General features: G+C 45.1%; 1 protein-coding gene and 1 long non-coding RNA gene across 3 annotated transcripts; both read right to left on the bottom strand.

Annotated features, from left to right (window-relative positions):
- Positions 1-53,556: 53,556 nt before the first annotated feature.
- On the bottom strand, positions 53,557-55,901 carry LOC136613015 (uncharacterized). The gene is made up of 2 exons (XR_010790432.1): positions 55,432-55,901; positions 53,557-54,203 (listed from the first exon to the last, which is right to left on the bottom strand). It is a non-coding gene; the product is annotated as an uncharacterized lncRNA (long non-coding RNA).
- Positions 55,902-76,940: 21,039 nt separating this feature from the next.
- KCNAB3 (potassium voltage-gated channel subfamily A regulatory beta subunit 3) lies at positions 76,941-138,810 on the bottom strand. 2 transcript variants are annotated; one of them, XM_066590085.1, is made up of 14 exons: positions 138,583-138,810; positions 120,800-120,843; positions 118,411-118,448; positions 118,186-118,265; positions 114,442-114,486; positions 112,373-112,417; positions 110,652-110,695; positions 96,021-96,107; positions 90,001-90,086; positions 88,718-88,838; positions 88,508-88,602; positions 84,229-84,349; positions 83,737-83,825; positions 76,941-77,358 (listed from the first exon to the last, which is right to left on the bottom strand). In XM_066590085.1, the coding sequence occupies exons 1-14, from the start codon at positions 138,801-138,803 to the stop codon at positions 77,269-77,271; spliced, it is 1,206 nt and encodes a 401-aa protein (XP_066446182.1). In that variant the 5' UTR covers positions 138,804-138,810; the 3' UTR covers positions 76,941-77,268. The 2 variants fall into 2 exon arrangements, with proteins under 2 accessions (XP_066446182.1, XP_066446184.1); XM_066590087.1 differs by lacking the exon at positions 96,021-96,107.
- Positions 138,811-144,179: the final 5,369 nt, after the last annotated feature.

Below are 144,179 nucleotides of genomic sequence, written 5' to 3'. Positions count from 1 at the left end.
GCCATCTTTCGATGTAACCTCCTTCCAATGAAGACATCTGTGATATAATCATGTTCCTAATTCCAATGTTTGCTTTTTTATGTAATTTAAAATAGGAAATACACATGAAATGACTTCCCTTTTGTGGTTTTCTGTGAAAAATGTTCAGGAAATGTGGCTTTTCTTCAGAATCTGGTACAAAGAAATATCATAGGAAGACCCTTCTTGGTTATAATACTATGCACTACCTGCAGAGATACCAATGTTACCTATACCTCAATGATATGTCAATGCATGTTACCAAGTCATTTTCTGCTATCATACAGGACCAGTGTCAACACCAGGGAACACCAGTATATAGGAGGGGGTGCATGCCAAACATGGTAATGATGCTCTGCACATGTCATGCCAACATTAAGGGTGCTTTGACATGTGACGACCTGTTGGGTACAGATGACCAACAGTTTGTCCCAGCAGTAATCGTTCTTATTAGAGATGAGCGAGCATGCTCAGATAAAGCTGTTACTCGAACAAGCATCGCTCTTCTCGAGTAACTGCTTACTGGTCCGAGCAGGCTCGGGGGCGGTGGGGGTAGCAGGGGGAGAGAGAGATCTCTCACTTTCCCGACCGCTACCCCTCACCGCCCCCCGGTCACCCCTGCCCCCCCTCTGCCCCCCTGAGCTTGCTCGGACCAGTAAGCAGTTACTCGAGAAGAGCGATGCTCGCTCGAGTAACTGCTTTATCCGAGTGTGCTCGCTCATCTCTAGTTCTTTATGCTTTTACACAGGAACAAGCATTGCTCAGTAAATGGAGGCAGAGTGGGCCGGGGCTTATTCTGGCCTTCCCACCTCCATTCACAATAAGCAGGCAGTCATTCATAAGTGATTCGGCCTGTTTACATGGGTCAATCCATCTGTTACATTTCATGCATGCAGAAACTGGATAATGAATGAGAAGAAAACAAATTCTCGCTCGTCATTCAGTCGGGGCATGCATTTACACTGAGAGATAGTCCTTCAGATTTTTGCTGGATTGCATAGTCTGAATGATCTATCGGCCCGTGTAAACGGTCCTTAAGGTAGACCGAGTTTACTGAGACTGTCACCCAATCGCCTTCAAATATCTGGAGCCGGCGCTGTGATGTTCAGTATTCTCTTTGCCTTTAGTGCTCAAAAGTGGGAATCTGATGGGTTGTAGTGATAATGATTACACACACCATAATTATGCAAAGAGGCATACTGTCAGACAAGAAAAGACCTGCGCTCCTGGAATATGTGCAGAAGTCACCAAATTATTGCAAACAGAGTATCAGATTGACACTTACTCTGAAGGAGGGGGGTATGTCAAGCAGAAGCCCCCTCCTGGAAGTGTCGATTCCAAATTCACCAGATAAGACTTGAATCCAAGCACTCTGGAAAACTTCTCAAAGGTCCATTAATCTCACAAATGGATGGTACAATAATAGGCAACGCATTTCGGTGCTCTTCTGGCACCTTTCTCTAGCCAATGAATGGTACAAAAGAGCACCGAAACACGTTGCCTATTATTGTACCATCCATTTGTGAGAATAATGGACCTTTGAGAACTTTTCCAGAGTGCTTGGATTCAAGTCTTATCTGGTGAATTTGGAATCGACACTTCCAGGAGGGGGCTTCTCAGGGAGAACATCGCGATCTTTTGCCAAAGCTGTCACAGCTGTGACAGGGGATTCTTTACTCCCCGAGGAGAGTCCCCTTTTCACTGAACACCGTGACAGTGTTCAGTGACAGGGGGACTCCCCGCAGGGAATATTTACATGGCAGCAGCGGAGAGCTGAGTATATATGTTTTTTTTTTGTTTGTTTTTTTTACACAAACCACGGGCGATTTTCAGGGAAGGGCTTATATTTCCTATTGCCGGCATCCTATTGTGTTCAATGGAGCCGCTGGCAGCAGCCGCGGCCCAATGGAAAGCAATGATGCACGGACCTTGCATTTACACGTGTTTGTGCACGTACATGGGTGTGCGGTTTTGTGCACACACTCATGTGAATGCACCCTTATTTACACAGCTATAAATAACTGACAGTAGTATTGCCTGAGGACCGCATGATAAATATAGGAGATTATATATATATATATATATATATATATATATATATATATATATATATATATATATATATATATATATATATATATATAAAATAAAACAACCAATGCTTAGAAAATAAATAAATATGGCTGTTAGTAAATTTATCTTAATGTAGAACTCTATATAAGATCTGATACATATATAAATGGAATGCTTTCTATGAAACTACTGTATGTGAAAATGCTATTTGAATGTAAATACATTCCAAGTGATGCTTGCATCTTGTAACACTCTCCTATTCTATACATTTATAAATTTAATAAAAGGTTTCGATACAAAATTTCCTAATGCGAAAAAATTAAATGGAAAACCAGATAAAAACAACTAAAACAAACACCTGATGAACATAGTAAATCGGTAGGTCTATATTTTTTCTAAAACCTCATTTAATCTATGGGGTGCTGGGGGGTTTTAGACAGAATATCCAGTACATTTACTTCCATCTTAAATCTAGTATGGACTTTAATGTCAAGTTTTCCAACGGTGTGATGCTTAATTGTTTATAATTGCAATAATGTTGTTCCCCGAAGTGCCTTGAAGCGCCGTGTTTGCGGATGGGGGTGCATCATTTGTTGCAAGTGCGACCCGCATGCTTCATCCCACATGGGCACTCCAACATATATAACATTCTCTGATTGATTGGTATTATTTTATGCCCATGTTTGATTTCATCCCTTTGTGCCTCATCATGGAGGCAGCACTTTTATTACATTTAAAAGCCCCCACAAGCTGTTGCCCCCCTCTGGTATTAACGCTCTGCTGGTTTTGTTTGTTGGAAATGTTCTTTCTTTGGTTGGGATTAGATGGGGCCAGGATATTTTGTAACATTTTATTTCTCTTGAATATTATTTTAGGTTGTGATTAGAGATGAGTGAGTATACTCGCTAAGGCACATTACTTGAGCAAATAGTGCCTTAGCCGAGTATCTCCCCGCTCGTCTCTAAAGATTCGGGGGCCGGCTCGGGTGACAGGTGAGTTGCGGCGGGGAGCGGGGGGAAGAGATGGAGAGAGAGATCGACCCTCCATTCCTCCCCGCTCTCCCCCGCCGCTCCCCGCCCCCCGCCGGCCCCCGAATCTTTAGAGACGAGCGGAGAGACAATCGGCTAAGGCACTACTCGATCGAGTAATGTGCCTTAGCGAGTATACTCGCTCATCTCTAGTTGTGACCTAACGTTTTTTTCAAGATTGGGGTCTCTTTTTAATATTTCCCAGTTCTTGTTTAGGATGCTTTTTATTTTCTGATTACTGGTGCTGTACTTAGTCAGGGAGGCACTTCTTCCTTCATTGTGATCTTCTTCTCCCGCTTAGTACTATTGTATCCACTCTTCTCCTTTTCCTTATCTTTTGCTTTCTTCATTCCCCCGCTTTTTGCTAGTGGTTCCTCGTTTCGTAACCTTTTGTAGGCATTATCTATTAATGAGATCGGATAGTGCTTTTCTTCTAAGCGTTTTTTTTATTATCCCTGCCCGTATTTCAAAATCTTCTTCACGAGTGCAGTTTTTATCCTTTTGAGTTGGCTGCATGGTATGTTATTTTTCCACCTTTTTAAGTGGCAGCTGTTATAGTCCAAAAGACTTTTATCATCCACTTTATTGAGATGTGTGGTGGTGATTATAGATTTGTTATTATGTGTCAAATCTAAGTCTAGGAATAGGATTTTATCCTTATCTATTGTTTTTGTAAACCAGAGGTTCATGTTGTTACTGTTTATCTCTTGAATGAAAGCTTTGATCTCGCTGACCGACGCTTCTCAGATTATTATGACATTGTCGATGAATCTGTGGTGGAACTTGATTCTGGAATCGACAAATGCCATCTATTCAAAGTACGCCATGTAAAGATTGGTGAATGATGGGGCGAACTTGTCTGTAGGTAGAACTGCTCTTTATAAGTGAAAGAATTGTTTTTTCATTATGAATTCTATGGATTTTGTGATGAACTCTTTTTGGTTTTGTGGCATGAGGGGATCTTGATCTAGAAACCATCTCACTGCTGTTACTCCCAACACATGGAGGAATGCTGGTGTACAGGGCTTCCACATCTAAGGAGCACCAGATGTAATCTGTTATCAATTCCATATTTCTGATAAGGTCTAGTAGGTGTCCTAAGGCTTCATGTCCACTGGGAAATTCGGGCCCGCGCGGATTCTCCATGCAGAATCCCGCAGCGGGACCCTCCTTTCCCGGAGACATGAGGCCTGAAAATAGAATTTTCTTACCTGTCTGGACGCTGCGGGTTCCTGTCCGTCGCGGCCAGATCTTCTTTTCTGTGCCCAGCGGATGCGCTCTTTAAACAAGAGAAAGGTCTCAGCAGCACGCCAGATAACCACGACAGTGGGGGAGACAAGAGTGAACTTAAAGGGTGCACACTCACCGTAGGATCCGGACTTCAGGGATCCCAAGAGCCAGCAAACGAAATGAAGTATGCAAGCAGCACCACATAGGAATCTTTCAGGAAGTCATCAGTTGAATTACAATTAGAGATGAGCGAGCACCAAAATGCTCGGGTGCTCGTTGCTCGAGTCGAACTTTTCGCAATGCTTGAGAGTTCGTTTCGAGTAACGAACCCCATTGAAGTCAATGGGCGACCCGAGCATTTTTGTATATCACCCATGCTCCGCTAAGGTTTTTATTTGTGAAAATCTGGAAAACACAAGAAAGTGATGTAAACGAAACAGAAACAGATAGGGCAGGCGAGGGGCTACATGTTGGGCTGCATCTCAAGTTCCCAGGTCTCACTATTAACCCACAATAGCGGCAAAAGTGCCCCCCTAACAATTTTTACTTCGGACAAACCCTCATTAGCAAGGCACACCTTAGCTAAGCACCACACTACCTCCAACTAAGCACAATCACTGCCTGCGGGACACTCCGCTGCCACTTCTCCTGGGTGACATGCTGCCCAACCCCCCCCCCCCCCCCGCCGCACGACCCAGTGTCCACAGCGCACACCAAAGTGTCCCTGCGCAGCCATCAGCTGCCCTCATGCCACACGCTGGCTGCATAGCCACACCACCCTCATGTCTATTTATAAGTGCGTCTGTGATGAGGAGGAACCGGAGGCACACACTGCAGAGGGTTGGCAGGGCCAGGCAGCAACCCTCTTTAAAAGGGGCGGGGGGCGATAGCCCACAATGCTGTTGAGAATCAATGAGAAATTGACGTTCGATCTTCATTCCAATAAAGTGCCAACCTCCGTCAGGAGCTGCAAACATGGGCATGAGTTACATAGCTATGGGGAATCCATGTGCCCACACAGTATTCATTCTGTCTAGGTGTCAGATAGCTCAATCCACACCGCAAGGGGAAAGCCATCTGCACTCTGCCCCCTACCCAAGTCAGTCAGTGTCTTTGTGCCAGACAGGTCAAACACCACGATGGGAAGACTGTGTGCACCAACAGCATAGGTGGGTCCAACGCAACCCAAGACATGAACAATAAAGAAATCAGAGTGGCCAAACATGGCAGACTTACACTGCGCCGATGACATAGGCCTCGGGCCACAACTTCAGCAATCGTAGGCAGGAAGCGGACTCCGATGCTAGTACACCTGTGAAGGTCTCAGTAAATCTGTTACGATTTATTTTACCGCTCCAAACACTGCATTAGCCAGGAAAAAGTTCCACAGGCCCAACCTGGCGCCGTTGCAGTTCCCCCGGGACATAGGCCTCGGGCCACAGCTTCAGCAATCGTAGGCAGGAAGCGGACTGCGATGCTAGTACACGTGTCAAAGTCTCATTAATGCAGTCATGCTCCTCTCCTGTGGCCCAAACGAGTTTCTCAGATAACTGTGGTAACATGAGAGAAAATACATGATGCGCAATGCTGACCCCCTGACCCCAAGCAGGAGAAGGAGGTGGCCTTACAAGGCCAAGAAACCATGACCAGGACCCGCTGTAGCCTGTGTTGAAAGGATGTGAGCGGGCCCCTGGCCAGGCTCAGTCCCAGCAAATACCTTGTGAGACCCAAGGTGCCGCGACTGACATAGCAATGGGAAGTCCATGTGCCCACACAGTATTCATTCTGTCTAGGTGTCGGATAGCTCTAGCGACACCACAAGGGGAAAGGCATCTGCACTATGCACCCTACCCAAGTCAGTCAGTCAGTCACTTTGTGCAGGACACGGAAATCACCGCTATGGGAAGTCTATGTGCACCCACAGCATAGGCGAGTTGAAGGAACCCAAAGGCAGCATTAAAAATGAAGGAATCAGAGTGCCCAAACATGGCAGACTTAAAGTGCGCCGAGGCCATAGGCCTCTGCCCACACCCTTAGCAATCGCGGGCATAGAGCGGACTCCGATGCTAGTACAGCAGTGAACGTCTCATTAATGCAGTTACGCTCCTCTACTTTGGCCCAAACGAGTTTCTCAGATAACTGTGGTAACACGAGAGAAAATACATGATGCGCATTGCTAATCCCCTGACCCCAAGCAGGAGGAGGAGGTGGCCTTACAAGGCCAAGAAACCATGACCAGGGCCCACTGTAGCCTGTGTGGGAAGGATGTGAGTGGGCCCTTGGCCAGGCTCGGTCCCAGCAAACACCTTGTGAGACCCAAGGTGCCGCGACTGACATAGCAATGGGAAGTCCATGTGCCCACACAGTATTCATTCTGTCTAGGTGTCAGATAGCTGTATCGACACCGCAAGGGGAAAACCATCTGCACTATGCACCCTACCCAAGTCAGTCAATGACTTTGTGCCGGACAGGTAAATCACCGCTATAGGAAGTCTTTGTGTACCCACAGCGTAGGCGAGCCGAAGGAACCCAAAGACAGTAATAAACATGAAGAAATGATAGTGCCCAAACATGCCAGACTTTCACTGTGCCGAGGACATAGGCCTCTGCACACACCCTCAGCAATCGTGGGCATAGAGCAGACTCCGATGCTAGTACAGCTGTGAAGGTCTCATCAATGCAGTAACGCACCTCTTCTTTGGCCCAAACCAGTGTCTCAGATAACTGTGGTAACACGGGAGAAAATACATGATGCCCAGTGCTGATCCCCTGACCCCAAGCAGGAGGAGGAGGTGGCATTACAAGCCCAAGACACCATGACCAGGACCCGCTATAGTCTGTGTGGGAAGCACGTTAGCGGGCCCAGGGTCAGGCTCGGTTCCAAGCCTCCACTTTTGTGACCCAAGGTGCCCTGAGTTACATAGCAACGGGAAATCCATGTGTCGCAACATAGATAGCTCTACACTGGAAGGGGCAGTCTTTGAGTTCCTTGTCCTAGCCTATGCTGTAAGTGCACAAGCATGGTATTACACAGGAAGAAATCGGAGTGCCGAACCATGGGAGAGTTTCGCCCCGCCAAGTAACTTGGCCTCGGCCAGCAATTCAGGCCTAGTCAGTCACTGTATTATTTGTGCCACATAGGTAAAACACTGCGATGGGAAGACTTAGTGCACCCATAGTATAGACGGACCGCTGTAACATTCCTGTAGCAAAGGTATAAACAAACCCTAGGAACATTTCTGTAGCAGCAGTATAGGCAGACCCCTGTAACATTTCTGTAGTGGAAGTATTGGCAGACCCCAGTAACATTTCTCTAGCAGCAGTATACGCAGACCCCAGTAACATTTCTCTAGCAGCAGTATAGGCAGACCCCTGTAACATTTATGTAGCAGAAGTATAGACCGACCCCAGTACCATTTTTGTAGCAGCAGTATAGGCAGACCCCAGTACCATTTCTGTAGTGGAAGTATAGGCAGACCCCAGTAACATTTCTCTAGCAGCAGTATGCGCAGACCCCTGTAACATTTCTGTAGGAGCAGTATCACCAGACCCCTGTAACATTTATGTAGCAGAAGCATATGCAGACCCCAGTACCATTTTTGTAGCAGCAGTATAGGCTGTGAGGAAGGAGGAGCAGCAGCCAGAGGATTCAGAGTTTCAGCAGTGGACTGCGTAAAAGACTGGGTGCCCGATACATTGCTGGATGCATTTTCTGCCATCCACGACAGGACCTGCTCACACTGCTCTGTTTGCAATAAAGGTCTACCACGTGGACCCATAAATTGTAATATGAAGCTGGGGACCCCATAAACTTGCCTCTCTCCTAATCCCGCAGCAGCCGGCTGGGATACAGCTGGACCAGGAACTCGACCTGTGCCCACACCCTCACTTGGAACTCCGCATCCTCGCCCGAGTCCACATTCCTCGACCCCTACCCCTCAGCATGGTGGATTACGAATAGAGCAGACAGAGACCGCTGTAAATAATTATGGAATTATATGCGTACACTTTCATGCAGAGAGCGGAATCGTAACGCTAACTCCAGGCAGAAAAAAATGAAAGGAAGGCCGCAAACAGGCCTAGCAATGCAATAGTGATGCACCAAAACTCCCACCAGGCACCCAGTAAAAAGCAGACCGTCAGAGGTAGCCCAACGATGGAGCTTTTGGGGTTTTTTTTTTTTTTAAAAGAAGACAGGCTAAATACTGTGTATATCACTTTGCCTTTATAAGTACCCGTGTGGCCGTATGCTGTGCGTCTCTAATTCACTGCAGACACAGGCCGGTGTAAATAATCTTGGAATTATGTGCGTAGACTTTGTCGCTGAGAGCAATATAGTAAGGCAAACTCCAGGCAGAAAAAAATAGTCAGGAAGGCCGCAAACAGGCCTAACTGTGCAATAGTGGTGGACTACAACTCCTATCAGACAACCTGTAAAATGCACACGGTCAGCGGTAGCCGTAAGACGGAGCTTTTATTAAAAAAAATTTTTGAAAAAGAATACCGGCTATATAGCGTGTATATGACTTTCCCTCTATCAGGGGCTGTTGCTGTACGCTGTGCGTGAAGTTGACGGCAGACACAGAGCGGTGTAAAAAATTTGGGAATTATTGGCATACAGTTGGAGACTGACAGCGGTTATGTAACACAAACTGCAGCCAGAAAAAAATTATATGGAAGGCTGCAAACAGGCCTAGCTGTGCAATAGTGATGGACTACAACTCCCAGCAGACAACCTGTAAAATGCACACGGTCACAGGTAGCCCTAAGAAGGACCGTTGGGGTTCTTGTACACAGGATCCTACACTACCACTCTCCCTATCTCAGCAACGCTATCCCTATACTATGTAGTATAGACTGCAGCCTGAGAACACTATAGCTGTAATGTGGCTGCACGCCCGATATACAAAAAAAAAATTAGCAAAACTGCTCCCAGCAGCCACAACAGTAATGCACACGGTCAGATGTGGCCCTAAGAAGGACCGTTGGGGTTCTTGTACACAGGATCCTACACTAACACTTTCCCTATAGCAGCTACAGCACTGTCCCTGATCTCTCCCAGTGTGTGACTGTGGCGAGCCGCGGGCGGCCCCACTTTAAATACTCGGGGGTCACTTGATCTCGCCAGCCACTCACTGCAGGGGGGTGGGATAGGGCTGGAACATCACAGGAGGAAGTTGTAATGCCTTCCCTGTGTTTCTATTGGCCAGAAAATGGCGCAAAACTTTCAGGGAAGGAAATGGAATTGACTCAAACATTGCGTGGTGCTCGCCTCGAGTAACGAGCATCTCAAGTACCCTAATGCTCGAACGAGCATCAAGCTCGGATGAGTGCGCTCGCTCATCCCTAGTCATATCCTGTTTTGCCTGGTATTGCGCCTAAATTGCCAGCACATATAGTTGCTGCTGGAAAGATCTCAGTGATCTTTTCCGCTCCAAAGGGGGTGGGGGATGGGGGGGAATCCTTTTATCCTCTTATTCATGCAGTCTGTGTCCCTCTATGTCATGAAGCAAGTTCATGCAGAATCTGTGGACAAATTCCCATTAGCAGGTGTCTGTCATATGTGGCAAATAACCACCATTTGTCCTGTGTGTCTTGATGTTACGTTATCTGTCTTAACACTGATATTTGTTGTACGCTCGCTCATCTCTAGTCATATCCTGAGGTAACGAGTCTCCAAATCTCATTGCCTCCGAGGTTTTACCTTAGAGTTTGTTTTCTCTCACAGTTCTCCTCAGGACTCAGCTCCCACGAAGTTTTCTCATAGTTCTCCTCAGGACTCTGCTCTCTCAGGTTTTCTCTCACAGTTCTCCTCAGGACTCTGCTCTCTCAGGTTTTCTCTCACAGCTCTCATCAGGACTCTGCTCACTCAGCTTTTCTCTCACAGTTCTCATCTGGACTCTGCTCTCTCAGCTTTTCTCTCACAGTTCTCATCTGGACTCTGCTTTCAGGTTTTCTCTCACAGTTCTCCTCAGGACTCTGCTTTCAGGTTTTCCCTCACGGTTCTCCTTAGGACTCTGCTCTAAGGTTTTCCCTCACAGTTCTCCTCAGGACTCTGCTCTCTCAGGTTTTCTCTCACAGTTCTCCTCAGGACTCTGCTCTTTAAGGTTTTCTCTCACAGTTCTCCTCAGCACTCTGCTCTCTCAGGTTTTCTCTCACAGTTCTCCTCAGAACTCTGCACTCTCAGGTCCTCTCTCACAGTTCTCCTCAGGACTCTGCTTTTTAAGGTTTTCCCTCACAGTTCTTCTCAGGACTCAGCTCCCTCGAGGTTTTCTCATAGTTCTCCTCAGGACTCTGCTCTCAGGTTTTCCCTCACAGTTCTCCTCAGGGCTCTGCTCTAAGGTTTTCCCTCACAGTTCTCCTCAGGACTCAGCTCCCTCAGCTTTTCTCTCACAGTTCTCCTCAGAACTCTGCTCTTTAAGGTTTTCTCTCACAGTTCTCCTCAGGACTCTGCACTCTCAGGTCCTCTCTCACAGTTCTCCTCAGGACTCTGCTCTCATGTTTTCCCTCACAGTTCTCCTCAGGACTCTGCTCGCTAAGATTTTCCCTCACAGTTCTTCTCAGGACACTGCTCTTTAAGGTTTTCTCATAGTTCTCCTCAGGACTCAGCTCCCTCAGCTTTTCTCTCACAGTTCTCCTCAGGACTCTGCGCTCTCAGGTCCTCTCTCACAGTTCTCCTCAGGACTCTGCTCTCAGGTTTTCCCTCACAGTTCTCCTCAGGACTCTGCTCTTTAAGGTTTTCTCTCACAGTTCTCCTCAGGAGTCTGCTCGCTCAGGTCCTCTCTCACAGTTCTCCTCAGGACCCTGCTCTCTCAGGTTTTCTCTCACAGTTCTCCTCAGGACTCTGCTCTCAGGATTTCCCTCACAGTTCTCCTCAGGACTCTGCTCTCTCAGGTTTTCTCTCACGGTTCTCATCTGGACTCTGCACTCTCAGGTTTTCCCTCAGAGTTCTCCTCAGGACTCTGCTCTCAGGTTTACCCTCACAGTTCCCCTCAGGACTCTGCTCCCTCAGCTTTTGTCTCACAGTTCTCCTCAGGACTCTGCTCTTTAAGGTTTCCTCTCACCGTTCTCCTCAGGACTCAGCTACCTCAGCTTTTCTCTCACAGTTCTCCTCAGTACTCAGCTCCCTCAGCTCCCTCAGCTTTTCTCTCACAGTTCTCATCAGGACTCGGCTCTCTCAGGTTTTCTCTCACAGTTCTCCTCAGGACTCTGCACTCTCAGGTTTTCCCTCACAGTTCTCCTCAGGACTCTGCTCTCAGGTTTACCCTCACAGTTCCCCTCAGGACTCTGCTCGCTAAGATTTTCTCTCACAGTTCTCCTCAGGACTCTGCTCTTTAAGGTTTTCTCTCACAGTTCTCCTCAAGACTCAGCTCGTTCAGGTCCTCTCTCACAGTTCTCCTCAGGACTCTGCTCTCTCATGTTTTCTCTCACAGTTCTCCTCAGGACTCTGCTCTCAGGTTTTCCCTCATAGTTCTCCTCAGGACTCTGCTCTCTCAGGTTTTCTCTCACAGTCCTCATCTGGACTCTGCTCTCTCAGGTTTTCTCTCACAGTTCTCCTCAGGACTCTGCTTCCAGGTTTTCCCTCACAGTTCTCCTCAGGACTCTTATCTTTAAGGTTTTCTCTCATAGTTCTCCTCAGCACTCTGCTCTCTCAGGTTTTCTCTCACAGTTCTCCTCAGGACTCTGCTCTTAAGGTTTTCTCTCACAGCTCTCCTCAGCACTCTGCTCTCCCAGGTTTTCTCTCACAGTTCTCCTTAGGACTCTGCACTCTCAGGTCCTCTCTCACAGTTCTCATCAGGACTCTGCACTCTCAGGTCCTCTCTCACAGTTCTCATCAGGACTCTGCTCTCAGATTTTCCCTCACAGTTCTCCTCAGGACTCTGCTGCCTCAGCTTTTCTCTCACAGTTCTCCCCAGGACTCTGCTCCCTCGAGGTTTTCTCATAGTTCTCCTCAAGACTCCGCTCTCTCAAGTTTTCTCTCACAGTTCTCCTCAGGACTCTGCTCTTTAAGGTTTTCCCTCACAGCTCTCCTCAGGACTCTGCTCCCTCAGCTTTTCTCTCACAGCTCTCCTCAGGACTCTCCTCTTTAAGGTTTTCTCTCGCAGTTCTCCTCAGGACTCTGCTCGCTCAGGTTTTCTCTCACAGTTCTCCTCAGCACTCTGCTCTCTCAGGTTTTCTCTCACAGTTCTCCTCAGGACTCTGCACTCTCAGGTCCTTTCTCAAAGTTCTCATCAGGACTCTGCACTCTCAGGTCCTCTCTCACAGTTCTCATCAGGACTCTGCTCTCAGGTTTTCCCTCACAGTTCTCCTCAGGACTCTGCTCCCTCAGGTTTTCTCTCACAGTTCTCCTCAGGACTCTGCTCTTTAAGGTTTTCCCTCACAGTTCTCCTCAGGACTCAGCTCCCTCGAGGTTTTCTCATAGTTCTCCTCAAGACTCCGCTCTCTCAAGTTTTCTCTCACAGTTCTCCTCAGGACTCTGCTCTTTAAGGTTTTCCCTCACAGTTCTCCTCAGGACTCAGCTCCCTCAGCTTTTCTCTCACAGTTCTCCTCAGGACTCTGCTCACTCAGGTCCTCTCTCACAGTTCTTCTCAGGACTCTGCTCTCTCAGGTTTTCCCTCACAGTTCTCCTCAGGACTCTGCTCTCTCAGGTTTTCCTTCACAGTTCTCATCTGGACTCTGCTCTCTCAGGTTTTCTCTCACAGTTCTCCTCAGGACTCTGCTTTCAGGTTTTCCCTCACAGTTCTCCTCAGGACTCTGCCCGCTCAGGTTTTCTTTCACAGTTCTCCTCAGCACTCTGCTCTCTCAGGTTTTCTCTCACAGTTCTCCTCAGGACTCTGCACTCTCAGGTCCTCTCTCACAGTTCTCATCAGGACTCTGCTCTCAGGTTTTCCCTCACAGTTCTCTTCAGGACTCTGCTCTTTAAGGTTTTCCCTCACAGTTCTCCTCAGGACTCAGCTCCCTCAGGTTTTCCCTCACAGTTCTCCTCAGGACTCTGCTTTCAGGTTTTCCCTCACAGTTCTCCTCAGGACTCTGCCCGCTCAGGTTTTCTTTCACAGTTCTTCTCAGCACTCTGCTCTCTCAGATTTTCTCTCACAGTTCTCCTCAGGACTCTGCACTCTCAGGTTCTCTCTCACAGTTCTCATCAGGACTCTGCACTCTCAGGTCCTCTCTCACAGTTCTCATCAGGACTCTGCTCTCAGGTTTTTCCTCACAGTTCTCCTCAGGACTCTGCTCTTTAAGGTTTTCTCTCACAGTTCTCCTCAGGACTCAGCTCCCTCAGCTTTTCTCTCACAGTTCTCCTCAGGACTCTGCTCTTTACGGTTTTCTCTCACAGTTCTCCTCAGCACTCTGCTCTCTCAGGTTTTCTTTCACAGTTCTCCTCAGGACTCTGCACTCTCAGGTCCTCTCTCACAGTTCTCATCAGGACTCTGCACTCTCAGGTCCTCTCTCACAGTTCTCATCAGGACTCTGCTCTCAGGTTTTCCCTCACAGTTCTCCTCAGGACTCAGCTCCCTCAGCTTTTCTCTCACAGTTCTCCTCAGGACTCTGCACTCTCAGGTCCTCTCTCACAATTCTCCTCAGGACTCTGCTCTCTCAGGTTTTCTCTCACAGTTCTCCTCAGGACTCTGCTTTCAGGTTTTCCCTCACAGTTCTCCTCAGGACTCTGCTCGCTCAGGTTTTCTTTCACAGTTCTCCTCAGCACTCTGCTCTCTCAGGTTTTCTCTCACAGTTCTCCTCAGGACTCTGTTTTTTAAGGTTTTCTCTCACAGTTCTCCTCAGGACTCAGCTCCCTCAGCTTTTCTCTCACAGTTCTCCTCAGGAATCTGCACTCTCAGGTCCTCTCTCACAGTTCTCATCAGGACTCTGCACTCTCAGGTCCTCTCTCACAGTTCTCATCAGGACTCTGCTTTCAGGTTTTCCCTCACAGTTCTCCTCAGGAATCTGCTCTTTAAGGTTTTCCCTCACAGTTCTCCTCAGGACTCAGCTCCCTCAGCTTTTCTCTCACAGTTCTCCTCAGGACTCTGCTCTTTAAGGTTTTCCCTCACAGTTCTCCTCAGGACTCAGCTCCCTCAGCTTTTCTCTCACAGATCTCCTCAGGACTCTGCACTCTCAGGTCCTCTCTCACAGTTCTCATCAGGACTCTGCACTCTCAGGTCCTCTCTCACAGTTCTCATCAGGACTCTGCTCTCAGGTTGTCCCTCACAGTTCTCCTCAGGACTCTGCTCTTTAAGGTTTTCCCTCACAGTTCTCCTCAGGACTCAGCTCCCTCAGCTTTTCTCTCACAGTTCTCCTCAGGACTCTGCTCTTTAAGGTTTTCTCTCACAGTTCTCATCAGCACTCTGCTCTCTCAGGTTTACTCTTACAGTTCTCCTCAGGACTCTGCTCTCTCAGGTTTTCCCTCACAGTTCTCCTCAGGACTCTGCTCTCAGGTTTTCCCTCACAGTTCTCCTCAGGAATCTGCACTCTCAGGTCCTCTCTCCAACAGTTCTCCTCAGGACTCTGCTGCCTCAGCTTTTCTCTCACAGTTCTCCTCGGGACTCTGCTCCCTCGAGGTTTTCTCATAGTTCTCCTCAGGACTCCGCTCTCTCAAGTTTTCTCTCACAGTTCCTCTCAGGACTCTGCTCTTTAAGGTTTTCCCTCACAGCTCTCCTCAGGACTCTGCTCCCTCAGCTTTTCTCTCACAGCTCTCCTCAGGACTATGCTCTTTAAGGTTTTCTCTCACAGTTCTCCTCAGGACTCTGCTCGCCCAGGATTTCTCTCACAGTTCTCCTCAGCACTCTGCTCTTTAAGGTTTTCTCTCACAGTTCTCCTCAGGACTCTGCTCACTCAGGTCCTTTCTCACAGTTCTCCTCAGGACTCTGCTCTCTCAGGTTTTCCCTCACAGTTCTCCTCAGGACTCTGCTCTCTCAGGTTTTCTCTCACAGTTCTCATCTGGACCCTGCTCTCTCAGGTTTTCTCTCACAGTTCTCCTCAGGACTCTGCTTTCATGTTTTCCCTCACAGTTCTCCTCAGGACTCTGCTCACTCAGGTCCTTTCTCACAGTTCTCCTCAGGACTCTGCTCTCTCAGGTTTTCCCTCACAGTTCTCCTCAGGACTCAGCTCCCTCAGGTTTTCCCTCACAGTTCTCCTCAGGACTCTGCTTTCAGGTTTTCCCTCACAGTTCTCCTCAGGACTCTGCCCGCTCAGGTTTTCTTTCACAGTTCTCCTCAGCACTCTGCTCTCTCAGGTTTTCTCTCACAGTTCTCCTCAGGACTCTGCACTCTCAGGTCCTCTCTCACAGTTCTCATCCGGACTCTGCACTCTCAGGTCCTCTCTCACAGTTCTCATCAGGACTCTGCTCTCAGGTTTTCTCTCAAAGTTCTCCTCAGGACTCTGCTTTCAGGTTTTCCCTCACAGTTCTCCTCAGGACTCTGCTCGCTCAGGTTTTCTTTCACAGTTCTCCTCAGCACTCTGCTCTCTCAGGTTTTCTCTCACAGTTCTCCTCAGCACTCTGCTCTCTCAGGTTTTCTCTTACAGTTCTCCTCAGGACTCTGCTCTCTCAGGTTTTCCCTCACAGTTCTCCTCAGGACTCTGCTCTCAGGTTTTCCCTCACAGTTCTCATCAGGACTCTGCACTCTCAGGTCCTCTCTCACAGTTCTCATCAGGACTCTGCTCTCAGGTTTTCCCTCACAGTTCTCCTCAGGACTCTGCTCCCTCGAGGTTTTCTCATAGTTCTCCTCAGGACTCCGCTCTCTCAAGTTTTCTCTCACAGTTCTCCTCAGGACTCTGCTCTTTAAGGTTTTCCCTCACAGCTCTCCTCAGGACTCTGCTCCCTCAGCTTTTCTCTCACAGCTCTCCTCAGGACTATGCTCTTTAAGGTTTTCTCTCACAGTTCTCCTCAGGACTCTGCTCGCCCAGGTTTTCTCTCACAGTTCTCCTCAGCACTCTGCTCTCTCAGGTTTTCTCTCACAGTTCTCCTCAGGACTCTGCACTCTCAGGTCGTTTCTCACAGTTCTCCTCAGTACTCTGCTCTCAGGTTTTCCCTCACAGTTCTCCTCAGGACTCTGCTCGCTAAGATTTTCCCTCACAGTTCTCCTCAGGACTCTGCTCTTTAAGGTTTTCTCTCACAGTTCTCCTCAGGACTCTGCTCACTCAGGTCCTCTCTCACAGTTCTCCTCAGGACTCTGCTCTCTCAGGTTTTCCCTCACAGTTCTCCTCAGGACTCTGCTCTCTCAGGTTTTCTCTCACAGTTCTCATCTGGACCCTGCTCTCTCAGGTTTTCTCTCACAGTTCTCCTCAGGACTCTGCTTTCATGTTTTCCCTCACAGTTCTCCTCAGGACTCTGCCCGCTCAGGTTTTCTTTCACATTTCTCCTCAGCACTCTGCTATCTCAGGTTTTCTCTCACAGTTCTCCTCAGGACTCTGCACTCTCAGGTTCTCTCTCACAGTTCTCCTCAGGACTCTGCTCTCTCAGGTTTTCCCTCACAGTTCTCCTCAGGACTCTGCTCTCAGGTTTTCCCTCACAGTTCTCCTCAGGAATCTGCACTCTCAGGTCCTCTCTCCGACAGTTCTCCTCAGGACTCTGCTGCCTCAGCTTTTCTCTCACAGTTCTCCTCAGGACTCTGCTCCCTCGAGGTTTTCTCATAGTTCTCCTCAGGACTCCGCTCTCTCAAGTTTTCTCTCACAGTTCTCCTCAGGACTCTGCTCTTTAAGGTTTTCCCTCACAGCTCTCCTCAGGACTCTGCTCCCTCAGCTTTTCTCTCACAGCTCTCCTCAGGACTATGCTCTTTAAGGTTTTCTCTCACAGTTCTCCTCAGGACTCTGCTCGCCCAGGTTTTCTCTCACAGTTCTCCTCAGCACTCTGCTCTCTCAGGTTTTCTCTCACAGTTCTCCTCAGGACTCTGCACTCTCAGGTCGTTTCTCACAGTTCTCCTCAGTACTCTGCTCTCAGGTTTTCCCTCACAGTTCTCCTCAGGACTCTGCTCGCTAAGATTTTCCCTCACAGTTCTCCTCAGGACTCTGCTCTTTAAGGTTTTCTCTCACAGTTCTCCTCAGGACTCTGCTCACTCAGGTCCTCTCTCACAGTTCTCCTCAGGACTCTGCTCTCTCAGGTTTTCCCTCACAGTTCTCCTCAGGACTCTGCTCTCTCAGGTTTTCTCTCACAGTTCTCATCTGGACCCTGCTCTCTCAGGTTTTCTCTCACAGTTCTCCTCAGGACTCTGCTTTCATGTTTTCCCTCACAGTTCTCCTCAGGACTCTGCCCGCTCAGGTTTTCTTTCACAGTTCTCCTCAGCACTCTGCTATCTCAGGTTTTGTCTCACAGTTCTCCTCAGGACTCTGCACTCTCAGGTTCTCTCTCACAGTTCTCATCAGGACTCTGCACTCTCAGGTCCTCTCTCACAGTTCTCATCAGGACTCTGCTCTCAGGTTTTCCCTCACAGTTCTCCTCAGGACTCTGCTCTTTAAGGTTTTCCCTCACAGTTCTCCTCAGGACTCAGCTCCCTCAGGTTTTCCCTCACAGTTCTCCTCAGGACTCTGCTTTCAGGTTTTCCCTCACAGTTCTCCTCAGGACTCTGCCCGCTCAGGTTTTCTTTCACAGTTCTCCTCAGCACTCTGCTCTCTCAGGTTTTCTCTCACAGTTCTCCTCAGGACTCTGCACTCTCAGGTTCTCTCTCACAGTTCTCATCAGGACTCTGCACTCTCAGGTCCTCTCTCACAGTTCTCATCAGGACTCTGCTCTCAGGTTTTCCCTCACAGTTCTCCTCAGGACTCTGCTCTTTAAGGTTTTCCCTCACAGTTCTCCTCAGGACTCAGCTCCCTCAGCTTTTCTCTCACAGTTCTCCTCAGGACTCTGCACTCTCAGGTTCTCTCTCACAGTTCTCATCAGGACTCTGCACTCTCAGGTCCTCTCTCACAGTTCTCATCAGGACTCTGCTCTTAGGTTTTCCCTCACAGTTCTCCTCAGGACTCTGCTCTTTAAGGTTTTCCCTCACAGTTCTCCTCAGGACTCAGCTCCCTCAGCTTTTCTCTCACAGTTCTCCTCAGGACTCTGCTCTTTACGGTTTTCTCTCACAGTTCTCCTCAGCACTCTGCTCTCTCAGGTTTTCTCTCACAGTTCTCCTCAGGACTCTGCACTCTCAGGTCCTCTCTCACAGTTCTCATCAGGACTCTGCACTCTCAGGTCCTCTCTCACAGTTCTCATCAGGACTCTGCTCTCAGGTTTTCCCTCACAGTTCTCCTCAGGACTCAGCTCCCTCAGCTTTTCTCTCACAGTTCTCCTCAGGACTCTGCACTCTCAGGTCCTCTCTCACAGTTTTCCTCAGGACTCTGCTCTCTCTGGTTTTCTCTCACAGTTCTCATCTGGACTCTGCTCTCTCAGGTTTTCTCTCACAGTTCTCCTCAGGACTCTGCTTTCAGGTTTTCCCTCACAGTTCTCCTCAGGACTCTGCTCGCTCAGGTTTTCTTTCACAGTTCTCCTCAGCACTCTGCTCTCTCAGGTTTTCTCTCACAGTTCTCCTCAGGACTCTGTTTTTTAAGGTTTTCTCTCACAGTTCTCCTCAGGACTCAGCTCCCTCAGCTTTTCTCTCACAGTTCTCCTCAGGACTCTGCACTCTCAGGTCCTCTCTCACAGTTCTCATCAGGACTCTGCACTCTCAGGTCCTCTCTCACAGTTCTCATCAGGACTCTGCTCTCAGCTTTTCTCTCACAGTTCTCCTCAGGACTCTGCTCTTTAAGGTTTTCTCTCACAGTTCTCCTCAGCACTCTGCTCTCTCAGGTTTTCCCTTACAGTTCTCCTCAGGACTCTGCTCTCTCAGGTTTTCTCTCACAGTTCTCCTCAGGACTCTGCTCTCAGGTTTTCCCTCACAGTTCTCCTCAGGAATCTGCACTCTCAGGTCCTCTCTCTGACAGTTCTCCTCAGGACTCTGCTCTCAGGTTTTCCCTCACAGTTCTCCTCAGGACTCAGCTCCCTCAGGTTTTCTCTCACAGTTCTCCTCAGGATTCTGCTCTCATGTTTTTTTCTTCCAGTTCTCTTTAGGACTCTGCTCTTTAAGGTTTTCTCTCACAGTTCTACTAAGGACTCAGCTCCCTCAGGTTTTCTCACAGTTCTCCTCAGGACTGTGCTCTTTAAGGTTTTCTCCCACAGTTCTCGTCAGGACTCTGCTCTCTCAGTTTTTCTCTCACAGTAGTTAACGGTGAAAAGTTGGACCATAAAAGGTAGCTTTTTATCCATATGGGGTTACGCTAATTTTAAGCGAACTGTTGTTTAGTCGAGAAGTTTTGGAAAAAATTTGTTAGATGATAATGGAGGAATTTTGGCTGGTAGACGATTGCTGAAATTTGTAGAGACCCGGTGAAGAATGTTTTTAGGTAGGTTGCGAAAAGTAAAAGATAGTTGAAGTTACAAGATGGCAATTGTTACATTTGCTTTGTGTGAAAGACAAAGAAGGCCAGTCTTTCTTCACCACCTGGGGATACTGCCCTGGCCGTGTCACAGATGATGTTTTCTCCCCATTGCATTGCCCCTAGATGGCCATGTTGTTAATGTGGCCAGTAGCAGTCTGCATACCTGGATACGTGTCTAGTATGTAGTATTTCTGGACGTTCCCCTTACCATCGCCCAGTCAGGCCATGCCTCCAGTGGCCATTTCAGTGTTAGTCATGGTGCAGCAACCATTTTAGAATCTGCTGCAACAATACCTTCGGCTGCTGCCCAAGCGCCATCTTAGTTCCACGCAGGCACAGGCTGGCTTCTCACCTCCCATCGATGTACCTTTTACCTGGCATCCCAATGCTTGCACTGGTAGTAGTGTGCACCACCAATGTTGGGTACTTTTTCTGAATTGCATAGGAATATTCCAAACTTCTCCATCCTGGCTGCCCCCCCTCCCTGATTATCTGCATTGCAGTCTGTGTTAGCGCCTACCTTATCCTGTTTTGCCTGGTATTGTGCCTAAATTGCCAGCACATATAGTTGCTGCTGGAAAGATCTCAGTGATCTTTTCCGCTCCAAAGGGGGTGGGGGATGGGGGGGGGGAATCCTTTTATCCTCTTATTCATGCAGTCTGTGTCCCTCTATGTCATGAAGCAGGTTCATGCAGAATCTGTGGACAAATTCCCATTAGCGAGTGTCTGTCATATGTAGCAAATAACCACCATTTGTCCTGTGTGTCTTGATGTTACGTTATCTGTCTTAACAGTGATATTTGTTGTATGTTTTAGCTTTCTTCAAACAAGTGTCAGGTAGTGTCTGAACTGAGGGGACAGGTCACTATGGGTGACAATAGCATTGATACGGATCAGAAGATAGCAGACAGTAGTACAAAAACTTTCAGAGAGAGAGAAAGGATTCTTAAGTGATAATTTTATAGCCTTGAGACAGTGCAAAAGTGTTCTTGTGTATAGGAATAGATAAATGGTTAAAGAATGTGTGCTTGCAAAGCTCTGTGAGCAAAGCAGTTCCCCACCTCTTCGCCCCCCTTTCAGATTTCAGTGAGAGAGAAGGGAGGGGGGAATGGAATAGAAACTTGTAATAAATAAAGTGAATTACACTGTCTTAAAAATAGGAAGTTTGATAAGAAAAGATACTGGGATTTTAAGGTATATTCTTGCTGTTATTTGTGTAAATATCAGTTCTGTGATTGGTTGGACGTGTGTATAATTGCTAAATGGTGTTACTGTTGTGTTTTAAGTGTGATAATGTTATGTAGAAGAAATACATTTTTGATAACTTCTATGTGAGACCTGAGTGTTCCTATTATGGAAAAATATTAGTGATACTGGCATTACCTGTGGAATCTATTATACTGCTCTAGTGTTAGTTAAAGCTTTGTTGTTTTTATTGTCCCTGATAATAGAAATTCCAGAGTGAGGTGGTAGTGATTGAATGTATTTGTATGCGGTTGAGAAGAGTTGTAGTACTTGTGTGAATTTTTATGCTATGCTGTCCTGGCCAGTTACTAACGTCCCTCTGCTTTCCCTGTCTGCTTATGTCCAGCACTGAGAGGGTTACCCAGCTCTCTCCTCAGCTCACCTGAGGGGTTCATTAGTCATTACCCCCCTATTTCAGCTAAGCTGATGCACTTCTTTACTGCCTTTCAATTGGTGTTTAATTGTTCATGACACTCAGCCTTCTCTGGTCACTAAGTTCTGTCTCAGTTCTGCCCCGCTTTCTGAGTTCTGTCTGCAGTTTGAGTTCTGTTTGAGCTGTCTCTTGTCAGCCTCTCTGTGTTGTGCCTGTTTCAGATATATCTGTATGTCCTGGTGTGAACAGTGTCATACTACTGTGTTCTGTGCAGGTTCTGTATCTGTGTGATCTCATGCTTTTGTGTCTTTGTGGGTCTGCTGTAGACCTTCTGAGCTGGCATGGTCTCCTTTCCCTGTCTACAGTCCATCTATCTGAGGAGTCAGCTACCAACCACTCCAGGACTGTGCTGAGCTTGGTCTGGTTGGTCCAGTGGATCCACAATTTCCTGAAATCCATAGCAGCATTAAACATTGTATGTGGAGGATTACATGGTTATTAATATATTTATATGAGAGAGAAGGACTTGACCGCCTGGATAGATGAGAGTTAATGACCAGTGTTCATGCTGTGTTGAATGTAAAATGTGTGCTGCAGATATTGACTGAGAATAAAATTTCTCTCCCCCTATGCATAAGACTTTAATGACCACTCATGGTAGGACGTGAATTTCATTCACATTTTTATTTTCCTATTTCTATGCCTTTGTATATGTCAGTGTCAGTTTTCACTGCAGCTGTGATATTCTATTTATAAAATCAGGAGTTCAGGGTAAGCAGTGATAAATATTGCCTCCCCAGTAAAACCTTTTCTGCCTTGCCTGCCCTGGCTTTGAGATATATATATATATATATATATATATATATATATATATATATATATATATATATATATATATATATATATATATATATTGTGGGAAGAGTGCGGGTTTGCGGTGCGTACAGCAGGCAGAGACAGAGACACGTTTAAAGTCCAAGTACAGGCGTGGCCTGTGTTTATTTTTAGTCCAATAAATCAAAGGAAATACAGCCTTGGCTTCCGGTATGAACACAACAGTCCAGCTTCCAGCATTAACTACAAACAGTCTCTCCCTGCATGTACAAGGCACTTGCTGCAGGCGCACAATACAACCGGTCTTTTACCTTTTGTAAGTATAACAGATGGCCTGCATCCAGCAGCCATCCAGCTCCCCTCTGTGTCCGTGCACCTGCTCTTTATATGCACCCTGCTGGCTCAGCCTCAGTCCCTGGGCTGATTGACCTCGCCCACACCCTGGAGTGGAGAAGGTGGAATGGATGGCCCCACTACCAACCTGACATCCATTCCAAAAAAAACAGGCCCGGATATTTTTAAAGAATTGATCTCCAGCAAGCAGTTGCTGGAGACCACATTACACTCCTGGCTTCCTACGTCCCCAACAGCGGGACGTGACCCTCCTCCAGTCCCCTTATGTATAATACCGGTACCGAGGGGCGACGTAGCGACCATCCACTACTACGCCCCTCAGTACCTCACTATATATATATATATATATATATATATATATATATATAAAAGGGAAAATAACATTTACTTTTTTTCCTCCCTCAGCCCTGGAGTACTGAACTATGGACATATTGTGCTGTCCTCATGTCGACTCAGGCTGGTTGGCAACGCCACATAGCATAATACTCAGCATGCCTTCACCCTGTTGCTTGTGTTGTGCCCTCTTGTGTTAGAAATACTAGCTGCAGCTGCACAGAAGGTCTGAGATAGGTTTCACTTTTCCTATGACCGTCTCAATCAACACTGTCATAGGTTTTGCTAAGACTTTGGTCCACAGAACATCACTTTTACCTGCAGTGCCCTCTGCTCATGCCACATAACGTGTCAACATTGTAACACCCTCAATTCCGCTGCCTTGGTACATCTAGAAAAGGAGAAAAGGAGTTATAATCACCTGATAGTTTTTTTTCTTTTCAGCTTGACACACATGACTATGCACAATGGCCCAGGAGACAGGGGTATCAGTCATGTTGATCAGTCATTAGACAACCCTGATTTTGCACTCTTTGTGGATGGATCAAGGTATGGTCAACAAGGCAGGTTCTATACAGGTTATGTTGTGCTCTCCTTATATGTTGTGGTCATGGCAGAAACACCTTCCATTTTGCATGCCAGCCCAAGAAACCAAATTGCAAGCTCTACATAGAAGCATGCAAGCAGGCTCAAGAAAACGTGACTGACGTCTACACAGACTCACGCTATGCCTACGGCATTGTTCATGACTACGGACCCATATGGAGAGTGAGGTCATTCTTGAAAGCAAATGAAAAAGCAATTAAAAACAGTAAAGATGTACAGGCACTGATGGAAGCCGTCTTGCTGCCCGCGAGAGTGGCCCGAAAACGCAACAAAAGGCCACTCTAAGGATGGCACAAAAGAGGCAACTGTAAATCACTGATCAGGCTGCAAAGACAGCCACACAGAAGCCAAGACTTGATCCTTCAAGGGTTGGTGCGGTACAGGTACCTCCTTAGACGTTACCCCCGGTGTATTATGACCTGTTGATGCAGTTACAAAAACAGTCAACCAAGGGGGGGGGGGACAATGGGAACCAGCAAGAGGGGCAGAGAGACACCTGGAGATAAATGGATAGTATCCAACAAGCTCTGTCTTTCACAGGCCCCTATCCTGTCATGTCTCTGGCCTCCCATGGAAATACACACCTGTCAAAAACAGCTATGACAGATGTGGTTGCTAGTCACTGGTATGCACCAGGATTTAGCTTCACGGCAACTAAATGCACACAGGGCTGCCTGATTTGTGCACAGAACAATGTGGGTAGGTCTGTATAGGCTCCCATTCAGTGCATCCCTAGTCCCAACTACCCATTCCAGCGTCTTCAAGTAGACTACTTCCAACTGCCAAGTGTGGGCAGTTATGAGTCTGTTCTGGTCGGTCTAGACCTGTTCTCAGGGTAGTTAGTCTGGCCTACCCGCTCACAAACGCCACCACCAAAAAATGGTATCTGAGCTGCTATACAGGTACAGTGTTGCAGAGACGACTACTGATAGTCTCCCTGATGCTGTTTAGACAGTGAAACATGCTGGAGCTTTACTAGTAGTAGTTATACAGCTAGTTTTTAGATATCAGTCTCTGTCAGTCAGAAAGTCTATATCTCTACTAAGAATATAGGATTGGACATCCTCCATAGATGACATCAGTTGCCAAACTATTATATTACATAGGAGCAGTCTTCATGCTGCCATGTTTATGGATGGTCTTTGCAGACTGGGTTTTTAGATATAGGTGTTTGTTTGTCTACATTATAATAAAGGTTTTTATTTTATTTAGATTTAATACCAAAGGGTTAACTTTGCTTATGACAATTCAAACTCAATATCTTTAACCCCTTAATGACATGGCCTATTTTGGCATTGAGGACCAAGCGATTTTTGGATTTTTTACCATCTCCATTTTTCAAAAGCCATAACTTTTTTATTTTTCCGTGGACGCGGCCGTATAAGGGCTTGTTTTTTTGCGTGGCGAGCTGTAGTTTTTATCGGTGCCACTTTTGGGTACATAGACTATATCGTAAAACTTTTATAATTTTTTTTATGATAACAGGGAGAGAAAACGCATCAATTCTGCCATAGATTTTTTTATTTTTTACAGCGTTAATCATGCAGCATAAATGACACACTAAATTTTTTCTACGGGTCGATACGGTTACAACGATACCAAAATTCTTATTTTTTTTTAGGTTTTTACACCTTTTTGAAATAAAAACCCTTTTTTTGGAAATCTTTTTTTTTCTCTATCGCTGCATTCAAAGTCCTGTAACTTTTAAATATTTCTATGTACGGAGCTCTGTGAGGACTTATTTTTTTGCGAGACGAGCTGTAGATTTTATTGGTACAATTTTGGGGAATGTACGGCTTTTTTGATCACTTGTATTGCATTTTTTTGGGAGGCAAAATGCTAAAAATTAGCATTTTGCCTCTCTTTTTTAGCGTTTTTTTTTTTACGCGTTTTGCCGTACAAAGTAAAAACCATGTTTAACTTTTTGTACACGCCGTTACGGATGCGTCAATACCAAATATGTGGGGTTTTAATTTTTGTTACCATTTTTTATGCTAATATTAGAAAAAGCACAAAAAAAGGTGTTTTTTTACATTTTTCTTTTTTTTTTACATTTTTTTTCACACTATTTGAGTCCCTCTGAGGGACTCGCAGCACTGTACCTTTGATCGCTGTGATAAGGCATGGCAGAGCTACTGCTCTGCCATGCCTTATCGCTTATACAGCGATCATAGGCATTGGCAATACAGGACGCCAGTGTCTGGCGTCCTGTTGCCATGGCGACAGGCCGGGCTCTCGTGATAACATCGCGAGAGCTGGCCGGAGACACAGAGGGAGCTGTTGCAGCGGGACGCCGGCTGTGACTGACAACTGGCTCCCGCTGCGGGATAGCACGAGGTCAGTCATGATCTCGCGCTATCCCGATAACGTAAGGGTACGTCATTTTGCGCGAAGTACCAGCGTGCCATGACGTACCCTTACGTCATAGGGCAGGAAGGGGTTAAACGCGAATTATTTCTAGGCATTCAGTATTATTATTCTGGGAGTTATAGCGTCACATAGCACACAACTAGAGATGAGCGAGTATACTCGCTAAAGCACATTACTCGAGCGAGTAGTGTCTTAGCCAAGTATCTCTCCGCTCGTCTCTAAAGATTCCGGGGCCGGCGCGGATGACAGGTGAGTTGCGGCGGGGAGCGGGGGGGGGGGGGAGAGGGAGAGAGAGATCTCCCCTCCGTTCCTCCCCGCCGCTCTCCGCCGGCCCTCGAATCTTTAGAGATGAGCGGGGAGATACTCGGCTAAGGCACTACTCGCTCGAGTAATGTGCCTTAGTGAGTATACTCGCTCATCTGTACACACAACCTGTTGCCAACAATGCTGTGCTATAGCAGACCAAATTCATTACTAACAACTAGAGATGAGCGAGTATACTCGGTAAAGGCAAATGCTTGAGCGAGCATTGCCCTTAGCGAGTACCTGCCCGCTCGAGATGAAACGTTCGGGTGCCGGCGCGGGGGAGCGGTGAGAAGCAGCAGTCAGCAGGAGGGAGCGGGGGGGGGGGGGAGAGAGGGAGGGAGAGATCTCCCCTCCGTTCCGCTCCGCTCTCCCCCGCAGCTCCCTGCCCGCCGCCGGCACCCGAACGTTTCATCTCGAACGGGCAGGTACTCGATAGAGGCAATGCTCGCTCAAGCAATTGCCTTTACCGAGTATACTCGCTCATCTCTACTAACAACCCAAGCATGCAGCGTAACTTAACTGCACAGTCATTCATTCTCTCTAGTTTTCACTTTACCTTTCTCTACTGCTGCAGATTAGCCACACCCATCTGGGTTAGCCACGCCCTCATAAGGCGTGAAACTCAGCCAAATATCACGCTTGTGTACGTGCGATCCTATAAAAAAAAAAAAAAAACGCCTCGTATCACTTTGGGGAGGTTGTGATCCTTCAGCGCAGTTTTCAGCCATGTTGGAGGATTGGCGTTTCCCATTGTTTTTAATGGGTAACCTTGCATCGCGCTCGCATGCACATTGAAGCTTTCAGGGGAAATGCCCAAAGAAACGACATGCTGTGATTTTTTTTTCTAGCACAGTGATGCAAGAAAAAAAACACTCATGTGTATGACCTCATTCAAAAGAATCAGGTTCATATTTGTGCACGATTTTTGCGGCCCAGGTTGGCGCCTCTGTACAGTCTTACAAGAGAGTTACAGGAGGGTAATATTACATTTGGATTTTTTTTATCTTAATTAAACTTTCTAAAATCTTACTGGCTTTTGCAGCTGCTGCTTGACATTGAGCGCTCCTGCTTATCTTACTTGTACCCTGCATACCAAAGTCCTCTTAATCTGTTATCCCTCGTTGTATTCCATCCAGAGCCGGCCTGTTGGATGGTGCTCTATGTAAACTAAGGCTGCTTTCACATCTGCGATGGGGGTTCAGTTTTCTTGCTCCATTCGGGGAGCAGGAAGGGGAATCCCCTGACCGAACAGATCCAACTTATGATGGAAGCGAACAGCGCTGAATGGACCCATTGACTATAATGGGGTCTATTTCGGTTTCTGCTCTGCTGCCCGTCATTTTACCGGAAGAAAAAGCGCTATTTGTTCCAGTATTTTGTGCCGAAAGGTTCCAACACAGATGTGAAGGCAGCCTAAGGAGTAGTCTGCCCTCAGGTACAAATTTAGGATAGGGGGACTAGCTATAGATGCCCTTTCAATAGGGGCAAATGATACCATTGTCCAGAAGCGACAAGTAATGGATCCCCCAAGGCCAACCTAGATTTAGCTGGTGTAGCAGAGCTGAGTTTTTGTTACCTGGTACAAGTCATGGTGACATCTTGAGTTTTCCACAGAAGTGCAGATAATTCCACTGCCCTGTCTCATCCCATTATCTCATCACAAGGCAGTAAGAACAATGAAATGACATTCAGATCTGAAATATAGTAATAAACCTCATAACCCATGCTGTTATTATATATATATATACCACCTTTCAGTGTCAGATGAGCCACTGTAGCTTGGAGTCTTAAACATGCCAGTAATGTTATCTGCAGCCTTTCATAGAATCCTCTGAATGTTCCCCAAGCACCTTTCTATTATCCCATAAATACAGAGGTAAGTGGCTCCCTCTGGTGGTCAGAAGTACAAAGACAAGTGTATTTTTAGGTTAAAATGTACCAATTTATTTTACATGTTATGGCTTGCAATTGACTTTGTATCCTGGTCTAATCATTGGGCTTTCATATACACTGTATGGGGCCACTTTACTAGAGACCCCCAGCTAGTAGCGCATTTCACCCCTTTGGCCTTCAGAACCGCATCAATTCATTATCGCATCCACCCACAAGTGTTCAAATTGTCCGCATGGGCCAATATTCTTTCAGAACAGGAAGATCCTTGTAGTTGTGACATTAGATGGAGGTCTGACATGTTCTGATCACCTGACAGGAAGGGGTCATTCATTCTTGCTGCTTGCGCCAAATTCTGACTCCTATCAGCACGGAGCAACAGAAATCCAGATCCATGTGACCAGGTGATGGTTTTCTGCTGCTCAGTGATTTAATTTTTGTGCTCTTTTACCCGCTGGGGTCTCGACTTCCTGTTTTCCATAGACAGCAATGGCGCTGGAATTGGTGGCCATTCCGAGTATACTGGTGAAGTACATTGTACCGCTAGGCTGCCGGTACAACGAGACGGAGGTCGGTGAGTGGAAGGTCTTCCCCACCATCTGTGTTAGAGGGCTTTTAACTGATTCCCCTACATAATAGTGCCGCCCGGGGAGCATCTTGTAGTATATATTTATTCCAACTAAGGGAGATTAATAAGGGTTGTCAAAGGTAAAATCTGTATTTTTAAACCGGGTCATCCATGGAAAAAGATACCAAATGAGCTTATACTCACCTCTCCTGGCTCCCCGCATGTGCCCCGCTGACACCTACAGGTCTGCACTCTGACACATTGTATTTAGAGGCTGCAGCAGCTCATGTACAGGACATTACAGGCTGCTGCAGCAATGGCAGAGCTCCGTACTCGGGCCCCGAGCTGCTGGTGCAGGCTGTGCGGGGTGCCGGGAGAGGGCAGAGCTCCGTACTCGGGCCCCAAGCTGCTGGTGCAGGCTGTGCGGGGTGCTGGGAGAGGGCAGAGCTCCGTACTCGGGCCCCAAGCTGCTGGTGCAGGCTGTGCGGGGTGCTGGGAGAGGGCAGAGCTCCGTACTCGGGCCCCAAGCTGCTGGTGCAGGCTGTGCGGGGTGCTGGGAGAGGGCAGAGCTCCGTACTCGGGCCCCAAGCTGCTGGTGCAGGCTCTGCGGGGTGCCGGGAGACAACTGGGTGAGCTCGTTTGTTATTTTTTTACATAAGGAACCTGTTTTTAGAAAAATACTTTATCTCACACTATCCTTTTAGTAACCCCCATACACCAGGTTTCTGGTGACAGCCGACACCTGGACGCAGCAGAGTTCCCATTGAACATGGCTGTTAACCATTTAAATGCCGCTGTCAGTCCTGAGAGTGGCATTTAAATGACCTGATTAGCATCTAGAAGTCCCAAACAGCTCCCACGATAAGATTGTGGGATCCCTTTCAGGTCTCGTGGCACACAGACAGCTTGTGAAGGCCCCCAAGACAGCCAAAAGTCACTATAATGCAATACTGGAGTATAAACAATCAAACCCTTGCAAGTTCAAATCCCCTATGGAGACTAAAAATAATAATAGCTTTTAAAAAGTGAAAAAAAAAGTTTAACAATTACAAAATAAGTAATAAATATTAAAAGCTTTTTTAACACCATTTCCATATTTATAATAAACAAAAATTGAAACCCAAAAAAGATGGAACATATTTAGTATTGCTGCATCTGTCAAAGTCTGATGACCAATTATTTATAAAACTGATCCATAAACTCTATGTTCTCCAAAATGGTACAAACAGAAACTACAGGACGGCCCTCAAAAAAATGAGCCATCGCACAGGAACGATCAAAAAGGTATTACTGTCAGAAGATGGGGGCAGAAAATATAAATCGTTTTTTTCCCAAAGATCTTTTATTTTTTTTAAAGTGACAGTCTGTTAGGCTGAAGGGAGACAATCTCCATCTAGTTCAGCCTGTTTCCACCCCCCTTGTTGATCCAGAGGAAGGTAAAAAAAACTACAAGAGGCAGAAGCCAATTAGCCCATTCGAGGAAAAATTCCTTCCTGACTCCATAATGGCAGCCAGAATCATCCCTGGATCAACCTCTGATAGTTCCTACCTGATTCCAAGACCCGGATCAACAATACAGAAAAAAACTAAATAAATGTGGTACCGTCTTTATCATACGGACCCATAGAAGAAAGTTATCATTTCATTTTTTGCAGTGTGTATGCCATAAAGACAGCACCCCACCGCCTCCACCGCCCAAGATGGCAAACTTGCATTTTTTTTCCATTTCACTGCATTTAAAAATTATTAAAGGTTTTTCAGTGCATTATTCGCTACATTGCATAGTACCAGTGAAAAATACAACTCGTCCCGCAAAAAACAAACCCTCTGACGGAAAAATAAAATATTTATGATTTGTTTTATAGTGGGGATGAGAAACTTCAGATAAAAAAAAGGGCTGTGGGGGCGTGGCCTAACCACCATAGCGGGAAGACGCACAACAGAAGAGCTTGTGGAGAAACCAACAAAATTGCGTTGAAAAACACTCTCTCCACCTTCCCAAAGCTCCCTAAACCACCAACTGACCTCCTGGAGACATAGTGAGCGGCTGGAGACCCTGCGGCTACGTGAGGCGAGCCAGGAAGCGCCGTAGCAAGTGAGGCCTGACAGACCTCCTGGAACCAGGGGCTAAAGTTCCGGCCACCTTATAGCGGCGAGTGAGCGCAACTTTCCAAAACGACCGGAGCGCACCGCTCGACCGGGACTTCCTCCACTCCATCCCCGGCATCAGCGGAGCATTAAAAAGGTAAGGGGAGCATCAGAAACAGCCCCTGAAGCGGCCTGAGCTCACCGTTCGATCGGGACACCCCCCCCCCGCCCCATCCCCTGCAACTGCGGAACATCAGAAGGGTAAGGGGAGCATTGGAAACAGCCCCTGAAGCCCAGCGGCGGGCGCGGGAGCTGGATAGCAAGCCCGATATTATAAAAGTGCTAGACACTTACCGGAGCCCGCAGGCAGCAGTGCCTAGGAGAGGCAGGAGTCCCGGTCCCCAAAGAAACAGCGCAGGTCTCCCATTACTCAGCTCAGGAGGCGAGTGCATTCCCCTGGTAGAGACTGTACACAGCCTTAAACAGCAGGTGGACCTCTCAGGGACAGGACAAGCATTCATCCTGTGAACAACCCCAGGGAGCCTATTATACAGTCCCCACTGTGAACTGTCTCTGCTTGCTGTGTTCAACACAGACCCTTCCATCAAGTGGTGGTCCCACAACCCCCATCTTCACCCCCACAACCTACTTTACTCCCCCCCCCCAAAAGAAAAGAGAAGAGGAAGAAAAAGAAAAAGAAAAAATAAATAAATAAATAATAATTAAAAAAAAAAAAAATTCTTATAAATAAATAATTAAAAAAAAAAAAAGGCTTTGAGCACAGTGTTGGGCGTTTGGTTAAGCTAAACACTCCGAAGAGAACACACCGTTCCCACAGAGCGCTACCTACAGCAGAGGAGAGGACCCGCGCCACAGCGTGATATTAGCTGAGCCCTCCGGCGAAACATCCCAGTCCGAGACCTGGTAGGTTATAGGACCGGAGGTCCTATTTTGGATTCATACAGCCAAAGTTGGGAGTGCCGAGCGGCGCGGTGGGCAGAGCGGAGGTAGCAAGGTACTGCGCGCCTACACATTTTTCCTCAACTCCCCCCCTCCCCCAGCTGCGGGACCCACAGCAGCAACCTCTCTCTAGCTGAGGTCCTAAGTGCATTAAGTCTGACCGATACCATCTGTCGGCAACAGACACCAGAGAGAATAGCCCAGCGGCTCCCGGGCGATAGCAGCTCAAAGACTGAGACTTCTTCATAACAGAACTCGCAGCCCTTACCAGCCCTCACCAGGGATAGAAAGTCATTACCTCCCCAGGTTTTAGTAAGCAGCAAGCAGTGAACTGTGCCCAGATTCACAACAACACCCATAGCTTGGTACCAGCACCATCACTGTGCAGAAGAAAACACCAACTTGAGACACAAGAAGCTTTACTTGCTGACCGCGGGGCAAGCCTGGGAGTCTTCTATTCCTGAAAGCGACCGTCCTCCACCCCACTCCACCCTTCACTCAACCTGCACTTCTGGACATTCCAAATTACTCTGACCCCACCCCCTCCACAACAGTTATTCAACAAAAGGGACTCGGGCTGCTGAAATGCCCTAATCCTTAAGCAGAACTTGTGCCCTACGCAGCAAGCGACTTCATATAAACAACGACACAATGGTTAAGACCGGCAAGGAAAGAACCAGCCAAACCCCTGGCCACCCTTCTACATCCAAAAATCAGGCGGATTTACAGCGATACTTAAAAAAGAGAAGTGCCCACTCTCCTGCAGGAACAGCCAAAAAGACTCTAACTTACTCTAATGAAGGCGACAACCCTACAGAATCTGAAGCTGAGAGTGATAATGAAACAGAACAGAGTACCTCACTGAAAGCCAATATATCAAAAGAATTTCTGAAAAGTGCTCTTGCACAAGCGATCCAACCAGTCCTCTCAGAACTCAACGTTATTAAAACCGAAATCCTGCATATCGGTAATAGAGTGGAGGAACTTGAAAATTCATATACGGATGTTATCACCAAAACAAACAACCTTACAGACCATATGGCACAACAGAGGGACCAAATTGATAGAGCCCTAGTGCTAATAGAAGACCAGGAAAATAGGAGTCGGAGACGCAATATTAGAATAAAAGGCTTGCCGGAGACTCACGCACCAGACGAACTCAGAAACATAGCTCTGGCCATCTTCTCAGACCTGCTGGGAAAAGAGAGAGCAAATGCAATTACAATGGAAAGAATCCACAGAGCAGTACGCCCTAAACCAAAACAGGGGGAACCACCACGCGACATAATCTGCGGCCTCCTTTCCTTCAACGACACCCACGCAATCTTATTTGCCTCGAGGGAAAGGGGACAGTCTACCTATCAAGATACTCCGATCCAACTCTACCAGGACATAGCCCCGTCTACTTTAGCAAAAAGAAGACAAATGAGACCCCTGCTAGAGGCCCTCAGATCCAAAAACTTACAATATTCCTGGCTGTTCCCCTTCGGCCTCCTGATACATAAAGATGGAAAAAGTATTATTATCAACACCCCGGCTGACCTAGACAGAGCATGGCCTATTCTGGACATTCCACCAATCCAAATCCCATCCTGGATGCCACTAGGGAAAAAAGAAATACTACCTAAGGCGGCTGCCCTCATTCCATGGAACAAGGCCACCCGATCCAAATCCCCTAAAAATAGAAGATCATACAAGAGATTGGACCTTCCACAAAACCAACCAGAATCCCAGGCAACTCCTTCTGAACCAAATTGAACTGCCACCCTAGCCCGATGGTGGCGCCCCTGATCAAGGTCCACATTTGGTCAGGGTTGGCCGACGTCCGGACGTGCTACCAACACCAGGACAGTTAAGAGACAAACTCTTTGAGTGCAACGTTTCTTTCTTTCTTTCTCTTGTTTTAGTTCTCTTGTAGCACTAGGACCCTGGTACGGAGTTGATCCAGTGGCGACGCGGACGTCAAGATGGACCCTATAAAGCCCTGTCTTCAGTCAGTGGGACGCGGAGAACTCTTTACCAATCGCCCTCTGATAGGACAATTACACCATTACTATAAGTATCCATTTATCTGTATATACATAATTGTCTATCTAGCCTGATGGGTTCGAGATCCTCCTGTTCTCACTTTTATATGGCGGGTCGCGGGAGCCTGACCTTTTTCGTCTCCCTCCCTGCCCGCGGGTCTCCTTCCGGGGCTCGTACCGTCCACCGGACCCCATAGGGCTCGGTGGCGGGGTGTGCCCCCTGGGGGGGAGCCGTGGGAGTGATGGGGCGATGAGGTGGGCTCTATGTTGGAAACCATTTGAATGTTGGGTGTGGCCCCCATGCCTGTTTATCACTAATCGCTCTTGGAGCTCATGCTAGATGAAGGGATGGGGAGTCTCTCTCTCAGACATTAAGTCACCCCGGAGCTCCCATGGGGGTAGTAGTAGGGCCCAGCTCACAACACCTGCCACTGTTTCAGGCTTCTTTGTTGTTTCGCGTTCCGGAACTGCCCTGCCCTTCTTTGGGCCCTAGCTGGCCGAATGACTCTCGTGTTTCTGCCATTGTGTTCACTTTAATACAAACATGTTCAGCTAGTCGCACACCTGCACTTTGTAGGTGCACAGCAAGTTAATTTAAATCTAGTACTAGATAACTATTGACGGTACTGCTGTACTGTCCTGTTGTATCCACTATATGACCCGCTCCCTCACAGACCTAACCATAGTCTTTTGAGGTAGCAGACACCTAACTTCAACCTTTTAAACTTCAACCCTTAAAGTTTAATTTCTAACTCTGACCTCTTACCTCATCCCAACCTAAACAGATACCTTACCCACTCTCTCCCCCCTTTCTCCCCTATAAGAAACAACACCGAAAGATCTCTCGTTCTGATTTTTTTTTCTGATTTTTCCAAAAAATCACAAACTACCATTTACACAAACCAAGATTTTGTAACAAAAATGACAAACGAACTCATTTTTACTTCTCTAAACACCAAAGGTTTGAATACCCCTCAAAAAAGAAATAGAGTGATGTGGCTCCTGAAGAGACTTAAAACCTCTGTTGCGTTTCTTCAGGAGACCCACTTCAAAGACGTGGCACCCCAGAGATTTTCCAAAAAAATGTTTGACAGATGTTTTTTTAGCAACCACCCTAGGAGTGCTTCCAAAGGGGTAGCAATTGCACTACACCCTTCAGTACCCTTTGTCGAGACAGGGAGACTCTCTGACCAAGAGGGTCGTCTGTTATTTTTAAAGGGCAGGATTATGTCAGAAACCTTTACCCTAGCAAATTTATATGTGCCAAATAATAACCAAGTGACCTGGCTGATAGAAGCACTAAATAAACTATCACTTTTTGCAGAAGGCAAAATAGTTATAGGATCAGACCTAAATTTGACCCTAGATCCCATCTTAGATGCATCTTCAGGAAGATCTCAGATCTCTCAAAGAGCACGAAAAAGACTCCATAAGGCTCTGAGCGAGCTAAAAGTTTCTGACACCTGGAGGACTTTGAACCCAACAGGCAAGGACTATACCTTTTTCTCTGCTCCCCACAAATCCTTTCAAAGAATCGACTACATTCTCATTTCCACTTCACTAATCCAACACCTAAAACATGCCCACATAGGAAACATAACAGTCTCCGATCATGCCCCAGTCACGTGCTCCATCAACTTGGCCCCTCTTTCGCATAAGTCCGGGAGCTGGAGACCAAATGAAACAATTCTAGAGAACCAAGAAGCCCTGGAGAATGTCTCCACCCATTTGAAAAACTATTTTAAGGAAAATCAACTTAACCCAGAAAAATATCCCTTGGTGTGGGAAGCCCACAAGGCATATATAAGAGGTATCCTCATTTCCATTGGCTCCGCACAGAAAAAACAAAAACTCAAAAGAATAAATGATATACTATCACAAATCTCCAAACTGGAACAGGCAGCCAAACAAAATAAAGTAATAGAAACCCATCCAGAACTAACAAGCTTAAGAGAACTTCTTAAAGATATACTAAATAGTAAATTCGCAAAATCCTTACTATATTATAAACATCAACTATTTGCCCACGGTAACAAGGGTGGCAGACTCATGTCCTCTTTAATTAAAAAAGCTAGGGGAAAAACACACATACATAAAATAACTGATTCAGAAGGAAAGACGCACAGTGAAACCCCACAGATAGCAAAAACTTTCCAAAAATTTTACTCTCAACTATATAATTTGAACCTAGAAGAAGATCAATCGAACGGAACAAAAAACAGGAAACTAAACGAACTATTTGCCTCCCTGGACCTTCCCCAATTAAAACAAGCAGAAGCAGACTCCCTAATCGCTCCAGTGACTTTGGAGGAAGCTACTTCGGTACTGAATAGCTTCTCTCTTCACAAAAGCCCAGGCCCGGATGGATTACCCTTATTCTATTACAAGAAATTTCAAGACATACTCCTACCCCACCTAACCCTATCATTCAACGCACTGTTAACGGGTTCACATTTACCGAGACAGACGCAAGAAGCCTACATTACACTTATATACAAGGAAGGTAAAGATCCACTATCATGTGGTAGTTATAGGCCAATTTCTCTTTTAAATATAGATATTAAACTCTGGGCAAAAATCCTCTCCAAACGAATAAACAAATTTATTCCCAACCTAATAAATGAAGAGCAGTCCGGCTTTGTCACAGGAAGAGAAGGTAAGGATAATTCGTCTAGACTTCTTCACATAATTAGCTATGCCAAAAAACAAAAAATCCCCTTAGTCTTTCTAGGTATAGATGCCGAAAAGGCTTTTGATAGGGTAGATTGGAATTTCATGCGAGCTGCCTTATCTAAATTTAACTTCCCCCACCGCCTAATCGAAGCAATTTTCACACTATATTCAAACCCTTATGCCAAAATTAAAGTAAACGAATCCTTTTCTCCACCCTTCTCCATCTCCAATGGAACTCGTCAAGGCTGCCCACTTTCCCCAACCCTCTTTATCCTCTCGCTAGAAATCCTGTTTCAATTGATACGCCTGAATGAAGACATCCAGGGAATTCACCTAAAACACCTTTCAATCAAATCCGTAGCCTTTGCCGACGATATCCTGTTCGTTCTCAGCAACCCAGAACAAGCCCTCCCAATATTAAAAAGCATCCTCGACCTTTATGGATACATTTCCAACTTTAAAGTCAATGAAGCTAAGTCGACCATTCTAAATGTATCTCTATCTCCTGATGTCGCCAAAAAACTAAAAAGAACCTCAGGTTTCACTTGGTCTGAGACCTCCATCGAATATCTAGGTGTCAAAATAACAGAAAATCTAGACCACCTTTTCGATAGAAATTTTGTCCCTCTCTTAGAAAACATCTCTTCCTCCCTGCAAACATACGACCTACCAGTAATTTCTTGGTTTGGCCAGAGAAACCTCCTACAAACATACATAGTCCCTAAGATCTTATACAAAATGCAAATGCTCCCAATCTTCCTCCCAGACTCCTTCTTTAAACAGATCAGAACAATATTCTCCAAATTTATATGGAAAAATAGGAGACCCCGTCTAACACACAACTTACTGGCACAGAAGAGGGAATTTGGGGGAATTAATTTGCCGGACATGTCTCGCTACTATAACTCAATTCAACTAATCTGATGGCTGGAACTTACCAACCCCTCAAAAAATAGAATAGTGAGAAACTTAGCGCAAGCCACCTATGGCAAATATTTTTTAAGAGACATGTGGCTTCCCAAACAAAATACTTACAAGAAAACCACATTTGATCCGCTCCTAAAAGGTGCATGTAAGATGTGGGATACTCTCCGCGCCGACCTAGCACCGCACCCATCTCTGGTGGCCCCCCTATCTCTGATACCAGACTATCTGGGACTAAAATTGGACCCCCACACAGAAAAATTATGGTTCGCCTTTGAGAAGCTCACCATCACTGACCTCTGGGTAGCCCGTATACCCAGAGGTAAACAATATATAGAAAACTTGCTTTCCCAGACTACATTGCCACCACTCAACCCCTTAACTTACCACCATCTTCATATAACGCTAGAGAAATTTAACCTGGCCTACCCATCCTCACGCTCGTACACAGAGCTGGAGCGAGTGATGACAACTTGCAGCAACTCCAGCAGGAAACTTTCGCAAATCAAAAAGAAATTTATAACAGCGCAAATGACAAGCAAACCAGCTTACATTCTCTCTTGGGAGAAGGAGCTCAACATTAATCTTTCAGACGAGGACCTGAGAGTCGTGCTGGGTAGCTCACATGGCCACTCCACGTGTGTTAGGCTGCAAGAAAATCATTTCAAGTTATTAACAAGATGGTACAGGACTCCTGAGTGGCTCTTTGCCTATAAACTGGCTGACTCCAACCTCTGCTGGCGTGGATGTGGTCAGGTGGGCTCCTTATTACACATTTGGTGGACATGTCCAGTAATAAAGCCCTTCTGGGACCAAATAGAATTAAAGATCCAAGAAATCATAGCTAACTCCTTTCAACTCCTACCTGAACATATCATATTAGCCAAACCTTCCTCAAACTACAATCCTAGTAAGACCAACCTTACTACCCACCTCATAACAGCGGCCAAGGCACTGATACCTACAAAATGGCTAACACCTGACATTCCTACAATAAGTCATTGGCTTGCCAAAGTAAATGAACTTTGCAGATTTAAGGAACTCACAAGTAAGACATCCAGAACGCACAACAACTTCCTACTAACCTGGAAACCATGGTTGTCAAAAAGCCCACTCAACCACAATTAATCTAGTAAACCCTGGTCCACCGAAGACTCTGATAAAGTTTCTTGATCTCTCAAGAGCCACACACACACAGTCATTGCTGTTCACACTTGAACATCCCCTTCTTAGAACAGAGATCCAAATTCTACTCCTCCCCATACCCTCCCCCCTCCACCTTTCTCCCACTTATCCAATACTGCCTCCCCCTTTTATTTGTCTTATTACCATCTTTTTCTCCTTTTTATTTTTTTTATGTTTCTATTTCTACATGATTTTCCTTCTTTTTCGCTCAATGTTCTTATATCTCTATGTTAATTGTTGTCAATATCTAAAAATAAGGGATTATTCTGATTTGCTTACATTGTACATGCATAATAACCATCTTGTTTTACCCTCCTTTGCCATCTTAATGTATGTCAATCTTTTTTGAATGCGTTAATAAAGAAAGTATTAATTAAAAAAAAAAAAAAAGGGCTGTGACCTTAAGGGGTTAATGAAAGTTGTAACTGTCCATGAGGCCACGGACCCCTCAGTATTTGGGCTCTGAATGGCGGGTCAAAGCCAATATAGTAGTGAATTTTGAAAATATCATGACTTTAGGTTTATTTCATAGTGAGATAGCGCCATCTAGTGGGAGCACTATATCTTACAGCCAGTATCATGTAGTCATAGAGTTTCTACATATCCTGATTCTGGGTTTTTTGGGCCCCACAAAGCTTTAGGGCCCACGTCCAAATGATGTTTCTGCACTTACCAACCTCCAGTATCAAGAATGTTTCCTGAATAAGCAAATATCAAATCCTCACTCTCTTTTAGGGCTCAGTCACACGGGCGCATCCAGGCGCCGATGCGCCCGTGTTACTGCAGGATAAGACGGCCGCACCCAAATGGCACCCTGTGATCTCATCTCAGGGGGGCCATTCATGACCCCAAACTCTAATTGTGGCATTTAAATGCCTGACAGTGGCATTTAAAGGGTTAAAATCCACGATCAGCATAAGCATTGTATGTAGCACGATCGACCCCCGACCCTGCTCATAAAGACCCTGTACCTTCATGACATAACTGTTTGTCATTGAGCATTTAGGGGTTAAATTCATGAAATGCTGTGATTGGTATTATGGTAGGAGTCCCAGTGGCAGCGACTACGATGCGGGCAGCATAATTCTAGACTCGCATACAGTTTTGTGTCGGCGCTCATTGATTTCCTGACAGGTGAATATTTACCTGTTCATTATATAAGACGCCGTAATTAGTTATGATTATATACATTATGAGCCGAGAGTCGGGGAAGTGATTACCATAAACGGTACACCGCAATACCAGACCACCACAGGAGGCTTCCACCGTACGTGGTCCCAGGTTCTTGAGGGAGGGAGAAGGCCATATAATTTAGTGAACTGTACCTCCTTAGTGGCCGGCCTTGTTTAGCCCGCCCTCACACGGGCATTTTTTACCGCGATTATCGCAGTGTTTTGAACGCTGCCAATGAATTCAATGGGGACTCGCAGATATGCGTTCGATCGCAGCGCTGGACGGTGCTTTCCAGCGCCACAATTTTCGGGCGCTGTCTGCTCTATCTTTGGCCGTTTAGCGCACCTCTTCACAATGATGGGGTGCGCTAAGACATGCTTTGCCGCATTCATGTGTGAGGGGGGCCTTAAGGAACAAGTGATTTTCATCATTGCAAGAGCCATGACTCGTTGACAGCCGCATGAGGGCTTGTTTTTTGGGATGACTTGTTGTTTTACTGGCCGCACTCTGGGGTCCATAGAATGTGTTGTAGAACTTTTATTCCATTTTCTTTGGGGTAAGATGGAAAAACCCTCCAGAAATTCTGCCATTGTTTTTGGGTTAAATTTTTACAATGTTCACCATTCAACAGAACTGGATCCGCACGATTATGATGATCCTGAGGTTATATTTGCAACTTCCATATTTTTTTACTACTTTTGCATTCTAAAAATCATGTCTTAAAAGAAAACCAATTAAATCCAGTTCAGACTATTACCCCCTAGTGTTGATCCAGAGGAAGGCAATAAGAACAAACAATGAGATAGGAGCCAATTTTCCCCATTCAAGGGAAAAAAATTCCTTCCCGAGTCCAATGTGGTAATTGGAATAATCCCCAGATCACCGACCCATCTGAAGCTATTAATGATGTAACATATAATATTGTATCGCTCAAGAAAGACGTCCAGGACCCTCTTGAACTATTTTATAGAACCTGCCATCACCACGTCCTCAGGAAAAGAATTCCTTAGTCTCACTGCTCTAACAGTAAAGAACCCCCTTCTATGTCGGTGTAGAAACCTTCTTTCATCTGGAGGTAGAGAGCGCCCCTTTGTTATAGGCACAGTCCTGAGTATAAATAGATGACAGGAGAGATCTCTGTACTGACCCCTGATATATTTATACATAGTTATTAGAGCACCATTTGTTGCAGTCCTGGGTATAAATAGATGATGGGAGAGATCTCTGTACTGTCCCCTGATGTATTTATACATAGTTATTAGAGCGCCCCCTGTTATAGTCCTGGGTATAAAAGATGATGGGTGAGACCTCTGTATTGTCCCCTGATATATCTATACATAGTTATTAGAGCGCCCCCTTGTTACAGTCCTGGGTATAATATATGATGGGAGAGATCTCTGTACTGTCCCCTGATATATTTATACATAGTTATTAGAGCGCCCCCTTGTTACAGTCCTGGGTATAAATAGATGATGGGAGAGATCTCTGTATTGTCCCCTGATATATTATACATAGTTATTGGAGCGCCCCCTTGTTACAGGCGTGGGTATAATAGATGATGCGTGAGATCTCTGTATTGTCCCCTGATATATTTATACATAGTTATTAGAGCGCCCCCTTGTTACAGTCCTGGGTATAAATAGATGATGGGAGAGATCTCTGTATTGTCCCCTGATATATTTATACATAGTTATTAGAGCGCCCCCTTGTTACAGTCCTGGGTATAAATAGATGATGGGAGAGATCTCTGTATTGTCCCCTCATATATTGATACATAGTTATTAGGTCGCCCCTCAGACGTCTTTTTTTCTAAACGAAATAACCCCAATTTTGATAACCTCGCTGGGTGTTGTAGTCCGCCTATTCCATTTATTACTTTAGTAACCCATCTTTGTACCCGCTCAAGCTCTGATGTGTTCTTCTTTAGTACCGGTGCCCAAAACTGTCCACAATATCCCATGTGTGGTCTGACCAGTGACTTGTATAGAGGAAGAACAATGTTCCCGTCAGGCGCCCCCAGACCTCTCCTGATGCCCCCCATGATCCTATCTTCTATCTATCTGTATATGTGATATTGCTATGGATTATTACATGATAGTCGCACACGCCTGGGCTCACCGTTCCGTGTGCACACGGCTGACATGCACTCCAGCAGATCTCTAGCTGAATGGCCGCTGGGGATCTCACGCGTCAGGCTACAGCAGGTCTCACCAAATGAAATAATTGTGCAGATTATCCCCCGCCAGACACCCCTCCTCGCCTTTCACACACGTTTCACAATTCCCAGAGCTATTTAGAGAGAAGCAAGGCAAATTAAACAATCTGCTGCTTCCGCAACTAAAAAAAAAGTTCTGTGACCGGAAAACTTAACCTGTTCCTCTCCTCTCTGAGTGATAAATACTGGGACACGGGGTGGTCCTCATCAGTCTATACAGATGGCAGTATTATTACACAATATTTAAATCAACATTCAACTAGAGATGAGCGAACACCAAAATGTTCGGGTGTTCGTTATCCGGAACGAACTTCCCGCGATGTCCGGGTGTTCGTTTCGAACACCAAACCCCATTGAAGTCAATGGGCGACCGGAGCATTTTTGTATTTCGCCGATGTTCGCTAAGGTTTTCATGTGTGAAAATCTGGGCAATTCAAGAAAGTGATGGGAATGACACAGTGACGGATAGGGCAGGCGAGGGGCTACATGGTGGGCTGCATCTCAAGTTCACAGGTCCCACTATTAAGCCACAATAGCGGCAAGAGTGCCCCCCCCCCCCCCCCCCCACTGTCAGCATAAAGATCGTTCTCCTCTGGCACAGCTGTAACAGCTGTAGCAGAGAAGAACGATGTTTGCCCATTGAATTCAATGGAGCGGCAATACAGCAGGTTCCACTGAATGCAATGGGCTGCCGGCGATCGCAGGATGAATGGTCGGAAAGGGGTTAAATATATAACCCCTTCCCTGCAATTCATCCAGAAATGTGTTACACTAAAAATATATACCGGCGTATAAGGCGACGGGGCGTATAAGACGACCCCCCAACTGTCACCTTATACGCCGGCAATACAGTGGAGCAAAGAATAAAAAGCATTACTCACTTCTTCAGATGATCTGCGGCGCTCCTGCAGGCTGTCACTCCCTCCTGATCCACGGCAGACAAGCTTTCTCTATGAAAGGCTTTAAATCCCTGCCTCCAGAAAGACACGTGCCTTCAGCCAATCACAGCCAATGACAATGATGTCATTGAATAGCTGTGACTGGCTGTGTTTCTGGAGGCAGGGATTTCAAGCCAATCACAGCCATTCAATGACATCACTGTCATTGGCTGTGATTGGCTGAAGGCACGTGTCTTTCTGGAGGCAGGGATTTAAAGTCTTTCGTGGAGAAAGCAATACTCTGCCGTGGACCAGGAGGGAGTGACAGCCTGCAGGAGCGCTGCAGATCATCTAAAAACGTAAGTAATGCTTTTTATTCTTTGCTCCACTGTATTACCGGCGTATAAGGTGATAGTTGGGGGGTCGTCTTATACGCCCGGTCGCCTTATACGCCGGTATATATTTTTAGTGTAACACATTTCTGGATGAATTGCAGGGAAGGGGTTATATATTTAACCCCTTTCCGACCATTCATCCTGCGATCGCCGGCAGCCCATTGCATTCAGTGGAACCTGCTGTATTGCTGGCTCCATTGAATTCAATGGGCAAACATCGTTCTTCTCTGCTACAGCTGTTACAGCTGTGCCAGAGAAGAAGGATTTGTCTTTTATATGTTCTCAATGGGGTCAGCGCTGCTGCCGCCGGCCCCATTAAGCGCATATAGAGAAGATTTATGGCCCTAAGAAGGACCGTTGGGGTTCTTGAAACCTAAAATACTCCTAACACTCTCCCTATAGCAGCTCCAACACGATAGCGCTTTCCCTAAACTCATGTCAGAATGCATCCATAGCGAGCCGCGGGAGGGGCCGACTTTTATATCAGGCGGACACCTTATCTCCCCAGCCACTCACAGCAGGGGGGTGGTATAGGGCTTAAACGTTGCAGGGGGGAGTTGTAATGCCTTCCCTGTCTTTCTATTGGCCAAAAAAGCGCGCTAACGTCTCAGGGAAGGAAGTGAAAGTAACCCGGACACCGCATGGTGTTCGTTACGGATAACGAACATACCGAACACCCTAATATCCGCACGGATATCAAGTTCGGACGAACACGTTCGCTCATCTCTACATTCAACGCTTTGCCATAAAAGTATGTGAACCCCTAATTTTATTACTCGGGTTATGAGTATTATTAGTTTAGGTTTTTAAGTAATTGGATGTCAATCGGGTGTCAGAGTGAATGACTGTATATTATTAACCCCGTAAGGACAAGGCCCTTTTTTTCCATTTTCGGTTTTTCCTCCCGCCTCTTAAAAAATCATATCTCTTTTATTTATCCATTGGTGCAGCTGTATGAGGGCTTGTCTTTTGTGGGACGTGTTGCATTTTTTACTAGTACTATTTAATGTGCCATATAATGTATTGAAAAATGTTTAAAAAAATTCTAAGTGGAGAGAAATGCAAAAAAACAAAACTCCGCCATCTTTGATTGCGTCTTGCTTCTACGGCGCACAAACTGCAACAAAAATGACCTGATAACTTTACTCTAGGGGTCGGTACGATTACTACAATCGTAAACTGATATCGTTTTGGTTTTTTGCTGTACTACTTTTATTTTTTTTTCAAATATTTTTTCAAATTTTTTTCTGCTGCCATTTTCTGACCGTAATAACTTTTTTATTTTTCAGTCAACACGGTTGTGCGCGGGCTCATTTTGTGCATGATGTCCTGTAGATCCTGTTGGCACCATATTTGAATACAAGCGATTTTTTGATAGCTTTTTATTATGTTTTTTTCTTGAAGACAGGGTGACCAAATAAGCACAAGTCTGGCGTTCTTTACTTTTTTTTCTGACGACGTTCGCCATGCGGGGTAAGTAATGTGTTACTTTGATAAATCAGACTTTTGCAGACTCAGCGATACCAAATATGTATTTTTGTTTTATTATTTTGATTATTTTATTATAAATATGGCAAGAGGTTTTTTTTTTTTAACATTACTTTTTTTTGATAATTAATAAAAAAAATTTAAATCTTATTTTTACTTCTTGTTTTTCAGTCCCCAGAGGGGACAACAACTTGCGATGCTTTGATCGCTCCTACAGTATGATGTAATACCCTATCATTACATCATACTGGGATTGGGCAGAAACTCTATCAAGCCAACAAACGGGGATGGCTTGATAGGCATTCTGCCATGACAGCCCTGGAGCCTTTCAGAAGGCCCCCGCTGCCATGACACCCACATGGCTCCCTGCGATCTCATTGCAGGGGGGCCTTATGAGACCCCGCAACATCAGCCGGGGGATTTAAATGGCGCTGTCAGAATCAACAGTAGCATTTAAAGGGCTAACAGCTCTGATGAGCCGCGCGGCTTATCAGAGCTTTTGCGGGCAGGTGTCAGCTGTAAGAAACAGCTGGCGCCGGCGTTGTATGGAGGGAGATCGCCACGTGATCTCCCTTCATACATACCCTGATATTGCATTATGTAAATGTATGTCCTATGGTATTAGGGGGTTAAAAAAACCCCCTGAACCTAGGTTTTTTATCCCTAAAGTTTTATCTTCATTGCTACAACTCAAATTCACCCCTATGGTAACATCAGAGCCTTCTGGACATTCTGGGACGGCGGCAGATAAGCGGCGTGGTATAACCAATATCAGCGAATGTGGTAGTAATTCTCCAGTCCAGTGATTGCTGTACCTGCCGCTCCTCGGAATTCACCAGTTCTAATGTTACTTTCCTAACTGGATTTCCCACACACTCGTCCACCTCCCTCGGGCCACCAATTATTCATTTACCAGTAAACTGCTCCTAAACTGGTCTTCCCGGGGCTTAATTAACCGAGAAGAGCCGCGATCTCCAGCTGCCGCCTCCCTCGGGTGCAGTCACATTATCATACCGCCACATGGAAGAACATGATTATCGTGTACCTTATATGTATATTACATTACAACATAAGGTCAAGTAAGAAGGCTGGACTTCCTGATACAAGGGCAGGTCATACACAGCGATTCCCAGCAGCATGCAGAACAGCCAGAATGCTATACTGCGCCGGTCAGAGATGTAATATACCAATGAGCAGCCATCATACAGCTACAGTATAGTCACAGTTCTGCAGGCTTCAGAGCTGAAATCCCCCAACATCTGCTGCTTGCTTCGGTGCCCATACATCGCTTCTTCTACTCTTGGTCTCCTGACTTATATTTTACATTAGGGGTTTTCTCACCAAAGCAGTTCATCTCTTATCTACACGATCTTGCAGATCGATGAAGGTCCGGCCGCTGGGCCCCTCACCGACCATGAAAACTGCACTCCGGCGCATCCCGAAATAAGACAACGGCGGTCACTTATATGTGGAAGGCCGGATTCACACGAGCGGATTTGCACGTGCAATATGCAGAAAATAGAGCCCATTGATTTCAATTGATTCATTCACATATGCGTATTTGGCTGCACGATTCTGTTGCGCAAAAATACACAGCATGCTCTGATTTCCTGCGCACTTGCAGGGAAAGAAGACATCTTGTACTCATTCAGCTAACTGGCCATGTCAATGGCTGAGAGCAGCGGTTTTTGTTTTTTTTGCATGCAGCATTGCACACGACTAAGGCGCACAAGAAGTACAGTAAATACACAACGCCAGATGAACCAATGTGCAAGAAAAATCGCGTGAGAATTGTGCGTTGCGAGATGCACAAATTTCGCACGAATATGAACCCCAAAGGGTCATACACATGAGCGATTTTTTTTTTCTCCCTCACATCGCATCACATTGCAGTTTATGCGATATTCACGGGTGCTGCTTCAATAGAAAATATAAACAAATTGCATCATACTCACATGCAAAGCGACTTTTTTGGGGGTCCAGAGAAAACAATGAACGATATTTCCAAAAAACCGGGACTTGCAGCGATTTCTCTGTGGATACACACATTGAATCAACGTGTTATTTTCATGTCCAAATTCCACCCATATTGCTATTAACTCGCGTGTGGATATTGCCCATGTGAATACACCCTAAGAGGTTAAGGTTGCCATAAGGATGGACAGGAAAATGCACCAAAAATTGTGCCAAAATCACAGCGTGCACCAAATTGTGGCGCAACGGAATTCCGCATGCTCACTAGGCTCATTGGGATTGGTGAGTGGGTTCTGCATGCTGTACTCCTAAGAGACTGTATTGCCAGTGGTAGGTGAACTTAGGAGGTATTACTACGTATTAGTTATTAGCACGCTGTGAAATGAAAGTACAAGTTGCCTCACCATCATCGTTCCACTGTTCATTTTTATTTCAATGTTCCTAAATAAATATTGTACATTTTGGTTACTCCATCTGCTGCATCGTATCTGCTGAATCCTGCATCGCTACACCTCCACCAGCGAAAGGAGCACCGCTGCTCCATTCATTTCAACGAGAAAGTCAAAGGTACCTGATTTAAAGTGCTCGGCTATGATGTGACTAGCGGTCCTGTTAAAATGAAAGAAGCAGCAATGCGCATGTGCAACCGCCGTAATACCAAGATCACATTCTTGGTATCAGTGGGGATCCTAGTGGTTAGACCTCCGCTAATCAGTGAGTTATGCCACAAGGAATAATTTGGTTTGGTGGGATAACCCCTTTAATAAATTACATATTTCCTCCTGTTTCTCCATCCTACGTAATCCATAACTTCTGCCATATCCTGCTCTCGACTTCTTGACATTCTTGACAAGAGTTGAGTGAGGTCGGGTGGAGAAGGTTCTGCAATAACTTTCGAGAGAAGTTTCACTTGGCAGATAAAGTTCTTCCCCGATAACTTTTCCTTGTTGCTAAATCCCTTCTTAGTACAGACAAGTTAATAATTAAGGAAGACATAATAAGCACCAGGAAATAGTTGGTCTGCTTCGACAGGTTTAGGCTATATATACTTCTTATTTGCATACTGAGATTTCTGGGAGGGGCGGTACATTCCCATGTAGTGTAGACCAAACACTTGTAGGCTCCCGCTCTTTACTGGCAATGACAGGGATCCCAGCATCAGCATAACCCATGATCAGCTTATGTGACTTTCCCAAGACTGTTTTACAGACCCCCTGTCACCAGAAATGTCACCTTTCAGCCGCTGTCATGGCGCTATCCAGAAATTCATTGTGCTCATTGCATGACACATGTATTTGTCTACACACACAGAATAACCCCTTAAGGACCAGGCTGTTTTGTACCTAAGGGACCAGACACTTTTTAGGGATTTTGGCCATGTGCTGGTTTTACTGCCCTTCAGCTACCAATATTATTTTCACTGATTTTTCCCCCCATCTTTTAGTTTTAAATAGTATATTTATGCCGATATAAAGGATGGGAACGGGGTCCGCATTTTGTTTCAGACATTTTGCTACATGATATGTATGGTTTCGGATTACATGACATATATGGCGATGGTTTTGGTTGGCGTCGGCTGCGGGTCATTTTCTTTTTTATGTATATATTTTTATTTTTTTATTTTGTAATTTTTTTTAAACTTATTTTTGTTGTACCGCCACTAGCTTGGATACAAGATGTGATATGGGGGCATGGAGGCTCTAGTACGCTGTTGTACCACCTCTAGCTTGGATACAAGATGTGATATGGGGGCATGGAGGCTCTAGTACCCTGTTGTACTGCCTCTATCTTGGATACAAGATGTGATATGGGGGCATGGAGGCTCTAGTACCCTGTTGTACCGCCTCTAGCTTGGATACAAGATGTGATATGGGGCCATGGAGGCTCTAGTACCCTGTTGTACCGCCTCTAGCTTGGATACAAGATGTGATATGGGGCCATGGAGGCTCTAGTACCCTGTTGTACCGCCTCTAGCTTGGATACAAGATGTGATATGGGGGTATGGAGGCTCTAGTACGCTGTTGTACCACCTCTAGCTTGGATACAAGATGTGATATGGGGGCATGGAGGCTCTAGTATCCTGTTGTACCTCCTCTAGCTTGGATACAAGATGTGATATGGGGGCATGGAGGCTCTAGTACCCTGTTGTACCGCCTCTAGCTTGGATACAAGATGTGATATGGGGGTATGGAGGCTCTAGTATGCTGTTGTACCACCTCTAGCTTGGATACAAGATGTGATATGGGGGCATGGAGGCTCTAGTATCCTGTTGTACCTCCTCTAGCTTGGATACAAGATGTGATATGGGGGCATGGAGGCTCTAGTACCCTGTTGTACCGCCTCTAGCTTGGATACATGATGTGATATGGGGAATGGAGGCTCTAGTACCCTGTTGTACCGCCTCTAGCTTGGATACAAGATGTGATATGGGGGCATGGAGGCTCTAGTACCCTGTTGTACCGCCTCTAGCTTGGATACAAGATGTGATATGAGGGGAATGGAGGCTCTAGTACCCTGTTGTACCGCCTCTAGCTTGGATACAAGATGTGATATGGGGGCATGGAGGCTCTAGTACGCTGTTGTACCACCTCTAGCTTGGATACAAGATGTGATATGGGGGCATGGAGGCTCTAGTACCCTGTTGTACTGCCTCTATCTTGGATACAAGATGTGATATGGGGGCATGGAGGCTCTAGTACCCTGTTGTACCGCCTCTAGCTTGGATACAAGATGTGATATGGGGCCATGGAGGCTCTAGTACCCTGTTGTACCGCCTCTAGCTTGGATACAAGATGTGATATGGGGCCATGGAGGCTCTAGTACCCTGTTGTACCGCCTCTAGCTTGGATACAAGATGTGATATGGGGGTATGGAGGCTCTAGTACGCTGTTGTACCACCTCTAGCTTGGATACAAGATGTGATATGGGGGCATGGAGGCTCTAGTATCCTGTTGTACCTCCTCTAGCTTGGATACAAGATGTGATATGGGGGCATGGAGGCTCTAGTACCCTGTTGTACCGCCTCTAGCTTGGATACAAGATGTGATATGGGGGTATGGAGGCTCTAGTATGCTGTTGTACCACCTCTAGCTTGGATACAAGATGTGATATGGGGGCATGGAGGCTCTAGTATCCTGTTGTACCTCCTCTAGCTTGGATACAAGATGTGATATGGGGGCATGGAGGCTCTAGTACCCTGTTGTACCGCCTCTAGCTTGGATACATGATGTGATATGGGGAATGGAGGCTCTAGTACCCTGTTGTACCGCCTCTAGCTTGGATACAAGATGTGATATGGGGGCATGGAGGCTCTAGTACCCTGTTGTACCGCCTCTAGCTTGGATACAAGATGTGATATGAGGGGAATGGAGGCTCTAGTACCCTGTTGTACCGCCTCTAGCTTGGATACAAGATGTGATATGAGGGGAATGGAGGCTCTGGTACCCTGTTGTACCGCCTCTAGCTTGGATACAAGATGTGATATGAGCAGACATGGAGGCTCTAGTACCCTGTTGGATGCCTCTAGCTTGGATACAAGATGTGATATGAGCAGACATGGAGGCTCTAGTACCCTGTTGGATGCCTCTAGCTTGGATACAAGATGTGATAAGGGCTGGCATGGAGGCGTTAGTACCCTGTTGTACCACCTCTAGCTTGGATACAAGATGTGATACGGGCAGGCATGAAGGTGCTGGTATCTTGTTGTACCGCCTCTAGCTTGGATACAAGATGTAATACGGGTAGGCATGGAGGCCCTAGTATACTGTTATACTGCCTCTAGCTTGGCTACAGAATGTGATACAGGCGGGCATGTAGGCATACAGGTTCTGTCTGGTATCCTGCAGCATGTCACTGCACATTTGCTGTAACTGAGCCTCTACATTGTGCAAGCTCAGACCATGGAAGTTGGCGCCCCAGATGGTCCCATACATGCTCTATCGGCGATAAATCTGGCGACTGGGCAGCCATAGAAGTGTAACACTACTGATTTTAAATCTGCAGCATGTCCATTTATGCTGCTAAATTCAACTCTTCAAAGACAAGAGTCAGCATTTGCATGTTTGGGGGGGGGGGGGGACAAACAAACAGCCAAATCTGCACCAATTAGGTGCAGATCTAGCCAATCTGGATTTGCTATGGGTTTTCCACTGTAAGGAGTCCACAGCAAATACCATTATATGTGAAGGTGGTCTAATTACAGACTTCATTTTCTTCAGCTCTAGGGTGCACAGAAAGCTTCATGGTGGAGTCCAACCAGGACCCACTATTGGTGTCAACTAGCATGTAACAGTCCTGGCAAGAAGGGGTGGGGTGGGGGGGTCCATAAAGATGCTTCTGCCAGGTAGTGTTATTTCATCACATTGAGCCCTGAAGAGACTTTGGCATTGAGAGCGGAAATGCCATTGAAGCTGCCTCCGAGGAGGGTCACAACCTAGCCAGTAATCAAGTCTAAAGGCCAGGGCCCCTGCCGTATGTCACTTGCTCTCTAGCTGCTGCCCGGCTGCAGACAGACACTGTGGCCCCTAACCTCTCCAAGCGTCTGCCAGGATTACAGAACGTGCAGGACTGGCAGGGGTTTTCAGGATGAAGAGGGCACTTATTAATGGGGCCTGTACTGGGGACTCTATTACTATTGGGGCCACTGAGTGGGACATAATTGCTAGCTGCAGGCACTGGAATAACAGAGGTAAAACCCTATGCCATGATAAGCCGCCCTCCTAATGACACCCTCATTTACATTGGCTAGTACTTATGGTAAAGGTGGCACCTCAACATGTCGCTTCCTGTCAGACATTAGAGTCTAGCTAGAGGGAACCACCCCAACTGCTGCCTTATTGTAGATTACTCGGGGTTGTTATGTGGGCACCATATCTAGCCCTACTATAAAGGTATAACAGGTGGCTGATACTATTGTTGGCATGGGCAGCAGCTATAGTCCAATTCTGTTGGCATTAAAGAGGGCACCATGGTCTGGTAAGCGGGTGATACTGCTGTATGAACACTACGGGGTTTGACCTTAACTAGTACTACAATATGACCATACATGTGAAAGCGAGAGTCAAGGCAGTGGTTTGGAGGAACACATTCATGGCTATTGAAATGATTGTTCTTTATACTGTCTGCTGAACAAAGTAGTACGAGCAGCGCTGATTCCCCATGTGGAACGAACGATTGTTCTGCCTAGAGGCCGAATCGGGCTGTGTAAAGGCTGGATAGTGAGCGCCATTAGCGTTTGGGTACAAGAGTAGGGGTGGTGTCACTTCTACGTTGGATCCTACGGCGGACGTTTCATCGCAGATCCGGAACAAAAAAAAGTGCTGCATGTAGCGCCTTTTCTTCTGGCTAAAAGCCAGGCACCTGAGCGCAGAGCAACTGGACCCCATTATAGTCATCCGAGTCTGTTCGGTTCTATCCAGCCACAGGTAATCCCCTTTCCTGTTCCCTAAATGGAGCAGGAAGACAGAATCCTGAATGCAGATGTGACACCTCCCATAATTGCTCCCTGTAAAAGAACACCAAAAGGCCCTTCGACACAACCAAAGTATTGGGCCATGTAAGAAGACATCGATCAGCTGAGCCAGTGCTTGTGACATTGGGCTGAGACTTGGCTTGTGCAGAAGGGCCACAAGGCAAAAAAAAAAAAAAAAGTAATCTGCCTGTAATTACAAGCGCTGACTTCTACAGAGGGGGCGGCGTAGCAGCTTCTGCTCCAACCCGTGTATCCCAGGTGGTGGACCCCAGCTGATCAACTATTGATGACCTGTCGTCTTTAGTCAGGTTTGAACCTAGGACTCCAGCAGTGCAAGGAAATACTGCTGACCACTGAGCCGACCCATCAACATACTTCAGTGTGTTACAATGTGCCTAGTCGCAGACCATGTAAGAGAATACCCCTATTCCACACTCCACCACCCACAGCTTGGGGGAGCACCTACTACTGGAACCAGTCACCACACCTAGATCTATAGTTAGAGGGGTTGGACCACAACCGCAAGTTACCCCTAGTCACAGTAACTTGTTATTGTAGTACAACTCCTTTAACTCCACAGATGCAAGTTTACATCCTGGGTGCACGGTACTTAACCCAACGGGGCAAAAACTTTTGTTCTATGAAGTGAGCCTGCGCCACTGGGGCAAGTGCTGGCCGACGGACAGCAACAGCAGGGGGGGAGAATGTTGATCACTGCAGATCGTGGCATGTATAGGGCTGAGGCTGGATTCACACGAATGTATATTGGCTCGGTTTTCACGCCGAGCCGATATACTTCATCCTCATCTGGGGGGAGGGGGAGGAAGAGCCAGAAACAGGAACTGAGCTCCCGCCCCCTCTGCCTCCTCTCCGCCCCTCTGCACTATTTGTAATGAAAGGAGGCATGGCAGGGGCGGGGCTAAGTTCTGCAAATTAGCCCCACCCCCATCCCACCTCTCCTCATTGCAGAGGGGTGGAGAGTCGGCAGAGAGGGGGCGGGAGCTCAGTTCCTGCTTCTGGCTCTTCCATCCTCCCCCCCTGCACATGAGGACAATGTATATCGGCTTAGCATGAAAACCAAGCCGATATACGTTCGTGTGAATCCAGCCTTACAGAGAGCGTGCGGTCTAGATCATTGGCCCTCTAATAGTCGTGGAGGGCCGATGAGTTGCAATGGTAACCAGACGCCAGACATTGGCATCCAGGCCTGCGATTGCTAGTGGAAGTGATAATGCATTGCAATACAGAAGTACTACAGTGCATTATCACAGCTGTCCTCGTTCAAGTCCCTCAGAATCCCATAAAAAGTATATATATATATATATATATATATATATATGTGAACACCCCTTTTTGCACTCCCCCTCTGTCTATTAGTTAGGGCTTTTGAAAAGTGGAGATCTCCAAAAAATCGTTGCGTGCTTAGGACCAAAACAGGCCGCGTCCTTAAGGGGTTAATGGTAACCAGGTTATATACAGACACCGAGACACGTGTAACTTATGATAAATATATTTATAGAGACCACATACATCACCTCATAGAATAAATACATATAAATACTCAAAGTGCATCATGGGAGGAAACATGACATCATCCAGTAATAGATCATTGCGAGTCACCGGCGGCTCAAGGGTTTGCCTGTTACTAGTTTCATCAAGTCACAGGAAGGATGAGGTCAGAGGTCACATGCAAGGATTACAACACTCTGCATCCATAGTCTACAAGCCCAGACCAGCAGCAGGGGGCGCCGTCATTATCTTGGAATTAGTCCAGGATACAAGACAACACCCGTCCATAGTCATAATATGGGAGAACAGTCTGCATTAGGGGCCCCATCTATCATCAAGAGCCAGAGAACCGCTCTGGGGGCCTCGGCCCCGCCATTGATGCAAGAGGAAGTGGCCAGCCTTGTCCAGCCGTACGCTCCATAAGTGCTGGTGGATTAAGGAAGTTTCCTGGAGTGGCCAGTTATGACTCTTAGGGTGAAGTCATCAAGATCCACCTTCCTCCTCCTCTCTTCTCCATTGTCCAAGCCATCTGGATGCTCTTCATCGCCCTCTACAGACTCCTCGGAGCAGCCCTCACACGAGGTAGGAGCACATCATCGCCATGTCCCGCACATCCTCATGGTTCAGAGAACCTAGGGGACAAGAAGGACACAAGTTATAGAAGATGGCACCACAATCATCAGACCCGAGGAATACTCCAGGGGGGCAATATTAAAGTTAAAGAAAAAAATAAATTCCTTTAACCCCTTAACGTTCAGGACTTCTGCACCTCCTGGGTGCGCAGGGTTTGTGTAGAGCGCCGTACAAGGCGTCTGTTAGACACCCAGCCATGATCAAACATAGGCGTTAGCCCTTTAAATGCCCTGACTGACTTCACGGGTCCCAAATGCCCTCATCGATGACATCACGGGGTGTTCGGCTACCCTCTGAAGGCCCCCAGGGCTGCCATGTAATAAGACCCTTAAGATAGGCCTGTGGTCCAGCTTAAAGGGATTGTCCAGTTACCGGACAGCCCCACAGCAATAGTGTACATACTGGATGAAAACACACAGCTTAATACCCCTCCACGGTCACCGGGATCCAGCGCTGCAGCCCGCAGCGCTCCCGGTGATTACTACATGTCACAGGTAAGCAGGTGACCGCCGCAGCCAATGAGAAGCTGCTGGACCGCCATTAGTTCTCATCCCGATGTGAGGAGGTAAAGCATAGGTCTCCGCAGCAGTCACGTGATTACCTGTGACATCATACGGCACAACAGTCCCCGGGGCCACAGCGGGCTCCAGCGCCAGACCCCGGCAGCCATGGATGGCCAAGTATACCACCAGTGCTACTGAAGCGGGGTGGTCCGGTAACCAGACACCTTTATACAATGCCTGCAGTAAAACCATTTACTGCAGTACCTAGGGATTACAGTGTATCGATCAGATGAGTCCTCTTAGGGGACAATGCGTTTGGTATGGTCCCCATTGGGCTGACCACAGAGGGGCGCAGTGTTTTTGCCGCAGTATGTACGCCGTAAAAGCAGTGTTCTATCTTAGCGCAGGCTACACGCACATCCGTGACGGTGCAGGCGATCAGCAGCACAAAACACGTACACAGGGGCATTGTGCATTTGTCTGCCACACGACTGCCACATGTGGGCAGCATGCAGCGGGTTACACATGTGGGCAGCAGGCTTTAAGGAGTTAATCAAATCTAGTCTGATAATTCAGCACTTTTCAGTGACAACTGGAATACAGAACACCCACTAATCCGGCATGCTGCCGTTTGCCTCCTGTCAATCACTGCCCAAGTACCGCCCCACCTGGTAAGAGCAACAACCACAACCCGTCAATCAACGCCATAACCCCGCCCCCTCACCTCTATGGCGAAACCCCGCCTTCGATTTCTTGTACAGTCTCTTTAGCCACTTGAACGGCCCGGTGACGTCATTAACTCCCTCCTCCTCATCGTCGCATAGCAACAGGGAAGGCGTACGGCAGAATGGGCAGGTCACTTCGCCGATCCTGGTGGCCAGACGCGCAAGGCAGCAGGAACAGATCACGTGTCCGCAGGCAGCCAATGAGCACGGCTTTCTCCCCTGACTGTAGTCAAGGTAACAGATGCCGCACTCTTCCACGGCAACAGTGGGCAGTGATGACGTCATTACGTCTACAGCTTAAAGGACGCACAGTGTGAGAATGACTGAGGTACGCTGGCGGAGCGCGGGATTTTATATGCTGGAGAAAGCTCCACCTCTGCCGGAAATGAGTGACGTCAGGACGAATCAGGATGAAGGAGGCGTGGCTGACGGCCGTAGTTAAGAATTTCCCGGCTGACCGTCTGTAGTGTTTGGCGCTTTTCCCGCCGCTTCTCAGCAGGTGACGTCATGGCTGAGCTGTAATAATGACTGCGAGAAGTGCTGATAATAGGGTGTAATTGTCAGGAGGTTATTTCATCCTGTTTACTCACTTTCTCTAATTGTTTCAGAGGTTTGTTTTTTACCCTCTTTCATAGCACTTAGTAATTGGAGCGGCCATTGCAGGCCGGTTATACAGGAGCACGTGTCCCAACCTGCTGGGTATAAACAGGGCAGGGGCATCAGCTGAGGCCAACCAGCTGGGTATATATAGGGCACGGGCATTAGCCACGGCCAGCCAGCAGGGTATATACAGGGCAGGGGCATCAGCTGAGGCCAACTAGCTGGGTATATACAGGGCAGGGGCATCAGCCGCGGCCGACCAGCAGGGTATATACAGGGCAGGGGTGTCAGCTGCGGCCAATCAGCTGGGTATATATAGGGCAGGGGCGTCAGCTGCGGCCAACCAGCTGGGTATATACAGGGCAGGGATGTCAGCCGCGGCCAACCAGCTGGGTATATACAGGGCAGGGGTGTCAGCCGTGGCCAACCAGCTGGGTATATACAGGGCAGGGGCGTCAGCCGCGGCCAACCAGCTGGGTATATACAGGGCAGGGGCATCAGCTGCAGCCAACCATCTGGGTATATACAGGGCAGGGGCGTCAGCCGCGGCCAACCAGCTGGGTATATACAGGGCAGAGGCGTCCGTTGCGGCCAACCATCTGGGTATATACAGGGCAGGGGCATCAGCTGCGGCCAACTATCTGGGTATATACAGGGCAGGGGCATCGGCTGCGGCCAACCATCTGGGTATATACAGGGCAGGGGCATCAGCTGCGGCCAACCAGCTGGGTATATACAGGGCAGAGGCGTCAGCTGCGGCCAACCAGCTGGATATATATAGGGCAGGGGCATCAGTTGCGGCCAACCAGCTGGGTATATACAGGGCAGGGGCATCAGCTGCGGCCGACCAGCTGGGTATATATAGGGCAGGGGCGTCAGCCGCGGCCAGCCAGCTGGGTATATACAGGGCAGGGGCATCAGCTGCGGCCAGCCAGCTGGGTATATATAGGGCAGGGGCGTCAGCCGCGGCCAATCAGCTGAATATATATAGGGCAGGGGTTTCAGCCGTGGCCGACCAGCTGTCTATATATAGGGCAGGGGCGTCAGACACAGCGGACCAGCTGGGTATATACAGGGCAGGGTCGTCAGCCGCAGCCAACCAGCTGGGTATATACAGGGCAGGGGCGTCAGCCGCGGCCAACCAGCTGGGTATATACAAGGCAGGGGTGTCAGCTGCGGGCAAACAGCTGGATATATACAGGGCAGAGGCGTCACACACGGCCAACTATCTGGGTATATACGTGGCAGGGGCATCAGCTGCGGCCAACCATCTGGGTATATACAGGGAGGGGCGTCAGACGCGGCCAATCAGTTGGGTATATATAGGGCAGGGGTATCAGCCGCGGCCAATCAGCTGTGTATATACAGGGCAGGAGCGACAGATGTGGCCAACCAGCTGGGTATATACAGGGCAGGGGCGTCAGCTGCGGCCAACCATCTGGGTATATACAGGGCAGGGGCATCAGCTGCGGCCAACCATCTGGGTATATACAGGGCAGGGGCATCGGCTGCGGCCAACCATCTGGGTATATACAGGGCAGAGGCGTCAGTTGCGGCCAACCATCTGGGTATATACAGGGCAGGGGCATCAGCTGCGGCCAACCAGCTGGGTATATACAGGGCAGAGGCGTCAGCTGCGGCCAACCATCTGGGTATATACAGGGCAGAGGCATCAGCTGCGGCCAACCAGCTGGGTATATACAGGGCAGGGGCATCAGCTGCGGCCAACCAGCATATATAGGGCAGGGGTGGCAGACGCAGCCGACCAGCTGGGTATATATAGGGCAGAGGCGTCAGCGTTCTAAGTGCCGTTTGTAAGGACTCGTTCACACGGTGTATTTGCGCTCTGTTTTCCGAGCACATATTTTTGCGCTGGTAACACGGACGGCTCGGACACCACTTGTTCACCTCGGGGCGTTCAGACGCACATTCTTCACACGTGTATTTTATACGGGTGAAGTGAACCCCAGCGCGTCCTAATTTTTTTCCGTATTACGGACTGAGTGCGCAGTAAAGTCATTAGGATGGCGTAAGTCCGCAGCGAATGTGTAACGTGTGCTCGCTGCGTATTTACGCATGAGGGTAGGAGAGATCTACGGGGGCTTTTTTTTTTTTCCCCCGAAGTATGAAAAAGCAGTTTGTGTGCAAAAAATGAATCCGCCGGGCTTCGGTTCACAGACTGAAGCTGCGTCCGCCGCTGTGAACGAGCCCTACTGTAACTCCCTAAGGACTCCTTCACATGGGCGGTTTTGCAGAACGTATGGCGCGCAGTAATGAGCGCTCGCGTTAACGAATGCGTAACATGATCTGTCTGTGCGCCTCACTAAAGCGGGTGTGAATGTCAATGACATCCGCAGAAAACCTGTGGATTCACTGTTATTGCGTGCGCAGACACGCCGCACTGGGCGAAATCCACGGGCGCAGGCAGATTTTGGTTGCGCAAATATACAGCATGTCGTCGCGGTCTAACTGCTTACACCCCCATGTTTGAAGGCGCCCTATAAATGTGTGGCTACATTCACACAGGCGAATGCGATATTGGGCTAAGAAACTCGGACGAATATGGCGCTCGTCAACCCGCGTTTCACACACAGATGTCCGGCGGTTTTCATTCAAAACCGGCCACATGACTTCTGTGAAATTGCGATCGCCCGGCGCTTGTTTCAGGCGCGTCGGAGGATCGCAAGTGTTTGCTATTGATTTCAGTGGTCAACCTCGCATCGCACTCGCGGGTCCGCCACACGCCGTGCTTGACTGTCCCATTGAAATCAATGGACGATGCGTTCCGAGGGGTGCAAAAAAATAGGATACATAGTTTTTTGGGGTTTTTTTAGGTTAACCCCGGAGCATCGCTAATGTATATGACGGCATTCAAAGAATGGAGCGTATATTCGCGTGCGTTCGCTGCGTCTCGCGCAGTACTCACACTCGTCTGCACGCAGCCTAACTGCTGTGGCGCTCGCTGCACTATGTTGGGTTTTATCCCCTTCCTACCATGGCGGGGTGCTGGGTAGGGCTGGCGGAGGTGAGCTATGAGCGGTGTGGAGGTGCACCGGAGCTCAGAATCCAAGATGGCCCTGCTCTTTGTGCTGGCACCGCCCCCTCTGCCAAGCGTTGGCGGAGTCCTCAAGGGGAAAGTGGAGAATCGGTCCTTCTGCGCCCAAACCTTGTCGTGGGTCACATAAAATAATGTAACGGGCCGGAGTCATCCCGCGGGCCTTTAATATGACGAGTGTGATATTGACCCATCACATGGCCAGTGACCGCCGTGTCAGAAGCCGATTCCGTCAGCAATGAATCTCTGTTTTGCGGGCTGCACGTAAAAAAGGCATCAATTATTTCAAACAGGTAACTTTACGCCGGCTGGTTTTCTCTCTGCTCGAGAGTTAATGATAGAAAAAATTGGCACGTCCTATTTTTTTTTTCAGTATATGACATAGTACATTACATGGCACTTGCGAAAAATACAACCCGTCCTGCAAAAAACAACCCACAGACAAGTCAGAGAATCTGGGGAGAAAGGACTAAAAATGAAAGAAAAGGCTGCATCATTAACCCTTTGCAATCCACTGTCTGACGTCTGAAGATATTCTGATTGAAGGCTGTACAGCTCTGATGTTGGAAGCAGGGTATTCTTACTGTATATTACTGGACGCTCTGTTGTCGGGGGCCTCTCCAGCATGTCCCATACCACAGAACTGGCTCTAGCCAGCAGATGGCGCCATTGTATAATGGCAGAAAGAGAAAGCCCCCTAGGAAACCCTGAATCCAAAATTGGATTGCAAAGGGTTAAGGGGTTAAAAGAAGAAAATGTGTTTTTGCATCATTGTTTGCAGAAGGCAGAGAGTGGTGCGGCATCCGTGTTGCTTCCACGTTAATTCCATGTGCCATGTTTTTTTTTTTTTGAGCTCTGAGAAAAATTGCTCGACTGCGCGGATTTCTGATAGATTTCCATTTACATCGACGTTGTGTTTTTCTGCTGCAGTTTTTGGCACGTGAAGATGGCGTCGGGCACAACTCGCATCGGAGAACAGGTGGCAGCGGTCCAGGATACACCGGCTGCACCTATTCCTGCAACAAGAATAGGACAGCCATCGGCTTCTCTCACGGACCCCCACTCATGGGAACACTCGCATTGGCTATGATGGGACACGAGCGGTACCTGAAATCCATGGACAACACATGACCGAAATCTGCGGCTGTCTGGATGAAGCCCGACACTTTTTATTCTTCTGTCGGCGGAGCTGTGTGAGGGCATGGGATTTTTTTGTAGGACTATTTGTGGTATTCACTGGTAGCATTTTGCGTTGTGTAAGACTTATTGATCACGTTTCTTCATGGGTATTGCAGTGCATTATGGCTGTCAGTGTGCAACGGACAGGCTATGTGTTACAAGCATGGCAGACCTCATTAGATCATTAGCTGACATGGAAAGCCATTGGCATCACCCATTCTCAGGGGGTAAGGGTTGTCATTGATGGGTCACAGAGTGACCCTCTTGTCTTTAAATTTACTGAGATGCTGTGGTCGTGGCATCCAAGGGGTTAAATAATTGGTTATACAGTGCAGTATCCTCTCCAGTAGGCAGGTGTGCAGCACAGATGCCGGGTGACACGCATCAAGGTTGACGGAACATGTTAACACTCGATGATTCCCGCCATATGTCACATGATGGAGATTAGCAGATTGTTCTTCAGGCGGGACAATTCACACTCCTTGTTTTACAGGCAAACATTTCTTCACTTTTCCCTAAACCCTCGCATCTCGGCCCAGAATCTGGAGCTCTTTTCCTGGAAGCCTCTACTATTTGGCAGGTAATGCTGTCTCGGGATTTGGGTGGAACTCTTTCTGCTCCAAAGGGGGCGGTCCAGTGTTTTGTCAATAAAGTTTTTAACATCTTACAATGAAAAGTTCTGCAACTTTCTAATATGCTTTGTGCTTAAACTCTTCACTGATGTCACGATCTCTGCTTGTTGTCAATGAAAGGGATCATTTCTGTCTACAGGCTGGACTTGTACTAAGGTTACCTTTACATGGGCCAATATCAGTTAGAAAATTGCTCAAATGAGCGTTTTCTCGGCAACAATTATCCCTTGTAAATGTAGATCCTGACGAGATACTAAAGGGAGAAATCACACTTATTCGAAACCAATCACTTTGCTTCAACTCACTAAAACTAAATGACTAGTAAGACATCTCGCTTAGTGTAAACAGGCAGTCTTTGTAGGACTTCCTGTTCACAGTGAATGGGTGGCTGGAAGAGATCTCCAACACATTCACTGAACGACTAATGCTCTTGTTTAAAAGGACTGAAGCAATAGTCATTGGGACGACACACCTGACAGTTGTCCAGTGTAAGGATGCCTTCACATGGGCGACAAAAAGTCAGGCCCGACATTCTCGGATGCGGTTTACATCACACAGAACCCGTCTGTGGATTTATGCTTTGTGTGGGAGATCGCACATCCATATTCTAGAATGGTAGAGTTGGGACCTCCAGGGTCATCGGGTCCAAACCCCTGCTCAATGCAGGATCACTAAATCATCCCAGACAGATATTTGTCCAGCCTTTGTTTGAAGACTTCCTTTGAAGGAGAACTCCTAACCTCCTGTGGTAACCTGTTCCACACATTGATCCCCCTCACTGTCTAATATCTAATCTGTGTCTCCTCCCTTTCAGTTTCATCCCATTGCTTCTAGCTTAGCATCCACTGGTCCCAACACCCCCTAACAGTCTGGTCAGAACAGTCCAGCTGGGGGACAATTCATCGATGCGACCATCCAGCTTCTCACATCCCAATAATGTGCCCCTCTCAGACTTGGTAAGGGGGTGAAATCTCTTCTCTGCGTCATAGAGGCGTCTAGTGGTCAACAAGCTCTACACAAGTGGGAGAAGAGGTCACTACACAGAAGAGGCTTCCGAGAGCCTCTTATAGGACAAGGGGGGAACCACTTTTAGGGCCTCCGGTGACAAGACCGTCCATCTAATTACCACAACTCTCATCAATTACAGATCTGCCTGAGATGGAGCTGCAGGACGAGGTTTACAGCAAAATGATGACTTCTTCTGGGGGACGGAGTGTTTTTAACAAACTGTGTATATACAGCCGACAAAAGGGAGGGATGTATTAGAGGTCAAGAAGCAAGTTGGTGGTTGATGTCCAAGAAGGAATCAAAACAAAACTTAATCTCTCAATTTTTTAAGTTGTGTTTAGAAAGATACGTTTCATGCTCTCTGTATGTTTTATACAGCAGAAACTAAATGTTTCTTGGCAATATACACTGTTCTATGCGAGTAGTGAATATTCCTTTTGTTCTATGGCTGATTTACCAAGCCAAATGTTGTGCAATAACAAACTAATAGCAGATTTGAATTCCCAGCATCAAAAAACAAAACCTATTTTAAGATTGCCTGTTTCACAGATTTGTGAAATAATTTTTAACCCTCTAAATGACATACTCTACTTCTACATTGTAGCAAACTAGCAGGACAAACATATGGGCTCTGGTTATACAGCAGCACAAGGGTTAATCAGTCAGCTGTTCATTAGTGAAACATGACTTTCCTGAGTAAGATGGAAAGAAAGGGGTTAACCGCTCTCCCACAAATTCACAACTGACAAGAAAATGATATAATGTGATGGTGACTCACAGAAGAAAGAGGAGGGCGAGGAAGGGTGCCGGCCAAAGAGCGTATTCCTATCCTGGGGCAATCCGGATGGGGGCTTTCCCATAAACAATGAAGGGGGTGTGACCAGGCGAGAAGAGACGGAAACAGAGTTGTGACTAGAGGGCAGAAAAGCTGGAACACCCTACAAGAAATGTGGCCAAAGTGCTGAAATGAAACAAGTTCAGGCGGGAAGAGATCACAGCACGTTGCAGCCCCAGCACCGAAAAAGTGCTGATACTTGTAGACTTGTGACACGTCTGATGAAGAAAATGCCACCCACAATAGTAGTGAATATACCAAGCGTGAAAGCGGTGTTTATGCCATCCATGGCTGTAGTGAGTGAACCTTAATGAAAGTACTGATTATACTACACATAGCAGTAGTAAATAAACTCTACAGGAAGGTACTGACTGAACTACGAACTACAGTGATGAATGAACCTTGCATGATACCAGTGAATATACAATAGGGAAGATAACATGCATGACAGTAGTGACAACACCACTCAACAGTTGTGCCGGCGCCAATCAGAGCCAGCGCTCAATCATTCATAGCCATTTAGTGAATTACATCACTGAATGACTGTGATTGGTTCATCGAGTGCCGACTCTGATTGGCTGAGCCAGCGGCGCTCGTGATCCAATGACAGCACTCGCTTGCTGAAGGCGGGCTATTCAAAGCCTCATTAGTTACCTGGAAGAGAATGCTGTCAGCGCGGAGGACACAGCATCCTGCTGCAGCGCCGGAGGCCAGCGCGAGGCACTGAAATGCTGCCAGCTAGGTGAGTATAAGACAACCCCTTCCCTGAAAATAAGACATTGTGTCTCTTTTGGGGCAAAAATTAATATGAGACAGTAGTTATGAGCATATTGAATATATCAGGCGTGATAGTGATCACACTGCCCATGACTGAATCTACAGGGATGGACTGGGGTATATGGTAGGAGGTTCAGTTCAGTAAAGTCTATACTGAGGATGTTCACACAGTCTAGAACGGTCTCACAGCTAAATATAAATGAAGTCCCGTGAACTTGATACATCGTCATACCCTACCATCCTAAGACAAGGGGTTATGTGCTTTTTGTATTTGTACACTTTGTCTCAAAACACTCCGGCCCCCAGAGGAAGTTGTTTTTTTGCTGCAAAACCCATCCTACAGTTCCATCTCAGGCAGATATGTAACTGATGAGAGTTGTGTGGTGATTAGAGGAATGATCTTCTCACCTGAGGCCCTAAAAGTGGTTCCCCACTTGGCCTATAAAAGGCTCTCGGAGGCTCCTTGTGTATAGTGACCTCTTCTTCCGCTTGTAGAGCTTGTTGGCCACTAGACACCTCTATGACGCAGAGAAGAGATTTCACCCTGTTACCAGAGTCTGCGAGGGGCGCATTATTGGGATGTGAGAAGCTGGATGGTCATATCAATGAATTATCCCCCTCCGGTCATTCTGACCAAACTGTTAGGGGGTGTTGGGACCAGCGGATGTGTGAGGGCACACAAGGTGACCAGGCTCAGGACGCCCCCAACAGACCACCAGTAGAGAGGAGCGTCTGACCAGACTGTTAGGAGGTGTTAGGACCAGTGAATGGGGGCACACAAGGTGAACGGGCTCAGGATGCCCCCTACAGACCCACCAGTAGAGAGGAGCGTCTGACCAGACTGTTAGGAGCAGTAGATGTGTGAGGGCACACAAGGTGACTGGGCTCAGGACGCCCCCTACAGACCACCAGTAGAGAGGAGCGTCTGACCAGACTATTAAGGGTTGTAGGGACCAGTGGATGGGGGCACAAAAGGTAACCGGGCTCAGGACGCGCCCTACAGACCACCAGTAGAGAGGAGCGTCTGACCAGACTGTTAGGAGGTGTTAAGAGCAGTAGATGCGTGAGTGCACACAAGTTGACCGGGTTAAGGACCCCCGACAGACCACCAGTAGAGAGACGTGTCTGACCAGACTGTTAGGAGGTGTTGGGACCAGTGGATGTGTGAGGGCACACAAGGTGACTGGGCTCAGGATGCCCCCTACAGACCACCAGTAGAGAGGAGCGTCTGGCCAGACTGTTAGGGGGTAGTGGGACCAGTGGATGTGTGAGGGCACAGGACGCTCCTACAGACCACCAATAGAGAGGAGCGTCTGATCGTCCGAAGAGCACAAGCAGCTCCAACTGTTTCATTGCCCCCCATCCGGAAATAGGTGGCGCCATCGTTACAGGCTCCTGCTTCTGTCAGAACCATTTCCAGGCGCTTGACCTTTGACACCCAAACATCTTTGTCTACGTTCGCTGTGGTGTTGGAAATGATTAAACTGGACTCTACGTGGAACCAGATTGTCTTCAGTGATAAATCCGGGTTTAGTTTGAGCGCTGACGACTGCTGTGTTTGTGTCTGGAGACCTCGGGGTGAGGCCTCAATCCTGCCTTTGCTGTGGAGCAGCACACTGCCCCCTGCTGGTGTGATGGTCTGGGAGGCCATCGCATACGACAGTCAGTCACTCCTAGTAGTGGTACGAGGGACAATGACATCTCAGCCATATGTTCAGGACATCCTGCAGCCACATCTGTTCCTATCATGGCGCCTTCAAAAAGGCATTTTCCAGTAGGCTAAAGCTCGGCCGCACACACATGGGTTTTTACAGGAGCCCCCACAACATTGTCACACGTCCATGTTCTGTTCAGTCACCAGATTTATCACCAATAGTACATGTATGGGACCATCTGGGATACCAACTATGACAGCCTAGGAGTTTGCACTAGAGGCTCAGTTACAGCAAATGTGGACGGATGTGTCTCTGGATACCATACAGAACCTGTAAGCCTCCATGCCCCCTATTCCCGCCTGTATCACATCTTGTATCAAACGTATAAGATAATATGAACAGGAACGCGCCAGGTGGATTATTAGTATAGCGGGATTTGCTAGAACTTTAGTAGATGACTTACCTGGCACCGAGAATTTATTATATGTTTAAGCATTTGTTATATATGACTTTTTGCTGGTTTTGACATGACTCTATGAAGGGGATCTAGTAGATAAAAGTGCTGCTGTGAAACTGACTGTATGAGGCTTTAGTGACAACATGTAATAGCTAAACAATACAGCTGTGCGGTGTGAAGCGTATGGTGCCGCAACATAGTACAGGAGAGCGCTTCACCACACAATACATGCGCATGTTGCGTTCCAGATGACGCCATGTCAGCGCACAAAGGCCTATCCCGGTGGAGAGCACGCTGTGTTCCATGGGGTGGGCGTGATTACGCAGAATGGGCCGCGTCCATGTGACGGGGATGTCCGGTGACCACTATGGCGGTGATGTGAGGTCCCGGGCCAACTACACCTGCTTTTCTTCTAAAGGTAATAACATTTTTAAAATATATATATAAATATGGAAAGCTGTATATTTGTTTTATGGTTGATATAGGCGCAGAAACGCGTTGCACGGACAATATTGACAACTATATGTGATTGTTATGTTTTATGTATTTTTTAACCCTTGCTGGTGGGGCTATTAAATAATTTAGATATCAACCTCTTAGAGCATGGGAGTTTTTTAACACTGCTGAGGTAGTGTTATTTCTCCCTTGACTTTCTGGATCTTGTATCAAAGTTAGAGGCGGTACAACAGGTACTAGAGCCTCCATGCCTGCCTGTATCACATCTTGTATCCAAGCTAGAGGCGGTACAACAGAATACTAGAGCCTCCATGCCCACCCGTATCACATCTTGTATCCAAGCTAGAGGCAGTACAACAGGGTACTAGAGCCTCCATCCCTGCCCGTATCACATCTTGTATCCAAGTTAGAGGCAGTACAACAGGGTACTAGAGCCTCCATGCCCGCCAATATCACATCTTGTATCTAAGCTAGAGGCTGTACAACAGGGAACTAGAGCCTCAATGCCCCCCGTATCACATCTTGTATCCAAGCCAGAGGCAGTACGACAGGGTACTAGAGCCTCCATGCCCGCCTGTATCACATCTTGTATCCAAGCTAGAGGTGGTACAACAGGGAACTAGAGCCTCCATACCCGCCCGTATCACATCTTGTATCCAAGCTAGAGGCAGTACAACAGGGTACTAGAGCCTCCATGCCAGCCTGTATCACATCTTGTATCCAAGCTAGAAGCGGTACAACAGGGAACTAGAGCCTCCATGCCCGCCCGTATCACATCTTGTATCCAAACTAGAGGCGGTACAACAGGGAACTAGAGCCTCCATGCCCGCCCGTATCACATCTTGTATCCAAACTAGAGGTGGTACAACAGGGAACTAGAGCCTCCATACCCGCCCGTATCACTTCTTGTATCCAAGCTAGAGGCTGTACAACAGGGTACTAGAGCCTCCATGCCAGCCTGTATCGCATCTTGTATCCAAGCTAGAGGCGGTACAACAGGGTACTAGAGCCTCTATGCTGGCCCGTTTCACATCCTACATCCAAGCTAGAGCCAGCAGTACAACAGGGTACTAGAGTCTCCCTACACACTTGTATCACATCTTGTATCCAAGCTAAAGGTGATACAACGGGGTAATAGAGCCTCCTTACAAGGGGTCAGCTCTCCACAATAAGTACTCCTTTTCCTCTGTTATTGTAATCACTTACTTATAGCCACGTTACAATCACAGAGAAAGTTTCTTCCTAAGTGCTTGATTTTTTTTTTACAATGAGTGTAGCATATCTTGTAGGAAACTGGGTTTTTATGACCATCAGGCCATTTGCTCCTCGCGATTTACTAATATGGCATTAATTCTGGAGATGGAAATCGCTGTGCAGGTTCAAACAACCCATAGAGAATGTGTAAAAGGGCCTCCTTGAACGTAGTAACCTCTCAGTAGCCCCCATCAGCTGGTAAGAGGCTTTCGCATCATGTGTGTGCTGAGAACTAATATATTCAGGGGATTTTCCAGAACTGCACAACCCTTGTGAACTGCTGATTGAGAATGCTGACCTCGGATATGATGATGCTTAACCTCCTTATTTCTGGCCTCAGCCATTCCTAGTAAGGTCTACATTCAGGTGTGTGCTCTTCATAGTCCTCTTCTCCCTGTGTCAGTAGGTAGGTCATACAGTAAGAGATTATCATTCTGCCATCTCTGATGAGTGTTTAACTCCTTGGTGACCACAATGCCTTTTCCTGCTTTCTGAACGTCTGTCTTGACCTTTGCTTCTCACCTGTGAACAGGCGGCTGATGAGGCACAATGTCAGCTTTGAACATATACAGAAATCAACAGGACGGCATCTCAAGAAACAGTTGGTTGTGGAAACGTTGTACTATGGAGGAATACAGCGAAGCTTGTTTTGCACCCTGGATGCTGTCCCGCTGATTTTTGGATGTATTACAGCTTAGGGTTCCATGTTTTGTGGACTGTGCTGTTTTCCCCTCCACTCTTTTCTGGTGTGGAGTGCTGCTGACACTCTGCTGACTTCTTTGTACTTTCATCTGGGGATAGTCACAGGTCCAGCACCACATCAGCAGTGGTCACCTTCAGCCAAGCGATAGTCACAGGATAGGCTCAAGGTCAGAAATGAAGCTATGTCTAGGTCTGTAGCAGGATCAATGTCAAATGTGACAACTAATAACCTTGACCTGTAACCTCCAGTACTGGATATCAAGGTGGAAATTCAGACAGTAGGTAGAGGGGTTGTCAAGGTTAGTAGTTCACAACAGTGAGGCAGTTGGTGTTTGTTCGGGGTTTTGCTATCCTCTCCATTACTGACCCAGGCAGGTCAACTTTCATTGGCAAGTCCAATCTGTTGCTTGCTGTTCTCTGATTTTCACTGTTACGGAACCCTGGGTGAATCATATTGGATTTAAGTCTTCGGGACCATCTGGTAATGATAACTGGACACAAGGCAACAAAACTGGACCTCATCTATTGCTGTTGCCTATTGCAGGTACTGACGGGGTCTCTCAGTACCCCCAGGACTTGCAGTAGAACTCAATTATGTAACAACTGGACATTCAAATGAACAAAATGAAGCATGTATCAATACTAATTGCTAATAACCCTATGGCCTATAGCCTTTGGGTTTTGCCTGTATTCTTTTTTGTGATTTAATTAGGGCCTCTGTGCCAGATCTAGGTACTAATAGCGACTGCGCTTGGTCTAGGGCGTTTGGCCTGACCTATGCCTATTAGCCTGTAGGCTTGTGGCTGCTGAGCTTTGCCTATGGCTCTATCTGCCTTTGACTTATAGCTTCTCGTCTCCACCTATGACTTGTTTACTCATATCCTCTGCGTTGGGCTGCTGGCCGCTGACCTCTGATCTTCAATGGAAAGACAATAGACGAAGCCTCTTTTTCCTCACCACACATCTTCAGTAAGAGATCTATGGTAAAAAATACTTTTGGAAATCTAAGGTAAGATTGTTCTGAAATTGCATGAGAGCAAGATGACCGATAGATGGAGGTTACAATTTACCTCTGATGGGGACTGTTTATACGAGAATCTTTCCTCCTTGAGTTACATCCTTATGTGGAGAAGTTGTAGGATTTTTTATATTTCAGGACATTTATTTCTGATAAGCTTTCTTCATGGATCCTCCTAAATTTAAAATCGAGAACTGAAGCTAGAGTTTTGGCTTGGATTAGGCCTAAATACAATATATTGGTGCAATATTGTGTGAATAGTGTGTTCCTTTTTGGGTATCGTATTTTCTAAGAACAATATCAAAGCGTCTTCCATAGTCTGGCTGCTTCTAATAGAGAAACCTGTACAATGGGGCAAGTTGGATCCTGAGTTCTAAAAAGCTGGGTGAAAATATTCTGCAATTTGGAACATCTATTTGGTTGGCAATTTTCATCATCAAAAGGGATCTCCAATACTTCCAGGCTACAAGACAGTTTGGGAGTTTCTTTGGTACTTTATTGGTGGATTCTCCAATCCAATACTCGCTGGAGTATTTGCCCTTAGTGAGTACCTGCCCGCTCGTGAGAAAAGATTCGGGTGCCGGCGGGGGTGAGAGGTCTGTTGCGGGAGTGAGCAGGAGGGGGGGGGGGGATGCTCGCTCATCTCTAGTTATTAGCCATCAGTAGAATATTGCTTCAGCCTATCAACCCTCCCTAGTTATTAATTTAGTTTATTATTTCTGGTTCTGTCAGGGGTGTAAGGGAAACTTAAGATTACGTACCGGTAATTAGTTTTCCATGAGCCCATGACAGCACCACCAATTCCCCCCCCCCCCCCCCCCCCCAGCTTCATGTAATAAAATGTATTACTTTTTAAGTATAAATGTAAATAAAAAAGGATCGGCCTCATTTAGTCCGTGGGTCTTGCTACAGAACTGAGGAGGTGAAAGGTGTTCCCTCCTTTACAGAGATCCCGGAGGTTCCCATTTCCTGTCTGGATGGGAGGTGGACACTCGCTACTGCTGTCATGGGCTCATTGAAAACTGATTACCGGTAAGCAATCTTATGTTGTTTTTTTTTAGTTTTCACCCATCAACTGGAGGGGTGAAAGGTAGTAGATCGGTGGAGGTCCGACTGCTGGGATTCCCACCTCTCCCGACAATGGGAGACCCGTGTCCCCTCTATTTCAGAGTACAGGATTCCTTTACCATTTTAGTATAACTGTGATTGGGCAGGTGGTTGCAAATGCATTGCAGCGGCTCCATTCATCTTAATGGCGCAGACACATAGACGTTCGTTGGGCCCTTTGAAATGAATGGAGTGATACTGCTTCATTCATTTCAAAGGGACTAACAGAGATAACCGAGCGCTGTGCTTGTGACAGATTGTCTCTCCAGCTGGTTGGCAGGGGTCATCAAAAGTGGACAACCCCTTTAAAGTGGAAAATCCCTCTGTTAATTTCAAGGCCAAATAGTCTGAGAGGCACATCATTGCATATACCAGATATGTGCACCAATTAGCCAATCACTCTCAAAGTACAGTTTTCGGATTTTCAATTTATTAGTATTAAGCAAGCTTGAGCAATGAGTTCTCTGCCTTCTCATCACACCATACGGTAGCCATCTTCCTGCTTATATCCATCAGCCTTCTCTTTCATCCTGGCAGATGAAGGTGATTGTTAATACTGTGCACAAAAATTGGTTATTGCTTCCTACGCCAAGTCTATGTACATCTAAGAACGGTCAAGAAGAGATGCCACATAGACCTATAATAAGAAAATACTCCTTCCCCTCTGGCCTTTTACGGTTCTGATATGAGCGTTATGACTGACCCATCAAGCATTTCTACATGAGCCTGTACCTGAAGAGTTTCACAAAGGAACATCTTGAAATAAGCTGCTGTCAGACAAACAGGAGGATTTTCCTGGAAGACGGTCAGTGTTTTGATTCTTTTAGACCTATATACCGTTTTAACATAACAAAATTGTGCAATCGAAAGTAACAATTCAAGTGGTTTCAACCATTATGACATCACGGACGCCATGATAATTGTGATGTAGACTCATTCTTAGTCATGAAGATGGGCAGAAGATTATTACATCTAAGGTCACCTCTACTTGACTAAGGAACAGTTCCACTTTTTCTGCTGGAGTTAATCCCAGGAATCGAGAAACTGGAAGTCTGACGAAATCTGAGGTCTCTACCATGTTCCCTAGAAAAGGGTATCTCACCTTTAGGATACCCTGTATAAGCCAATAATTGCTCCTCAAAAGAGCATCTCTTGCTCTGATAGATCCTACACATTTTTGTATCACAAAGACACCCATACACCGAAGGGATAGTGGATGGTGAGCAACTGCTTCGCCCTTCGATAAGAGTTGACTGGCGGAGCTCTCAGCAGAATCTGATGTTATAAGCTCATCTTCAAGGGCAAGTGTTTTCCAGATAGGAGTTGTGCAGATTGGACACTACCTTTTAAATTCTCTGATGTACCTTATTTAATTAATTTGCACTTTTCTATTGCCACCTTGTCACCCAGCCAACCAGAACCCTACTATACATGGATACGATACAAAAACCCAAACCAGTTTTCTGTACATGGTATCTTTTCCTTATGGAGAAGATTCTGTTTTGGCTTATATCCTAGTCATGTGGCAAGGCCTCTTTAGAACGTCAGGGGACATTGACTTATATGGAGGCTACCTACCAACAGGTGGAGCTGTATAGTAATTATACAGTCTTCCATGTGCATACAAAGTTTCCCAGGAAATTATTGCATGGCCTTTAAGTGTTCCTACTCTTACTTGGCACTCTCCCCAAGGGGAAACAGTACCCCTTCTTCCGCATGTCACAATCTTCTCAATCAGCCAATCATAACCCCGTTGTACACCGATGGAAAAGCAAGAACCCCAAAACAGTTGTTTGCAGATGGGTTTCTTTACCTTATGGAGAAGACTACTCTGGCTTATATCGTTAGTCATGTTTCAAGGCCTGACAGAAGGTGAGACATTGACTTGTAGGGAAGCCAGCTTCTGATTGCTGGTGCTACAAAGGCATTGTACCATCTTCCATTTGCATATAAAATTTCCCAAGGAGCATTGCATGGCTTACAAGTCTCCCTACACCTACTTGGTGCTCTCCACAAGAAGAAACATTACATTTAATCTCTATGCTGCATTTGGTTATTTCTGCTGCCATCTTGTGTTTCAGGTAGTGTCTTACACTGTGCTACATCTTGTTCAGCGTAATTCATGTGAGAGTTGCTATAACTTGGAGGTATATGGGATAAATTGTTTTCCTGAAGCCATCAAAAGCCCTATAATACTGCTTGAATACAAAGATTTACAAACAGGTATTTAAATCAGACTTATCGGAGGATTTAATTGTGCGCCTGTCACGATAAGTCAGTTATAGAAATACTATCAGTTCGGTTTGACCTCCTTTTTGCTTTCTGCTTGCGTTTCATGCCAAATGCCTGCGGCTGCAGCATGCAAGTGAGAATCAGTCTACAAGAGCAGCATCCTACTAGTATTATATAAGAGATGGACCCTGCTAGCGTGCTTGGGGTCGAGGCTTAGGCCTCTTTCAGGCGGTTGTAACGTGGCGGTATCTTAGTGTCCATACTGTGGCTAAAAGTCTTGCTTTAACTGCCAGTCTAAAAAACCAACAGTATTATATATCCTGTGATGCTGTTAGTTTGGGTCAGTTGACCCGTAAGTTGGGCTGGGACTTGTGGCTGTGATATGGACACTAAAATGCAGACGCATTACAGCCATCTGAATGAAGCCTTAAAGTGGGTCATTGTTCATTAGCATCGGTTGCCTTCTTTATCTTGATTCAGAGGGGTATTTTTATTGAAGGGGTTCTGTCATCAAAAAAAGAAAAAAAAATCAATACGTGCCTATTCCTCCCCAGGCAGACTCCTTACCGCATCTCCCCCCTGCCAATCTTCTGCAGTCCCCCATGTCATCCCACCGCAAGCCGGATACGTCCATTCTTCTCATTCTTCTTCCTGCCGGGCAATGTATGCTACGTCACTAGTTACATAACGTTCACTGCCTAGGAAGGAATGCCGATATATTGCTGAGACTGCGCGCATATGCAGTCTGCAATAGCTCAATACTCCCTGCTAGGCTGTGAATGCTACGTCACTAGTGACATAGCATACATTGTCTGGCAGGAAGAAGAATGTGAGGAGAAACGCATCATAAGAAGAGGATCCATCCGACTTGTGATGACGTGACCCGGGGGAATGCAGGATCCAGGAGAAGATCAGTGGGGAGAAGATACGGTAAGTAGACTGCCTGGGGAGGAATGGGTGATTTTTTTTTTTTTATGACAGAACCTCTTTAATGAATGTAGCTGATAGTCTTGTGTTACATTGTCTGGTGTTGTAGCATGCCCCCGGCACACAGCTGTGTGGCAATGGGATGAATGGTTTATAGTGGTGATGCTGTAACTAATGCTTACTTATAATAATCTGTACTGTGGCAATGATTCACAGCTATTGACATAAGATAAAATTGCGCACTTCATGCTAAGGGGAAGGTGTCCTCCCTTCTGTCCACGCAGTGTAATGGGGAGACTGGACAGGCTGTTGGATTGCATATGTTAAGATGGCGGGGCTGCATATGCAATGATGCTGCTCTTCTACATAGAGCATTATAAGCCTGGCTGTCCCCCCTAAAGGGTGACACAATGGCAGAGAAAGAAGGGAGATCTGCTGCTCTTGCTCCTGCAGGGTAATACAGCCAGAAGGGAACTATGAGTCTGCTCCTCCTCCTGCAGGGTGATATATACAGAAGAGAGCTATGAGTCTGCTCCTCCTGCAGGGTGATATATACAGAAGGGAGCTCTGGGTCTGCTCCTCCTCCTGCAGGGTGATATATACAGAAGGGGGCTCTGGGTCTGCTCCTCCTCCTGCAGGGTGATATATACAGAACGGGGCTATGAGTCTGCTCCTCCCCCTGCAGGGTGATATATACAGAAGAGAGCTATGAGTCTGCTCCTCCTCCTGCAGGGTGATATATACAGAAGGGGGCTCTGGGTCTGCTCCTCCTCCTGCAGGGTGATATATACAGAAGGGGGCTCTGAGTCTGCTCCTCCTCCTGCAGGGTGATATATACAGAAGGGGGCTCTGAGTCTGCTCCTCCTCCTGCAGGGTGATATATACAGAAGGGGGCTATGAGTCTGCTCCTCCTCCTGCAGGGTGATATATACAGAAGGGGGCTATAAGTCTGCTCCTCCTCCTGCAGGGTGATATATACAGAAGGGGGCTATGAGTCTGCTCCTGCTCCTGCAGGGTGATATATACAGAAGGGGGCTATGAGTCTGCTCCTCCTCCTGCAGGGTGATATATACAGAAGGGGGCTATGAGTCTGCTCCTCCTACTGCAGGGTGATATATACAGAAGGGGGCTATGAGTCTGCTCCTGCTCCTGCAGGGTGATATATACAGAAGGGGGCTATGAGTCTGCTCCTCCTCCTGCAGGGTGATATATACAGAAGGGGGCTATGAGTCTGCTCCTCCTACTGCAGGGTGATATATACAGAAGAGAGCTATGAGTTTGCCCCTCCTCCTGTAGGTTGATATATATATACAGAAGCTGGTATGAGTCTGCTTCTCCCCCTGCAGGTGGATATATACAGAAGGGAGCTATGAGTCGGCCCTTCCTCCTGCAGAGTGATATATACAGAAGGGAGCTATGAGGCTGCTTCTCCTCCTGCAGGGTGATATATACATAATGGAGCTATGAGTCTGCTCCTCCTCCTGCAGGGTGATATATACAGAAGAGAGCTATGAGTCTGCCCCTCCTCCTGTAGGGTGATATATACAGAAGAGAGCTATGAGTTTACCCCTCCTCCTGCAGGGTGATATATATATATACAGAAGCTGCTATGAGTCTGCTTCTCCCCCTGCAGGTGGATATATACAGAAGGGAGCTATGAGTCGGCCCTTCCTCCTGCAGAGTGATATATACAGAAGGGAGCTATGAGGCTGCTTCTCCTGCAGAGTCATGTATACAGAAGGGAGCTATGAGTCGGCCCCTCCTCCTGCAGGGTGATGTATACGAAAGAGAGCTTTGAGTCTGCTCCTCCCCCTGCAGGGTGATCTATACAGAAGGGAGCTATGAGTCTGCCCCTCCTCCTGCAGGTTGATATATACAGAAGGGAGCTATGAGTCTGCTCCTCCTCCTGCAGGGTGATCTATACAGAAGGGAGCTATGAGTCTGCCCCCTCCTCCTGCACCGTGATATATACAGAAGGGGGCTACGATTTGGCCCCTCCTCCTGCAGGGTGATGTATACGAAAGGGGGCTATGAGTCTGCTCCTCCTCCTGCAGGGTGATATATACAGAAGGGGGCTATGAGTCTGCTCCCCCTCCTGTATGCTGATATATACAGAAGGGAGCTATGAGTCTGCTCCTCCTCCTGCACGGTGATATATACAGAAAGGAGCTGTGAGTCTGTTCCTCCTCCTGCAGGGTGATATATACAGAAGAGAGCTATGAGTCTGCTCCTCCTCCTGCAGGGTGATATATACAGAAGTGGGCTATGAGTCTGCTCCTCCTCCTGCAGGGTGATATATACAGATCGAATCTATGAGTCTGCCCCTCCTCCTGCAGGGTGACATATACAGAAGGAGGCTATGAGTCTGCTCCTCCCCCTGCAAGGTGATATTTACACAAGGGGGCTATGAGTCTGCCTTTCCTCCTGCAGGGTGATATATACAGAAGGGAGCTATGAGTCTGATCCTCCCCCTGCAGGGTGATATATACAGAAGGGGTCTATGAGTCTGCTCCTCCCCCTGCAGGGTGATATATACAGATCGGATCTATGAGTCTGCCCCTCCTCCTGCACGGTGATATGTACAGAAGGGGGCTATGAGTCTGCTCCTCCTCCTGCAGGGTGATATATACAGAAGGGGCTATGAGTCTGCCCCTCCCCCTGCAGGGTGATATATACAGAAGGGAGCTATGAGTCTGCTCCTCCTCCTGCAGGGTGATATATACAGAAGGGAGCTATGAGTCTGCTCCTCCTGCTGCAGGGTGAAATAAAAAGAAGGGAGCTATAAGTCTGCTCCTTCTCCTGCTGGGTGATATAAGAGTGTATAGAAGGTACCTCTGAGTCTGCCCGTCCTCCCGCAGGGTGATATATACAGAAGGGAGCTATGAGTCTGATCCTCCCCCTGCAGGGTGATATATACAGAAGGGGTCTATGAGTCTGCTCCTCCCCCTGCAGGGTGATATATACAGAAGGGAGCTATAGGTCTGCTCCTCCTGCTGCAGGGTGATATATACAGATCGGATCTATGAGTCTGCCCCTCCTCCTGCAGGGTGATATGTACAGAAGGGGGCTATGAGTCTGCTCCTCCTCCTGCAGGGTGATATATACAGAAGGGAGCTATGAGTCTGCTCCTCCTGCTGAAGAGTGATATATACAGAAGGGGGCTATGATTCTGCCCCTCCTGCAGGGTGATATATACAGAAGGGAGCTATGAGTCTGCTCCTGCAGGGTGATATATACAGAAGGGAGCTATGAGTCTGCTCCTGCAGGGTGATATATACAGAAGGGAGCTATGAGTCTGCTCCTGCAGGGTGATATATACAGAAGGGGGCTATGAGTCTGCTCCTGCAGGGTGATATATACAGAAGGGAGCTATGAGTCTGCTCCTCCTCCTGCAGAGTGATATATACAGAAGGGAGCTATAAGTCTGCTCCTTCTCCTGCTGGGTGATATAAGAGTGTACAGAAGGTACCTCTGAGTCTGCCCGTCCTCCCGCAGGGTGATATGGACAGAAGGGAGCTATGAATTTACTCCTTCCCCATCAGAATGACACAGATGGGAGCTATAAGCTTGCCCCTTCCCCTGCAGGGTGACAGCATGAAGCAATAAGTCCTTTTGCACAGAAAATTAGGTATAAAGAATATGAGAGCAATGAGTCTGTTTTGCTATGAGCCGTTTTCCATGCTTATGTCCTTTCTCCGTTGTACCAGTTAAGCCTTTATATCTCTGCCCCTCCCCTTGCAGGGTGACATGAAGTAATGACCCCATAGTACTAAGCAGGCAGCTGGTTTTCCTCCCATTATTGCTGGCTAAATGTACTCCTCCCGCTCTCTCAGCACTGCCAGAGTGGGGGACCATGCACCAGGCGAGCGTAATTTCATATGTCCTATGTCCTCAATCTTTGAGGATGCTTAAGAGGGTTCCAGAATGCGGAGAGGAAGGTCCTCACGCGCGGGAATCCTTCTTTATGTTGGGTTTGTTGCCAAGAATCTGGTCTATCTCTCCTACGATCGGAGGTGTTATCTGCGAGAGCACCTGGAAGTAAAAAAAAAGTAAATAAAGTGTCAGGTATGTAGAAATTCCAAAGATCTTAATCATATAATAATAATAATCTTTATTTATATAGCACCAACATATTCCACAGCGCTTACAAGGACAGGGAGATACAGAAAGACAAAAATACCAAAACCACGGTTACATGTAGTAATCAGTTGATGGAAACAGTAGGGGTGAGGGTCCTGCTCCAACGAGCTTACATACTACAGACAATGCGGTGATACAGAAGGTAAAGGGCCTGGAGATGAGCACGGTATGGCGAGGTGGAAAGTGAGGGATACTATACACATAAACAATGGTCATACATTAAGCCGTGTGGTGGCTGAATCGGTGTGACTGCAGGGGGCAGTTGATGGTGGCTAGCAGGGATTGCAGTCAGTAGGTCAGGGAGCATGTTATCAGGTGTAGTACAGAGGGGTTTGGTTTAGGAGATGTGGTATGCTTCCCTGAAGAGGTGCGTTTTTAGGGCACGCCTGAAGTTTTGGGAGTCATGGATTGCCCAGATAGTTTTGTGTAGTGTGTTCTAGAGGATTGGTGCTTCTCTGGAGAAGTCTTGGAGGTGGGAATGAGAGGTTCGAATTAAAGGGGCACTCAGTCTCATTTCGGGCTGGGTGGTGGATTGAGATGAGGGAGGCAATGTAGGTTGGCACGGTGCCTTGGAGAGCTTTATGGATGAAGGTAGTGAGTTTAAATTAAATTCTGTATTTAACAGGCAGCCAATGCAGTCTCTGGCACAGGGCAGGGCGGAGGCGTCCGAGTAGTAGCTGGACAGGAAGATAAGCCTGGCTGCCGCATTCAGGATGGATTGGAGAGGGGAGAGACTGGTGCAAGGGAGGCTGATGAATAGCGAGTTACAATAATCGAGCCGAGAATGGATGAGGGCAACAGTGAGTGTTTTTAGCGTGTCCACGGTGAGAAAAGGGTGGATTCTTGCAATGTTTTTGAGGTGCAGGTGGCATGTCCGGGGGGTAAAGTAGAAGTCAGAGTCCAATGTAACCCCAAGGCAGCAGGCGTGCTGTCTGGGAGTTACGGTGCAACACACTGAGCTGGAGATGTCAGGATGAGTTCGGTTAGTAGAGGGCGGAAGCACCAGTAGGTCAGTTTTTGAGAGGTTAAGCTCAAGGTAAAAAGAGGACATAGTGTTAGAGACAGCGGACAGACAGTCATATAAAGAACTTGCAGGTAAAGCCCATCTAAGGTGATAGATTGCACGGAATAGTACTTTTAAAATAAATATAAATCTTGTTATTTGTAGAGACAACTTATTCCGCAGCGCTTCCAGGTCATTTATTTATTACCCCCCACCAATCTGGGTACTCATTTTACCGACCTCGGAAGGATGGAAGGCTGATTGAACCTTGAGCCGGCTACCTAAACCACATGAGGATTGAACCTGCAACCTTAAGGCTCGTGTGCGAGAGCTTAGGACTGCATCTCTGCTGCCTGAACAGTCTGCGCCGCATGAGGCTCATTTTTTACCAGGAATGTTCGCTTTAGCATTTTGGAAGCCTGGCAAAGCTGAACTTGTCACAATGGCCAAGTCTAAAGCCCTCTGCCATTCAGCTGTGCCCAGAGAGCTCCTATATTAGGTTCTCTTCATTGCAAAGAAATAAATTGTTTGTAACCCCTTCATGACCAACCTATTTTGTGCCTTAAAGGGGTTCTGACACCAAAAAAAAAAAATTGTACTCACCTTGCCTGGCCTGGCCCAATCGCAAGGCATGTCCCCTCCAGCCGGCATCATCTTCTGTGCCTTTAAAGCAGAGCAGGAGCAGTCAAAAAGACCGCTTCCTGCTCTGGTCCGTCCGTCAGGCACTTCCGAGGTGAACGGACGGACCGCCCACAGCAAGCACGTCACAAGCAGTGCTTGCTGTGGGCAGCCCGTCCGTCCTGCTGAACTCCGAGATTCTGCGCATGCGCATTGGAGATGCGGCCCGTCCTGACTCCTGTCAGAGGGCACCTCTCCACTGCGCATGCACGCAATCCCGGAGCGGCACGGCTCGTAGAGGAAGAAGACTGCCTGCCGGGAGATGACCCCCCCGATGTCAACAACAACAGAAGAACAGGTAAGTATAAGATTTTTATGTTTTAGCAGCCATTAAACCATGGGTTCCCTGGGTCCATTAGGCAGACCAGGGAACAATGGCTGCTAAAGCATAAAAAAATTATTTGTGTCAGAACCCCTTTAAGGACCAAGCGATTTTCATTGTTGCATTGCAAGAGCCGTAACTCATTGATGTAGCCATATCAGGGGGGGGTTTTTTTGGGGGGGGGGGGGGGCGTTGGGGTGATAAGATATATATTTTAATGGCACCATATACATATAATGTGTTGTAGAACTTTTATTACATGCTTTTTTAGGGGGAGGTGGGGTGTTGGTGAGGGGACTGGGTGGAAAAGAATTGTCCAGAAATTCCACCATTGATTTTGTTATTTGTTCATCCTTAGGTAAAAAATACTATGATACATTTCTTATCTTGATCAGCACGACTACTGCCATGCCAAGTTTATTTATACTAGTCTTGCCACTAAAAAACACATTTTTTAGTGAAAACAATGGAATCCTCATCACCACATTCTAAAATCCATAACATTTTTGTATGTTTTTTTGGTACCATTTTCAGGTACATGTGACTTTTGGATTGCTTTTTGTTATGTTTTTTTGGGAGGCAAACAAAAGAAAAATAGTATTTGAGGTATTTCTTTTCTAAATTATATTTACGGCTGCACCATGGGAGAAGACCTGCGGTCCACCGTGGGTGAAGATCCCGGCGGCCATCTTCGCAAGGTAAGTAAGAAGTCACCGAAGCGCGGGGATTCGGGTAAGTACTATCCGTTTTTGTTTTTTTTTTTTAAACCCCTGCATCGGGTTTGTCTCGCGCCGAACGGGGAGGCTATTGAAAAAAAAAACCTGTTTCGGCGCGGGACAACCCCTTTAATCTTGCTGCCTAAACCAGAGCATAAAATAAACCCACAGTAAAACCTATTGTTCCTGAGGGTGTAGATAGCACTACTTGGAGTCAATCCCCCAAACCTCCCTATTTAGTTATTGTGGAGTTCAATCCCCCAGGTATAAAGATAAATAAGTAAAATGAAGTAGAGAGGAGAGTAGCCCTGATGGTGGACTAGCAGCATATGGCTACACCACTCTCCTTTCTACTTCCTTTTATTGATTTATTTATTTCTATTCATACTTGGGAGGTTGGACTCCAGAATCACTATATAGTGTTTTATATACATTGTACATTGGAAAAACAACTCACTAGCACATACAGAGAAATAACAGCATCATGGAGAATATTGTACAACAGTACCGAGCATTGTAGATGTGATTCCAGTAGCTCATTCACATCAGTGTTGGAGGTTCAGCTCTGAACCTCTCACTGAATACCAATAAAAAAAAACCAAGACAGCATGCTATGCTATTTCATCCTGTAAAATGACAGAAACCGTGACCAAAAACTAAACTGACCCCATTATAGTCAATGGGGTCCTTCAATGCTGTTCGGTTTTGTCATATGACTGTTCCATTTGGGCACTGGGTTCCATTTTCCTGCAGAACCCAAATGTGCCTATGTGAACAGGCCTAAGTCACTTACTGTTATCTGCAGCAGCACATCTGTGTGTGTCTCTCTGCAGCAGCTTACTCTTCCCAGCAATAGACAACACCCACCTCCACTTCCTGTAATTAGTCTAGTTGTTTCTTTTATTAGAGACAGAATTTCACATGGCAGTGGGCAGCTGATCCCTAGTGTCCAATCCTTTAGAGTGAATTTTTCAGCACAAAAACGACATTTTAGGTAAAGTTGTCTTAAAGTGCGATAACTATTTAAAATGCTATGATTGGGTAAAATGGAACCTGAGTATATTGGAGCCACTTACACACATCAGGTTGAATATTTTAAAGTTTGTGAAAAGTATTGGAATTTGTTCTAGATTTCTTCAGGCCTCTTAGGCAGCTGCCTTGTAAATTGGTAAAGGTAACTTGTTTTAACCTCTTAAGGACCAAGCGCGGTAAATATACAGTAATTCTGTCTGATGGCAGAAGTAAGGAGCAGTATTAAAGCTTCTGCTCCTGCAATCAAGCATGAACAGATAGGGTCCTCGGCTGTCAAAAACAGCTGAGGACCCAAATGAGAAGGGAGAAGCATTTTTTAAGTGACATAGCATTCAGTCAGCACTATGAACTAAAGAGTAAAAGTGAAAGTATTACTTCCACTATGCGACCCGGCGATCACATGACCAATGGTTGTTCCCTGTTACAGCAGAGCTGCAGGGTCCTATCACACCTTGATCAACTCATTTAGTGATTATTGTCACTACAGGTGGGATGTTTTGACCGGTAACGTGGGCTCCAATGGATGCTACAGTGGAAAACTATACAAATTATATATCAACACGTCCAAAATAAAATGAGGAACCCATTCCCATACTTTGTATTAGTGTAAATATACAAATTTTAAAATAATCAATTATAAATTTAAAAGCTAATAATTTTTTTAGCTTTTTATCTCCAATAAAGCTGAAAAAAGTCAGTGAAAAAAAAATGCAGCAAAAATAATTTTGGTAGCTGAAAAAAAAAATAGGGCAATAAAACCACCAAATGGGTAAAATGTATGGTGCTTTAGGATCAACACACCCTGGTTCTTAAGGGGTTAAAGGACAGCCACAAAAACATATGTAGGATTGGTTGTTAGAATCTAAGCTTTCCTTGCATTGCATTTATTACCTACAGTGAAACTTCTCCCAAAAAAACACCTCTTTGAGAAGACCATCCACTGATCCAGAGCAGATTTTCTGTGACAGATTTTTACTTCTACCATATTCAATCATTAACAAAAGAAAAAAAATTACCCAGATAGAAATGTTCAATTGTAGCAAAACTCGGTATGCCGTTATTTCTCAGGCAGATATGTAAATGCTTACAGTTGTGGTATGTTTAGACATTGGGTCTTGCCACCAGAGGCCTTAAAGTGCTTCCTTCCCCCGCTGCCTATAAAAAGGCTCTCAGAGGCTACTTTTATGTTGTGTCCTTCTTGTTGAGAGATCATTGACCACTAGACGCCTGTACAACGCACTTTGCCCAGTTAGCCAACAAGAGAGGCAGCACACCATTGGAAAGAGAGAAGCAGGGTGGTTGTTTTGACAAATTGCCAGCCATCTAGGCCGTTCTCACCAAGCTTTTAGGAGGCGTGGTAAGCGGTGGTTACTTGTGGGCACGCATAAAAGGCAAACAGGCTCCAGGCAGCCCAAACAAACCACCAGTAAATAGGATCAATTGAGTCGCAGACCATCATGAGCAAATCTAACCATCTTGTTGTCCAACATCCACACACAGGTGGCACCTTTATTACAGACCTCTGTCTCTGCCCGGACCATTACCAGGCTCTCATCAGAAGGAAATTTGTTGTTCATGTCCACCCAGTAACACCCAATACGGTTGCCTTAGTTTGCAGTGATGCCGAGAAATGTGAACCGCTACAGACTGGAACTGTATGGTCTTTAGCGACGATTCCAGATTCTAATAGGGAGGCGATGCCAGTAGTGTTCGGTTATGGAGGCCGCGTGGTGAACGCTTCAATCCTGCTTTCGTTGTAAAGCAACTCACTGCCCCAGCTGCTTGTGGGATGATCTAGAGAGCCATCATATACGACAGTTGGTCACCCCTAGTAGTGATCAATGGACACTAATAGCTCAGCAATATGTGCTGGAAATCCTGTGGCCATATGTGTTGCCTCTCATGACAGGGCTTCCATCAGCCATTTTTCAACAACATAAAGCTCGCCCTCAGCAAGGGCTTCCCAGGAATGACTTTGCCAGGGTGGCACACTTTCTTGGCCTGTAGCTTTTTGGCAATCGAGCATTTATGGGACCATCTCTGATACCAGCTTCGGCAGCCTGAGAGTATGCAGGATCTAGAGGTCTCGTTACAACAGCTGTGTTCAGATTATACATGGAGCCTGTATGCCTCCATGCCCGCCCGTTTCTCCTCATGTGACCAGACTAGAGGTGGCTCAACAGGGTACTAGAGCCTCTTTTTGAATTGTACAGTTTCCCCCCCCCCCCAAAAAAAAAACGTATCATTTTGCTCTGATATTGTAATCACTTATACTTATAATTACATTCACACAAAGTTTCATTCGAATCCAACAACTCCTTGGTGTATTTAAATTTTTTGGTCAATGAGTGTATTCATGCCGGCCATCATTTTTGAGAGTACCCCCCTCCTAGAAGACCACATTTCAATGCAGTTTTAGGTGGTCATCTCAAAGAGGTTTAACTTTCTGACAGATCTCCTTTAATGCTAAATCTAAGGAAATGCAGTGTTAGTCAACTGGCCTATGAAGAGAATCTCACCTGGATGGACCCCAAATTCTCAATAAGCTGATCACAGTTGGAGACACCCAGAAGAACAGAGCTCACACCCTCACTGCGGAGACACCATGCTGGAAGAAGAAGAAGAGTCCTCACAATCAAGAGAACGCATATTTAAGAAATGGAGAGCAAAAACGCATAATTGTCTGGCTTGCTCTTGGAGAATCGCCTGCTATAGACCTTCCTTGTGTCCTAGATCCTTCCATATCTAATTTGGATACGTTTTGCATCCTTATAGCCAGTCCCAGGCAATATACTGTTTTTTTGGTACTATAAGATGCACCCTGGGTCAACAGAAATATTTCATACTAATTAAATGTCTCCGGGGTTCTAACACAGTGGAGAGGCTACCATCATTAACTTTGGTGTTCTAGTATAGACAAGGGGGTTAACCGTGAACAGTCAGTTCCTATTAAACCTAGTTGGCCATACCACTACATCAGCTCTACATAAAGAAGTGAGATCTTCTCTTACCTATAGCCAGCTGAGTGACAGTGCAGTGGAGGCGCTCAGCAATGGGATGCAGATCTTTTACTTTTATGTGCTGTTTTTTTCCTTCGTCGCTCACAGCTTTTTCTTTCAGCCAATGATATCCCTGCAAAAGAGGTGAGGAGCATTAAGACACAGTTACATAAACATTATCACCCAGTGTTTGTAGGCTTAGGACCTCCTAGAGGTAAAAATGAAAGGTGCAGCATTCAGGCCCTACATCTGCAAGTTATAGTGGAAAGGTACCACAAAGAGTGGCAAAGGTGTCATGTAATACTTCAAAGGAACATGTCAGCTCAAACATGCAGTCCAAACTGCAGGCAGCATTGTATAGAGCAGATTGGTTTTATAAGAAAAGATTCTGATTTGCTTGTATTTTTTCATTTAAATCCCTGCACATTCTGAGCCTAGAGGTCCAGTGGGCGGAGCTATGTTATCTGTGTATGAATATGTATACAGAAGTAGCTGTCAATCACTAATAGGACAGCCCACTGGACCTCTAGACTCGGAAAGTGCAGGAATTTAAATGAAAAAAATACAAGTTATGCTGAAGTTTTTTGTTTTTTTTAAAGAAAACTATATATCTTTCTTCTCCTGCTCTTTAACATGCTGCTTGTAGTCTAGACAGCATGTTTGTGCTGAAGGATTCCTTCTGATTTCCTGCAAGGTCATTTTAGAACAAATCGCCCCAAATCATCCAAGGAGTAAAACCTGACCATCTTCAATTTTTTATGCAACTTAGCACATTTATTCCTCACTATAAGGTATATAAAAGTCTCCGTTTTCATACCTATCGGGTAATGGAGTAAAAAAAAAGCATAGGTGTGAATTTTGCAAAGGTTCTGATAATTCGTATTTCGAAAAACTATTGGCGTAGGAAAATGTGTCACCCTCTGTCACTATCAAATGGAAAGAGGGGGGGGGGGGATATCTAAAGAAGGGGAAAGCTACTTGTTATTAGTATAGCGCCAACTTATTCCGCAGGCTATCTATAAGCAGAGAGATGGTGAAGGAACACTTCGCTAACTTAAATGAATTCAAGTCTCAAGGTCCAGATGAATTACATCCTAGGATACTAAAGGAAGCAGCGGAGGTAATTGCTGAACCACTCGCCATAATCTTTGAAAATTCCTGGAGAACAAGAGAAGTCCCAGAAGATTGGAAAGGGGCAAATGTCCCTATCTTCCAAAAAATGAAGGAAAGGATCCAGGAAACTACAGGCCTGTAAGCCTGACTTCTATACTGGGAAAGATCTTTGAACAAATTATTAAACAGCATGTATGCAAGTACTTGGATGAGAATGGAGTAATTAACCAGAGCCAGCATGGGTTTAGAACAAACAAGTTAGGCCAGATAAATCTAAATTCCTTCTATGACAGTATCACTGACTGGGTTGATCAGGGAAATGCGATAGATATAGTATATCTTCATCCACCAAGTATTTAGCAAAGTATCTCATACCAACCCTATTGAAAAAATGATCAAATATGGGATTGACAAGGCAACTGTTAGGTGGATTCACAACTGGCTGAGTGATCGTACTCAAAGAGTGGTCATAAATTGCTGCACATCCAATTGGAAGAATGTGCCAAATAGGGTACCACAAGGCTCTGTCCTGGGCCCAGTGTTGTTCAATTGAGAGTAACTAATAAAATTTGGATACAACACAAAGCTAGGAGGCATGGCTAACACTAGAGAAGAGAGAGAGAGTATTCAAAAAGATCTAGACAAGCTTGAAAAGTGGGCGGCGACTAAGAATATGGCATTTTACATGGAGATGAACATGAATCAAGAGTGTGATGCAGTAGCAAAAAAGACAAACACAATTCTGGGATGTATTCAGAGAAGCATAGAGTCTAGATCACGTGAGGAAATTATCCCCCTCTACTCTTCCTTAGACAGACCTCATCTGGAATACTGTGTCCAGTTCTCGGCACCCCAATTTAAAAAAAGATAGACAAACTGGAGCAAGTTCATAGAAAAGCTACCAGGATGGTGAACGGTCTGCAAATCATGTCCTATGAGGAATGGTTAAAGGATCTGGGAATGTTTAGCTTGCAAAAAAGAAGGCTGAGGGGAGACTTAATAGCGGTCTACAAATATCTGAAGGCCTGTCACAGTGCAGAAGGATCAACCCTATTCTCATCTGTACAAGGAAAGACTAGAAGCAATGGGATAAAACTGAAAGGGAGAAGACACAGATTAGATATTAGACATTGAGGGTGATCAATGAGTGAAACAGGTTACCACGGGAGGTGGTGAGTTCTCCTTCAATGGAAGTGTTCAAGCAAAGGCTGGACAGGCATCTGTCTAGGATCATTTAGTGACTCCTGCACTGAGCAGGGGGATGGACCCCTTGACCCTGGAGGTCCCTTTCGACCCTACCATTCTAGGATTCTTCGTATTAATGTGTAGAGTTGATAACATTTTTCCAAATACTTTAATTCTAATACAACTTAAAGTAAAATTGGAACAACCTTTTCAAAAATGCTTTTGGAGCTAAACCAATCCAGAGAGAAATATGAAAAAAATGGGTATATATATATGCTCCATACATTGACGTTTCTTACCACAAAATTTCAAGACCGTGTTTTGTAGTTTTTGAGAGAGAAAATTCTTGCCCTCTCACTGATAATAAAATGATATACAGTGAAGGATACTGGCTGATGACGGATAAATATGGTGCTTAATTAAATAATTAAAAATTATTAATGCTTTAGTTGAACAAATTCAATGGACACTCTGTACTACTTTATTTTTCCAGTGGTGGCGCTGCAGGGAACTTGACAAATTCTCACAACTCCACAGTCTCTTTTCTACGTGCTGGTTCCCAGCTTCTTAAAAGGCCAGTGCATGCCTAGGTTTCTTTTCTTCAGCGAATGCCTTTTTTGTCCTTCCCCCATCGCCCAGTGCCTAAGCAATAAGGTCAATTTTTTTTTGTTTGTTTGTTGCAAAGCTGTTCTTATTGGCATTGGCCCGGCTTGTATTCTGACCGTGTTTACCAGTCTGCTGCCCATCCTGACCTTCTGCCTGTCTACGTTATTGCATGAATTACACCAGGTGTGACCTTGCCTGTCTCCCGAACGTGAAATGCCTGTCCAGACCTCAGTCTGATGATGAATTTTGCCTGCTGCCCTGATACCACAAATTGACAGCTCCAGTCTATCCAGACATTCACCATTGTTAACGAAGACTATTTAAGGATAGCAACCTAGGGATTCCCTGGGGTAAAGTCCATATATCCTTGCAGGTGTTTTAGGGTGAAGGACCTACAATCTCCAAAGGTGGCTATGCACATTTGATAAAAGTAGGTTGATGGCTTATCAACTGTTAAATGGGTGATCAACTAGTGAATAATTTTTTCACAATTGTAGCCATACAGACTTTAGTCCCTATTGGCCGGGACTGCAGGAATGCGCCCAGGCGCAGAAGACAGGTGCCCTCTGACTCCACTGCGCATGAGCAGACCTTCCAGCTCAGCCAGGACGGACGAGCCGCCCAGCACTGCTTGTGATGTGGCACCCGTCCATTCACCTCGGAAGTGGCTGACGGATGGAGCAGAGCAGGAAGCAGTCATTTTGACCCCTTCAGCTCTGCTTCAAGAAGCAAAAGAAGAAAAAGCCAGATGGAGGGGACATGCCTTGCGATCGGTCCCGGCCAAGCAAGGTAAGTAAATTTTTTTTTTTTTTGTCATGTCAGAACCCCTTTAAAGAACATCCTACTAATGATGGTTTTGGATGAAATCATTCATTTTCATCAACTTTAGTGCCCTTTTGTATAAAGATCTATATTTGGGCTGTGTGCTATCCATCTGTTCCACGGACAGCATGCAGCTCTATAATTACTTGAAAGCGCTGCAGAATAAGTTAGCGCTATACAAATAAGATTTATTTTTATCAATTTTTTAAGAGGCTATTCACACAAACTTTCTTTTAGACAAACCCATGGTCTGTGCGAAAGAAATCGCTGCTTTTTCTATCCTTGGCCATTTTTTATGACGAGAACCACACATGCAATATAAAGGGTCCTTGGATATCTGACAGCACACGCATGAAGTGTCCATGTGTTGCCTGGTGCAAGTTGAGCCCATGTCTCGTGGACACAAATCTTATATGGCCATCTGAATATGGCTTTAGTTTAAGATTTATGGGTATCTTTAGACTTCACTCCCCTGGTTTCCCCCAATCCATAGCAACCCAACGGGTGCACATCAGCCCCAGCAAGCCTTACAACAGTCTTCATGTCTACAATGTCATAGTCTTACCTTGAAAGAAGCTCTAGATTTTTCAGGGATAGTGTCAGCATATTTCCCAGTAATCAGACCACATGCCAAAGGAGACCAGGTCATAGAGCCAACGCCTGATGGGAACAACAAAAAATAATTGGAGATCTAAAGAGTTGGTGGCATGAGTTGGAACTTGAGCGATGGCTTGGAAGTCGTCTTCAGAATGTTGTCCCGGAATCGGGGACTCACCAATCTTATGATACAGCTCAGGGAGTTGAGTCTCTACTTTTTCACGCTGAAAGAGGTGATACTCTGCTTGTTCACACACGGGAGGGATGAGGTTAAACTGGCGAGCTACAGAATAGGCCTCCTAGGAAGAAAAAGGTAAGAAATAGAAGCTAGGAATAACCCATGCCCCCCACTTTTCAAGGGACACTGCACCATGAAATTATTTAACCAAAAGTAAAACTTTCTGAAGTCTTTGGGATTCTCTACAGTTGTTCACCTTGTAAAGCATTACACAGCTCCTTATTTGGTGTTGATGAAATACATTGATACCAGTTGACCTTGAAAGTGAGACTCTGACTGCCCTTTTTTTGCTGGCTAAAAGAGCTAGTCATTATCAAGGTGGTCCCATTATATACTTTTTGGCCATTTTATTAGAGACACCCCACAGCGTTGGACCTCCTTTGGCCTTTAGAACTGCACCCATTCATCTAGCCGTATATTTCACTAGATATTGAAATTGTTCTGCAAAGCTGTTGGCCAATTGGGCAGGAAGCTTCTTGTAGTTGCCAAAGCTAAGATAGAGGTGCTGACAAGTCCTGATCAGCTAAGGGGAAGGGGTCACCAATTCATGCTGCTGATGTCCAGTTCTTCCCATTAGCACACTGCAACATAAATCTGGATCCATCTGACCAGGTGATGTTCCTTCACTGCTCAGTGATACAGGTTGTGTGAGCTTTTGTCCACTGGAGTTTTGCCTTTTTGTTTCTGGAACTGCTGGTCTGCTTTTACAGCCCATCGATGCTAAGAACGACGAGTTGTGCGTTCAGACATGTTATTTGGAGCACCTGCGTTGTATTCGGCTGCTTCTGACTATGCAGCAACTGTTGATCAGAACGATTCCTGACATCCTCCTCTGACCCCTTTCTGCAACCAGTTGTCTCTAACCATAGGAACCCCTTCCCCTGGATGCTTTCCGCTGCACAGAAAACCCCACAAAGTTGGCAGTGAAATCCGGGCTCTGACATGGTTGACCAGATCTTGGAAGTCACTCCGATCGCTGGATTTTCCCATCTAATGTGGATTTCCACTGAAACTGATCCATGGAAAACGTGTCAGTGATTTTATTCTGCACTCCGGGGTCACAGGGAGAATTTCTAGGAAAGCACCAAGCATGAATAACATCAGTGTCTCTAATAAAGTGGCCATTCAGCGTAGATGGAAAAGAGTTGACCACAGGAACCTATAACATTCATCCAGCAGACTGACTGTAGTGTACTCTAATGTCATTTATGCATCTCACCTACCATTATTTCCATAGCCCCCCATCGGGAAGTGCCCCAGTACATCGCCAACCCCTGGTTAATCACAAAAGTCATGGCCCGTACGATCTCTGCAGAGGAAAAGAGAACAGCAGAGTAAAATAGCATTGTAGCCGAGCTGAATTTGCCATGTAGCCTTTCTAGGTCTAGTGTTTTCTGGCTCTGCTATATTTAACAAGCTCAGCTTTGCTGCTCCTATACATGAAAGTATGGACAGACCGATGGACACCGCACAGGAGGATGACGGCTTGTACTATATCGTAGGCTAATTTATATCTAGAAGCATTCATCACACGCGGGAAGCAGACACTATGGATGAACTGGAGCTGGTCATGCAGATGTATTGAATAGTATCGCCTGTGACAGCTTCCTGCCTTCTCGCCTCCTTGCTAGAAATCTTTATATTCCTGCGGCTATATTAGGATAAATATAGATTTCTCTATTCTTAGGCCGCTGTTCCCCTGTCCATCTGTAGAGGGACCCACACAGTGAAAGCAAGACGCAGAGAGGGGCTGCAGTTTGCTGAGGTCATCATAAATTTTAGAGATGGGAGATGAGCACAGGAGGAAGGAAGGATTCTGCCAAAATTAGACAGGGGAGCAATGAGAGATAGACAAGAGGGATAATGAGGATGTGAGGGAACTGGAGCGGGGGGGGGGGGGGGGGGCTGATGATACCGGAAATGTTGGGGGTCTGTATAGACTCATCTTCACTAAGGGGAAATACAACTGCTTTAATATAGTTATAGATTCCATATAATAAACAATTATAGTAAAAGCCCAATAAGATTGCAGTCTCTGCCACACACAGCTCGTAAGTACCTACAGTTTATATACCGTACCATTATACACTCTGCATGCATACATATTGCACTTACAAACACATTTCCTAAAGAATCCCTAATGGTAGATGAAGGACTTAAAGGGGTTGTCCCGCGAAAGCAAGTGGGGGTATACACTTCTGTATGGCCATATTAATGCACTTTGTAATGTACATTGTGCATTAATTATGAGCCATACAGAAGTTATTCACTTACCTGCTCCGTTGCTAGCGTCCCCGTCTCCATGGTGCCGTCTAATTTTCAGCGTCTAATCGCCCGATTAGACGCGCTTGCGCAGTCCTGTCTTCTGAATGGGGCCGCTCGTGCCAGAGAGCGGCTCCTCGTAGCTCCGCCCCGTCACGTGTGCCGATTCCAGCCAATCAGGAGGCTGGAATCGGCAATGGACCGCACAGAAGACCTGCGGTCCACCGAGGGTGAAGATCCCGGCGGCCATCTTCACAAGGTAAGTAAGAAGTCACCGGAGCGCGGGGATTCGGGTAAGTACTACCAGGTTTTTTTTTTTTTATCCCTGCATCGGGTTTGTCTCGCGCCGAACGGGGGGGCTATTGAAAAAAAAAAAAAAACGTTTCGGCGCGGGACAACCCCTTTAACCATCATCTTCTGGTGCCCCCCAACACCGTGTACAAGGTTATCAGTACATACCGTCATAACGTGCTGGAATAAAAGACCTTTCTGCAGGTACTTATTTGTTGCTCTAGCACTTTTGAAGTACATACAAATATAGAATGTTGTAAAAAAGAATTTATTTATCTCGCTTTTATAACGCCTACATAGTCTGCAATGCTGTATACATATTTTTCATCATTCGTTTGAGTCCCTGCCCTTCATAGGATACAATAGGAGACAGGACCACTCTAGTATCAGGGCTAGACTACAGGAATTTTGAATAATTTCAGATTGTAAATAGGTTTAAAGGGACAATAACTTCAGACCACATATGCTCACCTACTAGATTGTTTTAATCTCATCAGTTCTGTAATATGCTTGCATTAAAAATGTTGTTTTACCACTGTAAATCATGTTTGACATGGGTGCCACTAGAGGTCTCTCAGGTTCTCTGCAATCCACTCTGTCATTGGGTACAGAGCTTCCTTAGTAACAATGACACATGGTCTTTTCCCATAGTAATAGACAGCTGTCCTGCACTTGCAGGCTGACAGATCTGCAGACACTGACAAGGATCTCCACTGTCTCTGCCTCTGCTGCTGGTAAAGCATCTGTGAGTATGCACACATTATTGTGGGTTTACTAACCATTTGGTCTGAGTGTCTCTGAATGCCTGAATCATACTGGGAAAGGAGAGGGGCAAGCATTCAGATATTGCCTCCTTACTGATTGGACCAGAGACAGTGCAATGCAGTATGGGAAGTAAGGGCAAGGAAGTGCAGATGAGTGAACTACTGGCAAAATGCTAGGCTTGCTACATGCCCCCACCTTGAAAGTGGACTGAAACTGCAGAACAACAGAAAAATGGGGAAGACCACCTGAAAATCAGAATTTACAGACATGAAGTATAAACAGCAGCAAATGAGGGTAAGGAGAACCTGGTGCATTTTAGAAAACTTGTTGAAAACTCAGGTACGCTTAAACTATTTTATTCCAGGTAACATAAGAGTGGGGTGTGTAATAAGAATTGTACGTCAGTTTTCTGGTAAACAAAAGTCATAAATTATGACACGAGCCTCTAAGAGTAGGTGGAGCCAGACAGAAAGCAGGCGTGGCCATAAATAGCCCATCAGATTTCTACTCCAGAACCTCTTAATAATTCGTCACTCTTAGCCAGGCGCATACTTTACGTAGACAGGCATATGAAACACCAGTCCAAGTAAATATGCCCCAGTGTGTTTTGGGTCTGACCGGGTCCCTTCATCAGATTTGTATCTCATGAAAAGTTCCAGTTCTGACCTGTAGCACATTGTTCTTTGTACCTGGAATAAAATTATTAAACTTACTTGCTAGCTGAAATTCTTCCAGATGCCTGTCATGTTGCACTGATACTGGAGTGGTCCTGTGCCTATCATATCCTGGAGAGATTATCCCAAATAAGAGGAACCACCAGTGGCAGCAGTGCAACTTAATTTATGCATAAGAGGTTGTGGAATCGCAACCAAAATAGGTGAGTCCATTGCTAAGGTCATCAGCCGCCACGCTTATTGAGATTCTACACATGAAAAGTGTGTTTTTACTTCCCTCCTCATGAGGCTCACAGCCTAAATTCCGTATCTCAAATACATTCACACATGGACCAATTTTGTATCAAGCCAATTTAATCTATTAGTATGTTTTTGGAACCTGGGAGGAAACCAACGCAACACGGGAAGAAAGTACAAACTCCATGCAGATGTTGCCTTTGGTCAGAGTCTAACCCAGGACCTCAGCGCTGCAAGGGAACTTTGTTAACCACTAAGCCACCGTTACGGCCATCATCTGTGATGTGAGGAAGGAGCCGTCGCTCCAAAATTTGTCTCTGAACACTTTTACCTATGCAATACATGTCGAATTAACACATTTTTGAATGCAGAGAGCAGTTCATCCAAGTGGATAACATTTCTAACATCCATACCAACAATTGGGGAGCGCATATCCTAGGTTTTTCTATTTTATATTACAATGTTTAAAGAGCAAACGACTGAAAACATTGGTGGAGTTTTGAAGGAAACTCCTACTTGTTTCTAAATGTTAGAGAAAGAAACCCATCCTGTTCAATAGATCATAACTCCACCTTGGAGATCAAGCACGCTGGCACGGAGCCTATATGGCGGTGGTTGGTGCTTGTATGGGTTCTCAGTAAAAAGCCATACAGCATTCATGCACCGTGCCTTCAGTAGACTGTGTGTACAGAAATATTGTCCCCTAGAAACATTGCTTCTGTATGAAAGGTACAGAAGAGGGTTCTAACCCTCTCAGTCTCTGCACAAAATAGCCATAATATGGACTTATGCATTGACACACCTTGATTTTCCTGTTTCTTGATCACAAAGTGTATAGTATGAAACTACGCAAATTTAAGGTAGTCTAATTTCTTCAAGCGTAATTAAGCTGTTTAAATCGGCCCTATGTTAGGTTAATGGACATATGGGGCATTTTCGAATTGAGCCAAGAGACACACGGTAAGCTGTAGCTGGACTATCTAGCAATACCTAAAGAAGGTCACATGGTCCCTCTTATTTCCAGGGCTCTTAGTTTTTAATTAATTGACTACTACAGAGAAAGGCTGAGTTGAATCCAAAATCAATAAGATTAAAAGGTTTTCTCTCCAGTCTGTTGACAGCTGCCAAGAATTATGGACCTCCTGACGTCAACCAATATAAAACCGAAAATGAACAATCATAAAACTAACTCATCCAAGGAGTGCAGATAATTGACTGTAAGTTAAACCTTAACTCACAGGGCATGCATGGAGGCTGTTAAGCGTCTTTAGCACTCTCCTTTTGTATGCAGTTGGAGTTGGAATAATGCAACTGTAGCGCTGCCCATTGGAAGGTTACTTGGTTATAAGGGACCTTTCATGCAGAACATTAAAGGGGTTGTCCCGCGCCGAAACGGGTTTTTTTTTTTTCAATAGCCCCCCGTTCGGCGCGAGACAAACCCGATGCAGGGATTAAAAAAAACCAAACAGATAGTACTTACCCGAATCCCCGCGGTCCGGCGTCTTCATACTTACCTTGTGAAGATGGCCGCCGGGATCTTCACCCTCGGTGGACCGCAGGTCTTCTGTGCGGTCCATTGCCGATTCCAGCCTCCTGATTGGCTGGAATCGGCACACGTGACGGGGCGGAGCTACGAGGAGCCGCTCTCCGACACGAGCGGCCCCATTCAGCAAAGGAGAAGACCGGACTGCGCAAGCACGTCTAATCGGGCGATTAGACACTGAAGATTAGATGGCACCATGGAGACGAGGACGCCAGCAACGGAACAGGTAAGTGAATAACTTCTGTATGGCTCATAATTAATGCACGATGTATATTACAAAGTGCATTAATATGGCCATACAGAAGTGCTTACCCCCACTTTGTTTCGCGGGACAACCCCTTTAAGTCAGATTCTTGCTGGGTCACGGGACTCTGAACGATATCTTTCAATGAAGATGCTGCCAGCGACTTAATGACTAACAATAATTCTTTCACTTATCGTTTGTCATTGAGTTTCAGCAGGCATAAGAATTCAGACGATGATTGATCCATGTAAACAGGCAGTCGTTCATTTATAAATAACTGCCTGTTTACTTTGAATAGAGGCAGGCGGCCAGAGCAATCTCCAGCCCGCTCCTCCAGTCACTGAGCGATCTTTGCTGCAGTGTGTCAGCACAGTAGTGACTATTGCTCAGCTGACCCATCCAACAATCTCTCCATGAAAAAGTATCCTGAGTAAATGTCCAAACTTCTAACAGCCCTTGCAACATAACTAAGGATATAAGTCAAACCAAAATCTTTGTTTCCGTTTCCCATTTGCATACTTTTTTCCCAGGGAGAACGGCGTGGCCTATAAGACTCCCTATGCAAACTTGGCAATCTCCGCAAGGAAAAACAGTAGTTCCCTAGACTTTTCTTTGCGTACTACTCAAAGCAGGTAGACGGCACAGAGAAAACATGGCCGTACACTATCAACAGTGCACATTTTCTCAGTAAGGTGAAGGGAATAAGCCACTGCTAGTCACTTATTGCTTTTTGAAATCTAACATGCCTGATCCTGCTTTCCCCCAACATCTGCCATGAGGGGAGAATCATGACACATCCATACACATCAAAATCACCCAACATTCATCTAATGTGTATGTCCACCTTAGCATATATAAGACGCGAAGAGACCGAAGAAATAAGAAGGGAGAGAAATGTCTGAGCATTCTCTATTGCTAGTAGACTGAATAAATGCCGAAAGACTCAGCTCTGTAGCTCCAAAATTACTGACTAGGGCTCATGGTGGAGGTGGACTCGATTCTAAGTTTTACCATTGGTACCTTGCTTATTATGTGCCTGGGTGACCCTTTTTCAAAATGTGCCAACCTGATGACTTCCAAATCATTATTTTTTTACATACTCTCGATATGAAAATTCTCCTCGCCGTAACTGATAAATATACATGAATATCAAGCATGACCTAATTATATAACAAAATGCATAGTAAACAAGAAGCTAGGGAGCAAGCAGGAGAAAGATGGATGTACCTTCCATTGGGCTATTGGCATCCATACGATTCGCAAATACAATATCGACATATTCCAGCTGTAGCCGTTCTAGAGACCCCCGGAGACCTAGTGGGCAGTGAAGATCAATGAGAGACGTGTAGAAGGGAAGGATAAAAGAAGTAATTTGAGACAAGGAAATGAATTGCAGCATTACTGGAACATAACACAACGTTTTGTCACTGAATGCCTTTCAATTATAGATTTGGAAGATTGGAACTATGAAGGAAGAATCCCAAAAATACAATCTCCCCTTTAATGATTAAATGAGGCATCCAATTTTGGAAAGAGAGGTCAAGATTAGATTCCCGGAATCCTAAGAAGGCACTAAGCCCCATCCCCCTCTATACTTTATATTCTTCATACTTTCATATCCTATCGAGTTTTTCGGTTTTAGCATAAAAGGGAACACTTATCTGTACAACAAAAGGCTCAGATTTGTCTGATCTGTGATGAAGATGCTAATCAAATTTTGCAAGTTCAAAAAGGAAGTCGACGTGTCTATTTTCACTATGAGATTTTTCTACAGATTGAAAGATATTTAAGGGCAAAGGCACATTTGAAGGTTAAAAAAATATACTTTTTGTGCTTTTGAACTTAGTATAGATTGAACCCATTAGCGTTTAACCTCAGGTGTACCTAGGAGAGGTGTAGAGTTTACAATCATACTTAGATCCTGGTGTCTAAGGAAATCTAAAGACATCTCTGCAACAGAAAAAGGGCAGCATGACCATAAAAGGCCCCTGCCGTGATAGCTTTGGAGCCTGGGTACATAATCTCCATTGGTGCTCAGTAGCTTCAATTCACTATCAACATTGAAATTTAGATGCACTTTGTCAATGATCTTTGGGGTTTACAGTATTACTGAACAGTGACAGTCCTTAGTTTTTGAGAATCGACAAAGCTCCCATCCTAAGGATTCCCAAGAATTTTTTATAGGTCTCGCAGAAATATTAAGGGGTTTACAAAGTTATTTCTTTTATATAATTTTGGACCCTCACCCCCCCTATGTACAAGAAGATAACTACAATAATACAGCCTTCTATGTACAAGAATATAACTACTATAATACTGCCTGCTACGTACAAGAATATAACTACTATAATACTGCCCCCTATGTACAAGAATACAACTACTATAACACTGCCCCCTATGTACAAGAATATAACTACTATAATACTGCCCCCTTATGTACAAGAATATAACTACTATAATACTGCCTCCTATGAACAAGAATATAACTACTATAATACTACCCCAAATGTACAAGAATATAACTAATATAATACTGCCCTCTATGTACAAGAATATAACTACTATAATACTGCCCCCTATGTACAAGAATATAACTACTAAAATACTGCTCCCTATGTGCAAGAATATAACTACTATAATACTGACCCTATGTACTAGAATATAACTACTATAATACTGCCCCTTATGTACAAGAATATAACTACTATAATACTGCCCCTTATGTACAAGAATATAACTACTATAATACTGCTCCTATGTACATGAATACAACTACTATAATACTGCCCCTATGTACAAGAATATAACTACTATAATACTGCTCCCTATGTGCAAGAATATAACTACTATAATACTGCCCCTATGTACTAGAATATAACTACTATAATACTGCCCCCTATGTAAAAAAATATAGCTACTGTAATACTACCCCCGATGTACAAGAATATAACTACTGTAATACTGCTCCCTATGTACAAGAATATAACTACTATAATACTGCCCCCTATATACAAGAATATAACTACTAAAATACTGCCCCTATGTACAAGAATATACTATAATACTGCCCCCTATGTACAAGAATATAACTACTATAATACTGCCCCTATGTACAAGAATACAACTACTATAATACTGCCCGCTATGTACAAGAATATAACTACTATAATACTGCTCCCTATGTGCAAGAATATAACTACTATAATACTGACCCTATGTACTAGAATATAACTACTATAATACTGCCCCTTATGTACAAGAATATAACTACTATAATACTGCTCCTATGTACATGAATATAACTACTATAATACTGCCCCTATGTACAAGAATATAACTACTATAATACTGCTCCCTATGTGCAAGAATATAACTACTATAATACTGCCCCTATGTACTAGAATATAACTACTATAATACTGCCCCTATGTACAAGAATATAACTACTGTAATACTGCTCCTATGTACAAGAATATAACTACTATAATACTGCTCCCTGTGTACAAGAATATAACTACTATAATACTACCCCTATGTACAAGAATATAACTACTATAATACTGCCTCCTATGTACAAGTATATAACTACTATAATACTGCCTCCTATGTACAAGAATATAACTACTATAATACTGCCCCTTATGTACAAGAATATAACTATTATAATACTGCCCCCTATGTACAAGAATATAACTACTATAATACTGCCCCCTATGTAAAAAAATATAGCTACTGTAATACTACCCCTGATGTACAAGAATATAACTACTATAATACTGCCTCCTATGTACAAGAATATAACTACTATAATACTGCTCCCTATGTACAAGAATATAACTACTATAATACTGCCCGCTATGTACAAGAATATAACTACCATAATACTGCCCGCTATGTACAAGAATATAACTACCATAATACTGCCCCCTATGTACAAGAATATAACTACTATAATACTGCCCCCTATGTACAAGAATATAACTATTATAATACTGCCCCCTATGTACAAGAATATAACTACTATAATACTGCCCCCTATGTAAAAAAATATAGCTACTGTAATACTACCCCCGATGTACAAGAATATAACTACTGTAATACTGCTCCCTATGTACAAGAATATAACTACTATAATACTGCCCCCTATATACAAGAATATAACTACTAAAATACTGCCCCTATGTACAAGAATATACTATAATACTGCCCCCTATGTACAAGAATATAACTACTATAATACTGCCCCTATGTACAAGAATTTAACTACTATAATACTGCTCCCTATGTACAAGAATATAACTACTATAATACTGCCCGCTATGTACAAGAATATAACTACCATAATACTGCCCGCTATGTACAAGAATATAACTACCATAATACTGCCCCCTATGTACAAGAATATAACTACTATAATACTGCCCCCTATGTACAAGAATATAACTATTATAATACTGCCCCCTATGTACAAGAATATAACTAGTATAATACTGCCCCCTATGTAAAAAAATATAGCTACTGTAATACTACCCCCGATGTACAAGAATATAACTACTGTAATACTGCTCCCTATGTACAAGAATATAACTACTATAATACTGCCCCCTATATACAAGAATATAACTACTAAAATACTGCCCCTATGTACAAGAATATACTATAATACTGCCCCCTATGTACAAGAATATAACTACTATAATACTGCCCCTATGTACAAGAATTTAACTACTATAATACTGCCCGCTATGTACAAGAATATAACTACTATAACACTGTCCCCTATGCACAACAATATAACTACTCCATTATTGCTCCCAAGTACAAGAATGTACTATAATACTACCCCCTATGTAAAGGAATATAACTACTATAATACTGCCCCTATGTACAAGAATATATTATAATACTCTCCCCTGTGTACAAGAATATAACTACTTCAATACTGCTCCTATGTACAAGAATATAACTACTATAATACTGCCCCCTATGTACAAGAATATGACTACTATAATACTGCCTCCTATGTACAAGAATATAACTACTATAATACTGCCTCCTATGTGCAAGAATATAATTACTATAATACTGCCTCCTATGTACAAGAATATAACTACTATAATACTGCCCCCTATGTACAAGAATATGACTACTATAATACTGCCTCCTATGTACAAGAATATAACTACTATAATACTGCCTCCTATGTACAAGAATATAACTACTAAAATACTGCCCCCTATGTACAAGAATATGACTACTATAATACTGCTCGTAATGTACAAGAATATGACTACTATAATACTGCCCCCTATGTACAAGAATATAACTACTATAATACTGCTCCCTATGTACAAGAATATAACTACTATAATACTGCCCCCTATGTACAAGAATATAACTACTATAATACTGCCCCCTATGTACAAGAATATAACTACTATAATACTGCTCCCTATGTACAAGAATATAACTACTATAATACTGCCCCTATGTACAAGAATATAACTACTATAATACTGCTCCCTATGTACAAGAATATAACTACTATAATACTGCCCCCTATGTACAAGAATATAACTACTATAATACTGCCCCCTGTGTACAAGAATATAACTAATATAATACTGCCCCCAAGTACAATAATATAACTACTATAATACTGCCCCCTATGTACAAGAATATAACTACTATAATACTGCCCCCAAGTACAAGAATATAATTACTATAATACTGGTCCCTATGTACAAGAATATAACTACTATAATACTACTCCCTATTGTAGCAGGGTCAGAGGTGAAGTGAGGGATGGAAGGTATATATCACGGAGGTTATTAGCATCCGTGATGTAGATCCGGTCTGTTCCTCACTCCAGTTACGGAGTTCCCCCTGAGCAGGGCAGGTGGTGGACATAAATTGGTGCAGCTGACATGTTCAGGGGGTGATGTCCTGTGTGAGCAGCAGGGGCTGAGAGTGAGAGCCCTGAGCTGGAGACACCGCACCACGCTGCAGGGAAGGTTTGCTGAGACTATGCTCTACTGAACTCTAAAAGACTTTTTTGTTTGCTTTTGCTGGACTGCTGATTTAAAAAGGACTTTCCTTGCATGTTCTGTTATCTGGAGAATGCCAGTGCTTTTTGTTGTGTTCATCAAGTGTGAATAAAGACAAGACGCACAGCATTTGGTCGTGGCCTGGTGTTTCCCCCTGCACTGCTACAATTGGTGGAGGATGTGGGCATTAAAAGTCCCACGGTTATATGTCCTTGGTGAAAGCCGCAATAAGAATGCAAGCTGCCATGACAACTATGTAGGAATTGGTGAAGCAGCTGGTGCAAGTGAGAGTGCAGCAGCACAAATGCAACAGGAGACAAACCAACTCCTGGTAAAGCAAATGGCCATGCTGACTGCGACCATTCAGATTACATTTGGTCTGTATCTCTCCCCAGGCAAAATGCAGGGAGGGACGTGTTGAAGACAGTAAGAGGGGCGTTGCAAAAAATGACCCCGCAGGATGATGTGAAAGCCTTCCTTGCCATTTTTGAATGGGTGTCGGAAAGGGAGAAGTTGTCTCCAGAGCAGTGGACGGAGGTGTTGGTCCCGTATTTAACTGGGGAACCCCAGAAAGCTTACTATGATTTAACCCAACATGATGTCTGGGAGTACAGCAAACAGCCGAAATCCTGGCTCGCTTAGGAGTAAGCATGGCGGTCCGAGCACAGCGAGTCCACAGCTGGAAGTACTCCCAGCTGAAGCCTCCAAGGTCCCAAATGTTTGACCTGCTACATCTGGCTCAGAAACATCCTCACCCACACAGATGGTGAAAAAAGTCGTGATGGACTGGTTTGTGCAGTCCCTGCCTAGGCCCATGCAGCGGTGGGTTGCCCAGGGAGACCCACAGAATGCCGATGAGTTGGTGGGCCTTGTGGAGAGATACCTCACAGCAGAGGAGGCATTTCCAACTACAAGATCCATTCATTGTGGCGCCAATCCTGGGGTGGATGCCCAGAGGAAGGAGTCCTCAGCCAACGTCGAAGAGAGGCCAAAGAACCCACAGGGAGCAGCACCTGCCAGGAGGAGCTAAGCCACCCCGATTGTCTGCTGGGAGTGCCAGGCTCCAGGGCATATTGCAGCCCACTGCCCTACACGCGCCAAGCCAATGGAGTGTAAGTATGGCTGGCGCTGCTCCTGGTTTGCACACCCTGTCTGCACTGCAGCTCCGTCCAAAGACCCGCAGCCACAAATGTGTAAGGCAACTGTAAATGGGGCAAGGGCGGCGGCCTTGTTAGACTCAGGGAGCCTGGTGACTTTGATCACTGTTTCCCTCCCGCATGTGGTGGTTCATAGAGAAAAGTTGTGGGTGGTATGCATCCATGGGGACACTAAAGGCTATCTGGTTGCCAACGTGTCTATAAGCACTGACTGTGGGGTTTATGTACACAAGGTTGGGGTGGTGAGGAACTTACTCCACCCAGTGATAATCGGAAGAGACTTTCCTCAGTTCTGAAGCTTGTGGGCTAATGGTGTGCCAGGATACAGCAAGGTTGCTTTGGACAATGAGGCTGTTGATCGGGAGTTGCCATTCGCAGGTTTGACCGGGGAAGAGGAGTTATCCTCAGAACCCCAGAGGCCATGTTGGGAGGCCATTTGGGGGCAGAGAAGACACAGGAGCGCATTCTGCAGAGGTTCTTTTGGCCAGGCCATTATAAGGAAATAGCAGATTTCTGCCAGGCTTGTCATCTGCCAGGTGACTGCCCCGGCTTCCCATTTTAAGAGTCCTTTGGTTCCATTACCCATAATTGAGCAGCAGCTTGAGCGGATTGCCATGGACCTTGTAGGACCTCTGGTAAAGTTGGCCAGTAGTCATCAGTACATTCTGGTAGTGGTAGATTATGCAACCAGGTATCCAAAAGCAGTTCGGCTGAGAAATACCTCATCCAAATGTATTGGAAAAGAGTTGGTACACATATTTTCCAGAGTGGGTCTGCCTAGGGAAATATTGACAGACCAGGGGGCGCCGTTTATGTCTAAGGTGATGAAGGAACTCTGCAAACTGCTGAAAATTAAGCAGTTGCGGACTTCTGTCTACCACCCCCAGACTGATGGGCTGATAGAAAGATTTAATAAAACCCTAAAAAATATGTTAAAAAAGGTGGTAGAGACAGATGGCCGAGACTGTAACTGTCTGCTTCCCTACCTCTTATTTTCCATAAGAGATGTTCCACAAGCATCCACGGGTTTTTCGCCGTTTGAGTTATTATATGCGCGAAAACCCCGGGGGTTGCTGGATATAGTAAAAGAGACATGGGAAAGTGAGGTTTCCCCGCATAAAAGTGTGGTTGAGCATGTGGCCCAATTGCAGGATAGGATTGCAAGAGTCATGTGTTACCATGAGGCCGGTCAGGGACCACGGATGGCGGTGGCGCAGTTCGTCGTGGTGTTCTGGAATGGTGTTGTGCCCACGTTTGGGTTGGCGAGCGGTGGCGCCGTGCTCCAGTGTGCAGGCGCGGCATGTGGCGCGTGCGTGCCTGCCTGCTAAGAGAGTCGCGCGCGCTCTATCTCTGTGATTTAAAGTGGCTGGCTGGGAGCTCTGGTCAGCCGACTTAATTAGTCTCCACCCAAGGGGCGGAGACTCCTGAATATAGTCTGGCAGCTGCGGATAGCAGTTGCCAGTTATTGGTTCCGTTCCCTGTGTGTTTGACTTTGGTCCTGCTCCAGTGGAAGTTACCTTGTCTCGATCCAGCTCTGCCTGCGTTCTGTGGTTTCCTGTCATGTTGGTTTATTCCATCTGCCTAGCCTGTCAGTACTAGTAAGTTATCATCTGCACAGGTACGGCGGTTCCTTTCTGTCCTGCCACTAGGCAGCGTAGGGTCAGTGTTGGCGGGCTGGACCCGTCCACCTTTGGGGCTATCTCCAGGAAGGGACATTGGCGTGGGTAAGTGTCAGGGAGCCCTGCACCGTGCGTACCTGTGCACACTACTACTACTGTAACATAATAACTGGCCCAAACAATATTTTCCTGCATTTTTTTGTGTGAATGGAGTCCTGTAATACAATTACCGGTCAGATCCGTAGCCTGGCCGGGAATGTTCAGGACCTGTCGGGGCGTCTCAGCCATCATGAGCAGCGGTTGGTTGTGCCTGCTGATCCAGTACCTGAACCTACATGCCCATTACCCGAGGTGTTCTCAGGGGACCGGAAAAAAATTCTTTGTCTCCCAGGAGGCTTGTAAGTTGTATTTTTACTTGCAGCCTCGTTCCTCTGGGTCCGAGCCCCAACAGGTGGGGATTGTCATGTCTTTGCTCGGAGAAGAGCCTCATTCATGGGCCTATTCTTTACCGGCTGAGTCAGTTTGTCTGCAGTCAGTAGACTCTTTTTTCATTGAGTTCAGGAATATTTTTGATGAACCCAATCGTGCAGGTTACGCAGTCAGTAAGTTGTTGGCCCTTCGCCAGGGGTGCCAGTCGACAGAAGAATATTGCTGTAATTTCAGGCAGTATTCAGGTGAATCTGCATGGAACGACTGTGCGCTCAAATATTTCTTTTTGGTAGGCCTGCCTGATGCAGTAAAAGATCTATTGCTGTCCCATCCGTCACCCTCTACTTTGAATCAGGCTATGGAATTGGCAGTCAGAGCTGATCGTAGACTCAGGTCTAGAAGTGAAGCTAAGCTAGAGTACCATCACGAACGTGGTGCAAAGTCTCTGGCGATGTCTACAGCCTGTACCCCATTGTCAACCACCGGAACTGATGGTATGGAAGTGGACTGGTTGAGTCCTAGAGAGCGGAGGCAGTTCCCGGTTTCTAACCAACTCTGTTTCTACTGCGGCAAGGCTGGTCATCGCATCGCGGCCTTGCCAGGAAAGGCAGCTACGGAAGCAGCAGGAAAACTTCAGCTCCAAGGTGACTGTCGGGAGGGTCATCTAGGTGGTCAGGTACTCCCTAAATTACTGGTGCCTTGTAGTGTGTCTTACAAGGCTTTTCACAGGGGGGGACAGGCATTTATTGATTCTGGGTCGGCCGCGAACCTTATCCATTTGCAGTTCATAAGACCACTGTTATCAAGTTTTACCGCGTTAGGTTTGCCGATCCACTTTACAAGTATTGATGCAACCCCTCTGTCTCTGGGGTAGGGGTTGGAGGACACCAGAACTTCGGTTCATGGTGGGCGCATTACATTCGGAGGTTATTTCATTTTTGGTCATGGAGAAGATGTCCGTGGATATCGTTCTGGTATTGCCATGGCTAAGGACGCACAATCCTCATTTCGATTGGACTACTCTGGACCTAGTTCGGTGGGGAGGGTTCTGTCAGGATCATCCAGCGCCTATTACATTGTGCTCCACCGAAACTATTAGTATTCCGGACTATTTACGAGATGTTCAAGATGTGTTCTCAACATCAGAAGCTTTCTGAAGTATTACCCCCACATCGCGAATGGGATGGAGGATTGATCTTGTCCCGAATAGTCCCATCCCTAAGGGGGCCATATTTAATCTGTCAGGTCGGAAGCATGAGGCTCGTAAATCCTATATTTCAGAGGCTTTAGCCAAGGAACATATCAGACCATCAAAGTCACCAGCTGGAGCAGGCCTATTTTTTGTTGAAAAGAAAGATGGGTCTTTGTGGCCTTGTCTGGACTGTCAGGCTTTAAACAAGATCACCTCAAAGAATCAGTGCTCGCTCCCTCTGATCCCTGATCTGTTGAATCAGGTGGTAGGAGCACACTGGTACTCTAAGCTTGACCTTCGGGGGGCTTATAATCTTATACGTATTAAGTCTGGTGACGAGTGGAAGACTGCGTTCAACACCCCATTGGGGCACTTCGATTGTCTGGTTATGCCCTTCGGGTTATGCAACGCCCCTGCGGTTTTTCAGGGATTTATTAACACGGTCTTCCACGATTATCTAGGGTTTTTTATGGTTGTCTATTTAGACGACATTTTGGTGTACTCGTCGGATTGGGACGCACATGTCAGACATCTCCATTTAGTGTTAAGGCGGCTACGGGAGTACCAATTGTATGTTAAATTGGAGAAGTGCTCATTTGGGGTCAAAGGCGTGTCATTCCTTGGGTATATCATTACTCCAACTGATGTGTGTAAGGAGTCAGACAAGGTTGTGGCAATCAAAATGGGCTAAACCAGATAATTTGAAGGCTCTTCAGCGCTTTCTTGGGTTTGCCAACTATTACAGAAAAATTTTCAGAAATTTTTCAGTGATTGCACAACCGCTGACTGATCTCACTAAAAAAGGAGCGGACGTGCCTTCGTGGTCTCCGGATGTTTCAGAGGCGTTCAAGCAACTTAAGAGGGCTTTTTCCACCGCGCCGGTGTTTGCTCAGCCGGACCCTCAGAAGCCCTTTTTCGTAGAGGTAGACGCTTCTGAGGTTGGGGTGGGTGCAGTCCTCTCCCAGGAATTGGTGGGCCATTCTGGGTATAGTGCATGTGCCTTCTTTTCCTGTAAGTTCAGTAGCCATTCAGGAGCGCAACTACGATGTTGGGAACAGGGAATTGTTGGCAATAAAATGGGCATTTGAGGAATGGCGTTATCTTCTGGAGGGGGCTCGACACCAGGTGACAGTCTTCACCGATCACAAGAACTAAGGTCGACGCTTTTCTTCTCGAGATTCAATTTTACAGTCACATACCTGCCGGGGGATAAAAATGTGAAAGCTGACGCGCTCTCCTGCAGTTTCGGGACTCCGGAGGTTATGGACTCTTCTCCGGAAGGCATCCTTCCGCCCGGTGTTGTGGTGGCAGCCCTGACACGGAACCTTCCAGCTCAGCTTCAGGAATACCAACAAGAAGCTACCGAGGGGGTTCCAGCAGGGAAGTTATTTGTACTGACGTCTCTGCAGTTGTTGGCTCTGGAAGAGTCTCATTCCTCCGTTTTTGCAGGGCATCCGGGGGTTCAGGGGACTCTTGAGCTATGTTCCCAATTCTACTGGTGGCCCGGAATGGTACGGGAGTCCTGGGAGTTCGTAAATCGGTGTTCAGCTTGTGCACGTGGTAAGAGTCACCGTAAGAGCCCTGAGGGACTGTTAATGCAGTTTTCAGTACCTGGTAGTCCATGGTCGCACGTGTCCATGGACTTTGTCACGGACCTGCCTCTGTCACAAGGTTGTTCCACCATTTTGGTAGTTGTCGACAGATTCTCGAAAATGGCCCATTTCGTTGCTTTGGAAAAATTACTGTCTGCCGCTGAATTAGTGAAGATTTTCATTAGAGAGATTATGAGATTGCACGGGATACCGGTCAATATAGTTTTGGATCGGGGGGTGCAATTCGTGGCCCAATTTTGGAGGGCCTTCTGTAAAAACTTGGGAACATCTCTGTCCTTCTCATCAGTGTTTCATCCGCAGATGAATGGGCAAACGGAATGAAAAAATCAAGACCTAGTACCATACTTGCGTCTTTTTATGGGCGAGAGGGTCAGTCGGTGAGTAGAGTTTTTATTTATGGCAAATTCAGCCAAAGGTAATCGTATCAGTTCTACAACGGGGTTGTCAACTTTCTTCTGTGTGTTCGGTCGGCATCCCCGGTTCCTGACTTCTATTCCAGTGCCTACGGTTTGTCCCGCTGTTGATGTTGTTACTAGTGAGTTGCGGGAGATCTGGAATGGTGTGCACAAGAATCTAGAGAAAGCAAGTGGTCGTATGCAACTACGTAGTTGTAAAAGGTCCACTGTGTCGGAGCCATTTAAGGTTGATCAGAATGTCTATCTGTCCACGAAGAATTTAAAATTGAAGCTCCCCTCGGTAAAGCTTGCGCCACATTTTATCGGTCCCTTTGCCATAACGCGAATCATTAATCCTCTAGCTTATGAGTTGGATTTACCGGGTTCTTGGAGGGTGCATAGGGTGTTTCATAAATCCCTTTTGAAGTTGTTTATCCCTCTAGTTGTAGCCTTATTAAAAGCCTGAGACTCTCTGGTCCGTCCCTGTTTGGCTATTGAGTCAGGATGTGGCATCCAAGACGTGATGATAGGCGAAACGCTATCAAGATCCCAGGCACAACAAGATAGAGAGTTTCTGCAGCACAATAAGGATTTGTTCACTGATCTACCTGGTTGCACCAAGATCATTGAACACGAGATCCTTACGGACCCTCAGGTTAAAGTCTGCCAGAAGCCATACCGAATCCCGGAAGCCCGTAGGGAAATAGTCTCGTAGAAGTCAAATGAATGTTGGAACTAGGGGTAATTGAGCCATCTCAAAGTGGGTGATCAAGCCCAATAGTGCTGGTGCCAAAACCCTCTGGGGAATGGCGGTTTTGTAATGACTACAGGAAACTCAACGAGGTCTCAAAATTGGATGCCTACCCCATGCCTAGGGTGGATGAGTTAATTGAGAGGCTAGGGTCGGCAAGGTACATAACCACACTGGACTTAACAAAAGGGTATTGGCAGATTCCTCTCTCAGCAGAAGCTAGGGAGAAGACGGCCTTTTCCATCCCAGAAAGCTGTTTTCAATATGTAAAAATGCCTTTTGGGTTGAAAGGTGCCCCAGCTACATTTCAAAGGGCAATGAATAGGCTGTTAAGTCCCCACGAAAGATACGCAGCGGCTTACCTGAATGACATTGTCATCTTTAGCCAGGATTGGGAGAGCCATCTGAGTAAAGTCCAGGCTGTACTGGACTAAACAGAGTGGCTGGGTTCACGATAAACCCCAAAAAATGTGACTTAGGGATGGAAGAGGTCAAGTATCTGGGCTTCATCATGGGAAGCGGTATTCGGATAATGCCCCCTTGAAATGTATGTACAAAAGGAAAGGGAACCACGCCAGGGTAACAAGGAGGTTCCTGGCCTTACAAGAGTTCGACTTGGAGGTTGAACACAGGCCAGGAAAAGAAAATGGCAATGTGGATGCCCTGTCAAAGGTCAGTTGTTTGGTAGAGGTTCGTGCCGAGCTCCCTGGCTTTGGGCAGAGGGGGAGTATGTAGCAGGGTAAGAGGTGAAGTGAGAGACGGAAAGTATATATCACGGAGGTTCCTAGCATCTGTGATGTAGATACGGTCCGTTCCTCACTCCGGTACGGAGTTCCACCTGAGCAGGACAGGTGGTAGACATAAATTGGTGCAGCTGACATATTCAGGGGGAGATGTCCTGTGTGAGCAACTAAGCCTGACAGTGAGAGCCCTGAGCTGGAGACACTGCATGACGCTGCAGGGAATGCCCTATTGAACTCTAAAGGACTTTTGTGTTTGCTTTTGCTGGACTGCTGATTTAAAAAGAACTTTCCTTGCATGTTCTGTTATCTGGAGAATGCCAGTACTTTTTGTTCTGTTCATCAAGTGTGAATAAAGACAAGACGCACAGCATTTGGTCGTGGCGTAGTGTGTTTCCCCCTGCACTGCTAGACTACGTACAAGAAAATAACTACTATAATACTGCTTCTATGTACAAGAATATAACTATTATAATACTGCTACCATGTACAAGAATTAAACTACTTTAATACTACCCCTATGTACAAAAAAATAACTACTATAATACTGCCCCCTATGTACAAGAATATAACTACTATAATACTGCCCCTATGTACACGAATATACTATAATACTGTCCCCTGTTTACAAGAATATAACTACTATAATACTGCCCCCTATGTACAAGAATATAACATAATACTGTCCCCTATGTACAAGAATATAACTACTATAATACTACCCCCTATGTACAAGAATATAACTACTATAATACTGTCCCTTATGTGCAAGAATATAACTACTATAATACTGACCCCTATGTACAAGAATATAACTACTATAATACTACCCCCTATGTACAAGAATATAACTACTATAATACTGTCCCCTATGTACAAGAATATAACTACTATAATACTGTTCCTATGTACAAGAATATAACTACTATAATACTGCCTCCTATCTACAAGAATATAACTACTATAATACTGCTCCTATGTACAAGAATATAACTACTATAATACTGCCTCCTGTGTACAAGAATATAACTACTATAATACTGCCCCCTATGTACAAGAATATAACTAGTATAATACTGCCCCCTATGTACAAGAATATAACTACTATAATACTGCCCCCTATGTACAAGAATATAACTACTATAATACTGCCTCCTATGTACAAGAATATAACTACTATAATACTGCCCCCTATGTACAAGAATATTATTACTATAATACTGCCCACTATGTACAAGAATATAACCACTATAATACTGCCCCCTATGTACAAGAATATAACTACTAGAATACTGCCCCTATGTACAAGTATATAACTACTATAATACTGCCCCCTATGTACAAGAATATAACTACTACAATACTGCTCCTATGTACAAGAATATAACTACTATAATACTGCCCCCTATGTACAAGAATATAACTACTATAATACTGCCTCCTATGTACAAGAATATAACTACTATAATACTGCCCCCTATGTACAAAAATATAACTACTATAATACTGCCCCTATGTACAAGAATATAACTACTATAATACTGCCCCCTATGTACAAGAATATAACTACTATAATACTGCTCCTATGTACAAGAATATAACTACTATAATACTGCTCCTATGTACAAGAATATAACTACTATAATACTGCCCCCTATGTACAAGAATATAACTACTATAATACTGCCCCTGTGTACAACAATATAACTACTATAATACTGCCCCCTATGTACAAGAATATAACTACTCTAATACTGCTCTCAAGTACAAGAATATACTAGAGTACTGCCCCCTATGTACTAGAATATATCTACTATAGTACTGGCTCCTCGATACAAGAGTGTTACTATAAAAACAATATGGAGTTGAAGAATTTTTAGAGTGGAATTGCCTTTTTAAAATGCCAGACACTCACCTTCAATAATATGTTTCCGGGATAAACCCCTCTCCGTTTCTGCTCTGTTAAGAAGAATTGACAGAGAGTAAAATCAGTGTTATTCCAAGAACATAAAACCTACACATTAAAAGGGTATTCTGGCCTGTCGCCTTTTTCTTCTTTCCACATGACTGTTATGACCCCTATCGTTTGCCAGAACAGGGACCCAAGTTCCTTGCTCGCCCCAGTCGTAAGGCCACAGTTGTTAGGAGTTTAAATGGAACAGACTTTAAGCTTTAGCCCACCCTCCTCTATTTAAAGTCTATAACACTGGCAAAAGCAGCCGAACGCAATCTTGTGAGTGTCGGGATGGGGGGGGGGGGGGGGGGGGGTCTGGTCAGTGACGCTAACAGCAGTCAAATGGAAAGATGATAAATGTTTCAGGCTGCTATACTTCTCCTTAGCAAGTACTATATTGCTATGTATGTGACTCCTGAATTTATTGTCACAGTGCAGAGGGATCAGCCCTATTCTCATTTGCACAAGGAAAGACTAGAAGCAATGGGATGAAACTGAAAGGGAGGAGACACAGATTAGATATTAGACAGTGAGGGGGATCAATGAGTGGAACATGTTGCCACGGGAGGTGGTGAGTTCTCCTTCAATGGAAGTGTTCAAACAAAGGCTGGATAAATATCTGTCTGGGATGATTTAGTGTGCAGGTGGTTGGACCCGATGACCCTGAAGGTCCCTTCCAACTCTACCATTCTATGACAGCTGTAAGGACTCATTGGCTGGGATCTTAACCAGTCATCATTGTTCGGAGGTTTCTACATCCGAATCTCCAATCCAACTTTTGATCGACCCTTCTTTATACAGCACCATTGGATACTACCATCAATTTATCTTACTGTAACAAAAAAATACTAGTAGTCGTTATAAAGTCAAGAAATGTAAATGGGAAATATGATCTCTTCTTTATAAATCATAGAAGATATCCAATGGTTGAAAGGACCTGTCATAATTTATGTTCTTCACTTGAAAAATGGAGCACTCATGTTTATGGACTGAAGGGTTAATACTCCATTGATTCTGTGGATTGCCATCAAATTTATGGAGTCCATTTAATTGCATTCTCTTAAGCATTTAATTGAAGCAAAGCACTGTAGTCAACTGAACAATACATATCAAACTGAATCCTATCAAGAATTTCTTGTTCCTACCATTATTTCCATGTACAGCGATCTATGGTACATTTACCGATCCCGATATTTATGAACACAAAGCATGATGTATTCAAGGACAGTCATGTCCTCATCTTCTAGAACATCATCATACCAATCCAAACCCTGAATTGCCCGGTGAATTTCTTGTGACTCCATTTCTTTCAGAATCATTGGCCCAAATCTCTCATGTCGAGCGATAGCCCTGTCCTTACATGAGTACTTGTCTTCCTGACTCACACACAGGGTCACAAAAAATAAGGGCTGTAAAGTATCTAGCTCCCACACACTGCCTGGAAACTGTAACAATCACCCACAGCAGTTCCTGAACCACTTCTACAGCAGGGACGGTATCGCAGCTTCTGGCCACCAGGGGGAGCTCATCACAGCAGACTCGCACAGCAGGGACAGAGCTAGGTCTTACTTTCAGGGGAGGTCTTATATTTAGCATTTCAGCAAAACCTCTACTATGTCTTATTTTCAGGGATGTCTTATTTTCTAATATATACTGTCCAGTATAGAATCTGTTACACTTACTGTCCTCCCCAGTAGATTTTGGTTGTAACCACATAACTGGAACGTCTGAAAAGAAAACAATATTAAGCAAACACATTATTAATATTCACTATAGGAATCTTTATCTCTATAACGCCGATATATTCTGCAGCACTTTACAAATTAGAGGGAACGGGAACAGACAAAATAAGACATGACACTAATAAACATTTCGTACAATAGGGCTCTGCTCACAAGAAATTAGAATCTTTGGTGAAATAGGGGTGAGGGTCTTGCTTACAAAAACTTACAGACTATGAGGAAGTGGGGTTGACAAGAGGTAGCAGTGCTTTTACAATGGTCGGCCATCTTTTATATAACTAGGGTAGTATACATAAAGCTGTATGAGCCGCTCACCAGCCAGGATCTATGTACAGATATGAGGTGCATGAAGTGGAATGAAGGAATCGGGTCCTAAGGGGGAATGCGGGAGAGGGGTAGATGGAGAAAAGTTAGATTAGAGCAGCATTTCTCACCGGGTAACACCAAGGGTGCTGCTACACTGATGACCAGCACGCAAGAATTAGCCACATTAGGGAATAATTAGGTGCTGGTCATTAGCACTACAGGAATTGGCAAGAGAAAGAGAAAAGTGCTATAGGCAAGCTCTGCCCACAAGGCACAGTCATGCTATCACACCAATAAGGAGTGCTCCCACTAGGAAGCTGTATATGTATGTCAAATGTCCATAGACTTACACAAGAGTAAGTGTACGAATAAGTTTAGGCCTCTCTCTGGGGAGGGAGAGAGGTTTGAGCCACCATTAATATTGTTGTGGGGTGGAGTGGCTGCAAGTCAGAATCAGCAAATAACATGTCATATTGGAGCAACTGACCCACAGTACAACAGTTGGGAAGTTAGACAAATTTCCTCAATGCCCATGTGACATACCTTACGTCAACTGGGGTTCAATAGCTGAAAACCAATAAGTGTGTCCCTGATGATGCACGTTATTGCTAACAACACCTCAAGTGAGGCCAATTGAGATGTCAATGAACACCCGGTTGGAGGTTATCTGGAGTGAGGAGTCCCATTTTCTGCTGAACCATATGAATGGCCAGGACCACATTTGTCATAACCAGCATTAAGCTGTATCTCGTGTGAACCACTGAGGTTCAACAAGCTGGTGGTCATGATTGTGGTCTCCTGAGTGTTTTCCTGGCATGATCTAGGGCTGTTGCTCATCATAACACAATCCTTGAATGATGAAGACTACTGGGACTGTTTGCTGACCATCTGCACCCTTATCTTCAGGAAGTTTTCTCGACTATAGTGCCATCTTCCAACAGGACTACACGTGGTGTCATCAAGTTCAGATCACTAATTAATGGTTGGAAGACCATGACTATGAGTTCTCCACACTAGCTTGCCTCCAAACTCACTGGACTGTAACCCAATCGAACATGCTTGGAATATGCTGGAAAGAGCTGTGAGATCTGCTCCCACTTATCTGAAAAATGTGCACCAACTGTCGGAACTATTGCAGCTGGCATGGGTCGAGTTGAGTATGTTTGCCACCTTATGTAATCTGTTCTCTGAGGTCTGGAAGCTATGACTGCCCAAAATCCATTATTAACTAGGTGTTCTTAATGCAGTGATCTTTTATTGTATTGTGGATGAGCAAGCAGTTGATTGGCACAGGGTAGAGGCATCGGTGTTGGACAGAAAATTGAGTGGCTGCTGCATTCACGATAGATTGGGGAGGGGAGAGTTTAGTGAAAGGAAGACTGATCAGTAGCACGTTGCAGAAATCCAGACGAGAATAGATCAGGGAAATGATAAGAGTTTTCACTGCTTCAACAGTGACTAAAAAGAGCCCATTCTGAAGATGTTTTTGAGGTCCAGGTGGCATGAGCGTGCAAGTTACTGAATATAAGAGTGGAGTGAAATGGGACCATGAAAAAGCAGACATGTTGCCTAGCAGTTATGGTAGCCACCACACACTGAGATGGAAATATCAGGCTTTGGTAGATAAGTAGATGGACAATAGATGGAACATTAAAATATTCTTTACATTCTATACGATTTATTTGAATTCTATCACTACTTACCTCCATTCTTTCTTCTTAAGGATATTTCCAAGAGTCTTCTCTGCTCTGTTTGGATACAGAAAACTAAATTTGTAATTTTACTGAAATGATCATTACCATCATAGAAAAAAACTATATTGCATAGCATGGCATACAGCAAGTGATTTCTACTGTCTGGTTGTTCCCCAAGCCTCACACCGAAGAATTATGGTTTCAATATCTTGTACTTATTGGAACAAAGTGTCTGAAAGCGCTGTAGGCAAGTTGCAATGAATGACTCTCTATGCATTTGTTGGGTTATACCAGGGAGCATTTTTAGTGCTACCAACCATTGGGGGGGGGGGGGGTATAATTTATTTCTTCTTTTTTTCATTATGTGTCTCGTTTTGCGTTGTGGTGAATCCCCCTTTTTGTCTAGGTAATGTATGTTTGGCCATCAGATTCTACACCCTCTGCATCTTGGCACTTCTCTTTGGAGGAATGTCAAACCTAGACATTTGAGTTGCAAGGGTTGACTAAGCGACAGCCTAGGCAGATACCAGAGCGCTGATGGGTCAACTTAAGTTTTGGCCACCTCTCCTTCAGCATTTGGACTTAGATGGTTTGGAAATATACTAGGTATCCTTATGTATTTGAAGAGGGCTTGCGATAGACCACATTTTTGTGACCCTTGAGCAAGGCCAAGGACAAATGTGGATGCAGAGCTGGTCTAATGGTGAGAAAAATTAAAGTGAACGTGTCATTAGAAAATTACTTATTAAATAAATTACATTTTTGCGTTAAACATGATTTTTAAGAAGTTTTGATGATTTTTTTGAATTTTTTGTCATAATCTACATTTAAAAGAAAATATATACTAAAATCCTGCATTTTTCACACTAGCCACAGAGCCTAATAAGTCTGACACTTCATGTTCCTGTCCTGTAGAGAAGGCTTTGCAGTAGTCATTTCCCTAAGATCACAGGCAGAATTACACTGAAAGGTAACTCCTACAAATAGAGAACACAGAATTCACAATTCATAATAGATGATCAGCTTTGAATACTCCCTTCTCCCCGCAAAATGACCCCTGCAGGGATCACAGGACATGCCTAGAACAGTGAATAGGTCTTCCATACAAGTCGTTGTGTGAATGGTCCATGAAGCTGCTGTAAAGCATATCTCTAAATGCTGGTCAATGTAGCTCAAGTAAGATGGTCACCCCCATAGCCATGTATAGAGAAGAGAAAAAATAAATACAATCATACAAATAAAAACTAATTAGAAAAATGGAAAATATTTTTCTATTTGATTTTAATGAATAAAAAAAGATATTGGCAATATAGTCTATTTACTTGCATGGCTCTAACCACTATCAGAAAATAGGGAATACTTGTTTCTGGCATTAGTGATGGAAGTGGTTACATGTACTGTGTTTAAAGATATTAATGACTTCCAATGCATCTAATCTCCATTCGAGCTGTTTTAAAAACATTTCTTAGTACTGCTTCTTTAAAAGAAAAAAAAACATGGCAGCCTCCCTTACGCACGACCTTCTTTTTTGTGTTCCTTGACCTAAATCACACTGTTTTCCTACAAGACTTAGTAACGCAGCATTAAACAGTTTCTACGTGCATTTGGCAGTTCAACAGCAAAGAGCTGATTAAACACAAATCGGCAGAATGCTGGTCATCATTTAATATTAAACCACTCAGACACATGAAAATTCAGTTTAGGAGTCTGAGATGTTCCTGGCCTTAGAACAACTTGGCAAGAGCTTCTGGCCAGAATACGTAGATCTTCATTATCTAATTCTCACAATCATTCATTGGGCTGGCTCAGTACCTGGACAAGGAGCTGTCTATTTGGAAGTCACTGTTCCTTTTTAATGCCTAAGGGGAGAGGGAAAGTGACAACCGCCCTACAAGTATTTATAGTGGTCAGCTGGGAGCTCAGGGTTGAGGTTTCTTCTACGCACGAAGTGTTCTATTTAGATGTGGGTTTACTCTGTTTTATCAGTTGAAGTAGCAATTGCACTAAATTAACTAAGTGATCTTAATTTTTAGAAGTAGGGCAGAAGGGAAGTGTGTCATGTGGTCTGTCTTGGTTCTATGGAATATTCTGCTCATGGAAGGAAAGGCATATGTGGCAAATTATTTCCCATCCCCCTGGAGGCCAATAGTGGATGTTCTTAGAGCTATCAGAATGTAACTATACCTGAACTATTGGTAGTCCAATATAAACATTTGTGCTGAAAAAGTTAGTCGCTAATTAATAGCCTGGCCAGGGCCAAACTACTATAGAAAGGGAGAGGGAGGGCAGGGGGAGGAGAGGGAGGGTATGGGTAATCTTCTCTCGTAGGGTTGAAACCTGGGAAGAAAGTTTGAGGCTATACAACAGTATCTTAAGTGACTTATTATAAAAAGGTTAGGGGTTTGTTATTTTGAGAAGGGAGAGCATAGTCTATCCATGGGGTCCAGACTCTCAGAAATCCATCATGTCTTCCTGCTATTATTGATTAATTAATTACCAATTCTTTTGGCATTTAATCTCAGAAAAACCCAAGGAAGCTTTTCGCCAAGATTGGGCGGTGGTTTGTTTTGTAGCTAGAAACTATATACTATGTCCTTCTCTCAAGATCAGATATATGCTAGTTGTGCACGATAGGAGGAATGGACGAGTAGCGGAGATTTGTGAGATAGGGCCTTTTGCATGCAGATATTTGAGAAAGTGGGTTTCAAAAGGAGTTCGAGTCAGTGGGGAATTTGTGTTCTTAGGAAGTGAAGATATGAAGTGTTTGAGTTGTAAATATCAAAATATTTCATAAGATGGTAAATTAAAGTTCTTCTGAAGAGTAGGAAATGAAGTAGTGCCTTCTAATGAAAGCAAATGGTATATTTTGGTGCTAGCTTTATCTGTCCAAATTTTAAAGGATTTGAGGGGGAGTCATTTCCTGGAGAAAAAGAGGATTTTGTAGAAATGGTAGGAGAGGTAAGTGAGGAAAGGCCAGGTTTCCAGAGTAGTTCTACTCTGTTTATCTCCAGTGGGACTGCTGGAGACATCCAAGAGCTTGTACTTTGCTGTTTTTGGCAGCTGCATTGAAATGAATGGAGCAGTGTAACGCACATTCAACCACCCCTTCATTAAATGTCCACGTCACTTTAGTGGTCATGTGCCGTTCATGGCAGCATCACCAATAAAGCCTGTGATTGGCTGAGTTGTCACGTGCACAGTGAACCACACGTTACTGCTGAATCCTCTTACGAGATCAGAGCAGCAAAGACTTAAGGCTCTTTTTCTGGAGCAGGGGACCACACAAGGCTCATGTATGACTTTTTTTCTATTTTCAACCATTCTTTGTCTATAGACCTTTTATTCCTCCCAGAAAACCCCTTTAAGTCTTTAATAAGGATGGGGCGTGGGAGGGACCAATCACCAAGATTCGATTGGGGTGCCTAGTCCCATATCCCCAATGAAGAAATCACTAGGGATGCGTTGTATCTTTACTCACACAGTCCTTAAACATATATCTTATCGTTGCGTGCTCTACGGTGGAATGCAACTTTTCAGTCTCCGTTATGAGATAGTTTAGACTGTAAAAGACATTCATGGTAGATCATCCCTAAAAATCTCTGCCCCTCTCATAATCACTATTTACTGGGAGCCTCCAGAAACCTTTACATCTGTATGTGTGAATGATGTTGGCTGCTCCAGGCTTGGTCACCCTTTTAAATTTGTCATCAAACTCTATGTATTCAATTTTTCTTGATTGTTTTTTTTTCTCACCTGCCAGCCGCATACACCTCTGCAGTGTCAAACAGATTGACCCCATTTTCATAAGCAACAGTCATAATATTTTCTGCAACCTGGTGGAAAATAAAGGAGGTGGGGTCAGCACCCTCATCCATTCTTCTCCATGCCCTGCCATATGTCTCACACCTGCCCCGTCCTCTCCTGGTGCTGACTTATCCATCTCTACCAGTCCTCTCCCTCCCCAGCTACTTTCCTTACCTCATCTGAAATCTGAGATCCAAATGTTACCCAGGTTCCTGCAAGCAGAGGGCGAGAGGGATAGAAAGTGAACACACAATGCCAGACAAGTTTGTGAAAGGACGAGAGGTTGCAGTTGCACCTGAGCCCTGAGGGAGACTGAAGACCCTCTTCCACAAAAGGTAGCACTAGTTATATAAATACAACATCATATTTAGGAGTCCTATATACAGTGTTTACATCAAGGTCCAAGAGATTTAATGCTTCCAGGTTCTCCATTTCATGCTATGAATAAAGAGCTCACTGTTAAAAGAGTTGTCCGGGTGTGATAGTTTTTTTTTTTCCCAAAATGGATCTAAATATGTTAAAACAAGGGTACTTATCTATCATCCCCTTTATTAGCCCCATGGTCCTACTGCTCTTTGTTGAGGAGCTTCTCCAATCTGAACACTACAGCCAATCAGGTGCTGTTCTCCTGGCATCATGGCTTCCTGCATCTGACCAATGATGGCAAGAGAAAAGCATGTGACCACTGTGGTCTCTGATTGGTTGGTCGCAGTGGTCAGGTGGTAGCCATTCTTGAAGACCGGAAGGACCATAGGGCTGCAGCACTGGATACCACAGTTGCGGCCCCTGGGATTTATGCCCAGAGTATGAGACAAATCTTAAAAATGAGCAAGTTTGTTGATTTTCTTTCCTATTTCTGAGCTGTGTTTTCTTGTGACTTACAGAAGCACAATAGCACAGTGGGCTACGGTGTTTCCGTAATTTCCATTCACGTCTATGGGAGTTGGGGAAATAGCAAGCTCAGCTTTTTCTGTAATTCTGGAGACCTCTCTAATCAGCTATGGCCTGGATGCAGCAGCCAGCTAAGGTGGGATGAGGGCAAAACTCCTAGAAGTAGGTCCTGCATCTGTCCAACATTTTTGGCATATCATGTGCATATGACATAAACATCTAAGATGATAATGTCCAATGAAAGCATCACTTACTTTAGTCGGTCTGTGGATAGCAATAAAGCCTCTTATACCAATGACTAAATCTCATTTCTCTTATGAAATAAAATGAAATGACAGTGTATTGGCCTCCAGAGGTTTGAGTACTGCTAGGAACACAAATGTAGCATCACCTATGCTATAGCAGTGACATTGAGTGTATCACTCCAAGATGCACAAAGGAAAAAAGTAACCAGTGGCACACCATATACCACCAACTTCGTGGGAACGGAAAAAACGGCAATCTGGTGCCAGCAACCACACGACCGTCGACTCCCCAGTCTCCAAGATATGATCCAACAAGCAAAAGAAGGAGCGGCACTCAGGAACTTTGTTTTTTAGGAAAAGTCCATCAGGTTTATTTATAACTCCATGCAGATATGTGACGTTTCGACCTAAGTGATCTTTGTCAAGCATTGAGTGTATCGCTGTCATTTGTGGTTGGGGGATTGGCCACCTGTCCTCTCCTTCGGTCAACAGAGATGGTTTCGTGATCAGCACCAGTGACATTTATCACAGATGGCCAATCCCCCAACCACAAACAGTGGAGTGATACACTTAATGTTGCCGCTATAAGCGACATTTTATTTGAGAGATAGACTACAGTATAAGTGATGCTACATTTGTCTTCCTTTCAGAAGAGAAATGAGATTCGGTCATTGGGATGGGAGACTTCATTTACTTCTTGATATTCTTACGTGTAAGTATATTCACTGCTCTGTCTACAACACCTCTGGGTGCAGACTAAGGAAAGAGTGAATGAGTCTTAAGTGGTCAATATAGTGGGCATCATAAAAATGACCCATTCACTAGGACATGCTCCCATTGGATTAGTACTTCCGAATGATGACCTTTCAAATTGATGTAGTGCTTACAACCCTACTACGCTGTTGGTCGTTAACAACTGGACTACATGAAAGGGCGCATTGTGACTGAATAGCTAAAAGATAGTGGCTAATCAGCATACCTGATTTCAGTACTGCTTGGTAGCATTGAGCGAACTGAAAGAATCGAACCCTGTTTCTGGTTTTGCTAAAAGTTGATTTCGGTGCAAACCAAACTTCAGATAGCTTGTCTCAGCCAAGCTAACTAAAGTTTGCTCCTTCCTTTTTTCCTCCTGTTCTTCTTCTTGTTAGGTTCAAATGAATTCAAACCGAATTAAATTTTTTGCCCAAATTCAGCAAGCCCATTGAACCGAACTTTTGAAAATTGTGCTCATCACTACTACTTGGTTGCTTAATTGCAGGTTGTAAATCAGTGTTAGCAGGGAACAGTTCATGGACCAGCATTGACTGTTGCTTGTTTGATGTCCTTATGTCTGTGTATCTGGATTACTTTTTCCAATCGATGTAGATCTACTGAATACAATACTGTACATTTCCAGTTTGACACATAAAATATACACACGCACTTACCTAATCCCAGACAGGAGACGCGTAATCCAGACTTTCCTAGATTCCTGATGAACAAAGAGAAGATTTATTTTTTAATATAGAGCTAGTTCGCCAGTTTAGATAAACAGATAGATTAAATAAAAGCTTATAGAATCCCATAGCTTTCAGTACCGCCTTTATGCTGATGACACTCCGGTATACCTCTCTGGCCAGATATTACCTCTTTGGTATCCAGAGTGTCTATCGGCCGTATCCTCCTTCACTTTCGGGTTTTTAAAACTAAGCATAGAGATAACTGAACGCCTCATCTTTCCCCATCTCACCCCTCTCTCCCACCAAACCTTCAATCACAGTTAATGGCTCCATATGTTCCTCAGTCTGCTATCTCAGGGTAACCTTTGATTCTGTCCTGTTCTTCAAACCATACTTCACTTTAAAAACCTTTGTCAGATGGGATCATTGTTTAGCCTTGAGTCAACAAAAATACTAGTGCATGCCCTCAGCATCTTCTGACTAGACTAGACGCAACAAGCGTCTTTATGGCCTCCCATCTTATTCCCATCCAATCCATCCTTAATTCTGCTACCTGCCTAAACCATTTCTCCCTTCTTTACTCCTCTGCCTCTGGCTGTCCCTTCACTGTTTACCCTTTGTCCAATGAGTACCGTTTAGAAATATTATCCATGACATACAAGGCCATCCGCAACCTGTCCCCTTCATACATCTCTGACATAATATTCCAATACCTCCCCACATGTAATCTATATACCTGTCCCCTTCAAGCATCTCTGACATAATATCCTGATACCTCCCCACATGTGATCCTCAGTCCACAGCCTGTCCCTTCCATGTATCTATGACCTAATCTCCCTATAACCCCCATACATAATCTGCGATCCTCACAAGACCTACTTCTCTGCTGTTCACTAGTCTACCCCTCACACAACTGTCTCCAAGATTTGTGTCGTATGTTATCTATACTCTTGAACTCACTACCCCAACACGAGACTCTCTACCATTGCAAAAGGAACTTGAAAGCCTACTGTAGGTTTTAGGTATGTATGGAAACAATGCTGCGAAACAAGAATGTTTTCAAAAATGTGTGTGTGATTGGCTCCAGATTTATTGTGCAGCAGGACAACAACCCCAAACATCCAGCCAATGTCATTAAGAACATCTTAAGCGTAAAGAAGAACAAGGAGTTCTGGAAGTGATGGTGTGGCCCCACCGAGTCCTGATCTCATCTCATCATTATCAGAACTGTCTGGGATTACATGAAGAAATAGAAGAATCGAAGCAAGCCGACATCCACAGAAGATTTGTACTGAGTTCTCCAAGGTTTTTTTGGAACAACCTCCCGAGCTCATTCAAAAACTATGAGAAAGTGCATGTAGAAGAATTGATGCAGTCACACAAAAAATATTGATTTTATTTAAATTTCTCTTTTCTCGGTCACTTTTAATTGACCAGAAAAATGAACGCTTATATTTTTGAAAGCAGTTTTAATTGGCAGAAATGTTTCTACAGCTTCCTAAAACTTCTGCACAGCATTGTATGTCTATAGAAAAGACCACATCCTACCATATCCCCGCTGCCTCCACACTGCACTATGATCTACCTCCATCCTTGTCTACTTCTCCGTTCCCTTGTAGATTGTAAGCCCTAACTCTGTATCCGGCTGTAAGGTCCCTTTTACATGGAACGATTATTGTTCAAAAAAATCGATGCAAATGTGAGCGACATCATTCAGTGTAAACACGGCCAACGATTGAACGACTAGCGATAAGTTGTTCGGTCATTTAATGCGAACATAAAAAACATCTTATAGTTGTTGGCAAATCATTAGGTGTAAAAAGCGTTCATATTCACTGGCAGAGAATGACCAACGATCGAGCAAATGTCAAAAAAATGTAAACAACTGTCTACATGGGTAATCGGGGAGCACTTTAAGGGTGGATTCAGACGACCGTATATCGGCTCGGTTTTCACACCAAGCCGATATACGGTGTCCTCATCTGCAGGGGGGGAGGATGGAAGAGCCAGGAGCAGGAACTGAGCTGCCGCCCCCTCTCTGCCTCCTCTCCACCCCCTCTCTGCCCCTGTGCACTATTTGCAATGAAAGGAGGTGGGGCGGGGCTAATTTCTGAGAATTAACCCCACTCTATCCCGCCTCTCTCCATTGCAAATAGTGCAGAAGGGTGGAGAGGAGGCAGAGAGGGGACGGGAGCTCAGAGCACTGCTCCTGGCTCTTCCAGGCTCCCCCCTCCTGCAGAGAGGGACGCCATATATCGGCTGGGTGTGAAAACCCGGCGGATATACAGACGTGTGAATCTAGCCAAAAGCAAACATCATTACTCGCTGCTCATCCAGAGGAGTTTCCCCCATGTAAGAGGAACATAAATCATTTAGTTCATGTTTATTGTACTTATTTTTGTAATTTTATGTGATTCATCTAAACTTCCGCTTTCATATGTACAACGCCTTGGAATCAGAGGCGCTTTAAAATAAAAGATAGACAGAGAGATCTTACACTTTATTGTTTCTTGTTTTGTGGATAAATCTAATGTGTTTTGTACAAATGAAGTTGTGGGTTTTCTATGGTCAGCAGGAGGGTGGTAATAATAGATTCCCGCTGTTCGATATCAATCAGTGAGTTGTAGTAGAACAGCCTCCAGGCGTTAGAAGGAAGTGGCGGTGACTGTGAATTCCTTGCTGTAATATGGGACCGCCAATGCCACCTGTCTTATGGACTTTTTTCAGCGCTACTATATTTGAAGGGTCTTTTTCTCTTCATTTTCAGGACCATCCATAATAACAATCCTCTACCTATAATTCAGTATGACTGAGTCTACATAAAATGTGATCTATGTTTAATAGTTTTGCTAAATTGAATTCACCCCATTAAATATTTAACAACTGCATTTTCTGTTACTTATTTATTTAGTACTCACTGTCATATCTCATCTGCTTATTGTGCACCAGGCCTGGTAAGATAATTAGGCCTCCTAGCTTGGAGCTCAACAGCAAAGAGCATAACCCTTCTTGACTTTACACCTTGACTGTATTGAGTCGGCCAAAAATGTGATTAATGAGAGAGAAGGAAGCCATGCTATCCAAGAGGAGCATCAGTGCATATGCAACATATGAAGACAATAAAAGATCTGTCCAAACGGACCGAGGAACATTCAAATGTATGACCAGAAGAAGCCTCTGGAATAAATCAAAATCATCCAATCTAGATCCTACTATCAAAAATAGTGAGGAGGTTTGGAAGTTTTGTTGCCCCGGGACCTGAACAGCATGCTAAAATGAAAAAAAAAACACCACCAGTTGTTTTTGAGCTGATGAGTGTACACTGCTACTCGTATGATTTTCTTTCATACACTGCACACACCAAGAAGAAGAGATCACAGAACTAGCATGGATAATTTATATGGCAGTACTGAGCAGTGTAGCTGTGAATCCAGCACTGAGGTAACATAAAGCAGAAGCTGCAGTCGTATCTCTTTGTGAGTCTCTGAATCTCGCTCCAGGTGCTCCTTCCTCCTCCTCTCTATTGACTTATATGGGCAGCATTAGACAGCAGCAAGCAAAGATCCACCCCCACTTCTTATTGACCAACTCGATGATTCTGCTGCTAAAGGTGGATTTCACATGGCAAGAGGTAGTGGGCAGCAAGTTGAAAGGAAGGGAAACTCCTAATGGCCAGTGATCATTTAAGTAAAACTAGTAGTAGTTCAGGAATGGCATTACTTGGTCTGATATGTTGACATAAGTAATAACAGAGGACATCTAAAAATGGGTGAATTCATTTTCACATGTTTCAATGTTTCTTTGGGATGGTGGAGATACCCTACTCAGTGTGCTTCAATCATCCAGAGGTTTAGGTGGATAATACTTATTACATATATTACAAGTTAATGTTCCAAAAATCTATAAAACACTATACCTTTAAAAAATTAACAGAAACAGTGTTCTATAGTGCAGAAGCATTCAAATACCGTGTTTCCCCGAAAATAAGACAGTGTCTTATATTAATTTTTGCTCAAAAAAGTTTAACTTTTCTACATGTACAGCTGCCTGGACACTATTTAAATTGACTTTTTTAATTAACTGTTAGCAGGGCTTAATTTTTGGAGTAGGGCTTATATTTCAAGCATCCCCAAAAAGCCTGAAAAATCATTTTGCATCCTCAAAAATCATGCTATGTCTTATTTTCAGGGTATGTCTTATTTTCAGGGAAACAGGGTAGTAAAGAATTTTCACATATAAGGAATATTGGTACCTTACTGACAGCACATACATGAGCTTGTCAGTACAGCGGCAGCCGGCCAGCGACAGAATAACCAAAGCCTCCGTAGATACAGGAACCAAGAGACAGGATAAAACGGGATCACGGCATACTTCAAAGGGGAAGACCAAATCCAGGAGATGTAGTGGAAGAAATTTATTTAGCAGTGCGTTTTAGTACTCGAATGGTACCTTCCTCAGGCCAGTTGGCCTTGAACTGGCCTGAGGAACTGAAATGCGTTGCTGAATAACTTCCACCACGTCTCCTGGCTTTAGTCCTCCCTTTTGAAGTGCGCCGTAGTCCCATTTTATCTTTACTCCTGCTTACTATACCTTTTAAGACAGTCGTTTTAATGTTCATCCATCCTGGCTTTAGATCATTTGCCTTCTACACATGAACGTCTGCTATAACTGAGGAGTATTTAGTCAGAAACATGTCATAGTCTTGTTAGACTTTTCATTTGTGGATCCCTAACCTACTTTTATCTAAGGTATTACAATAAAGCATTGGAATGTATCCGGTTTGTGTAAGACCCATTTCCCTTCTATGCTGTGTTTCATTTGAGCCAACATGGGGCTCGGGTACTCTGGTAATCAGCACATGGCATGCACTAAATTAATTATGTACCTATGGACTTGGCAAGCATATATTTTACTTTCTTCATCCATAGTGCCATCACGAATGAGTTAATCAATGTCAGGGGGCAATCTGAAGCGACAATTCTGGTGTAGATATTAAAGCATGGCCGGTGTGCGGTCACTTCTTTCCAATGCTGCTCAGTAATAAATATGTGACATCCTGTGGCCGCGCTAATCAAAAAGAAATAGATAATCTATCAGTGAGATTCTACAGTGAACTGTGACTCCTATATAGCAACTAAGAGTAAGTCATGAAGAGCGAAGCAGCCAGGACCTCTGCCAATACCTAATGTTAGGTTTGGAAATATTCAATAGGACCTGCAGTATAAACAGTTTTAACTAGAGATGAGCGAGCATACTCATAAAGGACAAATATTCGAGCGAGTATTGTCCTCTTCAAGTACCTGCCCGCGCTCTCTCATCCCCCCCCCCCCCCCCCCCCGCTCCCTCCTGCTCACTCCCGCAACACAGGGCTCACCCCCGCTGGCACCCGAATCTTTTCTCATGAGTATTTGTCCTTAATGAGTATGCTCGCTGATCTCTAGTCTTAACCCTTTTCAATCCATTGTCTGACATCTAGAGACATTTTGATTAAAGGCTGTAAAGCTCCAATGTCGGAAGATGTCCGGCAGGGTATTCTCACTGTAGATTACTGGCCACTCTGTTGTTGGGGGCCTCTCCAACATGTCCCATACCGCAGTACTGGCTCTAGCCAGCAGATGGCGAAATTGTATAATGGCAGAAAGAGAAAACCCCCTAGGAAACCCTGAATCCAAAATTGGATTGCAAAGGGTTAAAGTGCGCCCACACTTCCCAGAAAAAGTCATACAATGGTCAGATATAGTGTTCTCTCTCATGTATACACATGGCAGATGTGTGTACATAATAATAATTATTATTATTTGTATAGCGCCAACATATTCCACAGCGTACATGAGAGAGAACACTATATCTGACCATTGTATGACTTGTATCTCAGTCTTCCCTGGTGGGTGTAGACTGCTGCTATGATGTCTCCCATACACTGCATGCATAGGAGATCAGGATCTATTCTTCTCTATCTCTGAGGTGGTGGGTGTCAAGTGCTGCTGTGGTGTCTTCAACACTGTACACATAGGAGAGCAGGATCTCTTCTCTGTCTCTGAGCTGGTGGGTGTAGGCTGCTGCTATGATGTCTCCCATACACTGCACACATAGGAGAGCAGGATCTATTCTTTTCTATCTCTGAGCTGGTGGGTGTAGACTGCTAATCTGATGTCTCCATACACTGCACATATATGGGAGCAGGATTTCTTCTCTATCTCTGAGCTGGTGGGTACAGACTGCTGCTATGATGTCTCCATACACTGCACACACAGGAGAGCAGGATCTCTTCTCTATCTCTGAGCTGGTGGGTGTAGACTGCTGCTATGATGTCTCCATACACTGCACACATAGGAGAGCAGGATCTATTCTTCTCTTTCTCTGAGCTGGTAGGTGTCGACTGCTGCTGTGGTGTCTTCATACACTATATACATAGGAGAGCAGGATAGCTTCTTCTCTAACTCTGTAGCACACCCTCATAAGTAACAGCAGCATGGAAGACCTAATACAGCAGTACTGAGAAGCATAGATATTATTCCAATAGCTGTGTCACAGTAGGGTAGTCCATGCCAAATCATCACAGCTCCCAACCCAACCATTTCATGTTTTCATAAAGTAACTTACAGATGTAAAATCTTAGCCCTCAGTGATACACGGTACTCATGCAGCAGAGTTGCAAACCTTAGAAAATGTGAAATTTATGCTTACCAAATCAACAAAAAAAATGCATAACTTTGCTTCTAATTATAATAAAACTTTCATCTCGGACTCGTTTTGAAGCTAATAAAGCAAACATTTTATAAAGTGTTTAATTAAAAAAATTAACATTCTTCATTTCAAGGTCACAATGTAAATTTTGACCTTGAGTATCTAAAAAAAAGTGTACATTCAGTTTTTTGGCGGAATAAATTATATAATACAGGTAAATGCAATCTTTCTTTTGTATAAGTTTTATTCTGGGATGTTATTGGGGTCAGAAGTAAAAGAATGAAAGTAGTATATGTCACATTCAATGAAATACCATAAGATATGTTTAGGAAATGAATGAAGAGGATGAAATAGAATGATATATACAATTTTTAGGAAAAAGTTACAAGTCAGCTCCTTCTCACCAGGCCTTCTTCTGTGCTTTAGGAGTCTGTAGCAGACACTGTCACCCAGTTGCAGTACATGGATCATCCTCAGTGAGAACGTGTTCTTTTGCAATGTTCAATAGTCTGGCTGATAAAGGTTCACATATTATGAAGCGATGGACCATTAGGATGTAGAAAACTGACCAGAACCTAAATCTCCTGTACTTTTGCATTCACATTCATGACACAAGCTAACCACCAAGCATCATTGTACATGCAAGTCACAAAACCTTTTATATCTTCCAAAGACAATGTTTCCCAGGGAATGTGTTTGCTGCACTCCGCCAGTTGTCTCCGTAGAAAACCTCTTCATTATTAAGCCATTCCTTGTGCCAGGTATGAAAGCATGAAATGCTTCAATTCAAGATACTCGCCTGGCTTCTTCATGTTGTCCTTGTAGCAACTGCTTACTCTCCATTATTTCTTCTTGGCACACATATACAAAGTTCATATTTAGAGATGAGCGAGCACCAAAATGCTGGGGTGCTCGTTACTCGGGACGAAATTATCGCGATGCTCGAGGGTTCGTTTCGAGTAACGAACCCCATTGAAGTCAATGGGCGACCCGAGCATTTTTGTATACCGCCGATGCTTGCTATAGTTTTCATTTATGAAAATCTGGGCAATTCAAGAAAGTGATGGGAACGACACAGAAACGGATAGGGCAGGCGAAGGGCTACATGTTGGGCTGCATCTCCAGTTCCCAGGTCCCACTATTAAGCCACAATAGCGGCAAGAGTGCCCCCCCCCCCTCCCAACTATTTTTACTTCTGAAAAGCCCTCATTAGCAATGCATACCTTAGCTGAGCACCACACTACCTCCAACAAAGCACAATCACTGCCTGCATGACACTCCGCTGCCACTTCTCCTGGGTTACATGCTTATAGCTGGTTCCACTGAAAGCAATGGGCTGCCGGCGTGCGCGGGATGAATTGTCGGGAAGGGCTTAAATATAGAAGCCGGCAGCCCATTGCTTTCAGTGGAACCTGCTGTATTCCCGGCTCCATTGAATTCAATGGGCAAACATCGTTCTTCTCTGCCACAGCTGTTACAGCTGTGGCAGAGAAGAATGATTTGTCTTCTATATGTTCTCAATGGGGTCGGCGCTGCTGCTGCCGGCCCCATTGAGCGCATATAGAGAAGAGAACAGGAATCGCAGATCGCAGATAGGTGCGATCTGCGATTTCTGACTATGGTCTAAGAAGGACCATTGGGGTTCTTGAAGCCTAAAATAACTCCTAACGCTCTCCCTATAGCAGCTCCGGCATCAGCAGCACTGTCCCTGATCTCTGTCAGAATGCATCTGAGGCGAGCCGCAGGCGGGCAGATTTTAATACTCGGGTGACACCTGATCTCGCCAGCCACTCACAGCAGGGGGGTGGGATAGGGCTGGAACATCACAGGAGGAAGTTGTAATGCCTTCCCTGTCTTTCTATTGGCCAGAAAAGCGCACAAATTTCTCAGGGAAGAAAATGAAAGTGACTCGAACATCGCGTGGTGCTCGTCTCGAGTAACCAGCATCTCGAACACCCTAATACTCGAACGAGTATCAAGCTCGGACGAGTACGCTCGCTCATCTATATTCATATTCTAAAAATGTTCTTTTTTACCCCAATAATGGTCTCAGAGTCATAATTTGTTGGGAATGAATATGTTGCAAACTTGCTGTAGGTTCTAGCCTCTTCGCAGTTCCACCAAGCCTACCTCATGTATTCTTACCATCAGAGGTGGCTAATAAGTGCCACTCAGCTGGAATCCCAAAATCAACTCTGCGGTGTACTAAGTTTGAAATGTTTTTCTGTTTTTATATTGGACTGCACACACATCTGAGGAATAATACATCTTACAGCAGTGCCTCGTACAGCCAGTGACTGACTGCAGCAATTACAGGTCCTGGTAAAGAAGGACAGAGTGGTTGGGAAGCAATTTTAAATACTGGGACAACCACTTTAATTTTTTTATCCTCTTGTTCCAAAAGCCATCCCAAAATGAAACTTGCACCAAGGAGACATTGCATTTTTCTGTCTTACATATTGAATTCCTCAAAAAACTAAACGTATGCTTTTTTTTAGATATTCAAGGTCAAAGTTCTCATCATGTGACCTTGAAAAAAAGAATTTTATTATAAACAATTTTATGAAAAAAATGCGCTCCATTAGCTTCAAAACGAGCCCGAGATGAACGTTTTCCCACAATTAGAAGCAAAATGATGATTTTTTTTTTTGGTAAGCATAAATATATATTTTTTCTCATGTTTGCAAGTCTGCTGTATGAATACCGTGTATTACTAAGGGCTAAAGTTTACATCTGTAAGCTACATTATGCCCTCCACCAGCCTACCAAATTTCATAATCCTTAGACCGGTTGAAAAGTTCATTTTTTGTGATTTGGCATCGTAGGACCCAGTAAATACTTACTATTAGCTTCAGCAGCACATCTGTGTATGTGTCTCTGAGCTTCTCTCTCCCTCCTGTAGCTTCCTACGGAGCGGTGAGGCCCCTCATCTCTCCATAGACGTCTATGGGCAGCATTAATAATTCCCCTCCATCACTTTGTGTTATCCATCTCAGTATCTCTGTGAGGATAGATAGATAAGATAGATAGATAGTATGGCGTGGCTATCTTAAGGTCCTTTTACATGGGACTCGTCCCTGTGTTTCCGTACTCCTGCACAGGAACTAGCAGAGCTGACTGGTTCACAGAGCAGCCAGCTGGTGGGCGGGGCAGTGCAGGAGATTTCTCTCCTCTCGCTCCCCCGCCCTCCTCCATTGAGGTAACATAGCGGCTGTTCACTACTGAACTGCCGCTATTTAAACTGAGCGATGAGCTTCATCACTGATCTTTTATGCTGCTCATTGCTCATCGTTCTGTTTAAACAGCGGCCATTCAGTAGCGAACGGCCACTATGGTAGCTCAATGGAGAGGGGTGGGGAAGGAGAGGAGAGAAATCTTCTGCACTGCCCCGCCTACCTGCTGGCTGCACCGCGACCAAGCCTTGTCTGCTAACTGCTTTGCAGGCGCAAGGGAGCGAGGAAACACAGGGACGAGTGTCGGGCATCATTTTCCCAACATTTGTCCCATGTAAAAGGACCTTAAGGTAGCTATTAGAGATGAGCGAGTATACTTGCTAAGGCACATTACTCGAGCGAGTAGTGCCTTAGCCGAGTATCTCTCCGCTCGTCTGTAAAGATTCGGGAGCCGGCGGGGAGCGGCGGGGAGGAACGGAGGGGAGATCTCTCTCTCCATCTCTCCCCGCCGCAACTCACCTGTCACCGGCGCCGTCCCCCGAATCTTTAGAGACGAGCGGGGAGATACTCGGCTAAGGCACTACTCGCTCGAGTAATGTGCCTTAGCGAGTATACTCACTCATCTCTAGTAGCTATGCCATACTATCTATCTATCTTATTTATCTATCATCATTTGCCCAACATTCGTTCCATATAAATGAACCTTTAGTTCCACATGGTTTTACAACAGTGCTGTGTAGCTTGTAGGTGGAACAGTTGAATGCTTTTCAGAATATAGGAAAGCTGAGTGCTGAAATAGAGCTTTGAAGTAGGCTTCAGCAAAGAATGTCACATTCCCTCCAGGGGGTCTGTAATGTTCCACAGCCCCCTGTTAAACCAGAGCTAGAGAGTCTTTACATTGCGAGATAAGAACAGGAATAAGCCCTTCACATCCCAGTAAGCTTCTCTGCCCCATTTCTTGAAGGTTTCAGGAGATCTGATAACTCTTAGCGGTAAATCGGAACAAAGAGATTTCGCTCTAAAACAAGGAAAAAATGTAATTTGGAAATTATGTCTCAGCTGTATCTCACAGCCGCTGACAAGGATGTTTTGGGACATGTTGCATCACCACGAACAGGATGCAGGAACCCAGAACTGCATATGTGGGAAACTATAGATCGGAATCTATATGTGTGCCAAGTCTATATTCTCGATGAGACAACCTCGTGTGGAGATATGACTGAAAGCAGGGAATTAGGATTTTAAGAGTTCCGACAAACTTCTCTATGTGACCTCAGAGGGGGTGGGGAAAAGGTGTATACTGAGGGATCCTTATAATGTGGGACCCCACAGGCCCCAAACGGTCAGCCCCTTGGAGTTCACTATGCATGAGGACAGTCCGGAAATTCTGTGAGCCTCCACTCAAAGAATGGTAACACTAATTTCAGATCCTCTTATTTTACTGTCTGTGAATATCCTATGTAAGTCTCTTGCCTATTACCTTGTAATATTTTTTTGTATTTTTCTGTAAATAAGCACTTCTACTTTTTAGAATTAAACTTTCAATTAATTAGTGAACCTTGTCCGTGTTAACCATATCTCTAAAGATATACCTGTGGGTAATTCGCATCGGGTTCCAGTTTACCAATAAGAAACTGGTGGTGGCAGCGTTTACTTGTATCTGCGTGGGAATTGTAGAGCTCTGGAGTGTGTTAGAACAATCAGGTCATGAATTGAGCTTTCACTTTGCATGTGTGCAGAGGCTCTGGAAAGCTGGGTATAAATTGGCCTGTATTCTAACGACTTCAAGCTTGCAATCTCAGCGATATTGGCACAGGGCTAGGCGGATTGCTGTAGAGCTGTGGCAGATGGTGATAATCGCTCGTCTGATTGACATTCAGAGTCTCGGAAAGTTGGGTACCAGTCACTCCACAATCTAAGCCTCCCCCTCGCTGCGTGACAGTAACCAGTATACCTTCATAAAACTGTTATGACCGAACCTGATGCTAAACACTTCTGGATTGGACGTCATTAGTTGTCCAAAAGGGATGGATATACACACAATATATTAATGCAGAGAGCACAAAATGTGAAAAACGAAACCAAAAGTGCGGGAATAGTAAATCTGACTCTGACTACTAATACGATGAAACCCTACCTAAAAGCAGAGTGCTCGCCCTGATGAGGACAACTCCATGTCAGGAACCTGGGGCAACCCTGACTGTCCCTAGCTGGAAAATATATATATATATATATATTTAAGCTACAGAGACTAGCAAGGAATACAGTTTAGATGGAATCTTGTACACAATGAAGCAAATGAAATACAATAGCAATATAGTCATGGATTAGATGTCACAGTACCCCAGAATATCCTTTACACTAAACAGACGTATCTGACAATGGAGAGGGACAGGAACCACCAGCGTGACCAGAAACACCATCAGACTAGTAGTATAACTGGCGTCCTCCATGAAGAGGAGCTAGGACAAATGTGTACAGACATGCGCTGATTGGCTGGCTGGGACACACACCTCCAGAGCCAAGGCTGAAACCATAACGTCACCCCAGACCTGATCCGACACAGTCGACGAGCCATGACAATAACTTTATACTCTCATAGTCAAAAAAAAAAATTAAGCAACTAGGTGTCGTTTTGCTGCAAAACTTGGCATGCAGTTACATCTCAGGCAGATATGCATATGATTGGAGTTGTGGCATGATTAGATGAATGGTCTGGTCACCTGAGGCCCTAAAAGTGGCTTCACTCTTGGCCAATAAAAAGGCTCTCAGGGGCTACTTGTGTGTATTGACCTTTTTTAGTTGTGTAGAGCATGTTGACTACTAGATACCTCTATGATGCGATTGAACAGAGTTTTTTTAAAAAAAGGAAAAACTAACTCACGTCCGTGCGGCACATGAGCACCACGCTCGGCACGGGAGCAGGGTGACGTTCACACTTACTGCAGTTGTTACACTATGCACTGTAGAACAGTGTGTGCCACACCAGAAATATGAAAGCCAGTATGTAAAGCCTGTGTGGCACAAGAGCACCACCCTCAGCACGGCGTAGGATAACATACACACTGCTGGAAATAGTATAACATCACACTATGCTGATCAGTAGCACTATTTCAGGGGGGAGGAAGCCTGGCCCTATCTTAGCAAGGAGGTGAAGGGTCCCTGTCTGAAAGCGGAGTCATCGCCTCGATAAAGGCAGCCCCATTGTCTTCTTCCTGGGCCCTGATTGTTCCCATAGGAGCCCCTTGAGAGACAAACTGACATAGCAAAGCAATACAAAAATGAAAACAGAAATACAACTGAATAGGAAACCGCAGCACTTATCTGGAATAGTAGCAATACACTCAGCACAGAGGAACACCACTCTCCAACAACTCCTCTATGGAACTAAATAAGCAGCGGTGAGCAAATGGAGGGGTAAGAATATGAGGCTCTCTACATCTGAGGGTTGGCAGTGCAACTAGAGACCCACACCCCCAACCTTCTCCCAGGAATGAGTAATCATCAGCATGCATCCATGCAGCATAGAAAGACAGTAACCAGCAGTCTCTGCACATGGTGTATTAACCCCTGTCCTGCATAACAAGGCAACAGGCCTTGGCCTGCATCGAGGCCACCATGCCACGACGTTGTCATGACCGACAAGCCGCGACACTAACGTTCTGCATTGACATAAATATTCACACCCTGTACTCAGCACTTAGTTTAAGCACCTTTTTACAGCCTCCAGTCTTCTTGGGTATGATGCTATAACATTTGTACATCTGGATTTCAGGATTTTCTGCCATTCTTCTCAAGCCCTGTCAGGTTGGATGGGGGCTGTTTGTGGATAGACATTTTAAAGTCTTTCCAGAGATGTTCGATTAGGTTCAGGTCAGGGCTCTGGCCGCGCCACTCAAGGACATTCATAAAATTGTCCCTAAGCCCCTCCTGTGGTGTTTTGGCTGTGTGTTTAGGGTCATTGTCTTGTTGGAAGGTGACCCTTCTGCCCAGTTTGAGCCTTGTGATCTGGATAAGGTTTTCATTAAGAATATATCTGTACCTGCTCCATTCAGCTTTCCATCAACCCTAACCTGTTTCCCTGCCTCCCAGCATGATACGGCTACCATCAGGCTTCACTGTAGAGATGGTGTTGGGAAGGTGATGAGCGGCACCTGGTTTCCTCCAGACATAATGTTTAGAATTGAGTTCAGTCTTGGCTTCATCAGAGCAGAGAATTTTGCTTTTCACAGTCTGAGGGTCCTTTAGGTGCTTTTCGGTAAACTGCAGGTGGCTTTCATCTGACTTTTACTGAGAAGGCTTCTTTCTGGCCACTCTGCCATAAAACCCAGATTGGTGGAGGCTGCAGTGATGGTTGACCTTCTGGAAGTTTCTCCTATCTTCACACAGGATCTTTACAGCTCAGCTAAAGTGATCATTGGGTACTTGCTCACCTCTCTTACAAGACCCTTCTCCCCCAATTACTTAGTTTGGTGGGTCAGCAGGTCTAGAAAGAGTCCTGGCTGTTCCAAACTTCTTCAATTTAAGAATTAAGGAGGCCCCTGCCCTCTTGGGAACTTTCATTGCAGTAGAAATATTTATGTAGCCTTCTCTAGATCTGTGCCATCACACAATCATGTATCTGAGCTGTACAGGTGGGTCTTTCCTACTCATAGCTTGGTTTGGGCTCTGATATGCATTGTGAGCATTGAGACCTTTTTAAAATCCTGTCTAATCAGTTGACTTTACCACAGATGACTCCAATCATGGTGTAGAAACAAAGATGATCAAGAGAAATGTGAGGCCCCCTGAACAAAATTTCAAGTGTGTGAATACTTATGTTAATGCAAAATGTTAGTTTTTCAGTTTTTAAAAATGTACAAATATTTCTAACATTCTGTTATTACTTTGTCATTACAGGGGACTGAGTGCAGAATGATGAGGGGGAAACTTGTATGTTTTTTAAATTTGCACAAAGCCACAAAATAACTAAATGTAAAGAAGTGAAAGGATCTGAAGACTTTCCGGACCAACTGTACACCCATATAACCACATGCATCTCTATATAATCAATATATCTTCATATAATGACATACACCACCTTATGCAAGAATACTTCCATATAACCCCATTCCTAACCATATAACAGACCAGGCTCCCTGTGATTTCATCCACCCCCATGGGTTAATTTTATCAGTGATCTTGCAAATTATCGCCCTGCGATTTACTGTGATCATGGAATGGTTATCACCATGTTGTCTAGGTCTAAAGGACCTTTTACACGCAAAGATAATCTTTCAAATGACTGAAAGATTGAAAGATTTAGCGATCTATTTGCATGAAGTCTTAATGGCTTTAATGGCCATTAACACTTTATCATCTGTGTTTGCATGTAAAAGGACCTCCAGGAGTTGTTTGCAGAGTCCAGCATGTGTTTAAATACACGCCCAGCTGTGCAAACAGCTACTGCCACATTCCATTGTTCTCCTTACGGCTTACGGCAGATTGCATTGTTCTCCTCTTGGCTAGTGTAAACATACCGTGGGGAGAACATCATGCAGTCTTTTGAAAGATAAGCAAAATACATTCAAATGGAATGTATCTACTCAGTCTTTCAGCAGCTGAATGATGAATTTTAAGTGAACTAAAATCCATTGTTCAAACGAAAAGTGCACAATGCCCACGTTTACACGTAACGATTAGCGCTCATTTTCAGCCGTTTGGACAAATTTCGAGCAATAATCGTTACATGTAAAAGGGCCTCTAGCCTTTTGCCTGCTAGATGAAATAAAGTTAACAGTGGGTTAAACCCTTTTATTCGCCCAGGTTCTGGACAAGCCCTGTCACTAGGTGGACGTCCGCTGACGTTATTGACTGCCATGTAACATATCATTCTCCCTGCAGGGTGGAGACAAGAGTAAATATCAGATCTTGGATGGCTCTCTTATGATATCAGAAGCATAGGTTGGTACAGTAAAGGTGCCATGCATCTCTGTGGCGGCCGTAATATGGCCATGTGCATGAGCTCTTAGTCCCCGAAAATTATGTTTTATTTCCGAGGGGTTGTCCGATGTAAAAGAAAAATCAGTAACTGTGTATACAAAGTATCACATAATGTATGCCCATAGAATTGTGCCCACACAACATATGTACCCACTTTAAAGTGCCACCTAGAAATTGTGCCCGCACAGTAATGCTGTTGTGCCTACTCATTGATTCTGCCCACATCTACCCACTCAGAAAATTGTGCCCACATGAATAAATACTAGTTTTTCTTTCATAGTTATGTATACATCTAGAACTAAGATGTATCTCAGCAGTAATCAGGAAGCAGTATCTCAGGAATAGCTGGGAAGTATCTCGGAGTGTCTCTGTTGTATCTCAGCACTAACTCAGGCACATCTCAGGAATAGTCTAGGTTTGTGTCAGGAGCAGGTTGGATGAATTGTAGCAACAGTTCAGGTATATCTCAGGTGTATCTCATGAATAGTCCAGGTGTAGTCAGTAGTAGTTCAGGTGTACAACAAGAGTAGGTGAGGTGTATCCTTGGAACAGCGCAGACATATCTCAGAGTCTCTTAGGTGTATCTCAGGGCTTACTTAGGTGTGTCTAAAGAATAACCCAGTTCTATCTCAGGAGTCGTTCAAGTGTATATTAGGGCAAACGCAGGCGTATCTGAGAAATAAATCAGGTGTGTCAATAGAAGTCCAGATGTATAACAGTTCTCGTCCAGGTGTATATCAGTATTAGTCCAGGTGTGTCATTAGTAGTCCAGGTGTATATCAGTATTAGTCCAGGTGTCTCAGTAGTAATCCAGGTGTATAACAGTTCTAGTCCAAGTGTACGTCAGTATTAGTCCAGGTGTGTAAGTAGAAGTACAGGTGTATAACAGTTCTAGTCCAGGTGTTTATCAGTAGTAGTTTAGTAGTAGGTTAGATATGTTTTAGGAATAGCTCAGGTGTATCTGAGGAGTCATTTAGGTATATATTAGGATTACCACCAGTTACAGGTACCTCAGGAATAGCTCAGATGTATCTAATCACCTTAGGGCAGGGCAAGGTGGCCACGTGTGATGCTTTTTTCTTGCTAAATGTTACCTAATCCATAATGAGATTATTGTGCCTCAGCATCCCAGGGAAATACCATAGCCCTCTACCCGGATAGGTGACTAGAGACTACAACAATCGCCCGGGACCAATTCTATAATTTTCTTTTATGGAAATTTGGGGGAAAGGTTGATTGAATAGGATGACAGTCACATCATTAGGGTCACTCAACCTGCTGGTAACACAGACTCAGCATCTGGAATCAGCCTCAGGTTTTGTGATTTGGACCCATTAAAGAAGTAGTACCTGTCTAAAAGTAAGGGAGTAAGATATTGGGGTGCAGAGTACCCATATCACAGTAATTATTACACTGGGCATCCATATCACGCTGGCATGTATTTATAAGTATTAGATAGACAGGCAGGTAGATAGATAGATAGATAGATAGATAGATAGATAGATAGATAGATAGATAGATATTAGATAGATATATAGATAGATATGAGATAGATAGATAGAGAGATAGATAGGAGATAGATAGGAGAGAGATAGATATGAGATTGATAGATACATAGGTATAGATAGATATGAGAGAGATAGATAGATAGATAGATAGATAGATAGATAGATAGATAGATAGATAGATAGATAGATAGATATAGGACACATAAATATTATTACATAGATAGATAGGTAGATTGATATACATTAAATAATGACGGATATTATTAGACAGATTAATAGATAGCGACATAAATAAGTAGGTTTAGTTAAATTGGATAGATAAATAGATATTAGATAATTCTATATATAGATAGAATTATCTATTTACTGGTGGATATGAATTATATATATAGTCCTGACGGATATTCGGTTGCTCTCTTACCTGTATTTCATTCCAGTAGATTTACCCGTAGACTCACGCAGGATGTTTGAGATAATGGGGAGCACCTGATTAGGGTTTTTTGTCCCCAGCGGGGGTGTACGCTGTTTCATCTGTCCCATATTTCCCCCATTCTGCCCACCAGAAGGGCGAGTGGGGCACAGGCGGTCCTCACTGGTCCTACTTCTTAATGTCTGCTCTGTGCAAGCAAAAGAAACTTGCATATTGAGAGGAAAGGTGGAAGATTAGGTGAAGGTAAGCGGGGCTTTGTGGATACCAGGAGGTCCAAGCCTGTCAAGAGAAAGGGTGGGAGGAAAGAAAGGAGAAGGGACAATGAAGGAGAAGTGGCAGAAGATCAGGAGGAAGGACCACACCGAAGAGGATGCTGAATGGGAAAGATGTGTTTGAATACAGGAGAGGTATGAAGAGAGTGAGACACAGGGCGATGGAGAGCGACAAGGGAGGAGGGGTGGGGGGGGATGGGACAAGGGGAAGACAAAAAAGTGAGTGGTCCAGGAGGAGGTATGGAGAGAGTCAGGATCCTGCGTGGGCTTGCAGAGAGAGGAGAGTGGTATGGATACCAGGGGCAGGACGGACCAACATGGGGGTGATGCCTAGAGAGGACTTGGGGAGACGATGCCCTGTGTGCAGTGGTGGGACAGCTCTGCAGTTATCCAGGGGGCACTCCACACATCCCTCCCTGCTCCTCTCTGGTTCTCGCATCCCTCTCTGCACTGATGCAGCTAATAGGAGCTCCTCCTCCTCCCGAATCCTCTCACACGCTGGATGCATAGACTTTATATACACAATCCCACATAGTGCTAATGAGGCGCACACTAACCTGGCCTGGCTGCAAATGGGCGAAGGAAGGGGGTGATGCTCTGCAGCCTCTCTCAGGAGTCGCTCGCAGCAGCTAATTGTCTGCAGGGCTATGACAAAACAGGGATGCAGGGCAGTTGATTGCAGGAGAAGACTAGGAATGGGCAGTGCTGGGGGTACAGTAATACAGGGGTCTGCAGGTGGTAAGCCAGCAGGTATGGGGGGAGGATGGACAGTGGTGGTCACTAAGATACAAGCAAGAGCATGATGATGTGCAGCTAGCAGGCCCGAGGTGGTGGAAATATACCTGGTAAGTGAGGCATAGACCAAGTAAGGGAGGGTATCCAGACCCTGGTGCTCTGCAGGTACCAATGTGATGAGGTGGTAAGACACCAGGTATGTGTGACAGGGTATAGTCAGTTATGCCCTGCAAGAGCGAAGTAAGACCGTGTATTGGGACTGCGGTGTTCTGTAGGTACCAGGTCGCAGAGGTGGTAAGACACCGGATAAAGGGGTATCATCAGTTATGCCCTTGAAGATGAAGTAAAGAGGCCAAGGAGCTGAGAAGGTACTGGTTAAGGTTTGGGTGGTATAGACAGTTATGTCCTGCAGAAACAAAGTAAGACAGTGTAATAAGATTCTGGTGTTCTGCAGGTATTGGGTCAAGGAGGTGGTAATACACCAGGTATTGGTCAGGGGGTATCATCAGTTATGACATGCAAGAACAAAGTAAGACAGTGTATTGAAACTTTGGTGCTCAGCAGGTACCATATCAATAGGTGGAAAGACACTAGGTATGTGTAAGGGGGTATAGTTAGTTATGCCCTGCAAGAGCAAAGTAATGCAGTGTATTAGGACTCTGGTGTTCTACAAGGTCACGGAGGTGGTAAAACACCAGGCATGGGTCAAGGAGTAACATGTGTTATGCCCTTGAAGATTAAGTAAGAAGGGCCAAGGAGATAAGAAGGAACTAGGTAAAGGTGGTATAGACAGTTATGCCCTGCAAGAAAAAGTAAAACACTGTATTGAGTTTCTGGTGCTCTGCAGGTACCATGTCGAGGAGGTGGTAAAACACCAGGTATGGTTGTGGCAGCATACTCAGTTCTGCCCTTGAAGAGCAAGTAAGGGAAAATGTTAAGACTGGTGTTCTGCAAATTACCATCTGAAGAACTGATAAACCACCAGGTTTGAGGGAGGGGGAGTTGGTTTGGACAGTTATGGTCAGCAAAGACCAAGCAAGACCATAACGCTATGTAGATAGTAGGCCTAGGTGATGGTAAGATACCAGGCAAGTGAAGTATAGACAGATATGCCCTTTAAGAACCAAGTTACAGAGCATAATAAGATTTGTGCTCTAAAAGTACCAGGTCAAGGTGGTGGAGGGGGTATCGTCAGTTATTCCCTGCAAGAAAATGTAAGGCAGTGTATTGAGTCTCTGGTGCTCTGCGGGTACCATGTTGGGGAGTTAGTAAAACACCAGGTATGGGTGAGAGGGTATAGTAGGTTATGGGCTTGAAGATCAAGTGATGGAGAGTGTTTAGATTGATACTCTGCAGGTACCAGGCCAAGAAGCAGATAAGACACCAGGAAAAGGTTATTGGGCGGTATAGACAGTTATGCCCTGCAAGAACAAAGTAAGACAATGTATTGAGACTCTGATGCTCTGTAGGTACCAAGTCAAGGAGAGAGAAAGACACCAGGTATAGGTGAGGGGTTATTGTCAGTTATGTCCTCGAAGATGAAGTAAGGGAGAATGTTAAAGGGATTTTCTTATTACTTAAAATTGCTTCACAGCCGCTCTGTCCTTCCTGGTTGCTGCTGACAAGGACACACATGACTGCTGCAGCCAATAACTGGCTATAGAATGTCACTGCTTTGGCTAGTGATTGGTTGTAGCAGTCACATGTCATAGTCTGCAGCACCCAGGAAGGAGAGAGTGGTTGTGGAGTAATTTTAAGTAATGGAAAAACCCCTTTAAGACGCTGATACTTTGCAGGAACCAGGATAAGGAGCTCATAAGACACTGGGTAAGAGTTGGACGGTGTGTAGTTATGGCCTGCAAGAACAAAGTGAGATGGTGTATTAAGACTCTGATGCTCTGCAGGTGCCAGGTCACAGAAGTGGCAAGACACCAAGTAAGAGGGGTATAAATAGTTATGCCCTGCAAGTAAACAAGGGTATTAATGTCTTTGATACTCAAAAGATTCAAAGCTGAAGTAGATCCAACCATGGTGTCAGGTTATAAGGGTTTCAACACTTTTGCACCACAATTGCTATACTGATATAGTGCAATACTAGGTAATATTGGTATTCACACCGGTGCTCTGCAGGTATCAACTAGAGCACATAATATCATGTCAACACCGCCATTATGTAAGTTTTACATGTGAGATGTTACAACACCAATGTATTTCCACAGCCTTGAATTGTGGATCTTCATTAAACCTGCTGCTTTGCAAGTTTTCTAGTTAGAAGGTATTAAGACAGTGAGGATCTTCAGGCATTCATGGGGTGTCATACTTGCTCTTTATAGTTTCCTTTCAGGAACGCTGTTGAGTCTTAGAGAGAATCTGCAGGTCAGAAGCAAGGCATGGAGAAGGGGTTAAATAATAATGCACTGCATGCCAGGGATGTGTCTATACAATGGTGCTTTGCAGTTATGAGGTGTTGATACTCTGCAGGTACCATATTGATAGGATGTGATGCTTTGCGGGTTCCTGGATAGTGTGGTGTCCATATACTGCAGGTGCCAAATTGGAATATGTTGATACTCTGGAGGTACCAGAATGAAGCGTCTGTAGGGGCCACATTAATAAGATGAGACTGCCATGCAGGTAACAGGTGAGAGAATTATTGTCATCATGATGCTTAGGAGATGGATTGTGCAATGATCTGTAAATTACGCATTTGGCCACTTTAGAGGTATTAGCATCACTGAGACATATGGCACAAGCCTGCCCGACTACTAATACTGGTGAAAAAAATGTTCAGTTCTGGGTACACGTCTTAAGAGGTTAAAGGAAGACCGAGGTGCCGAAGGTGAAGAATACGGCAAGAAGCAGATGATGTTCTACAGAATCTCAATGGGTATAAAATTCTTTACGGACTGTACTGTAGGATGGTCCCGGTTGGGAAGTTCAGGGATCATCGAAGCTCCTAGAGAACACATTAACTCATAATTACTGCACAGGCTTCTGGCAGCTGCTGATTATACTGTATGCTCCAAAAGGAGTTTGGGCTAGATGGTAATTACACTAAAGCACCTGCAGAGTCGGCTCATTTTTACACATCAGGAATTATCTCAGAATCGATCGGAAATTATGCTTCGAATTGATGGTCGAGAGCGATAGACGTTACGTTTACAGCAGGTTAAGGGTTAAATAAACAGGGGTCTCAGTAAAGAGATAAACTTCGTAGTAGGAGAGACGTGGTGGTAGAGGGGGGTGCGTGCTAGAAAGTGAGTGAGATGGATGTGTGAAGAGATTTAATGCAGCACACAGAGAACTGCAACATAAAGCGCTGCCACATTGAGAATTCTCTGACTCAGCATGTTGTGACGCAGGCCAAATGAAAGAGGGAGAAAAAGACACCCAACCGGAGAGAGAAGAGAGCGAGACAGGAAACAAACCTGAAAGAATGATACTGAGACTTAACCAGATGCAGAGACATCACCGGAGAGATGTAGAGAGAGATGCAGAATGAACCATAAGATATGATGGACACATTAGTAAGAGGAAGGAATACAAAGCCAGAAAGAGACAGAGAGCTAATAAAATAAAAGAGAACTCTCCGGGGAAACAGAGACTCAGTCTGAGAGAGACATCTGCCCAGTGAGACAAGGACCAGAAAGAAAGAAATTCAACTGGATGGAAAGACTCTGTGGGATGGAGAAGTACCGATCCTGGTAGAGAGAGATATAGTGATATAGCGACCTAGCATGGAAGAGACAGAGATATGATCAGTGACAGAGGAACCAAACCAGAAAGAGATTTAACCAGGTAGAGACTTCAATGGTTAGGAATAAAGAGAGAGACATTGAATGAACAATTAGATCTAATGGACGAGATCTGACTAGTGATATAGAGACCAAACCAGAAAACATTGAACTAGATAGAGAGATGCAATGTGAGAGACCAAGTCTGGTAGAAACCGAAAGATTACTATTGAGACATAGACCAACCCAGAAGTAGACTTAACCAGATAAACCAAGTCCAAGCCAGATAGTGACAGAGATATGACCAGTGCTTGAGGGAACAAGCCTGGTAGAGACAGAGATATGACCAGTGCTTGAAGGACCAAGCCTGGTAGAGACAGAGATATGACCAGTGCTCGAGGGACCAAGCCTGGTGGAGACAGAAATATGAGACTAAACTAGGAAGAAACTTAATCAGATAGAAAGGCCCCATCAAAGAGACATAGAATGAACCATGAATTGTAATGGACATATTAGTTAGAATTAGAAAGACAGACCTAAATAGAGAGACTGGGACAAAGCCAGAAAGTAAGAGACAGAGACCCAACAAATGAAAGAGCACTCTCAAGAGAGAAACAGAACCAGTCTGAAACAGACTAAATCTGACTAGTGAGGCAAAAACCAAACTAGAAAGACAGAGGCTTAACCAGATAGGTCCTGTGAGAGTGAGAAAGACCAAGCTTCATAAAAACAGATTTTTAACCAATGATACAGGAACTGAGCCTTGAAAAGATAAAAATCCAACCAATGATACAGAAACCTGAGCCTCCTAGAGACAGAGATCCAAACGGTGATACAATGACGGATC

The sequence above is a fragment of the Eleutherodactylus coqui genome, chromosome 2 (genome assembly GCF_035609145.1).
Source record: "Eleutherodactylus coqui strain aEleCoq1 chromosome 2, aEleCoq1.hap1, whole genome shotgun sequence".
NCBI classification, from domain to species: Eukaryota; Metazoa; Chordata; class Amphibia; order Anura; family Eleutherodactylidae; genus Eleutherodactylus; species Eleutherodactylus coqui.
The sequence above is the reverse complement of the archived record's forward strand: the minus strand, read 5'-3'. Positions and strand labels throughout refer to the sequence as shown.

What these genes read in the sequence shown, in the direction of transcription:
- KCNAB3 (XM_066590085.1), bottom strand. Translation starts at nt 138,803, where the DNA reads ATGCAAGTTTCTTTTGCTTGCACAGAGCAGACATTAAGAAGTAGGACC. An exon ending in TGCCAATAGCCCAATGGAAG is followed by an intron (nt 90,087 to 96,020) that starts GTACATCCATCT and finishes TTTCCTCTGCAG; the next exon opens with AGATCGTACGGGCCATGACT. An exon ending in TGAGCTGTATCATAAGATTG is followed by an intron (nt 88,603 to 88,717) that starts GTGAGTCCCCGA and finishes TGTTCCCATCAG; the next exon opens with GCGTTGGCTCTATGACCTGG.